Source organism: Prosopis cineraria, unplaced genomic scaffold (assembly GCF_029017545.1).
Source record: "Prosopis cineraria cultivar Desert tree isolate PC_DT_omini unplaced genomic scaffold, ASM2901754v1 PC1, whole genome shotgun sequence".
NCBI classification, from domain to species: Eukaryota; Viridiplantae; Streptophyta; class Magnoliopsida; order Fabales; family Fabaceae; genus Prosopis; species Prosopis cineraria.
In genome coordinates, this window is record NW_026555332.1 from 12,724,955 (window position 1) to 12,869,133 (window position 144,179).

The 144,179-nt window shown below is 32.0% G+C and overlaps 8 protein-coding genes and 1 pseudogene across 17 annotated transcripts in view; 7 read left to right on the forward strand and 2 right to left on the reverse strand.

Annotated features, from left to right (window-relative positions):
- Window positions 1–11,385, forward strand: part of LOC129308084 (protein GIGANTEA-like) — a 12,029-nt gene extending 644 nt beyond the window's left edge. Inside the window, exons 2-16 of one of the 3 annotated variants that reach the window (XM_054949086.1) lie at window positions 1–61; window positions 172–380; window positions 1,077–1,148; window positions 1,313–1,367; window positions 1,475–1,617; window positions 1,732–2,003; window positions 3,005–3,060; window positions 3,953–4,193; window positions 4,277–4,427; window positions 4,890–5,099; window positions 5,202–6,746; window positions 7,915–7,983; window positions 8,237–8,455; window positions 9,828–9,920; window positions 10,875–11,385. The exon at window positions 1–61 is cut by the window's left edge and continues 2 nt beyond it. In XM_054949086.1, the coding sequence (XP_054805061.1) occupies window positions 294–380; window positions 1,077–1,148; window positions 1,313–1,367; window positions 1,475–1,617; window positions 1,732–2,003; window positions 3,005–3,060; window positions 3,953–4,193; window positions 4,277–4,427; window positions 4,890–5,099; window positions 5,202–6,746; window positions 7,915–7,983; window positions 8,237–8,455; window positions 9,828–9,920; window positions 10,875–11,186 (3,525 nt within the window). In that variant the 5' untranslated portion in view covers window positions 1–61; window positions 172–293 and the 3' untranslated portion in view covers window positions 11,187–11,385. Of the gene's footprint in view, window positions 381–1,076; window positions 1,149–1,312; window positions 1,368–1,474; window positions 1,618–1,731; window positions 2,004–3,004; window positions 3,061–3,952; window positions 4,194–4,276; window positions 4,428–4,889; window positions 5,100–5,201; window positions 6,747–7,367; window positions 7,487–7,914; window positions 7,984–8,236; window positions 8,456–9,827; window positions 9,921–10,874 lie in introns of those variants that run through there. The other 2 variants (XM_054949093.1, XR_008592535.1) reach the window with 2 other exon arrangements.
- Window positions 11,386–20,482: 9,097 nt separating this feature from the next.
- LOC129316178 (leghemoglobin-2-like) lies at window positions 20,483–28,277 on the reverse strand. The gene is made up of 4 exons (XM_054960512.1): window positions 28,102–28,277; window positions 21,723–21,837; window positions 20,734–20,850; window positions 20,483–20,617 (listed from the first exon to the last, which is right to left on the reverse strand). The coding sequence occupies exons 1-4, from the start codon at window positions 28,275–28,277 to the stop codon at window positions 20,483–20,485; spliced, it is 543 nt and encodes a 180-aa protein (XP_054816487.1).
- Window positions 28,278–29,870: 1,593 nt separating this feature from the next.
- LOC129316259 (non-symbiotic hemoglobin 2-like) lies at window positions 29,871–30,925 on the forward strand. Its single transcript, XM_054960622.1, has 4 exons — window positions 29,871–29,968; window positions 30,090–30,204; window positions 30,554–30,670; window positions 30,791–30,925. The coding sequence occupies exons 1-4, from the start codon at window positions 29,871–29,873 to the stop codon at window positions 30,923–30,925; spliced, it is 465 nt and encodes a 154-aa protein (XP_054816597.1).
- Window positions 30,926–41,959: 11,034 nt separating this feature from the next.
- LOC129316335 (non-symbiotic hemoglobin 2-like) lies at window positions 41,960–42,938 on the forward strand (annotated as a pseudogene).
- A 1,044-nt stretch (window positions 42,939–43,982) lies between these two features.
- On the reverse strand, window positions 43,983–48,404 carry LOC129289778 (UDP-rhamnose/UDP-galactose transporter 6). 3 transcript variants are annotated; one of them, XM_054926546.1, is made up of 7 exons: window positions 48,191–48,404; window positions 46,610–46,850; window positions 46,228–46,412; window positions 45,847–46,152; window positions 45,394–45,555; window positions 44,338–44,648; window positions 43,983–44,160 (listed from the first exon to the last, which is right to left on the reverse strand). In XM_054926546.1, exons 2-6 carry the CDS (start codon window positions 46,737–46,739, stop codon window positions 44,361–44,363), a joined length of 1,071 nt encoding a protein of 356 aa, XP_054782521.1. In that variant the 5' UTR covers window positions 46,740–46,850; window positions 48,191–48,404; the 3' UTR covers window positions 43,983–44,160; window positions 44,338–44,360. The 3 variants fall into 3 exon arrangements, with proteins under 3 accessions (XP_054782521.1, XP_054782530.1, XP_054782513.1); XM_054926555.1 differs by having other exon boundaries at window positions 43,983–44,648; window positions 45,952–46,152; XM_054926538.1 differs by having other exon boundaries at window positions 43,983–44,648.
- Window positions 48,405–62,528: 14,124 nt separating this feature from the next.
- LOC129309092 (uncharacterized) lies at window positions 62,529–66,938 on the forward strand. Its single transcript, XM_054950498.1, has 3 exons — window positions 62,529–62,911; window positions 64,600–64,680; window positions 66,276–66,938. Exons 1-3 carry the CDS (start codon window positions 62,753–62,755, stop codon window positions 66,657–66,659), a joined length of 624 nt encoding a protein of 207 aa, XP_054806473.1. The 5' UTR covers window positions 62,529–62,752; the 3' UTR covers window positions 66,660–66,938.
- Window positions 66,939–87,297: 20,359 nt separating this feature from the next.
- Window positions 87,298–92,987, forward strand: LOC129305750 (uncharacterized). The gene is made up of 3 exons (XM_054945788.1): window positions 87,298–87,444; window positions 88,724–89,328; window positions 92,687–92,987. The coding sequence occupies exons 2-3, from the start codon at window positions 88,772–88,774 to the stop codon at window positions 92,754–92,756; spliced, it is 627 nt and encodes a 208-aa protein (XP_054801763.1). The 5' UTR covers window positions 87,298–87,444; window positions 88,724–88,771; the 3' UTR covers window positions 92,757–92,987.
- Window positions 92,988–112,897: 19,910 nt separating this feature from the next.
- Window positions 112,898–116,833, forward strand: LOC129310984 (light-harvesting complex-like protein OHP2, chloroplastic). 6 transcript variants are annotated; one of them, XR_008593205.1, is made up of 4 exons: window positions 112,921–113,463; window positions 113,932–114,058; window positions 114,295–114,397; window positions 116,438–116,561. XR_008593205.1 is itself a non-coding variant. In XM_054952928.1 (3 exons), coding segments are annotated over exons 1-3 (438 nt in total). In that variant the 5' UTR covers window positions 112,898–113,041; the 3' UTR covers window positions 116,553–116,833. The 6 variants fall into 6 exon arrangements, 4 of the variants coding, with proteins under 4 accessions (XP_054808903.1, XP_054808881.1, XP_054808891.1 ...); XR_008593207.1 differs by having other exon boundaries at window positions 113,932–114,014; XM_054952928.1 differs by lacking the exons at window positions 113,932–114,058; window positions 114,295–114,397 and having other exon boundaries at window positions 112,898–113,043; window positions 113,143–113,463; window positions 116,438–116,833.
- Window positions 116,834–126,596: 9,763 nt separating this feature from the next.
- LOC129308793 (probable serine/threonine-protein kinase At1g54610) lies at window positions 126,597–132,140 on the forward strand. The gene is made up of 7 exons (XM_054950171.1): window positions 126,597–127,405; window positions 127,967–128,251; window positions 128,336–128,653; window positions 129,155–129,376; window positions 130,246–130,340; window positions 131,205–131,307; window positions 131,602–132,140. Exons 1-7 carry the CDS (start codon window positions 126,986–126,988, stop codon window positions 131,959–131,961), a joined length of 1,803 nt encoding a protein of 600 aa, XP_054806146.1. The 5' UTR covers window positions 126,597–126,985; the 3' UTR covers window positions 131,962–132,140.
- Window positions 132,141–144,179: the final 12,039 nt, after the last annotated feature.

Genomic DNA, 144,179 nt, shown 5'->3' on the forward strand with positions numbered 1-144,179 from the left:
AAATCAAACTTACGAAATCACAAGTGGCAAGACTTAGTCTGCTGAACAAATGCTATTTGTTGTAAGCTGCTGCAATTTTCAGGGAGATGCATTTTGCTGCGTTCTTTTTTTTTTTTCCGGTTTGAGAATGTTTTTGAAGTTTGATTTTGCTTTTTGTCTGTAAATGCTCAGGTAACAAAATATCTGTGCATCCTGCACGGGGAATGTTGAATTACGATATCTAAGTTTTGACTGGAAGCTGGTTTTGGTATTAAAGGCATAAGGAAATACCTAGGAACTAGATATTTCCTTCAATGGCTGCTTCTAGTGACAGGTGGATTGACCGCCTTCAGTTTTCTTCATTGTTCTGGCCTCCCCCACCGGATGGTCAACAAAGAAAGGTATGTTGTTATTGTTTATTGTTTCCTCAGCTATTCTCTTCTGAAGTACTTTTTTCCCCCTTATTCCAGGGTGGTGAATTATCAGTTGCACTATATGTTTTAGTAACCCAAAGTCTTTGCATGTCTTTACGTAGAATAATATTTCAATCTTAATGTTGGAGCATTTCATGGAGATTGGAGAAGAAAGGGATAATATCTCAAGGCCTTTTGATTATTTAAAAAATTCTGCATGTATATTTTTCAGAGAGACTGAATTAAAATGGTTCCATGTTTCTCAATATTTTATCACATGATTATTAATGTTTTGAATATTCCGAGTTAATATAAATTCTTTTGTAATCAAAGTGAAGAAAATATCCTTTCTCAAGAATAGTTACATCTTCAAATTACTTTTCTTATCTACTGATTTTGGCAATGGGTATTATTCTTCACAATTCATTGGACTCCTTTTTTTTTTTTTTTCCTGGAATAACCATTTATTTTGTTGCTTCATTTTGCAGTTTTGTTGCATGTTTTCTCATTGTGAAGTCATTAGATGTATATTATTAACATATCATAGTCATGAACCACTGGTGTCTTCTTCGTGATTTGTAACATAAATATTATCAGATGCTTATTTATGAATTCTTTCATCTTCTGCCATTGAAAAGCTCTCATTTCTTCATTATTGTGACATTTATGTCCACTTCTTGCTAGGATCAAATTACTGCCTATGTTGAGTACTTTGTTCAGTTTACATCAGAACAATTTCCTGAAGATATTGCTGAGGTATGACAAGTAAACCTTAGTTTATGGGCAAAACAAGAAATTGTAAAGAGAAAAATATACAACTTATACCACATATTCAATTCAAGGAAATTTTGGTTTCTTTGGGACCTAATAAAATGTGAGGGCTTGCATGAGATGCTAACTGGTTTGTGTTTTTCTGACAGTTGATCCGAAACCGATATCCTTCAAAGGAAATGATCCTCTTTGATGATGTTTTGGGTATTTATGCTTAAACTCATGTTAGTTACATTTTGTTGATTCAATGTGAATATTATTTCTTGGAATCTGTTTTATGTGCAATAACTTTTATATTTTCATGATTTCAGCGACTTTTGTCCTTCATCATCCAGAGCATGGGCATGCAGTTGTACTTCCAATTATTTCTTGCATTATTGATGGTATACTAGTCTATGATAAGACTAGCCCTCCATTTGCTTCTTTCATATCCTTAGTCTGCCCAGAAAGTGAGGTATAATCCCTTGGCTGAAATTCTGAAATTTTTTTAAGTAATTTGATTTATGGCCTATGTGTTGCTTGTCTGTTACACATTGGAGTTTCATTTAATTTTTGTCTCAATGTACAGAATGAATTCTCTGAACAATGGGCACTGGCGTGTGGTGAAATTTTGAGAATTTTAACTCATTACAATCGCCCCATATTCAAAATAGAAAGACAACACAGTGAAATTGAAAGAAGCACCAGTGGCAACCATGCAACGACAAGTAATCCTATTGATGGGGAATCTAACCGTTATTCCACACCACAGGAGAAGAAACCTATAAGGCCTCTGTCTCCTTGGATTACTGACATATTGCTGGCTGCACCCCTGGGAATTAGAAGTGACTATTTCCGGTGGTGAGTACTTTTATAAATATGAATTGACTTATGATTTGGTTTTTCCTTTTTTTGGTAAATCATCTAGGTTTGAGTGTTGCCTGCAAAAATGATTAGTTTTAAGGAGACAAAGGTAAATAATGCAGCTGGGCTTTTATTATTTAGCATGTTAGGCATCATTAGATTCTAGTAGATTAAGCTTTATTATTCAGAAAGTGTTTCATTTTGGCTTTAATGAAGTTTAATCATGTTATTCTCAATTCTCATAGAGCGAATAACTATGAATTCTTTAACTAGTTTGGTAAAAAATGTTTATTTTCTCTGATTAAGTATGGGATGGGAAAGGGTAGTGCTTTTGGCTTCCACTTGGTGTTTATTTTATCCCATGTTTTTTCTATATTTGGGGAGGTTAGGCATCAGTGGAGCATTCTGATCCTTCTGCTTTTTCTTTGTCCTTTTTGCCTTTTTTTTTATAAATATTTTATAGAGTTTGTATGGAGTTATTGCATTTTTTTTTCCCTGTTATGTTAAATGCCTTATCTTCCTCTCATTCACAATTGTAATTCTCTTTTCCGTTAAAAACATTCCATATCGGCAAACAGATTGATGCTGAAAGATGTTTTGTTAGAAGAGAAAAGTTGTTATCTTTCCTATGGTATTTTGGGGCAGGCAGGGTATGGGGCAAAAGAATACTTGCGGGTTGAATATGCTGCAGAAAGAATAAAAACCCACTGAATTATGAGACATGTACATGACAAAACATAACAGAATGGAGTGAGGACAAGTATTGAAAACCCACTATCCTGCCCCATTGCCATCCCTACTTGCTTGTCAGCTATAGATTTTTCTTCAGTATTGGAATAGTGATTTAGATTTGGTAGGCTTGAAGCGTAGTTCAATTTGTTTGATGCAAATATACATATCTTATATGCTCATTGTTGACACAAATGTGATCAATGGCTTGCTTACCCCTGGGATTTTAAGTACACTTCGATCCAATTTATATTTTCATGCATTGCCAGGTGCAGTGGTGTTATGGGTAAATATGCTGCAGGAGAACTCAAGCCACCTGCAGCTGGTAAGTTAACTCTTGATTTTGTTGTATTAAATGTTTTTCCATATCATTTCTTTACACAATAGTGTGTAAGACATTCATACTAAAATACTTAAGACGTTCTTGAGATAGTTGATTACTTGGTGCAATAGGAATAAATAAAAGCTAAGATGGGCGTTTTTCAACATAATTCCATAAAGCGTCCAGTACAGGACAAATGCTGAGATAGAAAAACATAGGGGACAAACATTAGAAACTACAAAAGGAATAAAATGTCTAACTTATAAAAAGAAAGAAATAATGGAAAATACCCACTTAATCACCAATCCCCTACTTTTTGGGGATAGTGACATTCATGCCTTATTTGGGTGTCCTTTGATTGGCATCAAAATTGGTGGCTCCAAAAAAGGACTATGGACATTGCTACATGTGGATTCTTTCCAAATGTGGATAGGCATGCAAATTCAAACATCTGCTGCTTTTATTCTTGTTACAGTGATCTTTGAATATTTTAAATTTTATTTTTCTTCTATCTTCTGTTTATATAATTGCACCTTGATACTCAATCTAAATAAGGATGGACTTTGCCTATAGTAAATCTCAATTTTGTCCCTCTATTCTGATTCTAATGACAAACTTAAAAATACTGGGAACTCTCTGGACCAATTCACCTAAAAATATAAAAATAAAATGCACTTGGAACACATGTAGGAGTTTCACATGCACGCACAGATACACTCATCATTTTCATTAATCATCTGGAAACAAATCGGTTGGTAATTTTCCCCAATAAAACTAGATTATTTATTAGTGTTGTCATGACATTTTTAATATTTATGTTGTTAATATGTAGGATTTCTCTATCAGATTTGTTAATATCAATTCTTTTTTTTCTTTTTTTTTTAAATTGCTCTAGCTTCTTCTTGTGGTTCTGGAAAACATCCTCAGCTCATGCCGTCAACTCCTAGGTGGGCTGTGGCCAATGGTGCTGGTGTTATATTAAGTGTTTGTGATGAAGAAGTTGCTCGCTATGAGACTGCTACTTTAACAGCAGCAGCTGTCCCCGCTCTTTTACTTCCTCCTCCCACAACGGCTTTGGATGAGCATCTTGTTGCAGGATTACCAGCTCTTGAACCATATGCACGTTTATTTCATAGGTTATCCTAAACCCTATACCTTTTTTGGTTATTGGTCCTTGAGTTCGCTTATCTCACTAAGCCTGCATGTCTAATTTATGTAGATACTATGCCATTGCTACTCCAAGTGCCACACAAAGACTACTCCTTGGATTGCTAGAAGCTCCCCCATCATGGGCTCCAGATGCACTTGATGCTGCTGTGCAGCTTGTGGAGCTTCTTCGAGCTGCTGAAGATTATGCTTCTGGCATTAGGGTAAGCTGTATAAATTTGATATGCTGAGGCAGCAAAAAATATGCTTTGATGCTAAATTGGTGATCAGTTTTCAGCATTATAGAAGATAGGCTATTATATCTCAACTTTATTGCAAAGCCTTATTGCCTAGACACAAGATTTTGGCATTTACTTAAAAGATTAAATTACACATAGCTCCTCTGAGTTTTGCTAAAATTATTATGGACCTCCCTTGAAAATAAATTAGGCTACACTTCAGTCCAATTTTAATATTCTACTAAAATACCCCGATTAATTTAGATACATTTTCAAACTAAAACAACCTTTTACATATTATGGAGGGTATTTTTGCACGGAAAAAAGTAAAGTTCGACTAAAGTATGTATCCTGAAATAGATGGGAGGCAAGCTATGGTGGTTTTTAATGCTTTCATTTTAATTGTATATTAACTAATGCATTATTTTATTTTAAATGGTAATGCAGCTTCCTAGAAATTGGATGCATTTGCATTTCTTGCGTGCTATAGGGACTGCAATGTCCATGAGAGCTGTTATAGCTGCTGATGCTGCAGCTGCTTTGCTTTTCCGCATCCTTTCACAACCTGCATTACTTTTTCCTCCACTTAGGCAAGTTGATGGAGTTGAAGTTCAGCATGAACCTTTGGGTGGTTACGTTTCATCCTATAGAAAGCAGGTATTGTTCAACTTTATTAGCTAACAAATCCTTTTTTATATTTGGCTTTGATGATGGTTTTGCAAGTATATTGAAAATATTATGATTTTTGTTGTTGATCAGATAGAAGTTCCTGCAGCTGAAGCTACTATTGAGGCTACTGCCCAAGGCATTGCATCAATGCTTTGTGCCCATGGGCCTGAGGTTGAATGGAGAATCTGTACCATCTGGGAAGCAGCTTATGGTCTGATTCCTTTGAGTTCCTCAGCCGTTGATCTTCCAGAAATTGTTGTTGCTACTCCATTGCAACCTCCCATACTTTCATGGAATTTGTTTATACCTCTTCTTAAGGTCTTGGAATATCTTCCTTGTGGCAGTCCCTCTGAAGCTTGTCTAATGAAAATATTTGTTGCTACGGTTGAAGCTATTCTTAAGAGGACATTTCCATCTGAGCCATCCAGAGAACATAACAGAAAAACTAGATACTTCTCTGGAATGGGGTCTGCTTCCAAAAACCTTGCTGTGGCAGAACTTCGTACTATGATCCATTCACTCTTTTTAGAATCATGTGCGTCTGTAGAACTTGCTTCTCGTCTACTTTTTGTTGTTTTAACAGTTTGTGTTAGTCACGAAGCACGATACAAGAGAAGTGAGAAACCAAGAGGTGAAGATAATTCTTTGACACAGGAAAGCATTGGGGACTTGCAAGCAATATCTGAAAGTCGGAAAGAAGCAAATAATAAGTTCAAGAAACAAGGTCCTGTAGCAGCATTTGATTCCTATGTTTTAGCTGCTGTATGTGCTCTTGCCTGTGAGCTTCAGTTGTTCCCTTTGGTTTCAGCAGGGAGCAACCATTCAACTTCCAACAATTTACAAGATGGACCCAAGCCTGTTGAGGTAAATGAATCGTCACATGATTTGCGAAGTGGTATAAATTCAGCAATACGCCACACTCGCAGAATTTTAACAATTCTAGAGGCACTGTTTTCATTGAAGCCATCTTCTGTTGGCACTCCATGGAGTCACAGCTCAAATGAAATAGTTGCCGCAGCAATGGTTGCTGCCCATGTTTCTGAACTATTCAGACAGTCAAAAGCTTGTATGCATGCTCTGTCTGTTTTGATGCGGTGCAAATGGGACAATGAAATTCACTCTAGGGCATCGTCCTTATACAATCTCATAGACATTCACAGCAAAACAGTTGCAGCCTTTGTTAACAGGGCAGAGCCATTGGAAGCAAACTTAGTTCATGCATCTATTTGGAAGGGTTCCCTTGTTCCTTCAAATAGTGAAAGGCAAAATCAATCTGAAAACACTCGCGGCTTTGATCCTGGGCAGACATCTGTCTCTCCTTCTCAGGAGGATTTAGCCCCTTCTGAACCTAATCATGAATCTGCAAAAACTTCATACTCAAATGAAGCATCAGGTTATGCATTGGGTAAGGGTATCACTAGTTTCTCATTGGATGCCTCAGATCTAGCCAACTTCCTTACCATGGACAGGTATATAGGATTTAATTGCAGCACACAAATATTTCTGCGATCCATGCTGGCAGAGAAACGAGAGTTATGTTTCTCAGTTGTGTCATTGCTATGGCACAAATTAATTGCATCTCCTGAAACACAACCTTGCGTGGAAAGCACTTCTGCCCAACAGGGATGGAGACAGGTATCCTTTCACTGATTTAGCAATTACTCATTCTCTGCTTGTGTTCGAAATTTGCAAGAATTTATGGTTTTCATGATTTAACAATATTTAATAGTCATATATGAATTAGACTCTTGAAGTTTTAGATGAGGATAAAAGAGGTATATCCTTTGTACACAGGAAGGATAAAAAAGACAACCTAAGCCCAAACTTTCAAAGCAATTTCTTAGCAAGGAATTGATCATTTCCTTGTGCAACATCATAAATATATTCTCACACTAGAAAGCTCTCCTTGTCATCACAAATGCTTTCATGCATAGGGTCAATTGTCCACATTAAAAACAGAAAGGAGCAGCATGCCAGAAACAATTTGCAACTAAGACCAGATATATCCTTAAGTGATTGACTATTTCAAATATTTAAGCATGGTTCATGGCACAAGCCCACTTAAACCTTGTGATGGGCCTCTAGTCTAACTAGATTATTAGATGGTGGTAGGGATTAAAATAACATGACATTTCCCGCACCGAGTGCTACAAGTTGTTTAATGGGGTACTTAAATGAGGCGTTCTCATTGCTTAATAACTAGCTTTTAGGAGAGGTTTTCTCACTCCCATTTGGATGCTGATCGTTTGATATCAGATCTAGTGGTTAGTGGCTTCCAAAAGGACTCTTTGTGAAGGATTCTGATCTAGGGATGGACGAGTAAAGTGTTATCAGGACGTCAACTTTCTGAGGGTAGTCAATTGATAGGGACCAAGGTAGTATGAAATGCTTTAGTTTTATATTGAGTAGTATGAGTTTCTGAATGGAATGCTTAATTAGGGTGGTTTCCCCATCTCAATTGTTATCTTTTTGGGAAGGGGTTTTTCCCTTTACTTTGGTGCCAATCAGATTGTAGCAAATAATGATGGCAAGAATAGCTTCTGAACTCTTGATTAAAGTTGATTTCTTATTGAGGAACTGAGTTTTGCAAAAGCTACTAAGAGAAGGTTTTGGAATGGTTTTTATTGATAGTCAAAACATATCTAGGTTTTCTCAATGATATAAAGAGATCCAGTAGTGATGTGTCAAGGATATTTATAGATGTAAGTTTTTTATATGCTTTAGCGTTTCTGAGGAAGTCTTAAGTCTTGTTTATATAATTTTTTTTCAGTGAAATGATGCATCATTGATAATTTTTATGTAGGTTGTTGATGCATTATGCAATGTTGTATCAGCATCACCAACGAAAGCAGCTACAGCAATTGTGCTTCAGGTTCAGATTTTTCCATCAGTTTGCAAAATAGTTTCTTGAATTTTAACTCTGGCACTGACTTTGACACTTCTTCTGTTTAGATACAACTATTACATGGCACTTTTCAACTTTTCAGAATTACTTTTCAACTTTCTATGCTTAGAAATGTCAAATATCTCCTGCTGGGGATTTCATCTGATTTTCAATTCAACAGCTTGTTTTTTCATTACTATTGTTTTAATATAATCACTTTCCTGTGCTTCTTGTTTGTCAGGCGGAGAGGGAATTGCAGCCCTGGATTGCTAGAGATGATGATGTAGGACAGAGGATGTGGAGAATTAATCAGCGAATTGTAAAGTTGATTGTGGAACTAATGAGGAATCATGATAATGCCGAATCAATGGTAATTGTAGCTAGTGCATCGGATTTTCTACTTAGAGCCACTGATGGGATGCTGGTTGATGGAGAAGCTTGCACTTTACCCCAGTTGGAGGTAGTATTTTAAATGATTTACTTCACTCTATCTTCTCAATTGCTGAAAGTATCATACGTGCAATAGTTTTACCTGTAATACAAAGTCAATAATCTTCTTGATGACTGCATGGCAGTAGAACTTTGTTTTATGTGTTGTTTTTTGTTTATATTATAAATTTAGTTAATCATTAGAGTCAAAAGGTTTCTATCTGAGTAGGAGTAAGACGGAATATTTATATTGTAAATTTGGTAAGAGACAAGTCAACAGTAATTTGGAAGTGAAATTGGGAGATCAAATTATACCTCAAGTGGAAAAGTTTAGATATTTGGGAGCCATTATTCAAAATAATGGCAAAATCAGTGGGGATATTTCACATAGGATTCAAGCTGGGTGGTTTAATTGGAGTAAAGCTAAAGGAGTTATTTGCGACCATAAGGTGCCTGATAAACTTAAAGGAAAGTTTTATCGTACTGCTATCAGACCGGCCATGTTATATAGTAGTGAATGTTGGGCTCTGACGGGATAGCAAGAGCATAAAGTTGGAGTAGCAGAGATAAGAATGTTACAATGGATGTGTGGACATACACGTAAAGATAAAATTCGAAATGAGCACATACGCGAAAAAGTGAGGGTAGCACCTATTGAGAAAAAATGGTAGAAAATCAGTTGAGATGGTTTGGGCATGTACAAAGAAGACCACGGGAGGCACCAGTGAGAAGAGTGGAATATATAACTTTGAGCCTGATTAAGAGGGGCAGAGGAAGGCTTAAGAGAACACTCTTGGAAGTTGTTGAATGCGATCTCTTAATTAAAAATATTCCTAAAAGCTTGATAAATAATAGAGTACAATGGCATCTTGCAATCTATATAGCTGACCCTACCTAGTGGGATAAAGGCTTGTTGTTGTTGTTGTTGTATTTGTATCATATAATGCTAATTTGCCAGTTCACATATTATTCTGTCATAGATGCTGGCATCTGTTAATTTTTGCCATTTTGTACATAACACGTCCATACACGTTGTCAACATTTTTCTTAAATGTGGTTCCCTAATTTGATATTGTGGATCTAGGAGCTTTTTATTTTAATGGATTTCTTGTCAGAGATAAAAGAACAGATACTTTTTTATGCTGCAGTACTACTGAGTTATTGAATAAGCATTCAATTGTAGTTTCTTTGCTTCCTCCTGAGGCTTTTAACGCAAAAATTTCCAGTTACCGATGTTAAGAAGATATTACTGGCTTAATTCTAGTGTTCAATATGGGCACAATTTGTTGGATTAAATGGCTTTGAAATTTCTTTATTTTTCTTTTTCAAGGGTGGAGGCTGTTGTGGAGTTCATTCTTTGGTTTTTACTGATATTCATATTCTTTCTTGATAAAATTGACCAGCTATTGGAAGCTACAGCTAGGGCAGTTCAGCCAGTCCTGGAGTTCGGAGAATCTGGACTCGCAGTGGCAGGTGGCCTCTCAAACCTGTTGAAGGTAAATGAAACTTCCCTTTTTGACACTTCCGGTTAAACTATGCCCGTGTTGAATGATGTTCCTCTGGTTGAACATTGCAAATCTGGCTTTGATTAGGTACTGCATTTATGAGTTACTAGTTAACTAACTCACCTCTGAATCTCTCATGACTGAAAGTTAATGATAGTTTGAGTCAAACAACACTATATAACCTAATTTCACATGCCACTACACTACTTTATCATTACTTAAATATAATGTTGTAGGAGACTTGTATTCCACTCTCTCTGTTCTAGTTTATAAGGCACTTTTGGAGGTGATCTGTATCTTAAAATATAAGATACTTTGACAAAAATAAGGTTTCATTAATTATACTTGTTCTGATATCACCCTTACCTCATTATATATTTTATCACTATTCAATGTTTCACAAATAAGATCAGATTCTTAGCTAAGTCCTGTCATTCTTTTGGCAATGCTTTGTACACCTTTGATAAAAAAACCAGCATTCTTATGGAGGTAGTTGATGAAAGATTTATTTTTACTTCATATCCTGATTTTGTACTCATTTTGAGTTAGTTATATATTCCCGTATTCATTTTAAAAAAAAAGTTTATAGTAAATTAAGGGTATTTTTTGAAATTTATAGATATATATATATATTAAGATCTAAAGTGTATTTGATTAATTTTATTGATATGTATAATTTTGCCAAAAACTCTCTTATAATTTGGGATAGAGAGAGTGTATCATCTAGTATAATGCTAATACATCAAGTAGCAGGTGGGTCTCAGTCTGTTTGATTTGGACTCTTTACCCCCCTCATGAATAAGAGCATTAAAATGCAGCATTTTTAGAGAATCAAGAAATTTTTGTTAGATTCTCTAAACCAAGTCCAAACCTTTTTATTCAGAAATCAATGTAGTCTAAGGCCAGACTTTAAATTTTCACCTGATTTGGTTCCTGTGCATGCAGTGTCGCCTACCAGCTACTGTTCAATGCCTTTCTCATCCCAGTGCACTTGTAAGGGCTCTGAGCACATCAGTACTTAGAGATATATTGCACACCGGCTCAATCAGACCCAGCCCTAGCCCTAAATTAGCAAGAATAGATGGCATGCAGAACCCTAACTCCTCCTATCATTTTTTCAATATGTATGTGATTGATTGGCAAGCTGATGTAGAAAAATGCTTGTCTTGGGAAGCTCACAGCCGTCTTTCCAATGGAATGTCTATTGAGTTTCTTCATGCAGCTGCCAAAGAATTAGACTGTACTATTTCCTTGTGAGACTAAACTATGTAGAGCTGTTTTCTCATAGTTTATGTCAATTTTTATGCTATTTTGTAGGGACACAAGTTATTCGTGCTTTGAAACTTATGGGTTTGCAAGTATTGGTGGTAGCCATTCTAGTTATGTTGCTTCAGTTACTCTGTGTCTTGTTTTCTGACACCATGGTGAAACCTAGTTCTGCTGCTTTCCATTTCAACTTCCCTCTACTTCACTTTCACTTCTATTTTTGGACCGTCAAATTTATTTATTTACATGAACTTCAATTTGACTAATTTTGGACCACTTTGGTTTTCATGCTTCAAATTTGATCTGATGGCCAAGTGTAGTAGGGAGGTGAAGTAAAGATGGATTGAAATAGAGAGAAGCCTATTTGAATGAAACTTTCGTATAAACCAGACCAGGCTTTCTCATCAGGTTGGGGATTGGCATGCAACTATATCGGGTTAATTTCTGTTTTGTTGTTGTCGTTTTGCTATTGTGTTTTGGGTTTAATGTGGACTAGTACTACAACAACACTGGGCTGAAAACCTTGGATTTTAATAGCCTAAAGCTTGCACCTTCGTAAAAATTAGTCCCAGTCCTATATGTAAATTATATTTTTGATGGATTTGATGTTTTTTTAATAAGTTATTTTGCGTGAAAAAGATTATTAATTATTTTTTAATTTTATCCTTTTATAATTTTTTACGAGTAGGGTGAAATTTTGCGTATAAGAGATAAAGTATTTTTGAAGATAATGTATATAACAAGGGTATATTTAGAAATTTTTCTTTTCAAATAATATAAGTAATTTAACTACTTTTTATTGATTCTGATGAGATGGTTAAAAGTGATTGATATATAAGACCGGAAAGGAGTATGGCAGAGCATGCACTTATGCATCCCAATGTTTAAACAAAATCAATAATTTACGTGGTGCAATGAAGAAGATTGATTAATAATCCGTACTTAATACATGGTAACATAATTGATAATGAATAAATTTACAAATTAACTAAGATAGAGTAGTTATTTGACATTCTAACTTGAAACGTAGGCCTAGTGATGCTATTAGGTCCCTTTAATTCTCATTTTGTAACCTGTTTTATGCGCACAAAAAAAAACTTAAAATATAGAAAAATTGAAACATGTACTAGAAAAGAGAAATGAAATGCCCCAAAGCTTTCATAGAAAAAAAACAATCCTACCGACCCAAGGTTACAACATATTTGTGAAGAACCAAATCAACTAGCCCACTCAACAGAACCCGGTTTGCTTGTATCTTTTGGTTCGGCTTTCCAAACCATGGCTTGGATCCTTTTATGAAAAAAACTAGGTTATCGAATTTTGAGTTTTAATGTTTACCTTTAGTTTTCAACAATTATTTCAACTAGATTTACTCGCCGTGTTTAAAAGATAAAAATAAAAAAATAATTTATTTTTGTCTGTCAATTTACGTAAATTAAAATTTAAATAATAACTTATTTTATAGTAAAAATTGTTTTGCCCATACATATTGAAGATAAAAATAATTACTCATTTTATCTTAAAGTGTGTTATTCTTGGGACACACTTGTATTTTTCCTTTGATTAATATGTGAAAAAATTTTAAAATCAAATCAAAAAATATACTTCTTACTAAGTTCCCCCCCATAACTAATTAAAGAAAAAAAAATTACCCCCAGGAAATATTCCTAAATCTATTATTGGTTGTCTCGTGTAAATTAAAATCTAAGCGCAACAATTTCTATTTTCGGACATGCTATTCTTATCATAAGGTTAGCTTTTTAAGATACATTAGGGCATTTTGTATATTTAAAAAATATAAATAGTATTTTTTAAATTTCTCATCTCTTGCAAATTAAAATATAATTAAATTTTTTTTTTAAGAATTTGTTGGCTTATGCATCATCCTAAAAAAATAAAATATATACTGTAATAAATTCTATACCATAATTTATGTCATAATAGCTTTTATAAATTAAAATTATGTCCAAAAGCAAACGTGAATAAAAAAGTATGTGTGTGTATTAAATAATGATGTTAAACTAAGAAAATATCATAGCCAATATTATAATACTCCCTCGTGTTTTATATATAAACCACTTTTAAATATTCCTCATATAATGTTTTTTAGAAATTTATTTGTCCCAAACATAAGGAGTGTCATGATAATTTTGAATAATTAAGCAATTTTGCCTTTATTGTCTTGAAAAGGGGAAAGGAATATTGATTGTGGGTTTTACCTACTTTCATGATATTACTCGTGCTATTATGAGAAGTAAAATTGAAAAGTTATTGCAATTTTATGTGTTTTAAATTAAATATCAAACTTTTATTGATATGCATTGTTTAATTAAAAATACCTTACATAAATACCTCACTAAAATTAAGGAGATATAGTTAAATTTTTAGTTTTTTAAAAACATAAAAAAAATTGAAGTTACCTTTATTAAATGCATTATATTTAAAAGATAATTTCACTTTTATATATAACTTTTCCCTCTATTTATAAAAAAATTAAAGTGTAAAATTTAAAAATAATTAATTATTCATTTTTCATGCCAAAAAACCTATCAAATAGACCGTTAATTATTTATAAAATGTTCGTGTTTAGGATTGATGGTAGTATTATTTATTAATTACACGTATTGCATGACAAAAAAAATAATTAAATTAAGACAAGTTTAAGAAGTGCACATGAAAAGTAAGTTTTATTTTAAAAGTTTTTTTTGTGCCCCTAAAGAGGTGCCCTCAATTGCCAACTAAATTGTTTGGGTCAAAACATGGAATGCCGAATGCATGCCAAAAAAAAAAATCTATTTTATAAATTAAAATTTAAAATTTATGTGTTACCTATGAGAAATTTAAATTTAAAAAAACACCTTGTCTTATTATAATTTTTTTTAAGGAAAAATTTCAGGTGGGAACCTTTGACCAAACATATTAAAAAAGAGAACCCCAAAATTTTTGAAATTTCACCAAATGACTCGTATGGAATTGACATTAAATTTATGATGGAAATGAAAAATTTGCCTTTATTTAAATGAACAACATACCGTAGGTAAGATGACTTATTAATTTCATACTGTATGTTATTCATTTACTTACGAAATGTCATTAATTACCTAATATCACTTTTTTATAGCTTTAGTTTCACTTAATTTCATTTCAAGTGCTGGTTTCATGATAAAATAACTTGTTCATTCTCATACTATACATTGTTCATTTACTTACGGAATATTATTTGTTTCCCTACTTCACTTGTTTATAACCCTTGGAATGAAATCAAGTGAAAGTAGAACTATAAACAAGTGAAGGAGGGAAACAAACAATATTCTATAAGTAGATGAACAACATACAGTATGGAAACGAGCAAGTCGTCTTACCTATGGTATGTTGGTCATTTAAATGAGGGTAATTTTGTTGTTTTTGTCACAAATTAAAAAAAAAAAATCCATACAAGGTCCTATAGTAAAATTTCAAAAATGTTAGGGTTCTCTCTTTAATTATCTTTGATTAGGGGTTCCCACCTGAAATTTTACCTTTTTTTTATCTAAGCACATATAGAAAACATAAATAACATGCCGCATAAATATTAAAAAAAATTAAATAAAAATTTGTTACTCTATGTATGTTAAAATTATAAAGTATAATTTATTATTCTAAGATGTGTTATTCACTCATAAATTAAAATTTAAATAATAAAAAATTTTATTTTATAAATTTTTATTTGGCTTTGTATTTTATCCTACCATTTATTATCCTATACACATAAGAAAAAAAAATAACAATCAACACATGATAGATCTTTTATCTATTAATTTTACTATAAGCCATACATGATCCTTCACTGTGCAATTTTTTTTTTTTCAGAAAGCCAATGTTCATCCCATATAAATTTATTTTATTTTATAATTTATTATCCTGTATATTTTAAAAATGAAATTTAAAAATTATATTATGTAGAATTCTAGTTTAATTGTGTCATGTTCTTTTGCGAGATCACTGGTCATACTGGCTTGTCTGGTTTTTCAAATCATGGTTGTTTTTTTTTCTCCTAGATGATCCTTCAATGTGCAATTTTTTTTTCAGAAAGCCAATGTTCATCCCATATAAATTTATTTTATTTTATAATTTATTATCTTGTATATTTTAAAAATGAAATTTAAAATTTTTTCATGTAGAATTCTAGTTTAATTGTATCATGTTCTTTTGTGAGATTACTAGTCATATTGACTTGTCCGGTTTTTGAAACCATGATTGTTTTTTTCCTAGACAAGATTGGATTATATCCTTTCATAAAAGAGCAGGTTATCTAATTCTTAGTTTTAATGTTTAGCTTTAGTTTTGAACAATTATTTCAATGATGAGCATTAAATTAAATTCAAATGTATGGATATACTTCCTCCGGTCAACAATATGAGTCTTTTTCTAAAAATTTTGTTTGGTCTAAAATTTGAGGCATTAGATAGGTGTTATATTTTTTTTTTCAATTACACCCTTACTTTATTGAGTAATTAATGAGAATTTTTTGAATTTTTGAATAAGTCAAATATTATATTTACTACTTTCAGGGGCATGATTGGAAAGATATAAAATTTTTTAGAAAATCAAAGTCTTAACTATATTTTGTGAGAAACGTACATTATTTAATAATGACTTATATTATGATTTGAAGGGAATACTTGATAAGTATTCTCTCCGGTTCTTATTATATGATACTTTCAACCATTTCATATATCTCAAGAAAAGTTAATTTTTTTGATATTATAAAAAAAATGAAGATGTGCTTTTATATCTATCTTTGACTTTGAATTATGATACAATTATATTAAATACCTTCATGCTAATCAAGAAAGAATTAAATTAAAAAATGATTTAATTATTATAAGGTATCCCACATTTTGAATTAAAAATTACTTTCAAAAGATGTATTTTAAATAGGATTGAAGGGAATATATAATATCAATTTGAAACTTACACCTCTATTAAAAAATATAGGCATTTTTGGAGGGGTTAGATGTTAAAAAATATTAGGCATTTTTAGCAGTTAAAGATATGTTTAATTTGTTTCTTTCCCAAAAATATCCGTAATAAATAAATCACTTTATTTTTATTTTGGAAAAATACCATTCAAGGACCACTGAATGTATTTAATATTAATTAAGGATCAAAAGATTATGAATATATCACTACAAGACTAGGGGACTAGATTAAAATAATTTTATATGAGAAAAGACTATAATACCCCCAGCCCTTTTTTTTAATTGACAAGTATCCATTCATAAATTAATAAGTACTCATTCACATTTAACAAGAAGCTATTCACTAATTGACAAGTTCAATAATATGAAAGAACTTAGTTGTAAGAAGGAGTAAAAAAAGCATATCTAAATAAAATCAAGCTTAAATCAACATATGCTAAAATGTTGTTGCCTTGGCAGAGCTTTTTACTCTTTTTGTTGTTCCCTCCCTCCCTCTTTCTTTCTTTCTTTCTTTCTTTCTTTCTCCCTTGCCTTCATTGTAATTGATGGCACATATGAGCTCGACTTAATTTTGCTCCTCATTTTGGGCATAGGTGGCTCAAAACAATTCTAGACCCAATCCAAAGAATATAAATGAAATCAATAGACTCATTAGGCATTCCAAACCATTCTCAAACTAATTAGCATTGAATTTTATTTAATTATCCTTGATTAGTACACTTAACCCAAGAATTAGGATGTTACACTTTGTACGTGAGATATGATCACAATGAGGATATTCGTTTATCAAAGAGGGGAAAATTAATTTAACTAAAGAAGAAGATTGTCAAGAAAAACATTGAGACAAAAAAAAAGAAAAAGAAAAAGAACAATTATGAACATGTAAACGACTTTTGTTGATTTAGTTTTGTTTTGTTTTTTTCAAGAGATTAAATGGATATGCGAAGTAATAATTACACTCCTTCTTAGAGTGATCCAATTCTAACCACTACTACTACCACTACTACTTATTCCCAACAATAGTTGTATTGAGGTGAAGAGAAAAAATTGAGGAGCGGGTAGTAGTGATGGATATAGTAGTGAGATCTAGAGATCTTGGGAAAAAAGCTTCTTACCAAATGAAATGACAAGGGTCAATACATTGACTCTATCAATTTGGTTAGCTATATTTGAGTGGTGGCTAAAGCTAACGCACCTCTCAACATGTTGAATTAGGCAAAAACACTTGATTGATTGAAGGACATAGTATAGAGCACAGTCTTGGTAAGTTATTTTTTATTCTAACCTTATTTGTTATATCAATGAATTTGATATATTAACCTCAACAAGATTAATTTCTTTTGTAGTTGGGATTTAAGCTTGATGAGAGTATGAAGAAGTTTGTTCTCTAAAAAACTGGGATAGCCTATCATAGTTTGAGAGCATGGGCCACCCAAAAATTCTTGAAGAACCCAAACATAGAGGGCTTTGAAGATGGAGTTCTCTTGCTCTTAAGATATGTGATTAAGCCAAAACAATGGGCTACTTTTGTTAACTCCTATCATAATAAAGAGTCAAAGGTAATATTTATTCTTTAATGCTAGCTTTTAATGCTTATATATGTACATTGACTTTTAATATTTTATTTTTTTCTTATGAATTAAGCATTATAAACAATGCAAGGGTGAAGAAGAGTAAATATCCCTACTTAAAAGAGTGCAAGAGTTATGCTATAGTCGAGAAGGACTATACGAAGGGGCACGGATCAAAGGGTTTTATATCTTATGGCAAGCTTTGGCCTTTAGTCCAAGCAGATGATCAGGGAAACATTCAGGACTCTTGAGTGAAGGAGGTTGTTAACAAAATTGTAAGTATCAATTATAATTGTATTCATGTTATGAAAATAATAAATTCTTTATTATCTATTGTATAATTTACAGGTGACCCTGGCTTAGGTAGTTAATTCTCGCATTATTCCTTTTAGTGAGGATGTCTTGGAGAAGGCTTTGGGGAATATTGACCACTCTAGTCGTGTTTAAGGTGTAGGATTCAGAGTTACTAAGAAGAAGCATTTCACAACAATGCCAAAGAAACCCAGAAAGTTTGCTAGTCATGAAGAGGTAAATTTGTTGTGGGAAGAGTTACACAAAACCCAAGCAGACATGGAACAAAAAAATAAATACATTGAGACATTGTTTAAAGGGCATCTACAGGGGAATCTCATTATGGAGCTTAGCTCGAGTGTGCAAGAAAGCTACATGGGTGTCCTTTCTCCAAAACTACTTGAGGTAATGTTGCTAAATGTCTTAGTATAATATTTTATTTATTTCTTACTTTTCTCACATGGTGTAATATTTTTCTCTTGTTGTTTAGGGTGAGGCTAAGGTTGAATGCTAGGCTAACATCCCATATGAGTGTATTTTCACAACCGGATGCCTATTTAACACTACAGGGAGCCATGTGGTATAGAGGCTTAGAAATAGGCTTAGTGGTTAGTACCATGTCAATGCAGAACTTAATCTCTTTTTTTGGCAGTAACCCTGACATCTCATCTACAAACACATCAGGAAATTCATTTAAAACCTTAATTTTGTCTAAAGCACCATCATAAACCTTATACAGCACAAAAAAGAAGACTAGAAACACCGGACATCCCTCATAGTCTATTTCACTTGAATAGCATACAAAAACTTTAGTGCTTTAAGGGCAACAACTAAAACAGTGTTATCAGGCACTACAGTGGCTGCAATATATCCTAGCAAAGCAACTATCTTCATATTATATTCAAGTGTCACTTCATTAGCTGACAACCAGTTCGTCCCAATGATTATATCAATTCCCAACATGGGGAAACAAATAAAGTCAATCAATGTAATCTTATCACCAAATTTCAACTCAACTTTTAAACATGCACAGCTGGTTTTTAAGAAACACCAACTAGCGTAGACACATTCATTTTGAAAATAAGAAGAAGATATTGAGATGAGAAAAATGAATAAGATAACAAAGAATTAGGGGAACAAAAATAAGGAGAAACTCATTCACTTCTCATAATCATAATAGTCTTGAGAACTATAAAGATCCCCTTTTTGTTGCAATTATGGTAGTATTTTTTTTTTACAAAAAATGTTACTTGTTAGTAGTGGTTCTTGAAATTTCTATACCAACAACTTTATAAATGGATGACCTCTCCCATTGATGGACAAAAGAAAAAACAAGAAGTATAATTTTTTTGGCTTGTGTAATTATAAAATGAAAGGGAAGAGCAAAATCAAGAATATAAAATAAAAAAAACAACATGAAGCATGCTTAGAGTCGGTAATTCGGGGGGGGGGGGGGTAGGGCTTATTTGGGCTAAGCTTAATTCGGGTTATATTTATTTAGATCAGGCTTAAAGTATCATACCCTCTTAAAAAAGCACATATAGCAAAGCCTGATCCTAACTTTTTTCTGTCGAATTCGAGTTAGCCCGTCGGGCTTGATCAAAATTAACAATTTTATATACATATAAAGATATAAATTTCAGTGATCGAGCTTATTTAGGCTGGGCTTATTTGGATCGGGCTTAGAGTATCATACCTTTTTAAAAAAGCCTATATAACCAAGCATGGCCCTAACGTTTTTTTAGGCAGGTTCAGGCTGGCCTGTCAAGCTTGACCTAAATTATTGACTTTAAGTATGCTTGAAAATCCACCTAAAAAATAACGGCAACAACAAAAGTTATGAACTCATAAGTAACAAGGATAAAAGAAAAAATTGACCCTTAAACTATAAGTCTAGAAATGTATGGAATCCTAAACTCATTTTTGGTGTAATGTCCCCCTTCAATTTTTGAAAATGGTAAAATAGGCTCTTAGCATTATCAAAAGTTAACTTTGATCACTAGTTGACTAGAAAATAATAGAAAATAATATCAAAATTATAAAAAAGGACTAATAAAATTTTCTTGGTCATTTTGTGTAAATTTTTGGGTCATTGTTTGTAATTTTATGGTCTTTTATTGTAAATTTTTTATCCTTTCCTATAAAAAGAATAAGTCTGAGTATCCAAACTTAGCTTATATCAACTAAACAACTTCATCTCAAACAAGAAGACACTAATTTTTACACAAAAATATAGAGATAAAACTAAAACACCCATGTTTATTCTCTTTGCAAAGTATCATAGATATATAAAGGTTACATATATTTTTTATCATATATTTTCTTCTCACACGTAGCTCTTATAATAGTTCATACGTAATATATAGGGACCATAACTTTTAATTAAGTTTTGTTGCATAAAGTTGAATGGATATACATATATATAAAGGTTGAAAGCTTATTTGAGTGTTGTGTTAGTTGAACACTATATTTCTTTCATTTCCTTTTTTATTAAAGCAGCCACCCCATCATATGCCTTAGCCCATGCATTGTTCAAATCCTCACTCCATTTTGCTCTGGCAACTTCCTTCACTGTTTTTAACAGTGCCTCTTTCACCACCTAATTAATGAAATTCAAATAAAATTCATTTCATTCATTGAGGTTACAAAACAAAAAAGAATAGTTTCAATTATATTTTGTATCAAACAATGATAATTTAAAATGATTTGTGTTACCTCAAAATGTGTATCAACAACTCCTTTCTGGACGTGTACAGAGCTTAATTGGTTCACTGCAGGATTTGCTATCACAACCCCTCCTTTCTCTCGCAATTGAATTGTTGATTCAAAAGTCTATATCCCAAATAACAACATTCATACATGTGTTATTATGAGAAAAGCTAATATTGTGTTAAAATAGCTTAGAAAATTTTCTCTTAATCAATATCACATATTTATTTGATTCCCTCTCTTCAATATTATAAAGCATTTTTAACCAAATTATATCCTAAATGAGTTAGTTCATTATCTTTAAAATTACATTCTTGCCATATCAACATTAATTTAAGGGATTCTTTCCATATCTACATTAATTTAAGGGAAATAAGTACCTCTACATGAAATTTATATTAGTTAAAGATTAGTTGTTATCAAAACTTGAACAAAAAAAAAACTGAACGGATTGTTGTTAATTTAGAATGAGTTGTTGAAATTCAAATGGATACTTGTTGATAAAAGACTAACCTGAATTGACAAATATTCATTCAGGTTTTGCCAACTTGATTGATATAAATTTTATACAGAGGTCTTTGATTGCTATTTTTCCTTAATTTATAGGGTGTTTCAATTATAAAATATTATTAGTCACACCTCTTATTTAAGGGTATTTTTTGGAAAAGTCTTGTAGTTGTAATTTAAAAAATTCAAAATGCTTTATATTTTTAAACATTTTACTTAAGAAAAAATGCCTTATATTTTTTAATAGAGGAGTATATATATTATTGTATAATTTTTGCCTATATATTGCTACAATTCAAAAAAATTCTTATTAAGAAAGTATGTTTCCTTTTATAATAAGCAATCAGTAAATTTCTCTCCACTGAGAAAAGGAACAAGGATGGGTCCATTATATTCTTTTCATCTTGTAGATATCACGCTATACATATGATAAATTAACTAGAAGACTTAAGTTTCACTTAAATGTCTTAGTATTTTCATGGACTTACTAGCTTAAAAACCTTCAAGGCTTGAGCTTCTAGCTGAGGATTATTTTTTAGAATTTCATTTGAACCTTTCAAGAAAGGGAACAAATCTTTTTCCGTGGGTGCATTCCCTACTAACCTATATATATTTAACCAAAATATAATAAAAATTATAAAAAATATATCATATATATATATAAGAGTGAGTAAAAACCAAACAAGTTAGATCAGGACAAAAATAATTAAAGGAATTACAGCATGAGGAAGTAAACACTATATTTAGGAAAACATTTTGTCAAATCCTCCCACGAACTTTTCACCAAAGCCTCTTCCTTTTTATTGAAGCCAGCTATTGATGATCTTTAATTTGCTATAATTATATGTAATGTTCACCAAACTCACATATAACTTGGATGGAAAGGTAATTCTATATACAGGATTTGAATTGAAGTAGATGTTAAATAAAATTTTAACATATATTTTAAATAGAATGACATTTATGTGAATTAATGGCTACTAAAGTGCCAATATTGGCTTTTAAGATAATGCAATTTCCCAACGTTACAAATGAAAAGGTTCCTTGCAACATGATATATTCTTAAAGATCACAATTCTAGGTGCAATGAATTAGTTTATCTACGGGCTGATGATTTTGAAATTAAGGTAGATTTGAATTAAGAGTAATGAAAGAGCAATTATTGGCCTTATGATATTATTCAATGGTCTAGATTTGGAATAACAATATCTTATGGCTAAATCAAATTAAAAAGAATAAAATACACATACCTATTTTATCTTTTTTTCCCTATAAGTACATAAACCTCTTTTTTATTTTATTATAATTGCAAAGTCCTTAGATTAATTAAAGGAGCAATTGATATCCTTAAGTATCAAAAGGAGCAAAGTTTCCCAATGTCTTTAGCTAAAATGGCACGTGACCTAAATTTTATAGAGATATAGATGACGTTACATTTCACATGTGACTTGTGAGGGCTTTTTTTTAGTAGAACTTTCCTCTACTGGAGGCATTTATTTGGTATTTCTAGCATATTTTTATAAATATTGTGAAAGCAATGGTATCACCTATTTTGGTAGCTTTTTTGAAAAACCCCATAAACACCATTAGGGGAGTTTTAAAATGTCCCTAAAGAAAAGAAAAATGCCTCTAAAACAATGCTTTTTATAGTGAAAGTTTTGGGAGTATTTAAGGAAGAGCAAGTGAAACCATTTTGGTCTTACATATGGCTTTATGTTAATCAACAAATTACTGATTTATCTATTTTCAAGATCATTAATTGACCTATGACAATACTGTTATTTGATAATTAATAATTAGAGTAGACTAGCAAACTTTTTTTTAATCGATAATTGCCTATTTAGCAAGCTAAGTGACATCCATTTTTTTCATTCTATTTGTTTAACAACTGAATGCATGTGCTCATATTGACCATTAGTCTGGGCTAAAGTTTCTTTTTCTTTTTTTCAATTGACGAATGCTTAGTAAGTTTGGATAAACATATATAATTTGTGGTAGTGTTAGTTGATTATTAGCCAAGGCTTATTTTTTTTTTATGATTTAATATATCTAGTTGGAATGGTAAACCAAGTGGCACCTTAAACATAATCCACATGTCTCATAAAAAAGAGGGGGTACTAATTTCTTTTTATTGTTAAAATTTATGGTACCACTTGTACTTGTATGAATATTTTTAGGATAAAAATGCCCTTTAATGCAATGACTTTTCAATATGAACATGCCATGTTTTATCATTTTATGGGCCCTAGTTAACATCTTTAATTAATACCTTTCGTAATGATCCCAAAAAGATTTAACACAAAAATATGACTTACAACCCATTCGAAGTTTATAAGTAAAATAGGGGTTAAGGGTTACAAATGTCCTTAAAGTGTATACGAAAGGTCATAAATAATTTTAAACTCAACTATGAGTCATTTATGTCCCTTAACCTTAAAAAATCCTTGCTTTGTTACCTTGACATTTAGTCAATGTAACTACTCTATTTTTGTGTTGATGTGTATGCATTTGTTTTACTAGCCATGTACACATAAAAAAGCTGAGAAAGACATATCGACATGACTAGGTAAAAGGGAAAAAAAAAAGAAGAAAAGATGAGGCAAGAAAATTAGAAAGACAGTAGAGCATTATCAAGCATGAAGGGGGGAAAATACTAATCCCTTTAGTCTGCTCTCAACAATTCTCAAGCATAAAGGAGAATTAGAGAAACAAGAGATTATTTGAGCAAGTATAGACAACACATTTGAAATCTAATCGGTGTGCAGAGAATCACATTTGAAGTTGAGGTAAGGAATCACTAAATTTTACATAGTAAATTCTCGCATAATTCCTCAAGTCTGTGTTAGTGGTTGTTATTAGAGATATTTGATGGTGGTGTTAATGCTGGCACTGGTAATGATACTAGTAATGGAAGTCTGCATAAGTTGAGCATGGAGGAGTACTTTTTATTAATAGACAATGTGGTGAAAATGGTTGAAGAAGCTAAGAAAGATTTGCTTGTGAGGACTTAGAATTAAAGAAAGGTGTAACATTAGGTAATTTAAGTCAACAAGAAGATTAGGAAGTGAAGGGAGCGACAAGCAAGTCTTTAATAAGGACTATGAGTTTGAGAAAGAATTTGATAACATAAATGGTGAAGGAGACGATGACTAAAAGGGAGCCAAAACTGAGGGAGACGAGATTGAAGAAATTAATGCTTCTCAATTTAATAGGAAGCAAACATTTGATAATGACATGATTGAATCTTATCTGAGTTAGTATAAGAAGTATGAGAAACAATTGGAAAAAAATAATAGAAATGTAAAGTATTCACTTGCTGATATTAAGAATTCAAAGAGAAGTGTTAGATAGAATCATCCAACTGATAAGGATAAAGATGAAGATTAGGATAGGGTTAGTAAAGGTGAAGAGGAGGCACTTGAAGGTGAGTCAACCAATGAAGATAACACTAGTGAAGATAGTAAATACTTTAGGCATTTAGGATTAGATAGAGACAATCATAATGAGGACAATGATAGTAAAGAGGAGGAAGGGGGAGACGAGATGGGCCCAAGCAATAGAAATAGGGTTGAAATTGAAGTTATGGGGCTTAAGGATGAAGATAAGCCTTTCTTCAAGTTAGGGATGACCTATATCAATAAAGAAGAGTTGAAGAAAGCCATAAGCAAGTATGCCATAATAAAAGGTGTGAATGTGACCTATATTAAGAGTGAGCCAAAAAGGTTCAAGGCTAGATGTCAAGAGGGATACCCATTCATACTCTTTACTTCTATGGATTGTAATTCACCTAGACTGAAGATTAAGACCAACACAAATGCCTAAGGGTTTTTAAGAACCTTAGAGCCTCAGTTAACTGGATAGCAAAGAACTTTAAAGATAAATTCCAAAAGAGGCCATAGTACATGATTTCTGACATGAAGAAATTAAAGATCTTAAACATGAGTTCAAGTTGAGTGTGAGTTTATAGAAGTGTAAAAAGGATAAAAGGAGAATAATGCAAGAAATGGGAGCTATAAGGATGAATTTTTGAAACTTGAAGCATATTATTGTGAATTAAGGGATTCAAATACTGGATCTGGCATAAGCTTGGAGTTGAGCAAAGTAGAGCAAGGAAGGAGGGTCTTCAATTGTATGTATGTATGCTTCAATGCATCAAAGGTATAGATACGAACCTATTGTGTTTAAAATAGCTTTTTGTGTTTAAACTAAGTTTAATGCTACCTACTTCACTTAAACTTTAGCAGATTGGTTGGAGAGAAGGGTGTAGGCCTTTCATTAGGCTAGATGGCACTTTTTTGAAAGGAAAAGAAAGAGGCATTTTGTTGACTACTTATGCTTTGAATACTAATGATTCCCTTTACCCCATTATTTTTTGTCTAACCTAAAAGGAGAATACCCACAATTAGAGATAGTTTTCTTAGTGGCTTCAGACCTCCCTTGATTTAAAGGATGGCTCATCTATTACTTTGATGTCTGATATGCAGAAGGTAACTAAGTAATTTTTTTCACCTACTATGATTTACAAACTGCATTGACTTATTGAGATTTTTATTTGTAGGGACTCCCCTTGGCTATAAAGGAGGTCTTGCCTATGGTCGAGCACAGATTGTGTGTAAGACACATATAAGCTAACAAGAGTGAAAGATAGAGGGGAGAGTAGTTGAAGAAAAAATTCTTCACTTGCGCTTAGAGTATATTTGAAGAAATGTTCAAGGACAACCTAAATGCTATAGAAGCACTAAGCAAGGTAGCAGCAGAGCCTTTGGTATCATATCCTCCATAATCCTGGGTAACAACCTACTTCACAACTAGGAGCAAGACTTGTGTAGTTGACAATAATGTATACAAGGGCTTGAATACTTCGATTATGAGTTTAGATACCTACTTGTAATTAGGATGTTTGAGAGTATCAGGATTAAAATGATGACCACATAGGCAGATAATGGTAAGATTTTAGAAAGGTGGACTTTTAATTACAGTTTAAATTATGAAAAACTGTTTGAAACTAATAGAGAATCGGCATGTAAGTGTCAAGTGTTTTTTAATAGGGATGAAGGGTATAAGGTGACTAAGGGGCAAGATAGGGATACTGTCTTCTTAACATGAAAGGCATGCACTTGTGAGGCATGGGATTTAACTGGAATCCCATGCCAACATGCCATATGTGCAATGTATCATTCAAAAATAGCACCCTTATCTTAGATATCTAATTGCTATCATAAATCATGACATATGCATAGCTACAAAGTTAAATTCCAACCTTTAAGAGGTAAGAAATTCTAGAAGCTTGAACAATTTAAACGATAGAGCCACAACCAATTAAAGCCATGCTAAGGATGACGTGAAGAAGAGGTCTATGATTAATAAGTATACAAAGAGAAGAAAAAGAGCCAATTCATAACATATGGTCAAGGGTGATGCAAGTAAGGATATGCCTATACCTCAAGTTGAGAAAATTAGTAAGAAGGGTGCTAAAATGACATGTAGTTATTGTCAAAAACTAGGTTATAACAAGTCATATTATAAAAAGTCAGTAATTACACTTTTCTTTTACATGTAATGTCTTCATTTATGTATACTTTATTTTCACTTCACCATTTATGTGTATATTCTACATAGGCATTCTAATAGTAAGGACCCATAACCAAAAAAGGCCAAGAAATTTCTCTACTAGACACCTCCCCCACCACCCACTCCTACACTCTCCTAATAATATAAAACTAAGAGCAGCCAAGGTATTCAATAATCTATCAACCCTAAACCTCCCCTACCATCTACTCCTATAACTAACACCAATGTACTATTCAAGACACTTTGTAATAAAGCAATTTATTGATCAAAGACTAAGGTTGGTAAAGGGATCTAAGTTGATGAAGCCACAGGAAGGATGGTTTACAATGTAAGTTTATTTTATAGCTTTGTAGTTATTAACTAACATTTCCTCATAGATTCTATACAATAACACACATTACACTTTACATATGCAACTTGGAATGCCATATGAGGTGGTACTTGAAGAGGGTATAACTAAAGAGTATATGCATTAAAACACAAATCTAGAAATAAGGTTCCTAATCCTAAATGAGACTTAACTCTGAAAAGAGAGGCACACAATAGCCATTGGAGCAATTAGGAGGATTGCATCAAGAGGTTTAGGTGCAAATGTTAATCAACCCTTAAACCTCCTAGTTAAACCACTAAGTCTAAGATAGAAAGGGATTCCTTGTGTTAGTGGCTCCCACCTTGAAGGTCATAGGAAAAGGATGGTTGGATAACAAAGATCAAAGGGAAAAGAGATTGTCATTTAGTTTGTGTCAAGTTTGCATTTTAATTTTCCATGATTTCTTCTGTGTTTTGTAAGCAAGCATTCTGTGTATGACAAAGTTTCACATTAGTGCCATTCTTTTGTGTTTTGTATGGAACCATCATTTGTGCTTTTTATGTAGCCATTCTATCATGGCAAAGTGATTTAGCTATGTTCTCATTACAAACTTTAATATATTATAATTTGATAACTATATTGATTAATGTTATTGTCATGTTGGCCAACCTTCAAAGGCTTATTGTTCATTATTCTATTTTGATAGCAATATATTAAAGTTCACTTTAGTTATTCAACCTTCATAAATTCATAACAAATACAAGTACAGAGAAACATGGCTATATATGCCTATTTCAATTTTCCACAATAAATGCATAAAGACATAATTCTTCTTACAAAATTTTAAAAATTCAATTGGTTCCAATTAGTCTAATTTTCAGTGCTCCCAAATAAAAGCATAAAATGTCTACATGACCATTAAAAAATGATACTATATTCCCATAAATAAAGGAACAACTAAATATGACTCAAGGAACACCCAAGACAATATTAAAGCTCCCATTGCCATCTTTAGTTTCTTCTTCGCCTCATCCAACCCATGTATAATGCCATTAATCTGTTCTTCCTTCTTTCTTTGTCCACACAGCCCTTTATTCTTTTCATTCAACCTCTTAACATGACCTAAAAGCTTGAGAATAACTTGCTTCAGCCTTTCCTCCATTTCATTATCTAGCCATGAGAAAAAACAGCATCCACCTCGACATTCATACTTAACACTCAGTGCCCAGAGCAAACAAACTCAAATCAAGAGAGATTAGCGCTAAGGCATATTTAGCTATAGTTTTTAAACCCAAAAAACCTTCTTTTAAGGTTGTTTTCAGTCCATGATATCCACCTCGATGCAATTTCTCTACAAAACTAATTCCTCAGTGGAGGTGGGTATTTCACATCTTCAGCTCCTTAACTTTTGAATGTGACCCTCCTTTGATTGATACTTGATTAAGAACTTATAGAATTGCCCACCAAACATGCTTGGGACATTGTACTCATCTTCGAGAAGCAACTCGTACTCATTCTCAAGTGGAGACAAATGTAGAAGATGTTCTATGATTTGTTTCAGCCTTTGTTCGACTTAAATGCCTTGGTACTCCTTGTTTTTTCTTTCTTCTTTTCCCAAACAAAATGCCACATAACCCATTCAAGCCAACTCAACTAATGATCAAGCATATATGGCTTGCCAAATATGCAAAATCATAGGCCCCACAAATGCATGAATGATCAACACATATTGACTAAATGTCAGGGTAACAAAGCAAGAATTTTTTAAAGTTGAGGAATATAAATGACTCAAAGTTAAGTTTAGGATCATTTGTGATCTTTCGTGTACTCTCCAAGGGCATTTTTACCCTTAATCCGTAAAATAATACAAGATCTTAAAAGTATAAATTAAACATAATCATAGGTCATGACAACATAAATATAACAATAATAAGATAATAACATGTGCAACACAAGAGGTACAAACAATGACATGGCCACAAACAAGTAAAGGGGGGGAAATATGCCTATTCACTTGGAAAAATTACATATATATTATGGGTATGGAATTTTTGATTTTGCACTCCCTTCCTCTCATACTTTGCTCCCTTTACTTTTAATATTTTAAACATGAAATCTATTTGAATTTTTCCTCTAAACTTATATCCAAATTTTTAACTCAAAGCTCAATATTATAATGAATATATATCATTGGTTTTTAATTATTAAATCATTTTTAAATTATTAATTTTTCTAAAAAATTGCCTCTTGTGTCCTGGAGAGTTAAATCCTAAGTGATGCAAAAGGCTCAAATCCTTGTGTGTTTATCAAAAAAAAAGGGGAGAGATTTGTATATTTTACTATTTTTTAATTTAATTTAGCTATACAATATTATTTCTCCAAAAATTGACCATTGGATTATATCATAAAGTCAATATTTTCACTTTTATTACTCTTGTCTACCATGCTTTTAAAATCATTAGCCCATAGATAAACTAACCCTTCGCTGCTAAAACTATGGCCTTTGAGAATATATAATTTAGAGAATTAGCTTCTCATTCCCAAAGTTTGAAATTTGCATGCAATGAAAAGCCAATATTGGCTCTTTTGTAGTCATTAATTTACACTAATGTCATTCTATTTAAATTATATGCCAAAATTTCTTTTCACATCTACTTCAATTCGTATCCTATATATAGATCATTACTCTTCCACCCAATTCACATCCTGAGTTTCTTGAATATCACATATAATTAAAGCATATTAAACATCAGCAATGGTTGGCTTCAGTGAGAAGGAAGAGGCTCTTGTAAAAAGCTCATGGGAGGATTTGACAAAAACTTTTCCTGAATATAGTTTTTACTTCTTCACTATGTAACTCTTTATTTCCATATAACTCCCTTTAATTATTTCTTTCCTGTTCCAATCTCTTTGCTTTTCTCATTCTTTATGTATATATTCCCTTTTTATTATTTTTTGGTTTGGATGAATATAGGTTAGTAGGGAGTGCACCTGCAGTAAAAGACTTGTTCCCATTTCTAAAAGGTTCAAACGAAATTCCCAAAAATAATCCTCAGCTAGAAGCTCAGGCCTTGAAGGTTTTTAAGTTGGTAAGTTTATAAAAATGCTAAGACATTTAAGTGAAACTTAAGTCTTCTAGTCAATTTATTATACATAGCATGATCTCTAAAAGATGAAAAGAATGAAGCATACCTTGTTCCTCTTCTTGGTGGAGAGAAACTTACTTCTTGTGGTTGCTTATTATAAAAAGAGACATACTTTATTAATAATGAAATTCTTTTGAATTGCTACAATATAAAGTTATGAAAAAATTATTCAATAACATAAAGAGAATTCGTGGTATTGATTACAAGCAAAACTCCTAACAATATTTAGCTTTTCTCATAATGGCACATGAAACAATAATACATCTATGATTATTGTTATTTGGGCATATAGACTTTTGAATCAGCAATTCAATTGCGAGAGAAAGGAGGGGTTGTGATCGCAGACCCTACCTTAAAGCAATTAAGCTCAGTACACGTCCAGAAAGGAGTCATTGATGCACATTTTGAGGTAACATAAACCATTTTAAATTATAATTGTTTTATACAAAATATAGTTTGAAACTTTATTTTTTTTATTTTTGTTCTGTAAGCACAATGAATTAAATGATGGTTATTTGAATTTGATTAGGTGGTGAAAGAAGCACTATTAAAAACAGTGAAGGAAGCTGTAGGAGCAAAATGGAGTGAGGATTTGAATAATGCATGGGCTAAAGCATATGATGGTGTGGCAGCTTTAATCCAGAAGGGAATGAAAGAAATATAGTGTTCAATAGGCAAAACACTCAAATAAGCCTTCAAGCTTTATGCGTATCTCCATTCAACTACATACCTAAAAGAAAAATTAAAACTATTATCCCTATGTTATTTATGAACTCTTATACGAGCTACGTGTGAGAAGGAAATTATATAATCTCTATATATGCGTGATACTTTTCAAAAAATAATAAATCTTGGTGTTTGAGTCTTATCTCTACATTCTTGTGCAAATGTTTGTACTTTTTTAATTGAGATGGTAAGCTATTTAGTGGATAGAAATAAAAAAAGCAGTTATAAATTATAATTGTCAAAAACTTAAAGGCCTGTTTGATTTGATAGTATAAGTTAATACAATACAGTTTAGGCTTATCGCTAGTTTAGTTCAAGTAATGTAGATAAACTTATACATTTTAATATTTTATAATTAAAATTATGTATAATTCAATATGGCTATATTACACATGATAAAATTTTTTTATTAATACTTTTATTTTATTACCCAAACCAACCATCTCATTACACAAAACAACATACAAGAAAATTTCATCCTTAGAGTTAGTGCGACAATTATGACTAGGAAGTATTTCAAGGTAGAGTGGGCTCAATTATACAAGACTGAGAATTTGGAGAAGATAGGATAAAAATTGGAAACTAAAATTCAAGTGGATAACTGACTACGAATAAGACTAAAGTAAATATGTTCGTGACATAGATAAAGTGAAGGTTAAAGGATTGTAGGTTTTACTTGTGTTTGTCACCAAATAAGAAGTATGCAGTATAGAAAGTAGGATAGATGTTTAATCCAACTCTAGAGAAAACACATTATATATGTATCAAGCTGCAAAAAGAAGCTGGCTTCGACTAGTTTAAAATATTAAAGGGTGAACTCCTACCCTCACAATATGATCATACCAAACAATACAATGCAAGTCATTATGTATATTCTCAATTTCTTACAATCCATACAAGGCTTTTCTTATAATGGACAATTTAGAGATCAACTCATATAACAACTTTTTTTATAAACCTTTTTTGCAAGAATATATATATATATATATAGAGAGAGAGAGAGTTAGTTTCAAAACCATTCCAACTTTAGATAATTTTCTAAAATCATAAATATGCTTTTTAGTATTGTATATATATATATAAACAACATATTGAAGTCTACAAAACCTAAAAACAATCCAAACAAGCGAGGAAAAAGATTGGATCATCTCAAAGAGTATCTGAGTAACAATAATCTATATAGTCAAACACTAATAATTAATTTCCAACTCTAACATTCACACTTTCTAACTATAATTAGCTGCCCACAATTTCTAGCTTTTATTATTGGCATAACCAAAGTCCTACGAACCTTCCATTAGCTATGTTTAGCTTCTATAAGATTAAACAGCACTAAGCTATAATCCACATTACTCCTAGTAATCAAATTTAAGGCTAGGGTTCATCCATACCCTAGAGCCCAACTCTCAAACATCCTAAAACACTAACCATAGGTATAGAAACTAAAATTAACTCCCAAAGACAACCCTATTAAAGTTAATAGGTTCGAACCAAACCCTTGAGAGGACGAAGTCATCATCTTCTAACATCCAAACCTCCTGAAAATTTATAGGGACATAAAGGAGAGATGTAGGGATCTTACCTATCTTGTATTTAGTCCAAAATACTTCTAACATGGTGAAAAATCCAAACCCTAGCAACCAAATGCTCTTCCTCCATCACCTCATCTATTTTCTTCTTTTCTTTTTCTTTTTCGAATGCCCAAACATGTCTTCTTTATCTAAAAAAAAAATTTATACCCTACAATGCAAGGTGCATATGTTGAGTTAGATGGCTCAGTAAGTTGACATGTAATTTGGCCCTACCAATTGGTCCTCATTTTCCTAATACATAACCTAGCCCAATCCTGAGGCTATCCAACATTCCAATAAATCCATTAGTAATTCAAAAAGTAAATTAAATTAATTAATTCACTAATTTTCTTTATTGACCTTAATTTATTTTATACATTAAAAAAAATTTGGTATGTTACAAGAAATCTTAAAGGATTTGAAACCCTAAGATATACATCAAATTTCATCATGAAGACTCAAATCATGCTCTAATGATCCAAACCTTCAATCCCTAACTCTCTCTTTATCGCAACTCCCTCTTTCTCCTCTCCTAAAATCTATAATTGAATGACATATTTATAAACTAGGTCAACAATAACATCCACAACTGGTCAAGCCCATTATAATCATGTATGTGTGTGGGTAAACATCATAGGATGGTTCTACTTGTTCATCTTTCATTTGCCAATGAATGACCCTATTACATGCCTTGACAACAACTTGCATGACTTAAGACTCTAATCCCTTCTATCTGCCTTTGTTTGCTAATAGACATGGCCCTTTATGGTCTTATCTTCCCATAAACAAGACTAGAACTTTCAAATCTCTAAGATGACTTAGCTTTGAGACCCCCTATCTGGCAGCTTTATGATTATCCTTAATAGAATCCCCAAATCAAACTCTAATGAATCTAAGTCCCCAATTATGCAACCAAGATGTTATAGCAAGGTAAGAGGAGGAGGAAGGCAGGATGATATTATTCCAAGTATAATTAGACGGATAGGTAAGGCATAAGTGCTAAATGTGTGTTATGGAAGATGGGGATGTAAAGTCCACACTTCCTAATCTCAATTAACTAACTCCATGATGGTAATTAAAAGAAAGATTACCGTGGTAGAAAAAGACTAATGTTATTAATAAAGGCTAGCTATAGTAGAGAAAGAAACAAAAGCAATTATTTGAGGTCTATTATGGTTGAAAAGAAAATAATTTAGTGTTTAAAAGAAATTAGGACAATATATCATGATAGAAAAGGATCTATCATGATAATTAACAAGTTCAAACAATGTATCATGATATCAAATGAAGAAAATGTTTGTAACACCTTACTTTTTAAAAACCACAACTTTATACTCTATCATGGTAAAAAAGAAACAAACTAATTGCAAATGTTTATTATAGTAGAAAGTTTCAAATCTAATATTGAATTGTAAACCTTAGTGGAAAAGGAGATAAACACATTATAATATGGTTGAAAGGACTAGATGTATACTCATAAAAACTTATTATAGCCCTACCAGCATAATTGAAAATAGTTTATCATAGTAGAAAAGGGTTAAATTTCCTAGATTAAATAAGACACCAATTTTCAAATTTTTTAACTTAAGAAGATACTAAACATCCCATTTTTAATAAACCCATTGGGATCCTAAATATATTTAACAAGAAGTAGGCCTTTACAAAATTATGAGTTACAACCCATCTAAAGTTTCTAAGAAAAATAATGCTAGATCTCAAAAGTATAGTTAACATAATCAGAGGTCATGATAACATAAATATAACCAACAAGATTTCTATTATTTATGTTTCTATTTCATAGTTTATTCACTAAAAAACAGAGTACATTTATAGATGCTAGAGGAATGATTAAATTTGATCATATCAGGCAAATAATTCTAAAATAGAAAAATCCCATATATTTAGGGATATAAAAAATAAATACTAAATATCCTAAAAACTAAATGATATTAAGTAACTAGGGTAGCCTCTTCTAATGGGGCCAAGAGACAGCAAGCCTACTTCCAAAACTCCCCCTCAAGCTAGCGAATAGATATTAATCATTCCCAGCTTTCTTCTAAATCTTTTAAACTTGTCTTGAGTGAACAATTTTGTCATCACATCAGCAATCCGTTGACCTCAAGGAAAATATGTTAAATCAATTATTTTGTCCTCAATTTTTTTCCCTAATGAAGCACCAAGCAATCTCTACATGTTTCATTTGATTATGTTGAATTGGATTTTTGGCAATTTGTATGGCTGACATGTTATCACACTAAACCTTGATTGGAGAATTCACATCCATCTTCAGCTCCCTTAAAAGTATGATAATCCACATTCCGTCACATTTCCCTGAGGACAATGCTCAATGTCGTGCCCGATTCAAAATTTCCTAAGGAGGGAATTCGAATAAAAATATAAATATTTCATAGTCACCACCAAAATTTTAAAAAATAATTTTGGAAACCTCTTTAATTGTATGGTCTACGCATAGAGAAAATAATAAGAAAGTTAATTGTGTGCAGGGAAGGTGTTAGGCACCCCACAACACCCATTCATGTGAATGGTTACCTTGAGTTAATTGTATAAATTTAAATGTCCTTAAAATATATATTAATTATCCTTTAAAAAATAAGATAAAAAAGTAAGAAAATTAAAAAGGAAAAATTTTATTTATTTATAAGTTTGAATTGATCTAGGATGAAATCCTAAGGCTTACATACTCTTTTGAGGGATTAAAGCTCACGTAGTTCAAGCTAAAAATGCGTGTCTCTTGGAGACTTTTTTTAGAAAAAATATTAATTATTAAATTTTTTAAATAATTTTAATATTGGTTTGTAGTTTTTATTTATGAAAATATTTTATTTCTTTATTTATGGCAAGATCTTGAGGGATAATTTTGTAGAAAATATTTTGATAAGATTTATGAAAATTTCATGTATCCTAAAGTCCATCTTTCAAATAGGATTTATTTTATTTTATTTATTTTAGGAGAACCTTTTATTTTTATTTAAGGATAAAATATTTTAAAATATGCGCTCACAATAATTTACTGCCACCTAGGAGAAGTTAATTGACTTATAAATCTGCAAAGACTCTAAAAGTCTCACACAATTGATGATTTTAAAACTATATACATGCGATAATTTATTGCTATGGAGGATTACAAATTAATTAATTTATAAGTTTACGTGGTCTTTGAAAGTTTTATGCAGTCAAAAGGATATAAAACATTTTTAATAATGCACTACAATAATTTATCATCATGCATGCATGCGTGTGTTACAATCAAATTCCATAATAATAATAATAATAATTGTCACATAAGATATGCAGAGATTAGACAATATATTCTATTTAGAAATTCATCAAAGAATCATATTAAAATCCAATACTCATATCATATTATTATGGCATATGGCATAAAAGAAGAAAAGTTTTAAAGAGCAAGGCTCACATGTGAAGACGCAAGATGAGGAAGAACAAAACAATAGCCATTGGAAATCATGACCTCATGCACACAATGTTTAAGCATATAAAGACAAAGACTGAAATTTAATTAGATGAGAGATCACGTATAGGAGTTCAAAAAGATTATAGACTCAACCTTATGAAATACTTGGTCAATGTAAAAGCTTGAAACGTGAACATACTTTTAGAAATTTCTATTAATTTCAGTCTTCTATCATTTTTATCACATAGTTTCCTTAAGTCTCTTTAACTATTCCATAATCTACCTTTGCTTTCCTTTATATAGACCCATACACTTAGGATTTTTCTAATATCTCAATCCTATCGTGATCAATATTAGTATTTTTTATATTGTTATATTATTATTATTATTATTATTATTATAGAGATTGGATATTAATTGTTATCTTTCCTATTATTATATCCTGATTATTATATTATTTTAAAATCTTCAAATCTTAATATTAGAGATTAGATTATCTTGAAATCTTCAAATAATATTAGATTATATTATCTTGAAATCTTTAAATCATAATATTATATTATATTATATTTTAATTATTCAAATTATTATAGTGTGATCTAGTTTGATTATATATTTTTTCATTATCTTCATATCCAATACCTTTTAATTTTTTTTATATTTTCTTGTTATAAAATATTTTTTCTATTTCCATTCTTATTATTTTCTCTTTTTATTTTATTTTATTATGGATATTACCTTATTTATTCATTAGGGCCCAGACAAAATATAGTGTTCACACTTGATATTCAAATTCTACTAAGTTTCTTAATACAACAGGCTATTTTTTACTTCTCTATGTTACTATATAATCTACACATAGGAGCAACGCCAGTAGTGGAGTGTCTATCACTTTTTGACCCTCTCCAATCTAAATCAATGAACATCACCATAATTTTAAAATTAACTTTTTGAAAGAACAAGCCTTGTCTTGGTGTTTTCTTTAGGTATTTGAGAATCCGATACATGGCTATCATATGTTCAGTTTGAGGACTACTAGAAAACTGACTTACCACACTTATAGGATAGCATATGTCAGATCTTGTGTGGGACAAATAGATCAATTTTCCCACCAATTTTTGATATTTTTCCTTGTCAATTACTTTACCGCCTGGCCTAATCATCAATTTTTGATTAAGTTCTATAGGTGTGTGTGCTAGTCGGGCCCTCAACATTCCTATTTCTTTTAGCAAATCAATAACATACTTGCGTCGAGACATACTATCCCTTTCTCAGTCCTACCTACCTCTATACCTAAGAAGTATCTTAGATTTCCAAGATTCAATAGCAAGTTTCTCTTTTAAGTTGACAATCTCCTCAACATCATTTCCAGTGAGGACGATGTCATCCATATATATAATAAAAGTAGTGATTTTTGAACCACAGTATTTCACAAATAGGGTATCATCTACTTGGCATTGAGTATATCCTTGTTTCTTTATTGCTTGATTGAACTTGTCAAACCAAGCCCTTGGAGTCTGTTTTAGTCTATAGAGAGATTTGAAAAGTCGGCAAACCTTATTTCAGTTTCATGTGTTCCTCAAGCTTGGAAGTACCTCCATATATAGTTCCCCCTTAAGATCACCATTTAGGAAAGCATTTTTAACATCCAATTTGATGTAATGGCCAATCTAAATTTGCAGTAATAGATAACAGAACATTAATAGGGTTAAGTTTAGCTATTAGAGCAAAAGTTTCTTGGTAATCAATACTATAGGCTTCGAGCAACTATTGATCGTTCCATCTAGGTTATACTTGATTGCGAAAATCCACTTGCTGCTCACAATTGATTTTTCCCTTAGGTAGATCTGTAAGCCTCCAGGTCTTGTTCTTGTGGAAACCTTGCAGTTCCTCATCAATAGCTTCCATCCATTTTGGATATGCTACAGCTTCATCATAAATATTAGGTATCTTGACCTTCTCAACATTAGCAACAAAGGTTCTTAGATGAGGAAACATCTTCTTGTATGAAACATACATGCTAATGGGATGTTGAGTGCAACTCCTTTTCCCTTTTCTCAAGGCAATCGGCTAACACAAGTCTTCAAGACTTGGTTCAAGAGCAGACTCTTGACTTTGCCTTATTGTAACAATAGACTCATACATACCTTGTTGTTCAGATGCAATTAAAGGTTCTTCCACCATAGTCTCAACTAAATTTGTTTCAAAAATAAGATTCAAAGGCTTAAGATTAATATCTTGAAATCTAGACTTGGTGGATGAAGATTTAATGCTAATAAGTAGTGAGTCAGAATTTTTTAGGTTGTTTTTATGGGGAAAATAAGTTTGATTGAGAATGAGGTATTGAAGTATAGGGCACATACTAGTCAAAGTTGGTGAAATAATCTTGCTCAGTTTCACTAATGATCCATTCATAGTTAGAGATCTTAGAAGTCATCTCCCCCTGAATGGGTGATTTGAGGAAAAAAAGGCTAATTTTCAATAATTTTAAAATTCATAGTCACATAAACCTTATTAGTAGAAGGAGAAAACATTTGTAGCCCTTTTGAGATAAAGAATATCCTAAAAAAATGCAAAGCACAGGAGTCAAGTTTGCTTCATCCTTCATTGTAAACAAAAGCAATATAGCCAAACTCTTTAGGAGAAATGGATGAAATTAAAGGAGAATTAGGAAAATTTTCATGAAATTTATAAAGAAGAGTGAAAAAAATTTTAAATTTTGAAAGGCATGTGGTTGATTAAATATGCTATGATAAGAATAACATCCCCTTACGCACTGTGCATCATGAGTGCATGAGCAACTTTGAGAAGGTGCCTATTTTTCCTTTCAAAAACACCATTTTGTTGTGGAGAATATGCACAAGACATTTGGTGATAAACATAATATAAGCTGTAAAATTCTATAAATTGAGAATTCAAATGCTCCTTTCCATTATCACTCTTAAGAATCTGAATTTTAGTTTGAAATTGAGTTTCTACAAATGTGTAGAAAATTTTAAAAATAGAGAATACTTCAAACTTATTCCTCATAAGAAAGATCCATGTTAACTGAGTATGATCATCAATAAATGAAACAAACTAGTGAGCTTTAGAATTAGTTTCAATTTTAGATGGATCCCATACATCACTATGAATGATAGTAAATGGCTTAATGGGATTGTAAGAATGACTAGGATAAGAATTGTAAGTTTGTTTAGCAAAGTGGCAGGTTTCATAATGGAAATCAACAATATTTTTATTACTAATATTGGGGAACAATGCTTGTGAGTAGCCAAGACTAGGGTGGCCTAACCTAGAATGCCAAAATTGAACATCATCCATAGACGTAGAAGTAAAAACATGAGAAATATGTGCTTTTGGTAGGGTTCCTTAAAGATATTAGAGTCCTTGCCACTCCTTAGCATTGCCAATCTTCTCCCCCAAAGCCAAATCTTGAAAACACAAATTTGTCAAAAACAACAAGACAATTAATTTGATGCACAATTCTATGCACAGATAGCAAGTTTCACTTAATGTCAGGAAAATAGAAAACATTTCTTAATATTATTCTTTCAAAAATGATCACTGTGCCTATTCCCATAACGTTAGAAAAATGCCCATTAGCTACTTTTACCACATCATGTTCTTTAAATTCAAAAAAAAAAAAACTCCCTGTAACCTGTAATGTGATATGTAGCCTTAGAGTCAACTATCTAGAAATTTTTAGAAGAAGAAGCACCAATAAGTGCTTGGGTAAGGGCAGTACTTGCTTGTGCTAAAGTAACATAAGGGATATGCATCTCACCAAAAGCAAAAGCAAGTTGATTACCATGTTTGTATAAGATTTTTCAAAGGACCAAAAGTTCCTCTATACTTAAAGACCCATTATCTAGTATAGATGATCCCACCATCATGCCTTTACTATCACTTCTCGATTTTTGTTTTTTGTTGAAGGGCTTACCATGTAATTTCCAACGAACTTCCTAATTGCAATGATCACACCACTAACCATCTTTATCCCCTTTAAAATATTCTTGTGTTCCACAAACAACCAAGGCTCAAACTTCTTGAGGGAGAGGAGAAATAGAGATATGAGAAGACCTTATTAGAGATTTAGTAAGTACCTTTTGGCTTTCTTCACATTTAATCATATTGAAGGCCTTTTTTAGTGTCGACAGTGGTTTAACACTCATTTCGGCCACAGGCATCATTAAATGAGCCTTTAAGGCACAAAAGAAACTCATAATAGCATTCTCAATCAACTAGTTGCTTGTAGTATAACTCATCTTTAGTGCACGACCATGTATAAACCTAGTATAGATCAATTTGCAGCCATAAGCATTTCAATACACTAAAAAATTAAGTAACAGTGAAATCACCTTGAACCAGTGGCCATAGTTGACACTTGACTTGAAATATAGCTGCTGTGTTCTCTTTAACAAAGTAGGTAGTCTTAGCTGAGTCCCATATCTCTTTAGTAAAGGTAGAGAGAAGATAATTCTCACTTGGAATCATTAAATGAATCAACCAGACCGTCACCAGATTATTCTTGACACACTATTTGTCATATGTGGGGTCGGTAGGATTCAATGGTGGAGGAACCCACATCAGGTAATGTTCCTTTTATCAACCATGTATGATCATCAACATATTACAAGACCACTAGAGATAGTTGTGCTCAGTGAGATGGTGCAAGACAAGATATAGAGCAAAGTTAGACAAGCCCCTCATGGTAGACAATAGACCACCCACCCCGGTCGAGTGTATTTGCAGAGACGATGAGTCCACCCCTATCGAATTCGATCACAAAGAAGAATCCACATCTGTGGCAAAGACCCACGCCAGAAAACTTAACACTAAATGATAGTTCATCGTGCCACTGGTAGCTCTAATATCAAGCTATTATTTGTGTTTCTATTTTATAGTTTATTAACTTAAAAACAGAGTACATGTATAGATGCTAGAGGAACGATCGAATTTAATCATATCAAGCAAATAATTCTAAAATACAAAAATCCCATATATTTAGGGATATAAAAAATAAATTACAAATATCCTAATAACTAGATTATATTAGGTAACTAGGGAATACTCTTCTAATGGGCCCAAGAAACAAGAAGTCCACTTCCAATAAAGATAATAACATGTGTAACAAAAGAGGTACAAATAGTGATGTGGCCGCATATAAGTAAGGAGGGACATATGCCTCCTCACTTGGAAAAATTATATATTATCGATATAAAATTTTAGATTATGCAGTCCCTATTCATATGTTGCACCCTCTCTTTTTAATATTTTGAACATTCAATCTATTTAATTTTTTCTATAAAATCATATCCAAAATCTTCAACTTGTTTAACTCAAAGCCCAATATTATAATATATATATATATATATAATTATTTTTAATTATTAAATCATTTTTAAATTATTAATTTAAAAAAAAATTGCACCCGACCCCATGTCCAGTGTCCTACCTTTGCCATTAGGTACAAATCCTGAGCCATACAAAAGGCTCAAATCCTCTTGTGTGTTTTTCCAAAAACAAAATAGGAGAGGTTTGTGTATTTTATTTTTTTAATTTAATTTAGCCATAAGATATTATTACTCCAAAGCTGGACCATTGGATCATATCATAAATCCAATATTTCTCTTTTATTACTCTTAATTCACAGCTACCATGCTTTCAAAATCATTAGCCCATAGATAACTAATTATACGCAGCTAGAATTGTGACCTTGGAGAATATATAATTTAAAGACTTACCTTCTCATTTCCAAAGTTTGAAAATTGCATGCAATAAAAAGCCAATATTGGCTCTTTGTGTTCATTAATTCACACAAATGTCATTCTATTTAAATTATATGTTAAAATTTCTTTTCACATCTACTTCAATTCATGTCCTATATATAGATCATTACTCTTTCACCCAATTCACATCCTGAGTTTCTTGAATATCACATATAATCAAAGCATATTAAAGATCAACAATGGCTGGCTTCAGTGAGAAGGAAGAGGCTCTTGTCAAAAGCTCATGGGAGGATTTGATAAAAAGTTTTCCTGAATATAGTGTTCACTTCTTCACCTTGTAATTCCTTTAATTATTTTCATCCTACTCCAAATTTATTTGGTTTACTCATTCTTTATATATATGCTCCCATTTTTTTAAATTTATTTTATATTTTGGTTAAATATAGGTTAGTAGGGAGTGCACCTGCTGTAAAAGATTTGTTCCCTTTCTTGAAAGGTTCAAATGAAATTCCAAAAAATAATCCTCAGCTAGAAGCTCAAGCCTTGAAGGTTTTTAAGTTGGTAAGTTCTTAAAATGCTAAGACATTATTTAAGTGAAACTTAAGTCTCCCTATTAATTTATTATACATAGCATGATCTCCACAGGATGAAAAGAATTTTCCCCTCTTTCTATTAAAAAAAATGAATTGCTTAAAAATTATACCATAATATAAAATAATTTGTGATATTGATTAAGAGAAAAATTCCTAAGTTATGTGAAACAATAATACATGTATGAATGTTGTTGTTTGGGCATATAGACTTTTGAATCAGCAATTCAATTGCGAGAGAAAGGAGGAGTTCAGATTGCAGATCCTACATTAAAAAATTAAGCTCTGTTCACGTCCAGAAAGGAGTCATTGATGCACATTTTGAGGTAATTAACACAAACCAATTTAGCTGTTATTGTTTTTTACAAAAATATAGTTTGAAACTTTCTTTTTCTTTTTTTTTTCTTTTCTTTTGTTTTTTTCTTTTCTTTTGTTTTTTTTTTTTTTTGTTTTTGGTTTAAGCTCAATGAGAAGGTTATTTGAATTTGATTAGGTGGTGAAAGGGGCACTGTTAAAAACAGTGAAGGAAGCTGCAGGAGCAAAATGGAGTGAGGATCTGAACAATGCATGGGCTAAAGCATATGATGGTGTGGCTGCTTTAATCAAGAAGGGAATGAAAGAAATATAGTCTTTGTTTTCACACAACACTCAAATAAGCTTATTTCAACCTTTATATGTATCTCGCTACAACTTTATACAACAAATTTAAAACTTATCGCCACTATATACACCATATATGAAAGAAATTACGTAAGAGCTACGTCTCAGAAAGAAATTATGTAATCTTTATATTTATGTGATACTTTGTAAAAATAATAAATGAGTGTTTGAATCTCTTCTCTACATTTTCATGTAAAAGTTGATGCCTTTTTTTTTTTTTTTTGGGATGGAGTTGTTTAGTTGACAGAAATCAAGTTTGGATTGTGATTCCTTCAATTATAAATTCAAAAAACGTAGTTATAAATCATAGAAAATAGTAACATGGTACTATAGCTTCTTACATTTTAACACCGTTTTCTTTTTAATTCTTATAGCTTTGTTTTTTTTTTTTTGTAGTTTCATATTCCTCGTATTTACTTCATCTGAAATTTTAGTCCTTATACTTTGAAATTGAAAAATTGAAAAACACTCTGAATAACTATGATATGGCCCAAATGGTGTTAATTTTGCTAAAATAGACTTAGCAATATTAAACATATTGGATAATTAAGAAAAAAACATGCTGACCTGGAAAAAGCTTATAGGATTGTCTGATTAAAAATTTGGTCAGATTAAAAAAATAGAAAAAGGAATCCAACTTCATTAGAGGCTGAAGGGCATTCCAGAAGCATAAAGGCATTGGACCTTAGCAAAGTTAACACTGTTTGGACCGACCGATGTTCGTTCAGAGTTTTCTCAAAATAAAAAGACTAACTTTTAAAATAGAACAAATAAAAGGAATAGAAAACTGTGAAAATAAACTACATTGAACTAAAACAAAACATAGGGATGTGGAGTGATATTTTCCCTAAAGTATATGACATAGTTCTGAATTGGTTATAGTCGTAAATTCTAACAAGTTAAGAAATTACGAAACTCTCTCAATTTTGCTTTGTAGAATTAATTATTTAATCAATTAAAATTTAACCAGAATACAAAAAATAATACAAAAGCAAATATGTCAGTATCAGCGTAACAATATGAACCTGCATGATGCATTCGTGTGCTTCATTCATGAATCGGCAAAACCATTTCATGAGTTTCAAGTGGACACACTAACAGAACAGACTGAATTACAGGGATTGGTCAAGACACAATATAAATATATTCTTTTGATTATGAAGCAGATACATCCACTTGCTCCTCTTGATCTAGAACGAGAAATTAAACTATAAGAATGACAAAATGACGCTAAAATAATGATAAACAATAAGTGTTTCATTCAATTAAATACTCTCCTACAAAAACCTACCTTCGTGTGTTCTCAGCTTTAAAAAAAAAAAAAAACAAACAAACAAACAAACAAAGAAAATTGATGAATTACTCACCAAAATCAGTGGATTCTGTTCAACTATGTTCCTGTTTTGTTTGTAGGGAGAGAGTGACTCCGCCGCTCCTTTCCGCCAGGTTTCGATGAGGCGTTGCCATACCAAACCATCCCAGCCACAGCTATAATCATCCCCAGAACTACTTGCAAATTGAGACCCTCCTTCCCAAAGAAGATGAATCCCAAGATTAAAACAAGTATTGTCTTCATGTGACCAAGTACTTGAAAAGAAACAGCAGTAAATCTGCCTATGCAGATAAATTGACTAAGGTTGGTCCCAACTGCAATGCTACATGACAGAAATATGAACAGCTGCCAAAACAAAGAGAAATGAAGTAGTTAGTGATCCACTCCGTAGAGGAAGAAAGGGATTATCTTTTGTTTTCTTTCTTTCTTTTCTTTTTTTCTTTCTTTCTTTCTTTCTTTCTTTCTTTCTTTCTTTCTTTCTTTCTTCTTCTTCTTCTTCTTCTTCTTTTTGTGTGTGTGTGTGTGCGTGCGTGTGTGTGTGATGTCTGTCATCTTCTTGTTATTAATAGGTTTTGAACCATCTTTTTCTATTGTTTCTTAAAACTAGACAAGTGGATCCCATGTATCACATGGAATCTGAGAACAAGCTAAAGATCATACATACAGATAGGGACACAAAAGTCATTTTTCATTTTCAAAATCCTTTTTATTCCATTGGTAAAAAGAATTAAAAAATTTATTTAAAAGTTAATATTTTAAAAAAGTGATATAGTAGCAACTCAGCCAAAAGAAAAGAACACCTATCTGGATAAGTTTTAACTTCCAATGTCTCATTTCATTTTCAAATACGGAAACATTCCATTGAGCTACAAAAATCAATGTGCATGCGCATAGCCAATAGTGGAAAGCCATCACCTTTATGTTCAGTTAAACAGGCGCTGGCAAAATAACTTATGCAGTGGCAATATCAAAGAAATCAAAGGAGGATAAGCTACATGTACATTTATTTTTACACATGCATCCTCTCAATTTCTCAAAGGAAACCAATAAGATATAAATATAATATTTGATTTCGCGAATCAAAACTTACCAAAGAGCCTATGTTATAGTTGTACTTATCAACTCTTGCGTTTGTCAACCAATAATCAAGAAAGGGGCCTAATAACAACAGTGTTCCAGCCTGTGCAGGAGCTGTGTGTCCCAATAGGTTGAAAGAACTCAATGAATACTTCCGTTGTAGAAAATGAACATACTGCATATGAAAGAGTTGAACGTCTATGAGTAAGAACAGTTTTAAAAAAATGCAATACATTAAAACTAATTCAGATTAAAGCACTTTAAGACCAGTTAACTGGGCAGGGATAACAGATTTAAGGGGGAAAAAAAAAAACTCCAATGATATTTTGATGTGTAGAAACTATATTTATACAGTGTTATAGGCATTAGGCAGAGACTTCTTTTGAGTTTAATGAAGCAGCTATATCCAGAAAGAAATCAAATTTCATACAATTATTTATCATTTAGTATGCCCCTCTCAGTAAACCTGTCCATGATAGAGTTTGTGTGAATGAGTCCGTTTTCTACTTAAGTCTGCCACAAAGGTTTGAAGAGATGCAATATCTGTCATGCAAAGGACTGCAGCACATACATATTGTTGCAGAGATGTGCTCCATACTGCTATTGAGGCAGCAATGAATCCTTTTGTATTAACACTGACATCAGTAACAGTGCATACGCCAACACCCAATAGCACAAGACCTATGCTCAGTTTTGTGTCTCTTGAGTACCGCATCTTGTCAAAAACAACTTCCAATAGGCAAGATACAGGGATCATACTCAACTTTGCAATCTGCCAAAGTTTAAAGAATCAATATAACTTCTGAAGCCATTAAGGGACCAACGGTTAAAACTCAGGCCAACTCACTTGATAGAATCCAACTGAGTTCCACATTAGGCTAACGTTCATTCCAACAATAGAGAAGTTAGCAAAGAGAACAAATTTCAGAAGCTCTGAGAGAGGTAGATGAGAGGGTTGGATGTATCCCAGCCACTTGAGTACAGCTGTCATCAAAGTTGTTGTGACAAAGTGCAGACCAGTTAACGTTGTAGCTGCAGGCAATGGAGGAAGACCATATTAAGAAAAAGACTACACAAAAGGCAACTTTCTTTTTCTATTATGACTCTCTCCTACAGTTGTATTCCTTGATTCTTTTGAAAGAATGACCATCCCTTCCCATTAAAAAAAAGAAAAAAGGCCACTCAGAACATTAACAGAGCATTGTAAAGAAAGTGGAATGAAAACTTACCAAAACTGAAGCCATAAGTTGCCATCAAAGCTTTGTTTACAATGATTATTCCAACAGAAGTGACAACATTGAACATCCATGCAGCTGCATCAACAGCTGCTTTTTTGTCAGCCTTACTAGGTGAAGCCATGTTCTTACCGCCTTTCACAATTTACCAGTATTACTTTCTAACAAAACTCCATAACAACCCATCCACTTTGCCGTGATGTGCAAGACTCAGTCCACTTAGCAAAACTGCAGTCTAAGAAAAGTAAAAGACCATGAAATTTGAACAATTAAAGAAAACGATTGTAAAAAATCTGACAAGTTAAGAAAATAAAAAGGAAAAAAGAAGGAAAAACTTAAGAATATATACTTAAAGCACTATTTTCTGATCAAATTCCAACTAGGTTTTCTTTTATGCATAACTTATCCTGTAACTAGCTCTTTTTGTTTCACAGTCATAACTTATTGTGATTAAATTTAAATTCCACTTGTTTTAATTTGGATGGAAAAAAATATATTAAGTATAAAAATTTAAGCACTTATATTTCCTCTTAAGAACAATCAATATTACCACGATTGGAGTATCAAAAGTCTCAACAAAATAGCAGTCCGTAATTCTGAATCTCATATTGTCATCCAAAGACTAAGATTGGCAAAAACTGATGAAAGAATCAGAATGCATCCAACTAACTGATAATAAACTGCCGCTAATATTATTTTTTATTATTGTTTGAAAATTTGGCAATATAATATGCAGCATCTGTCCCCTTACTTTCCTTCTAGTTGTGGAAAAAGTTGCCTATAAAAAATGGGAATTCCGACAGGCTGGATTTCCACACACATGTAAGGAGGTCTTGATGGCACATAAGCCATCCCCTTTTCAAGACCTTAAGCCAACATCACACTCTCTCATTCTCACCTAGAAGTCACTGTTGAGGGAAGAGCGACCGAATAATGACATATTGACTACACTTCCACGAGAGCAATGAAATAAGGATCATATCATCAAGGAATCAAAGGATCTAATTTAAAGTATGAAAGACACTGCGAGCAAAAGTAATTTCCATAGATGAAGCATTCTTTGGATGCTGCTTTAAGATGCGCCTGCCCCAAAAGTATGGACTTTTATCTTTGAAAGACGCCAAACTTAATTATGCCAACTCCTACTGCAATTTGGAATTAACAAATAATGTCTTTCGCGGAGAAAAAACCCGATGTCATGGGATGATCACGATGGGATGCCGCCATATATTCAGCTAAAACCTTCACAAATATTCATTGAACTCCAAAGTTTCAGGGAAAAATAAAACACAAATATTCACATTCCAGAAACACGTTCATCTCTATACGAACACCAATCACACTATCTTAGACCTTTCCCTCAACAGCAGATTCACAAAAGGCTATCAGACCCAGGAGGGTATATATGAGAAGTAGTTCAAAGGAGGAGATCAAGTTATGTATATGATCGTATTTATTATGATTTATTTCCATTTCGAAGCGATAGGATCCAATCCAAACGGCCACGAATCATCAATCTCTCGCGCGTTTCAAATATGCTTCAAAGTGGGCATTGAGACAGAAGGTGATGCTTACCGTCAACAGAGATGTTATGTCACAGTGCAATGCCGCCGCAAGGTCAGTGAGAGTCCCGTCCCGGCCGTTCGGAATCGAAAGAGAATAGAGGGAAGAGAAAGGAAGGAAAGATGGGCTTTTGGATTACCACTTCTGAGCTTTCGAGATCCTTCTCATTGTGAGTTCTAAGCATGTCTCGTCGAGAACGAGAACCAAACAAAGATCGATGAGTAACAATACCTTGGGACTGACTGAAGTCCTCGATAAACAAGTAAACGGGTTTATTCAATGTTAAAATTTAGGTAAAACATAACTTTTGATATTTATATTGTATTTAAATTTTATTTTTAATTTTTATATTTTTTAATATTTTATATTCTTATATTTTTATTTTTTATTATTTTGAATCCTTTTAAGATCTTTATATTTTAATTATAAAAAGACTAAAAATAATAAAAAATAAAAATATAAAGACTTAAAAAACTAAAAAAAAGTATAAGAATCGAAAGCAAAATACAAGTAAAGTATAGGGATCAAAAGTTATGTTTACCCTAAAATTTATCGAGTTAACTTCATATATTTAATATATTTAGGAAAAATAATAATAAAATCTCTTTGAAATATATAAATGACAATAATCTTTCAAAATATCATAATTCTCTTAAAATTTTTAGAAATTTTTTTTGTTATTAATGAATTTATATAAATTACTAAATTTTTCTTGTTAAAAATAAATGATTCACAACTTTTCTTTTTATATTTACAACTTTCACTTTTATATTCATAATAATGTAATAAAAAATAAAAAATTTAACATGCGAAGTTATAATTTGATATTGCATTATTGTAAATTTAAGAAAAAGAAAGTTGCAAATATTAAAAGAAAAGTTGTGAATCATTTATTTTTAACAAAAATAATTTGATAACTTATATAAATTTGTTAATAACAAAAATGTTCTTAAAGATTTTAAGAGAATTATGACATTTTGAAAGATCAAATTATTATTTGTTTATTTCAGAAAGATTTTATTATAATTTTCCATATATTATATTTAATTAAATGATATATATATATATATCTTAATATATTAGTTTAATTAATAATAAGAAGTTATTATAAAATAATAATTAATAAAAGATTCGCACAGTTTAATTTAATTGAATATAAATACCTTAAATATAATTTAATTATATATACTCATTAAGTATATAAAATTAAATATATAAATGTTTTCCTTTATTTAAATCTCAATATTCAATAAACTTACTCGAACCTTTTTTATAATACTAGTATTAATATAATATTAAAAGTCAATAAAACCAATCAAAAATAAAGAAAACCAAAGTTTTTTCTTTTTGTTTTTTTTTTTTTTGGCCACGAGAGAGACAATGGTTTATTTGTTGTAATTTAAATATGATTTCCTGTTTACCAAAAAGAAAATGATTTCTTAAATTAGAGTTCATAAGAATGGATAAAATGCATGGAGGGTTGTTTAGTTCAACTTATAGAGAAAATTAAATTAATTTATCTTAAAGTTTTGAGTTCAAATCTTAAAATAAAGAAAGAAAAGTTGATGCAAATAAGCAATATATATTACAAAATCTATTATAAATTCGGATTATTTGAAAATAATAATAATACTGATGTACACAACTTGTAATTAAAATAATTAAGCAAGAGACAAATGTCTGTCAAACAGTGAAATCTTCTCCCCGATGAACATAAAGAGCCATTGAATAAAATAATAAGTTAAAAATATTAACGATAATCAACACAGACCTTATAAAATATATTCTTTTTGGTGTCTATATAATTGAGTTTAACAACATTTTTGCCTTCAATATTTGGACAAAAAGCGTTTAGTATTTTAAAGTTTTTTCATAATATTATATTCTCCTTCAACATTTAAAGCAATGCAATATTATCCAACGGTCGATAAAAGTCAATAAAAAACAAATAGAAGTTTTGTTCTCATCTCATCTTATTTGTAGGTCGAACCCTTCATATTATTTATAGATTCAATACTTAATCAGAAACATTAGTTATTAATAGGAAAAAAGAATGCAAGGGCATACAACTGCTACTAGTGATGGCCGAGCACAAAGATTTTTTTTTTTTTTTTTGGGCCGAAACACAGATTAAAATTCGATGCTACAGCTCTTATGTGGAAAACAATTGTTAAATCGCTCTTCTGCAATCTCAAAAGGAACCAAGCACATTAGACACCACATTTTTTTATGCCAAACTAAGACAACACTTCATAATTCATATTATAATGCAAAGAGAATACCCAAGAAAGCTGTTGAATGAGACAATTTGGTAATAATACATTCAAATAGCTTGATTATTGATAGAATACAATAGCATTGAACAATTTATGTAGCTGACCACCTCATCTAATGAGATAAGACTTATTTTCGTTGTAAAACAACAGAACATGACAAGTGAATAATATAAGTAGGCAAAATCCAGCATGGCTGCTAGACTACTAAGTACTCTTGATGATACCCTGCTTACAAAAACCATATACCATAATCAAAGCAATTTTAAGAACAACGGAACAAACCCCAGTAACAGCAGGATACTCTTCTTCGATAAATTATGTGAAGGAGATCCTTGCAAGGGATCAAAATAAAAGAAATCATGAAACTAATTGGATCAAGAAATGACACAGACGCAATGAAGATTTCCAGAACCATGTTCACTCTCTGGTTCACCTTCTCAATGCACAGTCCAGGAGTTATAACTATTTCTAACTTTATTTTATTTTGGTAGTTTTCTATGTTACATTCCCCTTCCCCACACCTCTGAACAAAACTCAGACCTACTTTGCATTTCCATTTCTGTGATTCACTTTTGTATTTTTTTACTGAGGACGCAAAGATTTTGAATATCTAGTGTAATACATCCTGTCACAAACAACATATAATAATCATTTTAAAAAACAAAATGTTAAAAGAGAACTACTGATTACGACACAGAGGATGTCAAAATAATATACAGAAGTTGCATTGCACATTCAAAGTCACAGTAGTACATAATTAAAAGAGTCCCATTTCCTTACCCACTGAACTGCCTTGCATACTCCGTTTTGTAGTATTCAATTCTTTTCGCTGTCATTCTCCTTCCACCAATATGGACGGGGAAAATTGAAGCCACAACTAGTTGAAAGATCCATAAAACTAACATTGTCTAGACAATCATCCATAGGGCTCTCCTTTGTAAGAGCTTTCAATATATCAAAAACAAAATTATTACCATTCTCATTTTCCTTCCTTATTTTAGCTATATTCTTCGAAAGTGCACCGGCTGAGGAAGGTAGAACACTCGATTCTGGTTGCTCGTCACCTCCTTTCTCCCTCTCAAAAGTTTCAGCAACTTCATTCGCTTGCTTGTTGCCTTCACCAGTGCGTAGCAAATCCTCAGCTTCATAATTCTCCTCTTCGCTTCCCATATTTTCAACACATGGCGTCACACTTTTTTCTATCTCCAATGGAGCATCAGATCCTCCCAGATTCTCACTAGAGCCTGAGTTTTTCTCAACTGAAATTCCTACAGAATGATTTTTCTTGTCGCCCACTCCCAGACGGATTTCCTTGCCAATTTGAAAGTTTTGTTCAGGTTGGGGAATAGCCCCAAAGTTGCAGAGACATTTAGAGTCAGACACTATATTCCTTTCGTGATTCTCCAAATGCTGCTCAAACCCGAAACAAGCCTGTGAAGATTCAAAACCTGCATTTTGCTTCGAATTATTCACTTTTTTAGGAGGCGACTCACCTGAACTATCGTTTGAAGGCATTACCCTCTTTGAAATCCGAAAGTTGTCTACTTCGGATCTGGAAATCTCGATTACACGAGCTCCATCGTTACCATCCAAGCATTCAGCCACCAATGTGCGCTCAGTCCTCTGGTTTAACTTGCCTTGTGGAAACCCTAATTCCGAATCGTCCCTCAAATCAACACACTCTGCGGCTTCAGCACACTCACTGAAATCAAAAAAACCCTGGATTTCATCATCAGTCTCAACAGCCTTATGGATTTGCCCATGGCCGTCGGATGCGGACTGTGACGATTGCTGCTCAGGCGGGGTGTGAAAAACTTCTTGGGAACCCTTATCCTTGGCGGTGTCTTCAGCCGTCTCCGGGAGCGACGCCATCGCAATACCGGTGGAAGCCACCAGGATTCCATCGGAGCTTAGCGGCGCTCCGTCGTTGCGTTCGACCAAAGAACATTGACGAAGGATTTCTTCCTGGGAGGAAGATATTTGGCAAAGCTCGATCATATCGTCAAATATAACATTCATCTCACTCAGCCGCTGCCATCCAAGCCTAGGGTTTAAGTTTTCTATAAAGAAATTAAAATGCAACAAGATGAAGCAGCAACAGCTCAGTTCGCCAATGGAGGAAAAGGGAGGAGTGGACGAGATGAGAGGAGAGCAAAGTGGATTCACCACATTCGGCCCCGTCTCACTTTGGTGGCTACCGAAGGCAAAGGAATCAAAGGGCGACGGAGTTAACGGCTAGCCACCGGTACGAACCGACGACAGTGGAGGTGGACTTGCACAGTCGAAAGTAGTCCACGGGCGATGGAAATGGCGCCGGGCAACAATCTCGACTCTCCAGTTTCGCAATAAGATGGTGGATCGGCCGTAGCTGAGCAATACTACGAATGTATGAAATTGAATCTAAGGCAGAGTTTTTGGAAAAATGAAATAAAAATTATATAATTATTTTTAATTTTAAAATATATTTTTAATCGTTTAAATTTATATTTAATATTATTAATTTTAAATTATTATTTTATTTTTCTGTTAATTATTATTATTTTTTAAAAAAATTTAATATTACAACATTTAAAAATATTTTAACAATATTTAAAAGTTAAATATAAATTTTTATAATATAATTAAATGATTAAAAAATATACTTTATCAAATTAAAAGATTAAAAATTTTATTTTAACTTAGTTTTTAGGAAATTATTTACGTGTAAGCTGGATGAAATACAATAAAATTTTTATTATTATTAATGAAAGATGATAAAGTGAGAGAAAGTTATTAGCAATGTCAAAATTCAGACGTTATTTATTTTAAAGAGCTCTAAAATTAAATATTTATATTTATAATTTACTTATTGTTTCAGTGGTAAATGTTGTTCAATTTGTAAATTTTCATTATTTTAGCGGTAAATAGTCATGATTCAATTTTGTATACTTGTGCTATATGAATGGTGAATTTAATGCTCTTGAAAATAAATAATTTATAAATTTGGTCTTTAAAAATAATTTTCTTATAAAATAAGGTGAAAGTGGAAAAAAATGGAACAAACGTCTTGTTACTGAATAATAGTATTCTTGGAAGCTGATTCATTTTTTAGGAATGTAATTGAATTTCTTTCCATTCCCGGTTTATCCATGCTGCAGGCGTCATTTGGTAAGCATTTTGGATTGAACAAGGATGGATCAATGAATTGTTTACAGGCGCTAAAATAGTGTGAAAGGTAACTGTGGACTGTGGTGGGCAAAATTCAAAAGGTTTTATTTGGTAAACCTCAAATTTAATGGTGCATTTGAATCGATGAGGATTTAAATTTCAATTTGAACCAAATATGGATGTACAAAAATTTATAAATTTAAATTTAATTATTATAATTTTTTTGTAATTTTAAATTTTTTTATACTTTAATCATTTAAAATTTTAATCATTTTAAATATCTCATTTTTATTATTGATACTTTTATAACTTTCATATTTTTTTATCGATTAAAAAGTAGAAATAAATATATCATTTTTTATTTCTTATTTTCATTTCAAATTTCAACTCATTTCTTTTTTTATTTAAAATTTTTTAAACTACCCAAACAAATAATTTTAAATATATGAAATTAAAATTTGTGATTTGAATTGTAAGATTTTAAATTTAAAATTTAAATTTAAATTCACTAATCCAAAGGTTATCTACAAATTTTTTTAAAACTAGATTGAAATATTAACTCAACCAATGGTTTGAAAGGAATGCGTGGGAGGAAGGGAGAGGTAAGATTTTAAATAGTTTAATTTAAACAAAAATAGATAAATGATGTTACGAATTTTTAATAGATAGATGTAAGAAAGAGCAAGGAAAATAAATTAAGAACTTTCAAGTTTCAATCTTCTCCATCTTTAAAAAAATCAAATTAATTGCAATGAGAAATTCAATAAAGGACTTCTACAGAGGTTTAATTTCAAACTAGATTGATTCATGTGCGTTGCATGGATTATATATAAGGCAATTGAGTAATGTTTCTCAAATATCAACATTTAGAATATTCATAAAAATATTAATATTTCTTTGTCAAATAAACTCATAAACATTAAGATTCAAAATATGATAAAGAATTTAAATGAGAAAATTTTTAACAAAAATCTTTAAATAATATAACTATGTATAAGGATCATCTTCTTATGTCCGATGACAAACTATTTATTGTTAATGTTCTAATTTAAATTGTTTTTCATGTTTGTTTCTCTGAAATGACTTTTAGTCATACCCGTGCAACACACAGGATTTGAATTTTATCATCCAAGTAAATTACAACTTGTCAGACCAATATACCAACTTCTGAAAAAAAAATATTTAAATATAAATCATATTAAAGTTAATAAAATATTCAAATATAAATCCTTGGCTTGATGATTTCTTACTTCTTGTATTGAGGTAAGAAAAATCCTTGTTTTGGTCCCGGAAAATTTTGCTCTCAGGAAATGACAATGGGAATTGAAATGGCCTTAAAAGCATGTTTCATGTCCAGATCCTCCTTTATCACTAACAAGGCCTTGCAAAACGGACAATGAGACAAGACTTTGAGTGAGCAGGTTACTTTTGTCTTAATAATTAATGATTTTCTACCTCTACCCCAAAGAACCTCAAATTTCTGACTTTCTTCCCACAAAAGAAACATATATCCTACTATTGCTGAAATGCAACATTTGGTGCTGGTCAAACACGGCCAAAAACTAAAAATAAAGAATCGTTTTGGGAAGATATGCAAAGCAGAGCCGCATTGGCCCTTACACAATAAAAACAGTTTCATGAATATCCTTGCTACAAGCTAATGTCATAGTTGAATACACAAAGGTCCAGAGAAAAATAACAAATTCACACAAAGCAAACCTTGATTAGAGAGAACTAGCTCCATCCATTTGTTCTGCAGAATTAACCAAGAGTCATGAGAATTTTTCACAATCCAAAAAGCTTTATAGGAGGAGGAGGGGGAAGAAGTTATAGGGTCCATAAACATGTCGACCAAAACCAAGCTATTCATAATGAGACCACCAAAATCTCAAGATGCTTCAATGCGAACATTGTGGTTTTTGAGATGACTATGCGATCTAGGAAAATAACATGAGTTTCACATTAGAGAGCCTCACAAGTGAGGTGGGGTTTATAAGTTTAAAAGACTCTCCTTTCTAATAGGTTAGTTTTTTGAAATGAACTCTCCCTTTGAGTTTATACTTGTCATATTGTGCTTTCGTTGAGAGGCCAGTGTCACTAAAAAGGTTATCCATGAAGGGTTTTGACCAACAAAAGGCCAAGTGAAGTGTCATGGAGTGAAGCTGTCGGAAACATCGACTCTTGATAGGGTGACATTATTATGAGTCCCATATTGGGGAGCCTTACTAGTGATGTGGGGTTTATAAATTTAAGGGACTCTCCCTCCTAATGAGCTAGTATTTTGGGATGAGCTCTCTTAATAATCTATTTCTAAAGATTGCATAACTCAAATTTGCCTCTTGCCTCTCGACTTTCATTGCTCGATGCTTGCCCTTGCCTCATAAGAGGAGGGTGCCCAACTAACTTATAAACCACACTCCACCAATGTGGCCTCTTCATGACATAGCCCACCTCATCAAGAGCTAGCGTTTGTAACGGTTCACACTCCACAGTACTTTACTTGGCCTTCTACCAGTCAAAACTCTCCGTGGGTAACCCTTTTTGCTAACAGCAACTCTCAATGAAAGCACCAATGTCACGACCACAAGCCCTCTAGGTAGAACTCACTCCTAAAAGGCGTCTCATAAGGGAGGGTGCCCAACTGGCTCATAAAATACTCTACCAATGTGGCCTTTCGATATAGGACTTATGATAGAAACATGCTTCCGTAGATGTCAAGATTATGAACATCTCTCCCATTAAGTGCTTGACTTTATTCACAAGGGTCATTCATATGCAAAAGCCTAAACAACTCATCTTGAGTCACAAATCTTGGGGGAAAAAATGGAACCCCTTTCACATTTGCATTCATCCATGGCAAGCAAATTAATCCATAAAAAAAAGAAGCCCAAATTTAGAAAATATGTAGAAGAAATTGAGAACAGCAAAAAAAAATGCAGAAATGGAAACACAAATCTTCCAATGCCCCTGACAGCTCGTCAAATCTTGGGGAAAAAAACACTTACTTCACTTTGATTGAGCTAACTTTTATGCCATTATTGTTTTAATCTTATGCTATAGCCTGAAGCCTTTGGGCATTTTGCACAAATACCTATAAAAGTCTACACATTAAAAGTTTTACCTTTATTTTAAAGGATTGAAGTATCTAAGAAAAGATGAGCTCAAAATCTATATCACAGTATAAGGAGGGAATCAAGTAACAAACATAATAGCCTTAAAGCTAGAGCTAGAAAAATGGGTGAGCCTGACCTTTAAGGATTCAAGCTCTAAAGCCTGGTTCTCTATTTTTAGTCTCATTTTTCAAGCTCAGCCTTTATGTGAAGGGCTCTAGGTTGGGCCCGCAAGCCTTGTTTTAAAAAATAAAAACATTAAAATAAAATTAAGCATTATAAATTAATTAAAATATTTTGAAATTAAAAAAATCAAAATACTCATGCATTTTTAGAAATTAAACAACACGCATTTAGAAGTTTAGTAATAACATTTAAATCTTGATTAAAAAATAATTCATTTTTTATATATACACGAACTTAATAATTATAGAAAAATAAAAAATATTAAAAATTTTATACGATACACTGATATTTATTAAATTATATTAAATTAATTTTAGAATAAATTAAAATTAATAATAATATAACACATGTAGGATCAGGTGAACAGGTTATTGATTCCAAACACGTGGTCCACTATAATAATAATAATAATAATAATAATAATAATATAATAGGGCTTGAAGGGCAATCCGGGCCCGAGCCCTTTTTTATCAGGCTTATTAGGGCCAAGCCCTCAAGCTCGATTACTTTTAAAAAAATTATTTTTGAAACCTGAACCCTTATTTAAATAGAGCCTCTAAACCCAACTCTTATTACCGACTCTACTTAAAACTTATGAATTTTGAATGCAGCTTTATTGGTTCAAGCTGTGTGGTGAGCTAGATCCTCAACTGCCATTCGTCTGATAAAAGCAAACAGTAACCCATTAAAACCAAAAGTTCTATCACTTCCATCCCAATATGATAATAACATAATAATTATACCTATGCCAAAGTCCTTCTCTTATCAATTGCATAAAACTTCATTTGTATAAAGATGAAATAAAGTATTAGTTAAATAAATTAAATGAAATCATTCTCCTCATATGAAGATGAAGCATTAAAATGTTTATAACCAATGCCAAGTTGGCATCATTCTTTGGTTTCTATCTCTAGGCTAGGCACCAAGCAAAAATATAAGTCGATGAATTCCACCAAGCCTCTACAAATTTAGATTCATCAGTGTCTTTTTTTTTGAGTAAAAGGCCACAGAAAAACCGTGCAAATAGACAAATTAAGTCATATCAGCGTACAAAATGTGACTATAACTAGCAGGAGGACTATTAAAAATCTGAACAATTAAGTTGTTGGGAAAGGCTTGATGAGTCATTCAGTCTGCACATTTGTTGGCTTCTCTGAAAATGTGATCAAAAGTGACAGTCCAATCGTGCATAAGAAGGTCTCTGATTTTGTTAATAGTTGCAGCAAGTGGATGAGTATTAGAAAACTCATTGCGAATGAGTGTAATTGCTTTAGTTGAGTCCGATAATACATTGACTCTATTAAACTTCTCAGCCCAGCAAATAGTGAGTCCTTCAAGAATGCCCATAAGTTCGACCACCATGTTGGGATGGTAACCAAGAAATTTAGAGAAACCTTAAATCCAATTACCGTGGTTATCTCGAATGAGACCACCATAAGAAGTAGCCTCTTGATTGCTGACAGAGCCATCTATATTAAGTCTTACCTAATCTTTTTTAGGGGGAACCATTTGGCTTTAGTTCTATCACCCTGTTGTGTCAAAAAATTGATTCTAGATTGGAGGTATTGGTCATTGAGGATATCTTGTATGCTAGTGAAGGCAATGTCTCTCTCATGGGTACCATCTTCAGAGTAAATGATTTTGCACCTCTCTTTCCAAATATTCCAACACACGTGAGCGAAGAGCTTTTGCCAAAGGATACTATGTGATCTTGCATTTCTCGCTTCTCTTTTTGCATTTCAGAGAATCCATTCCTGTAAAGATAGAGAGAAGAAAGTATTAAGTTCAGTTTTTTTAACTAGTTTTAACCAAACCTCTTTAGATCTTTTGCAATTTCTCAAGATATGAGTGGTGGAATTCATCGGTGTCTTTTGGGTTAGTCAATTGACTCAATAATATGAAAGAATCTTTCTTCTTTCTATTTTCTTTCTGTTCACTCTTCACCTTTCTCTTTCTACCGTACCTCATTTCTCCCACTTCTCTCTCACCTAGCAAATTTCCAACAATTGTCATATAAAGCAGTGATGAGTCCAGAGTCCCTAGTCAGAAGGGACTAAAATGATTGGAGCCTGGGCTGAGGATTCTTAATGACCTTCATTAAAATTTTTATACTTCGATCAAAAACTTCAATTCCTATCCATTTAAATCCCTCCCTTTCCCCCTCTAACAGAACATTGCATAAACTTTTGGAGCCCAGGCATCTACAAACATTGAGAAACCAAATACCAAAGAACAAAAATCATCTTCCATATTATAGAAATGTTAGTTGTCATGGACCATAATGCAGAAAACTGCATCAACTAATACTCCATTGGGATCAACAAAAAGGGAAGGCAAAGAGAAATAGATTACCTTCAGTGACAGGCCAGAGTTGAGATCTCTCCTGCCGTTTAGGATGGTTGTAAAGGAGCGTCGCACCCTCTTCTCTACTTGTCCAGATTTCTACATACCTAAGTTAATTTCCACACACCCTCTTCTTTTCTTATTCTCAACTTTAATACCACAACAAAGGAAGTGCACTTTTTCATTAGAATGACTGAAGTGAAGGAGAAAGCGGTAGGGAGATCTTGCAAGGAGAACAAATATGAAATACAAGAGTGAAGGAAATAACCTAATAAAAAGAAAAAAAGGGAAAAGTTATTGTAAACTCACCTTATGTCGGAGAAAGAATGGCATGAAATGAATAGGTTGTTAACATCATTTAGATTGTTCTCCTTTGCAACCTCAAGAGTTTCCCCACCTCAATTTCTCTTCACTAATGTCATCATGTACACCATTGCTTCCCCACTTATTTAGCCTCCAATAGTGTCATTGAGCATATACCCGAGGAGGAAAATGCCTTGGTCCAGAAGATGCTTGGTGAAAACACCATTGCCGCTATCAAGGCATCGTCCAATGAGAATTTCGGTGACTATAACCAATGTGGGTACGATAGAGTCTTCATCTATAACCTTACGAGAACCTTGAACCACGAAATCCTTAAGAATTGTGACAACCAGAACCTGTGGAGTTCCAATATGATGCGCTTTGAAACGACTAATTCAGCCAGGTTGCTATGGACTCTGCGAAATTGTACTGGGGAATCTAACTCCAACGCAGCACTAGACAATAGCTAAAAATGAAGAAAATGGAGAAAATGAAATGCCATCGAAACAATCTCTGAAGAATGAAGAAAATGAAATACCATTGGACTTCCTCAGGAGCAAATTGAACGGTCTATAGAGAATTGAGAAAATGAAACACCATTGAAAATAGCATGGGACAACAACTATTAATGGAGAAGGCCTTCACACTAAATGCTCCCATGAAATTCTCAATTCAAAATTTGAAGTCACAAGCAGCTGGACAAATGGATGAGTGGAATTGGAGCTTTATAGGGCAGATACAAATTAAAATAGAATTGACCAACAAGAGAGAGGAATTAACATATAACAAAAGTACAGCAATAAAAAAGAATTAAAGATTTTTAGATCAATCAACTTCTTTCTACAAGATTTGTAGAATTTGGTAGTTAGTAGTTAGTAGTTGGTTGATAGTTAATTGATTGATTGATGATTAGAACTTAATAGAATTTGAAATTATATTGTAGAACCAAGGAATTGAATTAAAAATATATTTTAAAACTTTAATTTAACCCATCATTTCACAAATATGTACTTATTAATTTATAATGAGACCTTGTTAATAGTACTTTTTATATATTTAATTTTATTGACTTATTACAATATGAAGTGGACTTATTAAAATATTAACTTAACTTGTCATTTCACTTATACATACTCTTTTTTATTTTATTTATAAGTAACATCAAAATTAAAAAAAACTTTAAAATTTATTAACTCTATTAAAAAATTAAATAAATTTCTAATGTTGTCCATGTTAAATTTATTTATTTTTACTTATATAAAAGATAAGCTATGCTTTTAATTTCTTATAATAAAGGGTTAATGGACATTCTAAAAAGCGTTATAGATCCTAGACTCTTAAAATGTGCAAAATTGATCCTAAACTTTTAAATTTGTAATAAATTACTCACACCATTAGTTTATACTTAACATCATTACTGTTCACTTTGTGGGGTCCAGTCAAAATGCTGATGTGGCAGTCATTTGCTAATATTTCATTTGTTAATGAACAACACAAACCCCAAACTATTGCACGAGCAGTATTTTAGACCCTGAACTCTAAAATTTAAAGCAAATTACCCTATCATTTATATGTGGAATATTGACTGTTATGTTGACCAAATTAGTCTCAACATGGTTTGTTGCGGCGAACGCGTCATTAGCCAATGTAAGAAACCCATGATTTTGTGAAATGATGTTTTTTTGCTCTCCTTTTTTGCAATATTTTCCAAACGATTAGTATCTTATACTTTCATATACTCTATAACTATGATTTAGTCTTATTTTGAATAATATTTATTTATTTAATAGTGAAAACTTGAGATCCCATTTAAAAAGAAGTTTAATTATTAAAAGATTTTACAGACGATGGAGGCAAAAGTTGATGATTTTATCAATGAATTTTAAATCCAAATTAACCTGTTAATTAAAATTATTTGATATTTAAACTTCTTTTCAAATGGAATCTCAAGTTTTTACCATTAAATAAATAAATAATATTTAAAATAAGATTAAATTAAAGTTATAGAGTATAGGGAATTATGAGATACCAATCATTTAAAAATATTACAAAAAAGGCCTTCACAAAATTTTGAATAGTTCATTGCAATCAATGATGTGTTCATTGTGGAAGACCATATTAAGACCAGTTTGGTTTACATAACAATCAACGTTATACACATAAACAATAGAGGTAATTTTCTCTAAATTTCAAAGTTTAGAATCCAGGATATTACTTGCAGAATAGTTTAGGCTCTTTAATGCTCATTAACAAATGACACATTAGTAAGAAACTGCTAAATTAGCATTTTGACTAGGTCTCATTAAGTGAATAGTAATGATGTTGAGTATAAGTTAATAGTGGGGATAATTTGCCATGAATTTAGAAGTTTAGGATCAATTTTGCACATTTTAGGAGTTAAAGTTCTAGGCTACTTTCATGTAATACTTTAGAATTTAGAATGCTCATTAACCTTATAATAAAAAAATAGGAGAAAGTTTGGTCCCTTTTTTTTTGTTTAAAGTATTTTTATTACTGACAACCATGAGACTAATGCCTCAAGAAATAATAATTTAATAGGTCATTTTTTCCTAGAAGGTATTTTTCCTTACACATCTTTAAAAATTAAACTCTAAAATGATGTTTAAGGACTCAAACTATTATCATCTATGTCACAAAATAAGAGAGTCACCTTGATAAAAGGATCAAAGAAGAGAGTCCTTGAAAAATAGAGGCAGTAGGTTTTTTCTACAAAATTTAACAAGGGGCTTGCCCATTGAATTATATGGGCTCCATTTCAAAGAATAAATAGCCCAACCGTTATGAAGACATAAACGGGCCAACCCAAACCAGCACTCACGTCCACACGATCCAGGTTACGCTGATCACAAATCCTTGAAACTAAACATCCGCTAAATTCCATGCTTCTCCTATTCTCCAATCTTTCTCCTCCGCAACAGTTTCCTTTTTCCTTCCCTCTGCTCGTTCAAGGCTTCAAAGCAATTATCACGTGGATCGCATGCCCTCCATAGTTACCATGTGGCCCCTTTCCTTCTGGGAAACTTTTTCCCGCAGAACTACAAAAGCCGCCCTCTCGCCTTCTCTCTCCATATTCCATCATCAGTTCATCACCTCATCCTACTCTCTCCTGTCGACGACGGGATTCGTGTCCGCGACGCTGCAGTTCTGTGCGCCGATTCCCGGACAAAGCCTCTTGTGCGTCGTCGACGATGGCCAAGAAGAGGAAGTCCATTGCTTCAAGCCTCGATGAGGTGGATCGAACCATGTATGCGTCCTTTTGCAGCGCGGCGAATTCTCTGTCACAACTGTATACTCAAGCTATGAACCACCAGAAGCTTTCGTTCCAGGCCGGTGAAAGACACGGCCTTGTAAGATCTCTTTCCACCTTATATGAGTTGGTTGTTGTTTGTGCTTGAAAGTGAAGGAATTTGCTACTTCTGAATTTCAGCTTTATGCTGATGGGTTTGAATTGGTGATTCGATGCGTCGATACTACTTTCTGCCCCTAATTTTTACTCTGGTTTTTGATGTCCTTTATCCATTCTCGATTGCTAATTAGGAATGGATATTTTGCCTTGTCTTGCTTTTTTGTATGACAATTACATCATCGCAAATTCACTGTATCTTTTGTAATACCTGTGTTATATGAATGGTCGAGGTTTTTCAATGGAAGGCTTGTGTTTTCTCTTTATGTATTCATATATATAACTTAACCCATATAGATTTCTGGTTCATGGTATCCAAAATTTTAGAATCTCTGAATTCTTTTTCTTTTTGTTTTGCTTTTGGAGTTATTTTCCCTAGTTTTGGATGGTTTAATTTGATCTGTACTTCTGTAAGAAAGATGGTTCGTTTTAAATTTATCGAACACTAGCACTAGAAAGGCTAACTTATTTTGACATTCCAATTTACTTTAGTATGAGAATTTTGAGACTTATCTGGACATTATAGTACAAATAACGTGTGTCGTTTTATTGATTCAGTAGACTAAAGGTGATTCGCTTAGCCGAAAACACTTGAGAGGTACTTCAATAGTTTGATTTCAGCACAAAATGGAGAAGGAGTTCGTTTATGATATTGGAGTCTGCCTTGCTGGAAGGGTGCAATAAGCATTTACAGAATTGGTCTTAGGCTTAATTAAACATTTTACAGAGAAACCTTTGACATGGCCTAAATTTTACGTAGCATGAGGCTGCGAACATACATAAAGTGAGCTCTATTTTATTTTAGCAAAATGTTAAGAACGAAGCCATTTGAAAAATCAAAATATCGAATACATTAAAATTTGAACCAAGGAGCCATTCCAATTGTGTTAATTTCTGACATCTTGTATCGAAGTGTGTTTTTGTGATCTATCCACTGTTCCATTGTAACAAGAAGTAAAATGCTCAATATATCCCAACTAGGCTAGTGCTTGATGATGATGAAGTAAAAAACTAACTGGCAGGACTGAGTGACTAATAGATAATTTATGAAGATTATGAGAAATTAACCCATTACCTGTGCTAATCTTGGTTGGCATTAGCGGACTGGCATGTCTCCAGCCTCTGACTTCTAAGGTTATGGACTATAATACTGAGTTTGAGAACATTGGTTGTCAGGTTTCTTCTCATCTATGTGAAACTTGGTTTTTGTCATTGGTATTTGGAAAAGTATTGGTCTGCTTGACCATGTCCCCAAATAAAGTAATGATTTTTCTGGAGAAGAGGTCTTCATTTTAATTTATGCTTTATAGACTTTGAAAGGCATGGTGCATCTTTGTTCCTTTTCTTCTTTCTATTATGGGATATTTAAATGCTTGAATATGACAGCTAGTTATTTAAAAAATATATATCAACCAGGAGGTGGGGCTTCTAGCATACCCATTTGTGGAGATCAACTTTTGGGAAGCTAGTAACCTGTATCAGATTTTGTATCCTAACAAGCAGCATTTTTTTTTTTTCACTTACGTAAACAATGCATCATGGACTGTTCATATTTAGCTGTGGTAACGTTGACGTTGATATTCAAAACCTTATCTTGACATTTTGTTGATTTGGTTGTCCTTTTGATTTCAGGAAAAGCTTCATCAGTGGGTCAGGAGACAGCAAGAGGGAGGATCAAGAGTTGGAACGGCTGATATAGTCAACTATATTCAGGTTGGTTTGACTGCTTTCTTTTATAAACATGTTTCATGTATAAGAATTTCGACATTGGCACTCTATTTGTACTGAACTGTTATGTGTGATACCATGTAAATGTTGCCTAAGCTATCTAGAGAACACATAACAATTATGATGAAATACTGTGTGTTTTTATGCCTGTTGTTGTTTGGGCTTGGAGGACTGTGATATTGGAGATGGTTTGTGGCTATTTGCGGAAAGAATTTGTATGTGTGATGGTGTAATGCCATGATTATCTCAGGTAATGTAATATACATTGCTTGGATTGTTGGAGGGGCCTTTGCCAAGTCTCATGTTTTAATGTCAATCTGATTGGTTGCATAATTCTCACTGCACAGAGAAAATTGGGGAAAATGTATAACATGATTTTGTTCTTATCATCATCCTTTATCAACTTTTTGGTTGGAAAATGGTCATTTTCAACAAAAAGCATTTTTATTGATGCATTGCTAGTAAATTACAACAAGAGAAATTAGTGGAAAGGATTTATATTTGTGAAGAATTAATACTCATGCCATTATTCTCTCATGTAATGTAATATACAATGATTGGATTGTTGATGAGGCCTTCGCCAATGTAGATCCACCCATGATTAGGAGCTTGTTAATGTACAGGGAAAAAGTTAAAAAGCATATCTAATGTGTAACATTGTTTGTTGTTATCATTGTCCTTCATTAGATTTTGGTTGGAAAATGAACGTTTTCAACTAAAAGCATTATTGTTGATGTGGTATTAATCAATAAATAATGCTTTGTTCCTATAGGTGAGGTCAATGTCTACTGCCTTTTGTCTATAAGCCTTTGCTTTGGCATAGTTTGTATGCTCTAGCCGATTTTCAGTTCATTCCTATATCTTTTTTCTTCCATGGTCATTCTATTTTTCATTCTTCTTGGATGTTGAAAACATAATGCATTTTCAGAATTCGATTGTAGCATTTGCCATTGCAAACATAAAATGACATTAAGGTGAGTTTGTTGCCTATGCAAGATAGTTTGTCTATTGTACTGCATTATATAGAACTAAAACGACACATTATCTTGCATGATATTTTGTGGATTTTGCAGATGATAGTAATAGTTAATTCAATCTACAATAACTTTCATTTATAAAAATTATGGTTTGTAAAATTTAGTGGGAGAAGTTATTTCATGTGTAAGTTTCTTGCATCTTAAAAAGGGGACATCTACAGGTTGACTCAGCAATTTCAAATATTTTTAAAGTTGAAACTTCATATGTTTTCTGACATTTGAAGTAATCAAATAGCCCCAGCGGAGAAGGTTAGGTTTGAAATGAAGTTATAGTGGGTAACGAGAGGAAGAAATGTCATAACAATTTCTTTCCATGTGGAAAGTTTACTGGATTGACAGTTCCAACAAATTAAATTGGTTGGTTTTGGCTTGTAGCATGTTTTGTTCTAGAGGCAATTTGGAAATCTTGGTTGTAGCACATAGTTTTAATAAAAATGGAACACAAACAATAGGCTTTGTGCTGTATTAAAGGGCATCGTTAAAACATTCTTCTCTGACGCTATTGCAAAGTGAGTGTGTAATATTTTTCTCCTCTGGTTGTAGAATGAACTGGATTATTGCGGAGAGGAGCCATCAATGTCTCCCAGAGCTCCGCTGCCACAGCATCAGTCTCAGCCAGTTATGCATGTTAATGGTTCAGGCTTCCCGGTCAGTTCAGGATCTTGTGGCCAAACTATTCTTGGGCAGGGACTTCGCCCTGAGCAATGTGATAATCAACCAAAGAATTCCGTGTTTTCTAATGCTTTGTCGAGCCCGGTTCGTGGAAGTCTTCAACACTATCAAATCGGCGAGGGATGTTACTTCCCTAGTGGTCTGTCCATGGGTAACGGAAACCGATATAGCGAACCCGGCTTTCATCACCAGCAAAACAGGGATTCTTCTTCTTTTAGTTCCAATGATTCTGCCATGGACATGCATGCTGACTAGTCTTTGCCTGTATACTAAAAATTCTTGTTTGACAAAGCCTTATGAAATACCTGCAAAAGAAGTGAATATCTATGTCATCCTGGTCATTAGTTTGGTTCTAAAATGATATTTTGTAAAGCTTTTGTTTGTTTTGTTTTATAGCTTATAAGCTTTCTAATTTGTACCTTGGTGTTGCTACCTTGGACGACTTTTATCAGTGCAAGAAATGTACTATCTTAGTTGCCTATGTAAATTCGTTCTTTCTGCAAATTTAATTAATCTACAAGGCAATTTCCAGTGTCCGCTGTCTCTCGTTTGTCGCTTCTTTTCATTTCATACATCATCATATGTAAGGTTTTGTTTCTTGGCAGGTCCTTGCGAGGTTCCAAGACCAGGCAATATATATATATATATATATATATATATAAAAGGGAGGGGGGGCGCTATAAGGTGGTGTTCCCATAGGATAATTTAGAGAGATCACAGAAAATAATTTATTATTTAGATATTTTATATGCAACCAGAAATTATTGTGTTTCGTTATTGTGATAAAAATTATTTATTATTTAATGATTTTTAAATTGTATATACCTTTCTCTACCTCTATATTTTTATTTTTTTAATAACATTTTTTTTTATCTATTGCATCTTCTTTTTCCCAAAAAAAAAATTAGAAGCTATTTGAAGGAGTTTTCAAAATAATCAGAAATTTTTTATCTTGACTATTTTAAAAAATTTAAACAGCATAAATATATTTTTAATCATGTAACTTTATATAGTATTTTAGTTTATTTCTTTAATTTTATAAAATATTTTTTTAGTCATCCAACTTTAATGTTGTTAGTTTAATTGATAGAAGATGTTGATATTATAGTTTTAATTACTTACAAGTCATTCTTAAAAGTTAAAAGTGTAAAGAAAGCTAAGTGGGTGGAAAGCACAATGCTTATCACCTGTAGGGAGGCTTGCCCTTGTCCAATCTGTTTCATCTCAAACGGTTGTGTTTCATATGCAAAACAGTCATTTGCCAAATAGTGTGAATATGAAATTGAAAAGATGCAAAAGAATTTCGTTTGTGGTTCATCGGAGGATAGGGGGAAGGTGTACCTTGTGGGGTGGGAGTCTTTGTGCATGCCAAAAGAGATTGGAGGTTATGGGTTGAGGGATATGGTGTGTATGAATGAAGCATTATTTGGGAAGATAGGCAGGAATTTATTGAGTAATGTTCCTCTATCTAGATTAGTAAGTATGATAGGGGTTCTAACTTGTTAAAGGAGTTTAAAGAGAAGGATTCTGATTCGGTCACTTGAAAGTTTATTGCTAATATTTGGCCAAAGATTAAGGAGGATGTTGCTTGGAGTGTGAATAGTTGTAGGAAGGTGCAATTTTGGGCAGATGTGTGAATGAATAAGGGGGAGTGTAATGAGACCCAACCAGGAAAAAAGAGTATTAAATGCAAAATTAGAGTAATAGAGTAAGGTGAGGGGAAAATATTGAGGTTTTGATATTAATAAACCAAAAGGAAATCGAATCAGTGTTATAATTGACACTCATTGATTATGTTCAAAACCCTATCTTCCCTAACAATCCAAAGACAGCAATAACAGAATAAAGCATACTCATAAAGGTCTCACAACTTCCGACATTTGAAAGGCTAGTCTCTTCCTCATTGTTCTATTATAAAGACATTCTACCCTCCCATTTCAGCAAAAGACTACTAATAGTTATAGCATGGCTTCTCCACAGCCCATACTGCCTAGAAATTATAACACAAGATTATAAATCAATGTTCCTTATGACTAAGGATCGAAGGATAAACATCCAGACTAGTCAAAATGTTTCCATTTAAGTTATTCATCTTCTTTGCCTTCCTCATATATGTCATAGGAAAATAACGAGCTGTATCAGAATGTTTGGTGCAATGTTGCAAGGAGACTCTCGAATAGGATATGTTGAACAGTAAAGTGATAGATTGGTTAACTTAAGAAAATGAATCGAATTTTGAGTTACTTGGCAGTTATCTTACATCTGCTGACTTGTTGAAATTGAGAGCTATTCCAACACCTAATGATAGTTGAGGTATTGGTAATGTTGTTTGGCAGGTATTATGCATTCATCCTACTTTATGGTTGACATGCATAACTATATTAGAGGTGAGAGGGAGATACAAGGGCATCCTCTTTAAAAGGTTGTTTGGAGTTGGAAGGAACCTAGAAGGATCCAAGTCTTTCTTTGGTTGGTTAGTCATGAAAGGCTCCACACATCTATTAGAAGAATGCATTTTTTTGGTTGCTTTGATTTGTGTAGCAAGTGCCAAGAGATCAAGAAGATGTTTTACATGTGCTTCAGGATTGCATAGAGGCTTGGGTTGTTTGGAAAGATCTAGGGAAGAGTGATGCTGAGAGGAGTTTTTTTGGTAGTTGATAAGGTTAGTTGGCTGTCTTTTAATCTTGCTAGTTGTAGTGGTAACTGGAACATTTATTTTACTGTGACTTGTTGGTGGTTGTGGTATTGGAAGAACCTTCTAATCCTAAAGAGGTGATTTGGAAGTATATTTAGGAAGTTTTGAACTTATGCTTTGGATTTGATAACAATGGTTTGCTAAAACGTTATATAGTAGTGGGGTAGACGAAACTAAATTTTGATGGGATTGTTAAAGGGAATTGTGTTACTGGTTGTGGTGGATCATTAGAGATGATCAAGGAGGTTGGTAATATATAAAATAATAAAAACCATGTGTTATTTAGGTAGTGGTAGTTATTTAAGGGCAGTTAGGTCATTTATTGTTTTGTTTGACTTTTTTACACCCAAAGCCTACAAATACTAGGTTTCTCTTAATTGTAATTAAGCTGATATCATAATAAAACGTATCATTTAGAAACCTAATTCTCTCTCTTGATGTTCTCTCTATTTTTCTCTATTCCTTTATTCTTTTCTGAATTCTCTTCCTCTTCTTTTCAAACTCTATCTTATATCTCTCTTATATCCTACTTCTTCAACCTTTTTTCTATTAGTAGTATCAAAGCACTCGTTCCTTGACCACTTTTCTTTACTTCTTTCTATCATATGATGGCATACGGTGAAGACTCATAACCAAACCTAACAAAAGATGGAAGAAAGACTGTACGAGATAGAATAAAGACTCATCAAACTTAACTCTGTTAACATACTTAGTGACCAAGTCACTGGTCTCTCATAATAGATTCAGCCTTTGATGCATGAAAGGGACAACTAGTCTACTACCCATGATTGTCGAAATAGAGAAGGCCAAAATGGGCATAAGCATTTTCATGAAGAAGATTCAAGGCACAGAGAAGATTACCGACGGCTTACCTAGTTCATAAAAATGAACTTTCCTAAATTTTCTCAGTCCGATGTGCTGGGTTAGATCATGAGATGTGAGAGATACTTTGACTTTAATACTTTGACCTTAATAACACATCTGAAAATGAGAAAGTTAAAATGACATCTATTTGTTCAGACGAAAAAGCTTGGTCATGGCACACGGTTATGGAGAAGAATTAGTTTGGTTTCACTTTGACTTAGGTGGAGTATGTTGAAGCCTTGAAGCAGTGATTCGAACCTACTCATAGGACACCAATGAGCAACTTGATGCACTTATGGCAAAAAAGATCCTTAGCCAAGTACAATGACACCTTTGACACCATTGCTTGCAAACTGGATCTTCCACAATACTTGGTTGAAGCTTACATGGAAGGTTTGATAGAGGATTACGTAGGTCTAGTTAGACTCTTTAAACCTAGAACTCTCCAAGAAGCTTGCTCATTGGCACGCATGCTATAAAATCTCAATCTACTAAACATCATTAACTAATAAACTCATGGTAATCAAAAGATTAACCTATAAAGGTAATTACCAAGTTTTAATTCAAAATCAAGGGATCTTAAGTTTTCATAATCAAAATAAATTTAAATCAGTCATAAACTCTTATATTAGAGTAAAAGTAAGATATAAAAGCATAAGATACCTCAAGGAAGTGAAATAAATCAAAAACAGTTGAAAAACAACTCATTTTCTATGAAACAGGGCAATGCGACGCAACTCGTGCATGCTACGCCACGGTGTGTTGCTCTCTGTGCCACATGTTGTGGCTCAGGCGCTATGCACTGCAGTGTGTTGCACGTAAATGAAAATGGATTTTGCTATCATTTGACCGGAGAATTAGGGAACTTCCAACACGTCTCGATTCTCCATCCAATGTCCAATGTCTAAATGATGTGATCTAGGTGTCTACAGAAAGCTCTTTACATAAATTAGCTAATGGCATGAGTTTTACTTTCAAAATAAGTCATACTAAGAAGTTGAATACTCAAATACATTTTGATCACTTTTTGCAACTTTCACACAAAAAGGGTGACCAAAACCCACAACAAATGTTAAAAGCCTTTCTTAACATTTAGACCATATCTATTAGACCTAGGACTATCAGTGTAACATGTCACATACACTTAAACACCAATACAACATAAAATCACTCGTCAATTCCTTTTTGCCAAAAATAGAGGGGGAGGCAAATTTCCATTGCATTGTATCAAAATTCATTGTAACACATTTAAAACATTATTTCTATACTTGCACTAGTATTTTAACCCTATTCACATATATATTTCTTAATACACAAATACTTAAGGTCCAAAATACAATTCAAACCTGTGCAATAACAAAATAATGCAAATGCAACTATATGCAATCTAGAATTGGCAACCATATGCTATTACACAAAATAAACAGATACAAAAGGCATACTAAAGGAATACACAGATTTCTATGCCTTAGTAGCTTTGTCCCTCTCAATATCAGAGCTAGAGCCTACAAATGTTAAAGAAGAGAGGTGAGTCTAACCACTCAGTAACTAAGGTAAAACCTACCCTATACAGTTATATATCAATTGTAAATCAAACACATGTATATGAAATCAAGTACTTAAAATATGCTTTAACACATATCATAACTTATTAATTCAGTTAACACATTGCTATCTCGCATATGCTGAGTATATAATCACAAAACACTTAGACATGTGACTATGACCTGATTTATCACACGACTTGCCACAATTCAAAACATGTGACATGTCATAAATTTACATTGGTAATGATTAACCAACCTTATACCTTCCTTATTTCCTCAAATTGAAACCATAGGCATAACACTGAATAGGGTTTTATCTGTGTGACTGGACTATTTAAGCTCACTAATCGTGAGGCGTGACCCGGTTAGAGATCACATGACTCACTCTCGGATCACGGCTTTTCCCCCTCTCGAATCTCTAGGGTGTCTCATACCTTAAACTATTCTTTTCATTGAATTGGTGGAGAAGGCTAGGTTCTAATTCCTCGACAAACTATGGGATAGTCCCTCGACAAACTGTAAGATAACACTATACCCCCATGCACCAAAGGGCAGTCTAAATACCATATAAATTTTTCTTTACTCCCAATTCCTAGGTGAACTATTGCCCTCTAATTATGCCATATACGATGCTCACTCAATTTTAACTATCTCAATTAATCAATATTAACATCAACATGTTGGGCTCACGACTGTGTGCTACCCAAGTGAGTATCAATTCTCATTTTCCACTTATAACACATAAACACATCACTTTTGACCTCTTATATTCCTCTTTCTCATATTCACCACCAATTACTCATTCATAACACAACTCGAAGTGATTTTCATTTAGAACATTACATATACCATTGTAAAACTCATTTCACTGACACTTTTGCATGCTTAATACACATCAAGCAAATCATGTAAATATAATATTTCACATATTGCACTCTTGACCAGTCATAATTCGCAAACTAAACACATAATTATCATAATGTAGAAATTAACATATAACTACCCAAAATAGGGTTCCCCGGTTACCTCAAACCTTTGAGAGATTAAAAGTTTATTCCTTAATGTTATAACTTTCAAGCTTGAATTCCTAGGCCAAATAGGTATCCAAGAGCTCAATCTACAATTTGCCAAGTTAACTTTCATTAACATTGCCAATCTCACACATTTCAACTCTAATCTTCCCTTTCTAGATTACCCAATGCCCACATTGCTTACATTTGGGTGTACTCATGGGTTTATTAACTATCTTTAACATTATATACTTTATTGAATACCCATATTGCCATTAATACCTCAACAACCATAATAATAATAGACTTAATATCCATTTTTAAACATTAATGGAACTTACCATCCAATAACCACCAAAATCATTAGTACTTGGTTTAAATATCTTAAACAACTTCCATTAACTCCACTTGAGTCAATAGGTTTGGAGCCATAACCTATATAAACCAAAATCATCATTCTCATTCAAACCCTAACTCAAATCCTTGAGAAAATAGAAGAGAAAATAAGAAAAAAGGTTTAGGAATCTTACCTTATATGATTTAAAGTTTAAAACCTTCTCAAATCCTCCCCAAGATTGTGCCCTAGTAGAGCTTGACATGCCTCTTCGTTTTCTACTTTCTCTTCTCTCTATTTCTGACTCAGTTTCACATCTGATAAATTACAAAAAATGGCCATGCGTCACGATGAACACACAATGCATTGTGGCGTATGGCACAAAGAGGTTCTCATTTCGCATCTGAAGTGTTTGTACACCACAGTGGATGCTCTCCATACCACAGCCACCGTGGTGTATGGCACAGCAATACTAACCCTTCATTTTCTTTTTCATTCAATGCTTAGGTGGCCTGACTTGATACCAAATTCAATTAGGGCTGAAACACAATTGAATAAGATTATTAGACGTCCATAGCCACATACCACGTCAACTTACTTAATTATCCTAATTAAGCTTAGTAAATTAAGGAATTAAAAATTGAAATGTTATATATGCAAGAGATCACCTTGTAAAGACAAGTAGAAAAGTGAACAAGTGTAAAGAATGTCGCACATGTGGCTACACCCCCTTCTGCATCATCACAAGGGTTTCAGAATAATTGGGCCTTTTATAAACATGCTTCGCTTGGTGGTGGGACCCCATAGAAAGGGAAGTTAACATTTGTGATAGGGGATGCGGAAGTAAAATCGTGCTAGTTTAGGGACAAAACCCTTAACACAACAAAAAAAAATGAAAGAGACAAAACTTATGATGAAAATAAAAAAAGATATGAAATAAACAATGAGATAATAATCAAGGAAAAGATCCTCTAGAGCACCTACCTCTACGAACCCCAACCTTCGAAGACACCACAAGAGTTGATCATGCTCTTGATCACGTTTGTTTCTCATACGGGATGCCACCACAAAGCACTAAGGCTCACAAGAGTTATAAACTCTAAAATGAATAATTTCATTCAACTTCTATTTTGTTTACAAGAGGGAGCATGCCTAATTTATATAGGCTCATAGAAAAGAATATTTCTTAAAATTAAAACCCTAATTTCCTAATACTAAAAGGAGAAATAATATAAAATAATGATAAAATATTTAGCCACATAATTTAGGAGATGTGATCCTAAAATTATGGGATTACAAAATTTAGAAATTAATACTATAATTAATTCTAACCTTTGACTAGACTTAAAATAGGAAATCAAATCAAAGGACCATAAAAATAGAAAATAATTTAGGAGACAATCAAGGAATCATAAAGGATTTAAAATCATGTCACTCTTGACTTCTTCATTAGGGTTTCATGTCTCCTTGATTGCAAGAGGCTCAACTTGTAGTTTTCCTTGCATTGGGCTAAGGTCTGCATCTCTTGGGCTTGACTCTTCATGAGTTTGAATCTTAAGTACATTATACACAAATAGATGCTCTCTTTTGGGCTTGAGAGGAGTGCCCCAATGCTCTCCAAGCTCTTGAACTTCTTGCACAAGACTAAACAAGGCTTGCTTTATGGCTTTAGTTCGGGCTCTTGTCATTGGACCTCCAATATGTTGTAATGGGTCTTTAGGTACGTTGGATTAGAAGTATTGGGCTCCTTCCATGTCACCCTGCTCATGATTACCATCCTCAAGCTTCGTTGCCATTAATGCTATGTCATCCGTGCCATGGGGTCCATCAATTTGTGCCTTCAAAAACTTTCACTTCTTCTTCTAAAAATAGTATTAATGCCCCTAAAATTCTTTCTGTAAAAGAAGGAGTAGAACATAAGAGCAAAAATTTTTATTTCTATTGTCGTGAAAAATTCTCTAGGGACTATTGTTGTCCTCAAAGATAGAAGATGTAATTGTATTTTATTGCAATATAAGAGGAACTAGAAGAAGAATTGCAAAATAAGGGGTCAGAAGAAGCAGCTTGCAAGGAAGATGAAACTCCACTCATTTCTTTATATGCAATGGAAGGTGTGGAGGCTGCATCTTCAATAAGAGTGGTGGGATACTGTGGTAAAAAGCAGATATAGGTTCTCATAAATAATGGGAGTACCCATGATTTTTTAGATTTAGAAACAGCAAGGAAGCTTGGTTGGCAACCTGTTTGTACACCAAAATCATAAGTAGAGGTGGCTAGAGGAGAAAAACTCAAGACACGTGGTTTATAGAAGGGTTTTAAAAGAAAAATGTAAGGGTTAGAGTTTGTCTTTGATTTCAGAATCCTTGACCTTAAGACTCATGACATGGTGCTGAGGTTAAATTAGCTAAAGAGTATCAAGAATGCTTTTTAGAATTATGAGACACTCACCCTATATTTTTGGTATGGAGATCAACTATGCAAATTACAAGCTAATTTGCCTAACTTGTAGAGGATGATGCAACCAAAAAATGTAGAAACTAAGGGGGTAGAGATGAATAGAAGTTTCTACTACAACTTATTAAATCAACAATTGAAGAAATGTAAAGTTTTGCTATCATAGGGGGATAGGAAGTCTACTTCCGGGGATCCAGCAAGTTTTGATAGAATTTGTTGATGTTTTTAATGAACCTAAAGGGCTGCCACCTATGAGAAAAGGTCAAAATCACCGTATAGTTCTTCAACAAGGGACTGATCCTATAAAGCCATATCATTATTCTTTAAGTCAAAAAGATGTAATTGAGAAGCTAGTAGGAGAATTTTTACAATCTGGGATTAATCAAGAAAGTTCTCCTTTTTTAGCTCTAATAGTGTTAGTTAAGAAGAAAGATGGTTTGTGGCAGAGATTATAAGGAGCTAAACAAAAGGACTATCAAAAATCAGCATGTTGTCCCTCTTATGAAGGACTTATTTGATGAATTAAGTATTGCACAATGGTTTACCAAGTTAGATTTGAGAGTTGGATATCATTAAATTCACATGGTACCTAGAGATGCTTACAAAATAGCATTTAAGACATATTCCAAGCACTATGAATGGCTAGTCATGCCTTTTGGCTTGACTAATGCACCAATCACATTTTAGGGAGTAATGAATTCTATCTTTAGACCATTCTAAAGGAAGTTTGTTCATGTTTTCTTTGATGATATCCTAATATACTCTTCTTCTCTTATAAATCATATGGATCATTTAGCAAAGGTGCTGGAAATCTTAAGATGAGTATTTGGGTTATATTTTAAGGAGTAGGACTGTTTCTACAACCTAAGAAGGTGACAGCAATACTGGAATGGCCAAAACTAGCCAATATCAAACAATTAAGAGTTTTTCTTGGCCTAATGGGATATTATGGATGTTTTATTCAGCATTATAGGGAGATTGTAAGGACTCTCACCAATTTATTAAAAAAACAAGGATTTCTTTAGTTTGATACAGCAACAAAAACTTTCACAAAATTAAAGGAAGTATAGGTTTCAACTCATGCACTTGCTTTACTAGACTTCAATAAAGTTTCTATTATTGAAACAGATGCACGCGGTTTTAAGATTGGTGCTATATTAATGAAAGAAGGCAGACCTATTGCTTTCTACAATAAAGCTTTAGCTCTTCAACACTTGAAGTTATTTGTCTATGAAAAAGAATTGATGGTAGTGGTTCAAGCAGTGGAATATTGGACTAGTATTTAGAGAGAAAGAAGTTTGTTATTAAAATCAATCAATAAAGCTTGAAGTACTTATTAGGATAAAAACTCCTTTTCAAATGTATTGGATAACTAAATTGATGGGTTATGAGTATGAAATTTGCGACAAAAAAGGAAAGGAAAATGTTGTCGCAAATGCTTTATCAAGGTTGCATGGGCCTTAATTGTTACAAATGGCACTTGATACTACTTCTCCTAAATTGCTTTAGAAAATTAAGGAGAGTTGGGATGTTGATGCATATTTGAAGGTTATAATTTCTGAGTTGCAATGAAAAGGGCTATCGGCAAGCATTTATGGGATGGACAGTTGTTAAGATGAAAAGAGAAGTTAGTGGTTGGTGATGTTGTAGCTATTAAGCAATAAATCCTTAAGTGGTTGCATGCTAGTCCACAAGGAGGCCACTTTAGGGTGCATGCTACTTATCAAAAGGTTCAAGGGTTATTTTGGTGGAAGGGAATATATAAGGATATTCAAGATTTTGTAAGAGGATGTGATATGTGTGCTCATTGCAAGTATAAGACAGCAGCTATCCCCAGTTTATTGCAACCATTGCCCATTTCTAATAGAGTTTAGGAGACTATAGCAATGGATTTTATTGAAGGCCTACTTAAATCTAGGGGAAAAGAGGTAATATGGGTTATTATGGATAGAATGAGCAAATATGCTCACTTTTTGGCTCTTTCTCATCCCTTTTCAGCAGCTACCTTAAGTGAACATTTTATGGATCATATTTACAAGGTATATGGGGCTCCTAATGAGATCATTAGTGATAGGGATCTAATTTTTATCAGTAATTTTTAGAAAGAATTTTTGAAAGTGATTAAGGTAGAGCAGAAGCTTACTTCATCCTACCATCCTTAAAGTGATAGACAATCTGAGGAGTTGAATCATTGCTTAGAAATATATCTTAGGTATATGTGTTGTGCAACCTCCTCTCATATATACACTTAATATAAAAGAAGATTATGGTGTTACCATTAACTCACATCATTCACAATCATCAGATTCATTTTAAAAGTTTCGGCCAAAGACTTACTTTATAAAAATTAATTAAATCTCAATTCAATCAGAGAAAACACAGTGAAAATAAATCATACACTTTCTAAATACATAGTGGACTTAAACCATTAGCATTCCTTTCTCAAATGCATGCATTTCAGCATACAAAATAAAATTAAATTTTAGTCTGTGCACTGCGGAGGACGGTCAGTGCGTCGTGGCATGCGGCACAGAGCCATATGCTCTCTATGTTTGTGTCGTGCACTGTGGCATGTGCATCCATGTACCGTGGCATGCCTGTTCATTTTTCTACTATCATTTTGACAGCAAAATGATGAACTTTCGGTGTGCACCATTTTCGCATACGACATCCAATTGGAGTGATTCAAGCGCCCATACGAAGCTTAGCTCATATATTAACTAATGAGATAAGTTTGAACATGATCTAATGGTCCGATCAAAATTTGAACACCCGAGTACAAAAAGTCACTTTTTCTAAAAATTTTGCGCACTCAAGCACTCAGGTTAATCCCTTTCTCTCATTAGACCATACTAGGCCTTGAACTAAGTCCAAAAGGATCTAATACACCTGATTAACCATGTTTACCTCTTTACAGCCAACTTTCACAATTTACTAATTTCACAAACTATGCCATTTCTTGGCATAATAAAGCCGACTTGGCTACTTTTCAACTTCATCATATACAAACACATGCAATCATATTCATAATACAATCTTAGCCCTCAAATTATTCATTTCATTATAATTTTAGCTTTTGGCTTAAGATTCACCTATCACAATCAAAATACAATCTTAGCCCCTAAATTACTCATTTCATCATAATTTTAGCTTTTGGCTTAAGATTCACCAACACATAATCATTGCAACACAAACATACTCAAATCAAAGCCCTTTTTTTATCTCAAACAACACCTATACACATAATTCAGGCTTAATTTCACAAAACTCAATTCAATACATGCATGCAACCCTATGGCAACTCATATGCACTTATATATACAATCTTTTAATTTAGTTCATTACACAACCTCAGAGTACACGACTTCTCAACTAAAGTTAGTCCAGACTCTCTTCCATTAGTCTGCTCACTTCCCGATCCTGTAAACATGTAATCACGGGGGTGAGATAAAAATCTCAGCAACAAAATAACTCATTCCTATTGACTATTACATGCAACAATATGAAAGTAAACATAGTATACTATTAAAGCTTCATAAAATAATATTTACATCATATCACATTTCATTTTTCACTTTTCATCAATCCCGAAGGATTCGGTGCTATCTCAAGATATTTCATCATATCATAAAATACTAGCATGATGTCTACCAATCAGTCCTCCAAATCACCCCGACATAAAACCATAGCTCATCTCAGACTAATATACACTTTCATTATTCTTGAGCTCACTTGCAATGGTAGAATCACCTAGCCAAAGATGTTCTAACACACAATACGGACTATGGTTTTCCCCTAATACACACAATGGGGCATTGTTGTCTCCCACTTGTATCATAAAGATACAAAGGAATCTCTCATCTTCAACACAGTACCTTAATAGGCACTTAGGCGATCTTCTCTAACATAGCACCTTTCAAGGCACTAAGGAGAATTGTTTCCAACACCATACCCTAACAGGGTACCAAGGGAACCTTGCCATATAGTTTTTATCATCCCCTATACTTGGGTGAACTCCCACCACTCAAATCATGCTTTCTTGAACCATTTAAGGTTTCCTTTTCACAATTTACTTTTTCTTACACATAACATATATATATATATATATATCACTTTACATTACAAAACACAATTTCAATGCTCATTTTAACCAAAAGTCATTTTATACACAAAATCATTCAATGCCACAAAACATGCTCAATTTAAAACCAGTTTATGCATTACATAGTATACTAGCATACAGTTACAATAAACAGTCAAACAACTGAAGTTATTCGGTTACCTCAACCCTTTTGTCATTAGAAAGGTTACCCGTGGATTTCCACTATCGTACAAGCTTATCTCAAGCTTCTTTTCTTTGCTCACTCGCCCAATATGCCAATCTGAATACATTTGGCACATTTTAGTCATTTGGCCTATTTTGAGCAAAAATTCATTTTTACTATTTAGGGCTATATTCATCTGTAAACTCTTTTCTATTTATTCATTCTAAGTCTATAACCACCTCATTACTACTTTACATCACCTCAATTGGTTTTATTTCACTCAAGACAAATTTTTCCCTAACTTTCTCTCTCTAAAGACCAAAAATTGAGCCTTCGAGTTCAAAGCTCTAATTTAACTTCTAAGAATCTTTTTATTACTATTGGGCAAGAATCAAACCCCTCAAATTCTACCGATTCAATTTTCTTATAACTCATTTTCAAAGAAATTTGTGTAGAATGGAAGGTAAGAGTTCTATGTAGCTTACCTGGCAAGTTATCGATCTGAATCACCTTCCATCACTCCAAAATAACTTAACCTATCTTCTTAGCCCTTCTCCTCTCTCTGTTTTATGTATTTCTCAATTTCTCTCTTCTAAAATTTTCTAAAATTCACGACTTACGAAGGAAAATTTTGGTCTACGAGTCACGGTGCATGAAGCACAAGCTGCAGCGTATGGCACAGTGAGACTTCTTCTCACCACGTGCACTTACTTCAACTCGAAACATACTCCTATCACATATATCTGTTTACACAACACACCAACAAGTCAAAATGCTAATTAATCATCCGAATCTCAAATCCCACTTTAATTTTCACTTTACCCTTGATTAACCTTTAAACTTATGATTAAGAAATTCAGGATGTTACATGTTGGGAAACTCCTAAGGAGTAGAGTAAGTGGTTACCTTTGGCGGGATGATAGTATAATACAACTTTCCATACTTTACCAAGGCAACACCTTATAAATTACTTTATGACAAAAACCACCAATATATGCTCCATATCTAACTAAAGAAGTTATGGTTAAAGCTGTCGACCAAAGTTTTGTAGCAAGAGACCATGTGATAAATGTTTTAAAGTATCATCTTAATAGAGTAGCAAACTGAATGAAACAAAAGGCTAATTTAAAGAGGTCTAATTGTGAATTTGAGGTTGGAAAATGGGCTTTTCTCAAGTTGCAGCCTTATAGATAGATTTCAGCAGCCTCTAGGAGTATACAAAAGTTGGCACCAAGGTATTTTGGGCCATATAGAGTGGTGGAAAGGATAGGGAATGTTTCATGTAAGTTTAAACTTCCTCCCACCTCTAAAATTCACTCAACCTTCCATGTTTCACTGTTGAAATCATGACCAGATCCTTTTGTCAAAGACATCCCCCTAAAAATTGGCCAAAAGTTCCAGCTACCCTTGTTTCAGAAGTGAGCTTGAACAAGAGGGTAGGAAGACATAAAGGAAGGTTTATTACTAAAGTGTTAGTACAGTGGCAGGGTAAGCCAAATGAGGAAGCAAGCTGGATGTCCTTGTTCAACTTTCAAAAACAGTTCCAGATTCTCAAGTTTCAAACGCTTGAGGACAAGGGCTATTAAAGGGGGTATTGATATATAAAATAATAAAAAAACCATGTGTTATTTAGGTACGGGTAGTTATTAAAGGGTAGTTAGGTTATTTGTTATTTTGTTTGACTTTTCTGCACCTGAAGCCTATAAATACTAGGTTTCTCTTAATTGTAATTAGGCTGATATCATAATAAAATGTATCATTTAGAAACCTAATTCTCTCTCTCTCTCTCTTGATTTTCTCTCTATTTTTTTTTTGTTCCTTTATTTTTTTTTTGAATTCTCTTCCTCTTCTTCTCAAACTCTATCTTATATCTCTCTTCTATCCTACTTCTTCAACCTGTTTTTCCTATTAGTTGGCGTGGGAATTTTGTTAAAAATCTGGGTTATTGTAGTACTGCAATAACATAACTTTGGGGATTGTTGTTGATTTGAAAGTTGAAAATTTGGTGGTTGAGGGGGATTCTAATGCTACTATTAGCATTCTACAGAAGCTTTATAATGGGGATATTCCTATTAATAGTATTCAGGCTCTATTGTAGAAGGAGCTTAACTGTCTTAAAGCTGTACAATTTACTCATACTTTGAGAGAAGGAAATAGAGTTGCTAGTTGGTTAGAAAATTATGGTATTTTTTTTTTGTGATGCTGATTTTTCTTCTTTTACTTCCCCTCTCGTGGCTTGTTGTGATTTACTGTAAATGGATTTTACGGGTTTCACTAGTATTAGAGGGAATTGGTCTGGGCACCATGGTGCTCATCACTGTGATAAGATCTGAACCATCCAGATTTTAATTTGAATAGACCATATTTAACCCATTATTATATATTATATTTTTTAAAATAAAAATTTATAAAAATTATAAAATAATTTTAATAAATTTTTTATTTTTATTATGATCTAGATATAATTTGGAATGTCCAATTTAATATTAAAATTTTAATAATTACTATATATTAACTATTCATATGTACTCTACCTAGTCCAGATTAACACCAGATTAAATCTAGACTGTGCAGAGTATATTTGAATAGTCAATATACATCAATTATAAAAATTTTAATATTAAATTAGACCCTTCAAATTAAATCTAAATCATATTAAAAATAAAAAAATTATTAAAATTATTTTATAATTTTATAAATTTTTATTTTAAAAAATATAATACATAATAATGGGTTAAATCTGGACCATTCAGATCAAAATTTAGATGGTCCAGATTTCATCACAGTAACGAACACCCAAATTGAGTCCAGTATTAGAGAAGTTTTTAGATGGAATATTACTGTTTGGGCCTTTTGCCCTGTTGATTATTAAAAAAATAAAATAAAATAAATTCTTAAAAGCTAAAGTATTAGGTTTAAATTTTAAAAATAACAATAATTGACACAAATAATATTCCTTATGTTCAAAAATGTATTTTTTTAAGGGGTTGTATGTTTAAAAATATAAAGCATTTTTAATATTTGAAAGTGTAATCATTGCCTTTTTTTTCTTCAAAAATGTCCCTAACAAATAAATCAATTTATATTATTTTAAAGTAAAATATCTTATTAAATAGGGATAAATATGGAAAGAAGGTGTTAGTTTGAAAACAAGTAACTATTTTGTAGGGAGAGATTCGATTAAAAATATCTTATATTTTTGAATGTGGTAGTATTGATTTGTCAATTTTGTTAGCATTTAAAATTACAATGTTAGCATCTTCTACTAATGAAACTAACTATGTTTGAGTTAAATAAATGAACAAAATATTTTATAAAATTAAGAAATCAAAACTCAAATATTGTATATAGCTAGATGATCAAATGCACACTTTTACCAAATTTAAACAAACATCCTATAATTCTTCAAAGGTGATTTTTTTTTTTCAAAATAAATTAGAAGTGATTTTTCATCATCATCTTGCCTTGGCTTGGGCTTTTTATTTCGAGAAGGGAGGAAATATGTGTGTACAAGAAAAGGGTAATGATAATTAGGGGAAATAAGGTACTTCTACATGGAATCTTGGTAGCTTTGTCTTGTGCATATTGGAAAGAATAGGAGCATTCTTGAGAATTGATAATGATAATGTATAAAATACAGGAAGACATATCAGCATGCTTAAGGCTTACATAAAGTTTTGAAATATAGGTTAGTCTAGAGCTGCACAAATGACTGATTTGGCAGGACTTCAGCCTAACTCGAAATCTAATACTTTTTATGAAAATAATTGAGTTAAACAACCTGTGGTCTAGTCTAGTCCTAGTATAATCCAAAGCCAAACAAGATCAGACTGGTCTTGTAGGACTAAGAGACTGATTCTAGTCTTGTCCAATATCTCACTTTATTTTTTTTCTTTTTCAAAGGTAGCAATTCATTTCAACATAATAAACTTAATTAACATAATAAAATTATTTATAATCACATAAAATTTATTATAATAACAACAATTATAAATCTACAACAATCCCCAACAACAACAAAAAGTATTTTAATTACAATATAAATGATTCAAATTAAGGTTGGTCAATGTCCATTACAATATGTCTAAAGTCCATTACATCAAGTTAACAACAAATTTCATTGATAAAAGGAGAATATTAAGGTTGGTCAATGTTAGAATTTTGCTCGATATTTATGACTTCACAAGTATAAAATACAAAGACTTGCTAATTATTATTATAAGTTAACTTATTGTAATAATAATTGATACATTAATTATAGTTATATTAAATAAATTTATAAGACCAGACCAAGTGGTCCAAATGCTTGGTTTCTTGTCCAGTCTAACTTAAAAAAAAAGTCTGATCTTTTTGGTCCTTTTAGTCTTGAAAGACTAGTTTTTATTCGGATTAGGTTGTCTCATGTTAGACTAGACCGGACAGGATCAAATAACTTTTGCATAGCCCTAGGTTAGATTATATAGGTTGGCTCAAATAACTTGTCATAAAAGTCATTGGTATATAAAAAATAATTGGCTCGAATGAAACATTAAAAAATGGAGGGGTTTTTGGTATCATAACCCTACAAAATAAACGAATCTTAAATGAATCATAATAGAAAGGACCAATCTCATACATTTATAATGTGAATTTTTTTAATTGTTTGAAACATTATATTAGAACTTATCATTCATGTGTCATTTTTTTAAAATTCATGTAAAAAAAATAAAATGGGATTGGTTGGTTGGGTTGATATTTTTCCAACTCATATGAAAATAGTTTAAACTCAAGCAAACTCATGTAAATCAATTCAAATGCTTAGGTTGGCCCGTATTTCTAACCATACGAAGGCAGCAAAAATCTTAGGTATGTTTAATGGAGGATAATGGAAGAGGAGGGGAAAAAAGGGTGACATTTAATTTAAATTTAAATAATTAATGTATAAATTTAAAAGTTATATTTTGAATATTCTGTATTTTCAAATCCCAGAACTTTGTATGTGAGATTTATCATCTGTTTGCAGATGATATCACTCCCATTACACTGAAAATAGCTCCTGAAAGTATAAGACTTAAAAACCTATAAGTTCTAAACTTCTAATTTCTCAAGTCTCAAGTTTGAATGAAAAGAAGATAAAAGGAATATTTTATGATAGTAAAAATTCTACAAATTGCTACCTCATTTCCACGTTTGATTGAAAAAAAAAATGATGAAAAATGATTAAAAAGTTGAACCAATTGATGGATTATAAAAAATTATGGTGATGTGAAGGGCTTTGAGATTCTCTCCTCTTCCCTTCCTATCATCTTCCTTTTCTAACCATAGGACTAACATTTGGACAATTTAAATTTGATCTCATATAAAATATTTTTTATTTGGTTTTTACTGCAATTTTAAACTATTTAATTAGATAAAATTTTAATACTTTGAATTTATTTATTTATTTATTTATTTATTTTATGACTCAACATTTTAGTAATAATTTTATAAGAGATTCAATCTAACCAATCTAAATATTGTTGCTTAAGAGGCTCAAAAACACTTGGGATATTATTTATAATTTATAAACAGGATAAATTATTTCTTAATATCAACACAAATATACAAGGGTCCTATAAACATCTCTAGTTGTAATTAAAATCTTAACTTCAAAATATTCTTATTATAACATTCTAAACATTAGTATTATTTTTAGGTTTTCAAACAACAAATATATTAAACTGAAACAGAGTATTAAATTCTTTTTTTTTTTTTTTGTATAGCTTGAATTTAGACGTTTTAATATTATTCAATACTCATTCATTTTCAGATTTAGAATCTTATTTTCCCCCACAATATTTATCTCCAGTGAAATTGATTGGACGACGCCATTTTGACTTTTCGACCAATCAACCATCCATCCAACAGGTATGGCTCTTCTAAGCATGGCCCTCAATTCCCACATAATCATGACTTGAATGCCCAAAAAGGGTCTTCACATTGGAACGTTCTGCATTCATTTTACAATACATTTTGGGCCCATTCCTCTTTGCTGCTCCCCCCCCCCCCCTCTCTCGATTGCTTAAGTATTAAATCTTAAATGATCGTATCAAATATTTTTAAAAGATAAAAAGTTAGTTAAATTAATAAAAATTTAACTAATAATTTATAAAATTATAAATTTATATTTTACTGTTAATATAAAAATTTTGTTAATAAGTTATTTATAAATATTCTTTAAATTTAGATGTATGCTTTAATTATAATGAATCCTTAAGATTCAATTCACTTAAATTTTTTTAATTAAAAAATATTTTTAATAAAGTTACTTTCAATTATGTGTGAAAATGGTCGAATTTAATCCAATAGTTATATCAAAATAAAATTAAGCTTAATTGATGCTGACTCTTTTTAAATATTTTTTTTTTAAATTTAAATTATTAACATCACTTAAGGAAAGCCCGAGTTTCTTCTACTGCCTCATTTTTAAAATATAAATCTTTTATTGCTTCAACACATATAAAGGAAAGCAATCAATACATTAAAATATTGATCACATTATCATCAAACTTGCTATTAATTTAACTCATAAAACATTTTTACATCACTCATATAAACAAGAGTATAGTAGAAAAAAATAGTTATAAATGTTGCTTTGATTTTTAAAAAGAGATATAAAATAAAGCAAAATTTTTCTTTTTTTTTAAACTTAAATTATTAGTTGTAGTTGTTGTTGTTGATAATGTTATTTGAATTGAATTCCTTGTCCATTATTAAGATGAAGATGAAAGATTGAAAACTTCATTAAACTTGCCGCTCAAATGGAAATTGAGAAGTAACATCAAACCAATTTGAAAATATTGATTATGAGGTAAGAAAAGAAAATAGATAAAAACTGGGGAGATGACTGGTGGGTGGGTGTGTGTGTGTGTGTAAAATTGAGTTTGAGAGATGTTTGGTTTAATTGTTTAAAAAAATTGAAATGATTTATCTTAAAATTTGGAGGTGAAGTCTTAAAATGTATAATGATGCAATCATATTTGTGATAATATCCCAAAATTTTCAGAATATCAAGTGAATATATATATATATATATATATTTATATTATAAGACCTAAAGAGAGAACCTCATTCCTTCCTCATTCCATGGTCATTTTCTCAACTTTTTCCATTCCACTATTATTATGGTATTTGTTATATACAATTTCAAAAAAAATGATAATTACTTTAGATACAATATTATATTTTTACGAAAAATTAATAAAATATTTTTTTAAGTTGGGCATAAATGTAATTTTAAAATATTAATTTCAAAGACGATATCATAATGTAATGTTCAATGTGAAAAAAATGTGTTAAACTAAATGAATAACAAAAAAAAATACATAGAAAAATGGTGTATAAAATTGAAAAAATTACATTTAAAGCCTTTTTAAGAAAATCATTTGTAAATAATGACTAATATAAAATTATTTCTTGTTATAATAGTAATAGTACTATAAACTTATTTTTTAAAATAATAACTTGTTATTGACTTTTATAAGTAAATATTTTTTTTTTTGGAGAGATCCGCCATTATTCCTCAAAATTTGTTATATGTTTCTGGAATTAATAAAAAAAAAAGAGCGAAAAAGAAAAAGAAAAAGAAAAATGGAGTCCCATCGCTATCATGCGCTAATGGTTACTTTCCCAATCCTCCTTTTAAACAATTATTTATTTGATTTTTAAAAATTTTTTAATTCTAACCAGACGAAAAAAAAAAAAAACCGTCATTTTCTTTTTAAGTTTAAATTCGTCTTCAATTCCTCGCCGCGTTATTCCTCCACCTGGCTATCGGAGATGCGATAGCTACCGGCTCTGCGCGCCACCGTGGTTGCCGAAGGCCTCCTTTTTTGATTCTCCAACACCACCAGGTACTGCAAGTTTTATTTTCTTTTGATCTGTATTTTCCATTTGTCTTCCCGGGAAAGTGATGGAAACCGACGCTTTGAATCTTGCTTTACTGAGTTCTTTACTTGTGGGTGTAAGTGTAAAAAGGTAGAAACCTCATTGTCAAATAATTGGTCGAAATTGTTCTTAGGTGTACTAACTGAATATTCAGGGTTCCATGTTTGTGCTCTTGATTGTCTTTCTCCTGCATTTGTGATGAACAGCTATACTCCAGTGGCATTATCTTTTCTTTGTTCTTCTTATTATTCTTTAGATCAACAGTCTTCCGATTTATTTCAGCAAGTGGAATTGGAAATTTCGAGAATTGTATGCTACCATTTGTTGGGTGGGGTTGCCTTGACGTGTAGAGATCTTCTTCTTTTGCTATTTACTTAACTCTTTACTCAGGCCCAAGAAAGAAAGGAAAAAAAAAAAAAAGAAAGAAACCTGTCCCTTGTTTTTATTTGATATCTTCGCAACTCTTTGCTTTCATGTTTAAGTTTTCAGAAATTTTTTAATTTTTTGTAGTGTTGCTCAACTTTTTGTTTGATCTTATTTTGTTTTTTGAAGTTTCCTCATGCATATCCATTGGATTGTTCAGAAAACTACTGTGATAGTTATGAAAGTGGCTTGGAGTGGAGTATTGATAGAGCTAACATTTTTTCTAAAACTTGTTCTTTATAACCTTAATTTTGTGAAAGCAAAGATAATTTGAGCAATTTTGATGTCATTTCTGAGTGAAAATAATTTCTTTTTGATCTATTTCCAGCTATCCAACCTCCTATGCCACGGAATTTTGAAATGATTCCGGAAAATCAGGAATCCGGTAGCGCCGTCAAATCCTTTGTGCTTATTCTTGTCTTATTAATTGTGGCTTTTAAGTCTGTAACTTCCTTTTAATGCCCTTTTGCTATATTAGGCGTAGCTTTCAAATGTCCCATTTTTCTAAACTGAGAATATTCACTATTTCTTTGTAATTGTGAGTGAGTAGAATAAAAAATATGATGAAAATCTATGAAATTATACAACAACAACAATAAGCCTTATCTCACTAAAGTCAGTTATATGGATTGCACGACGCCATTGTGACTTATTATTTACCATGCTTTTAGGATTGTTGTTAATTAAGAGGTCTTGGTCAACAACTTCTATAAGTAGAATAAAATCTATAAAATGATAAGAAACAAAAATATTTTGGCTCTGCTGAAAGTGATGCTAATCTCACTTAACTTTGGACGGAAATTCCGGTTCTTCTGTGGGCAGGCCGTTACATAAATAAATCATTTTCTGGTGTGCCAATGAGCAGAACTGATGCTATTGGCAGTAGAAGGAGGAGGATTCTTCTCTGCTTCAGCTTCAGGTTATAGTAAGGGCCTAACCCTTCTCCTCTTGGGTCAGAGGAGTGAGGACAAACCCATGAGAGTTTCACCGTTGAACCAGTACCAGTTGGTAGACAAAGAAACTGACCCTGAGCTCCAGCTGGCTTCTACAAAGAATCGTCTTCCCCAGAGGTGCGCCTCATTTGTTTGCTTTGGTCGCACTTCTGGAGGCGTTGACACTAAATCTCCTCTTAAAGTTGGTCCTGCTCAGCAGCATGATGTTTCACATGGGCTGCCAATTTCTGACAAGAGAGAGGATAAGGTTCCTGCTGCTCATCTTGATGATGACACTAATACATCAAAGATTGCTCTTAAAAGTAGCCTGAAGAGGCCACTAAATAATAAACCAGTTCCTGCTGAAGTGGCTAATGAGCAGGACGCACCAGATGGTGGGAAGGAAAGTGACCCTCCTTGTCCAGTGGAGAGGAGGGTGCAGTGGACAGATGCTTGTGGGAGCGAGCTGGTTGAGATTCGAGAATTTGAACCCAGGTATTTTAATTTCTAGATAGTCTTTTGTTAAAGGAAATTTATCACAGTTATTTCACAGTGCAAGTGAACATTTTTTCTTCTATATATTTTTCTTAATTTGCTTTCCTTTTGCATTGTTTTTGTTTCCTGATTAGAACCTGTTTTTTTTTTTTTTTTACTTACATCCAATGAATCGCAGAAATCTATGGCGTTTCGCATTTCTTTCTTTCTGTCTTTATTGTTTCTGTTTTAAAAGAAATCTGGCTTAAATGTGCATAATTTATTATCATTTAATGACGTCATAAGCTTGTAGCACTTTGACGATAAGGCTTAGTTGAGTTAGACAGATTTGCATTTATGTTAGATGAAATTTCATTTGTGCATAGAACAAGTGCATGTATGGCTTCTCTTCTGTAGCGCTTCTTTCCACCTTGGAAATGTACATAAATAAAATTGTTGTGAGCCTTGAATTCAAGTTCACTGAGAAGAGTGAGTGGATGAAGAAAGGCTCCAATGATATTTCAAGTATGTAAATATCCCATAAATTTAAAACTCAAATGTTCTTTAAGATTTTCACATAGATTCAAAGCTATCCCATAAATTTAAAACTCAAATGTTCTTTAAGATTTTCACATAGATTCAAAGCTGTAAGAGTTTTACATCTTCTCACCATATATGCTAATAAGTCTAATTGGTCCTACTCTTGATTCCTGATGCTAATTAATTGTTTGGCAGAGCCTAATCAGCTTCTCATTCTTCTTATTACTGCTCATGCTGTACATGGGAATAGTGTGACTGTAGTCAAGACTGAAATTTACCTATTCTTTGACTGGGTAATTGGTAATTATTGTCTCATGATTAGTTAGGAATTATGAGATTCCAAGCCCATGTCTTGTACTCTCACCAATTGTAACACATTGATTGATTGACACCCAATTGAGGTGGAGAATCCTCCTCCAAAAGCTAGGATTTGGATTCTGTGAGTGGCTAGAGTCCACTCACTTAATGAGTTTCTTACATGGTACGATAATAATTGTTTGATTTAATAAAATAGCTGTAAGGGATTTTATTATATAATACTTAAAAAGAACCAAATCTCAAATTTTTGGAGGAGACGATATACATGTGAAGAGTGCTTTGATTGTGAAGATTATTTTGAATTTTTGGAGGAAAATGTATCATGATAATTTTCAAATATTGATGAAATTCAATTACTATAATTGAGATACTTATCGAGTGAGTGGACTTAAGCCACTCACTGAATCCAAATCTCAAAAACTAAGGTCCCATTGGTTTACTAGATTTGTTACTCAGGAAAAGGAAAGGAAGTGGAAAATGCATTTTACTTTGTTTGGTTTGCATCATGTTGATTTCCCAAGAAGCCAATTTCCATCAAAATCATGGAACCCACCATCACCCTCTAGAAAATATGGATTTTCCTAGGAAGCCAGTTTTTTATGACCATGATACCCCTTGGCTTTTTCTAAATTTCTGATGCCCATCCCGATCTTCCTTTGGTCCTTCCTCCATCGCTAGCAAATTTGAATTTCAAAGATTATTCTCTCCTTATAGATCTCCTTCCTCCTTCGAGTTCGAAGATCTCCAACCAATGGCATTTAAAGCTCTCAACCCAAAGATCACTCTCTCCCTCCAAATCTCTCCTTCTTCCTTACCTTGCAAGTTCAAAGATTATATTCTCCCTCCAAATCTCTCCCTCCTCAAGGTTCAAAGGTCTCCCACCAATGACGTTTGAAGCTCTTGCCCTCCTCGCTAGTCATTAGTTGCTCAAGCATCGCACCAGATCTGTTAAAGCAGCTGTTTAGGAAAGGACTGCTCATTTAAGCACCGCACCAGAAAAAAGAAAAGAAAGAAAGGAGAGATGTAGAAGGACCACTATCCTCTGCCATGCTCATTGAAGATGATGACATGATGCTTATAGATCTGTTGTTCGAAGGTTTGCTTTTCTTTTTTTAATGGAATTTATATATTTTATTCTGGAAAATTTGGTCCTTTTCTCCTTAAATCTTCCATTCCATTGAATATTTCCAACATACCAATCAAAAATCATATCAAGATTCCACATAAATTTCCATTCATACCAAACGTACTTTTAAAATCAATTTTCATTCTATTTCCTATACCCATTCCAATTCTATTTCCTTCGAAATATTTGTAGTGATCCAAAAGGGACCTAACTTGACACTTTGATAGTTATACTTTTCTACACTTCACTTGGCTTCCTTGCCTGTTGGAATCCTTCATAGGTTGGCCTTTTGGAAATATTGATCACTAGCTTTGATACCAATTTGTAGACAAGACACCCAAGTGAGGGAAATCCTCCCCCCAAAACTAGCTATTGAGATGTGAGATCAATCCACTTTCCTATTAAACATCTCATGCTACACAATGTAGGATTTAGGCGCTCCATAGTACCTATTGATGAATATCGGGAATTTCTGATTGGGTGAAAGAAGAAACGTTAATAGGAGAGAACACTTTGTTAAACAATAGTTTGGTAAGTCCTTAGATGCATGGTAAAATTAGTATATGGCCAAAGGAGGCTTTTTTTTTTTTTTTGTGGTGAAAATTGATTCCTTGCTCTCCCTGTAGCCCTCCTTTTGTTTATTTTCCTTAGAAAGTCATTTGCCTCTTCTCTCCTTCATTAGATTAGTGCTTTTGTTTTTCCTTTTGTCCATTATCATAGACTTATAATCTGCATAGAAGAAGATTCAAATTTTTCTCATTGATTCAATCAATTACGTTTGACAATCGTGCTTGATTTAATAAAACTTAAATATACAAGTAAGGGTGGCTTTTATCTATTAAGGTTAACATGTATGTATACAAGTGAGTCTGGGTGTTGTAAAGTAAGGTATGTGGACTGTGGAGGCAGTGATAATATTGGATAAGGGTGGTTTGGTGCAGAGTACTATTTGATGTTAAAAATGTATGACATTAACCGGTTTCTTCTTTCCCTTTTGAATGTAGTGGCCTTGTGGGTGTAATTATAGTAATTAAGAATGTCTATCGGAAAGATGGTCTTCCTGTTATAGGATAGGAAACCTCACAAATTTCTTTGTGAAGCTTTTGTTTTCTTTTGGATCAACTTCGGGTTAAGGAATCTGGGAAGGAGGTATGCCATTTTAAATTCTTCCATTAATTGGAGAATTGCTTAATTATTCAATTGTAAATTTCTATAGTTGGAGCTCTTACGGGATCTAAAGTTTTCTTCCTTGCTTTACAATTGTATTTATGCAGAGTTAGAAGTCTTTCTTATGTTTTGATGTGCTTTCCTTTATTTCTGCTGCGTTATTTTTCATGGTAGTTATATGGGATGCCTTATCGTTGGCTGTTTTTACTTTTCCTTTTTTTCTTGCAGTGAAGCAGAAGGGTCAGATGATGAAATTGATATTGGGAATGACAGAACTTGTTCATGTGCAATAATGTAAATCGGCTTTTAAGGATGCTTTTGGACTCCATTAAGCATCAAAAGGAGAGAGAGTTTTCGAATCTAAACTAGGGGCGTAGATGGGAATTTACCTGAATGTTCTTTCGTGTCTATAATTTCTTGCTTTGTCTTTCAATTCTGTTCCTCTGCTTCACATTATTAATTTGTTGTATAAATTTTGTACTCTGTGACTTGTGCTCTTCAATTCATCATCATTCATGCAATTCTATGATGTTTCATTTTTATATGGATTTACAAAAGGGAGAATAACAAATGCGGATCTCATAAGAAAATTAATGTCAAAGTAAGATCTCTTCATAGTTAAAGTTTTCAAATTTAATATTCATTCTTTCACGTTTCAATACTAAAATCTGTAAAAAAAAAAAAAAAATCTTGAGGTCTTTACTTTTCATTCTCCCATGACAAAAGTTCTATTCCCTTATATATGACTATAACTATCTGGAATTCGGTGATATGAGGGTGGATTTGGGCGTTATCAAATCTATTGAGAGGTAGCCTTTTGCATACTTTTTCCTGCTCATAAAGGTTGAATATTTAACTTTAATGTTATGTTTGGATGTATATGGATTTGAATTTGAACAAAATTAATTATTTGGATAGTTAAAAATATATGGATCAAATTTAAATTTAAGTGTTCCATCAATCTCTTTGTAATTTGAAATTATTTTTAAACTCATTATTTTAAATCTTCACTCAAGCTTTTTTGTAATGTGACATAAATACATGAAGTTTTGATCAATCTATCAATGGTAATTGAACAAAACTGTCAAAGTTGACGAAAACAAGTTGTCATCGATGATGGAGACTAAACGACCGACTTCTATTGGAACTGAAATGATGGCAACAATTGGGATCAAATGGTTGACTTTTACTATGATCGGACTAATGGCAATGATGGGGATTGAATTGATGGCGACGACTTGGATTGGACGGCTAACTTCTATTGAGACTGGATTGATGGCAATGACCGGGATCATATGGTGGACTTTCACCAGGACTGGACCAATGGAGATGATCGGGACTTGACGGTCGACTTCCATCGGGACTGTATAGACGGTAATGACCGAGACTGAATGGTTGACTTCTACCGAGGTTGAACCGATGGCTATGACAAGAATCGAACGGCCACCATCCATTACCATTACCTTCAGTTTGGTCATCGTCGTTGTCAGTACAATCCAGTTTGGTGTTAAAGGAAGTCGGTCGTTTGGTTCTTGTAGCCATTGGTTCATTCTGGTCCTGATGGAAGTCGGTCGTGTGATCCTCGTCGTAGGCATTGGTTGGGTCTAGTGCTGTTGGAAGTCGGCCGTCTAATCCCCATTATCGTCCTTGGTTCAATTTTGGTGGAAGGCAGTCATTCGGTCCCCATCATCGGCCTGGTTCAAGTGGAAATTGACTATCTGATTGCCATCATCGGCATTGGTCTAGTCTCAGTGGAAGTCGCTCGTCTGATCCCCATCATCGATGTCGGTTCAGTCCTGGTGGAAGTCAGTGGTCTTGTCCTGATAATCAGTATCGGTCCGATCTCGATGGAAGTCGGCCGTGCGATCCTTGTTGTCGGTGTCGGTCCTGTCCCAGCGGAAGTCAACCTTCTGGTGCCCGTCATCACCATCGGTTTGGTCCCAATAGAAGTTGGTCATCCGATCTCCATCCTCGCCGTTGGTCTGGTCCCTGTGGATGTTAGTCGTCTGGTCCTCGTCGTTGTCGTCAATCCAATCCTAGTGAAAGTTAGATGTTCGGTCCCCCCTTGTTGCCATCGGTTCAATCTCGATGGAAGTTGGCCTTTTCAGTCTCCGTCAATGCCATTGGTCCTATCCTAGTAGAAGTTGGTTGTCCGATCCTTATTGTTGCCGTCAATTTAATCTTAGTGGAAGTCAGCCATTCAGTCCCCGTCATCATCGTCAGTTCGGTCTTGGTGGTAGTTAGCTGTCCTGTCCCTATTGTAGCTAGTGGTCTAGTCCTGATGGAAGTTGTTGTCTAGTCCTTGTCGTCGCCATCGGTCCGGTCTTAATGAAAGTCGAAAGTCCAGTCCCCATATCCCTGGTGCCATAGTCCTAGTCGGCTTTGTTTATTTGATCTCATTAAAAGTTGGCCATTTTAATCATCGAGTTTGACTAATCTTTTAATTTTTTTAAATTCAAATATAAAATATAAAATATAAAAGTTTACTTTAGATCCAAATAAAGGGTTTTAATATTGTAATTTAAAATTTTTTATATCATCTAAATAAAGAATTTAGAATATATATGAATTTCAAATGTGAGATTTTAAATATAAGATTTTAAATTTAAATTCTCAACTTAAATCAACATATCCAAACACAACTCAAGGAAAACAAAATTCTTTAGGCTTGCTGTGTTGACTATTGGTTTTAGCTCTTTTTTCTAACAGTATTTTGAGATATAAATGTAAGGTCTTTTTATATTTAGTGCTTCTTATGATTGCTTTGTAATATCCCAAGGCTCCCAATTGCTGTGCCTTAAATATTTGCAATCCAATATTCTCTCCCATATTCAAGCTTTAATTGCAGTTAGGAGATCAAGCTAGCGTTGTGTATGTTGCATGGAGTTGAAGGCTCAAGGGATGATGACTTGCTGTTGTTGATGACCAAAACACAACCTAATAATCTATATGTAATAGAGATAAGTTCTCATCACTTGTAAAAATCTTTGAAATAATTAAGCAAATATATGATAGAAATTAAATAGTACAATTGCAACAAGAGATAATTAATTAACAAGAAAAACTCCTCAATGTAAGAGAAAAAACCACATGTTTAGGCCATTGAAAATAGCTTTGTTATAATCAAAATAGGATATATATAAGGGGTTTCAGTCAAATACATAAACAATTATTGACAAACCAAAGCAAGAAGCTTGCAATAGATAATAAAAAAGCTGAAAGCACCCAAAACAGAGGTTGTATGGTGAATCGAATATCTCTTACACCTTGCAATTGATTGATGATTCTACCACTCAATATAAGATAATGGCTTTCTTTTTTCTTCCCTCTTAATTGGCTGCTCTTATAACTCACTCACTCTAACATGAACCCTCTCCACTTTAATTAGTAAGACACATTATGAGCTTGAATATACTGGGCATCTTTTTCCACATAGGAAGGGACAGCACACATCAAGCACAAGAAAAGCATATTTCCTGAAAAATTGGCTAAGAATATGTGGTTCTACCTCTTATACCAGAAAAATGCGAGGCTTCTACATGTTTCACCAAAATCTATCCTAGTTATCGCAACTTAAAGAGTACCATGTGTCACCATTTTGTCAATATAAACTCAGGGGGATATAAATTTAAAGGAATAATAAAATTTTTTAATTTTTTCAATTTGAGTCAATTTGTGATTTGACATCTCAAATTTAACTTTTCTCAATTTGATCTACCATGATTTTTTTAAATTATCATGTTAATCCTCTAATTTTTGAAATACAAGTTGACTCTCAAATTAATATCCCCTTATATTTTTGTGCTTTGTATTGCGATATCCCAATTTTTATTCTTAGGATTCAAGTAATATTAAAAAAATATATAATTTCATGATAAATGGAAATTACCATGTAATTACTTGAATAAAGAGAATTCACTCAAAATGGGTTAAATTTTGATGACTTAATTCTAAGTCAGTTTTTTTTTTTAAAAAATAAGGTTAGTTGGGATTAAATAAAAATGGTTTAAGATGTTTTCTCAACTTAACATATTATATATATTTTAATGTTATGAAAAATTTATTTAAATTAAAATATAAAAACTTAGTTTAATATTTTGAGTTTCAGGGGAGACTAAAAAAGTGAATGGAATTATATATATATATATATATATATATGAAATAAACAAATCAAGGAAATGGGTTGAAATAATGGGCCATGGGCAACACTCATCCATGGTCCATCTGGTGTCACTTACCACTTCAACTTATTACCCATTTCATTTTTCCATCCCACTTTTGATTTTCAAAAATGCAGAGAGGAGAGAACGAAGAGAACAGAGGGTGTGCGTCAGTTCGAGAACAGAGTCGCTGAGAGGTGTGATTTTTAAAGAGTAGGCTCTATTATAAGATATTTTAGATGAGCTTCGAAGCTTTTCAAGACAAATAGATTGGAGTTTTTGAATTTAATTTTTTTAAATATATTTTTTACTTTTTTTTTTGCATTTCTTTATAATGGAAGAATTGGAGTTTTCATAATTTTGAATTTGAGACGGTTCTAATAGATTGCTTTGTGCTTAAATGTATTAATGGGGTGAGATTAACTGTTTAATGCTTCTAGATTTGCTCAAATGCTTGGTTTTGAGGATTTGAGATTAGGATTTGTGACAAAGTAGATGTTTAACGTAATTAATGATGTTTTAACTGTTTAAATTTCAATTTAATGCCTGGGTTGTAATTATATAAGTTGAAATTGAGATTTAATCTATTTAAAACTTATTATTTGGACTTGAATTGGAATTTGAGAATTTTTAAAGGAACCCATAGTTGTAGAAATTGAGGATTTTGATTCTTGGAGTTAATTATTGTTTGAAACTTTGTTAATTGGTCGTGAGTAACTTAGAAATATTTGCTAGAAATTGATTGTGCGGTTGAATTACAAATTTAAGCAGTTTTTTAATTATGGATGAATTAATGTGAATTTTTGGGATTTTTTTTTTTTGTATGAGTATTTTGGACATTATTTGGCTAAGAATTATTTTGGTTAAAAACTTTAGGTAATAAGGATTTTATGGTCAAATCTTCATAATAATTGGTTTTGATTTGAGGTATCATTAAGTACTAGAGATTCTTTATCTAAAATAGGCTTTTTGACAAAAATATGACATCATAACTTTTAGGCCTTCTAGTGGTTTTTAGAAGCATTTTGGTCTCTCACATAAATTTCACCATAATATGCACATTCGCCTTAGTATTTCAGTCACTCACATAATTTTCATACGTCTACATCAATCTAGGTCACAATATGCTAAAATGACATGAACTTTAGGCAAGTGTAGCTAAAAGAATGCATGTCCTAAATTGGCAATGTAAGACACACACACGCACACACATATACATATTCATCAATTACAACCTAAAAGAATGGACACAACGATAAGTGAGAAAAGTAGAGAGAGAGCAGGCATGACATAACAATGAGCTCTACTGGTAAGTCTGATGGGAACTCAAAGGAAAGACTATTGAAGCAAGATGAAGATGTTATTGAGTGAAACATTTGGAAAAGAAACTAGGACAGGTACATGCAAGAAAAAGAGGAGAAATTCGCTAATATGCAAATGAAAGATACTGAAGAGAAAAGTGCTAATATACACATGAAAGATACTGAAGGGTGCAAATAGACATTAGAGTAGGAGATAATGAAGCCTAACATAAGGTACCTTTCAAAATTCAAATATCATATAAGGAGAAACTGGTTAGAGAGGAGACTTAGAAGTTTGAGAAGGACTTTGAAGAACTAATGAAAGAGTGGCTGTAGGAGGAGCAAAACCTAATACCAAACCTAAGAGAAGAATAGAAATAGATGATGGCAAGCCTTCTAGAGATAAAAATGACAAATGATCATTTGAAACAACTATGGTTGCCATAGAAGGATGCGGTCATGATGACCTTGCCAAGGAAAGGATTAATTTTGAGAGTGATGGGAGAAGTTAATCTAGTTACTCAAATATGATAAGTTTGAGATTATTGATCTCCCAAACAATTACTTTATTCTTAGATCAAAGGACATAAAATTGAGTCGTAAACTGCTGTTCGAAGGGCCATGGCTCATCTAGGGACATTACCTAGTTGTACAAAGGAGGAGTCCTAACTTCAACCCTTATAGCAATATTATCCAAAAGCTAGCAATATGGATGAGAGTGCCAAGCTTACCTATATATTGCTATATTAAAGAATTCATGCTAGAGTTAGGGAACATGGTGGGTAAGGCTATGAAGGTTGATATGAATATGTTGGCTTATTGTAAGAACAAGGGACCAACAATTGAAAGGGGTTGGTTTGCACGAATTAATGTTGAAATAGATTTATGTAACATACTACAATCTCGTTTTGTGATCAATTGCAAAGTTGAGTATGAAGGATTGAATATTATTTGCTTTAATTGTGGACAAAATAGTCATAACAAGGATGAATGTCCATTATTGAACTAAACTGGTGCAAATGAGCAAGCTTTATAAGAAAACATAGAGGATAAGATGGCGACTAAGGAGTCTGATAAGGGCAAGTTACCACTGCTCAGTGACCCTATGATACCTATTAATAAGGAGTTGGGTGAGGGGATGAAGGCAAAGAAAACCTTTAGACAACAGACAGTCAAGACAAATGCTAAAAGGACACACTAATTGAGGAAACTGTTGCTTACCGCAAGTGTACGGATCGTAGGAAGTAATATAATGAAAGTAAAGTATCGTTTCCTCGAAGATTTGTTCAAAAATAATGATCAAGCAAAAGACTAAGTAAATTTGATCAAGTTGAGTTACACAAAGTTAGGTGAAAATAATTTTACAAATGAAATTAACTCTAGAAAATAAAGAAAAGTGAGTGATTCACAAACTTTCAACACAATTTAGGACCTAGATTAATTGTCCCCCTTGCATTTCATAACACCAAAATTACCTCCTCTCATAAATGCTTTTAATGAAAATAAGTGCTAACCTAGAGTTCTAAAAATACTTGGACAAGCTCTCTCAAGTCATGAACAAGTATTTAGTTAAATTAATTGCCCAATCTCTTGTTACAATTAATAAAACTCAATTTTAAACACTAACCCTAATGTGGCTATGCAAGGCTAACAAGTATATCTCTATCTTACTAGCAAAATCATCCATTCAACATGCAAATATCAAGTTCTTGCACAATATTACCCAAGTTCTACACTCAACCTAGCCCTCTCAAGCATCAATTAAGTGAACCCAACATCTAAATGGTGGCCAATCATGTAGAAGCATTAAGAAAAGAGTAAAATAAACACATATATATCATTAATCACAAAAAGAGAGGAGAAATATAGTGTTAATCCATACAAGGGTTCCAAATAATCCTAGAACAAAAGATTTAGCTACTCATAATCATCCACAAGCTACAAATATACAAAATAACTGGACCCATTTCAGATTACAAGAGAGGAAAGAGAAGACGAATAGAAAAATTGAAGAAAATGAGCTCCAAATGTCTTCAAAGCTTCAATCTCTTGATCCCAACTCTTCCAATGCCCAAACCCTAGCACAACCAAGCTCCAAAAGTGTCTAAAAGTCTGAAGAATGCGTTCTTGGTCGAGCTCTCAGCTTATATGTATCCTAGCCAACTAATTTTTGATAAATGAAATGCAACGTTTTTCTGACAGTGGTGAAAGTCACGACTTTAGGACGACTTTAGCAGTTTTGCACTGTTTTTACAGTTAACGAAAATCATTCATTTTTCTCTTGATTTCTTCATCCAAAAGCCTTCCATAAACATCCACAAAGCTCTAGAAATACTTCTAATCAAAACTTCAATAAAAATATCATGAAATTAAGCTAAAAATATCAAATTAAAGCCAAGAACACAAGCCGAAAACAAAATACACGTTTTCCTAATTTGGACAATAAAAACATATACAATTGAACTAAAATGGATTAGAATCTAAGAAAAATGTGATGAAATAACATGAACTTCTAGATGTTAACACACCCCCAAACTTAGATTTTTACTTGTCCTCGAGTAAAACAAGTAATAAAACAATTAGATTGATCAATTATTCATCTGCTAAGCATGCATGAAAATATCCTTACTAGTTGCTCTAAATATATATCAAAGAGGATACTAGTGAAATATAAAGGAATGCCCGATTCACAAATTAAGATCATGCTTTCCAACAATTTAGAAATGTGTGTGTGAGACCAGAGAATGATTTTCCTGCAACTATCAAGTCAAAATGTAACAACTCAATATGCATGAAACAAGCTCAATATCAAGACTTCATATGCCTAAACTCTTCTTCTCTTTCCACTAAAAGATCACTTCACATAATGCAAAATCAATGGGACTTTGTAAGCTTGTAGCATGGCCGAAGATTTTAGGCTAATTGAAATGAAAGGTAAATGGAATTCAAAGAGCTTGAGATAAATGACAATGAGAAGCCAACCATTCCATCCTTACTAGCCAAATACTTTCCCCCGAACTTATCTTAAATACCATTTCTTGTACTCCAAATTTATTGATATTGAAACTCTTTTTTTTGCAATTTTTTTCATGTATATTTCTATTTTTTATACTTTTTTTAGGAGCACAATTAGTAAAATTCCAAACTTCATTTTCATTCCTCACACCTAAATTTACAACAACAACACCTCCTTGAATAACTAAACCAATCTTCCCCACTAGCACACAATTTTTTTTATCACTTATCTCAAGAGTAAGGTAGTTCATGGTTTTTCAAGTTGTAGAGGCTAGGGTCTAATGTAGGTTTCAAAAAAAAAATATATAAGATTTTTAATTCCAGGCTCAGAAAGGGGTTCAAGTGAAAACAATGCAATAGGTGGGCTTGAAAGGCTCAAACGCAATTAAAAGAATGCCCAAATCATATTTTAATATCATGCGAAGTGATTAAAATGCCTTAAGAGATTCCAAAATAGGTTCTAGAGTTTCTCAATTGAGAAAGAAAATGCACATCAACTTGCCACAAAATTTCCTAATAGAGGCATTCAAATCATTGTCTGATTCAAAAATGCAAAAGACAATTTCACAAATTATTAGAAAGCAAGCCTTAACCCTGCAATTCAAGCATGCCAAAATATTGCTCACAACTTCCTATAAAACATACAGTTTAAGCAACGTTCTATCATTGGATCACGCATTCTGTTCAACAAATAATTTCTCAATCTAGCTCAAATTTCAAAAGAGAGGAACAATAAATAGTTAAGTTTCAAAATTGAAGTTCACGTTAAATCAACCAAAATAATACCCTCACCCCCAAACTTAAATTTAGCAGTGTCCTCACTATCAAAAGAGGAAAGTAAGGGCCCTTTCTTATGCAACTATACAACCAAACAACAATAGAAAGGTTGCATGAGAGATAGAAAAAGCACAACCTATAACAAAAGAGTATTTCAACAATATCCACAGGTAACAAAACAACTATAGAACTAGAATTAAGACAAGCTAATCTATGTGATCTCTTGGGAACTTAGAGGTAGAGAGGAGGATGAATGACAAATGTGATTCATGTTAAAGAAGAACGAAAGTGAACAAAGCTCAGGTGGCTAGAATTATGGATAGTGACAAGGGAAAGAACTTGAAAGATTTAAGGGGAAAAGGTTTGTATTGAAGTGATTGAGTGAGGTTAGCATTCATTGAGGGTAAAGTTTGGGCAAGAGAAAAAAAACAAAAGGAAAAAATTCTTTCTCTTTTTTTAATTTTTAAATTTTTTTGAAAATTTTTCCAAAGTCATGACTTTCAGATTAGGCTAAAATTCAAAGTTGCGACTTTCATCTTCTCTGGACGCCTATTAGAACTTTTGACAGCAAAAATTCTGCAGCAATCTGTTTTCAACAATTTGATTTGTTTACCCCTTAAAACCTCTTCCAATCACCAAATTCACTCCAAAATTAATCTCCAACCACCACCCATTAATCAAAAACAATTTTTTTTCAATTAAAATACAATCAACCCCTCAAAAGAACCATTTTTCATGGGAATCAAACCATAAAAATTTGCATTCACTTTAATAAGCTCAAAATAATTGTCAAGACAAGTTCATGATCATAAAAACAACTTAAATAGCTTGATTTCCCTGAAATTTTCCCTTCTCTTGAAATCTTTTAGTCTTTTGCCACATTTCTTGCTTCTCCAAAGGCTCACACTTCCTCATATCTCCATGTTAACCTATAAAAGATACAAGATCACACATAACTTCATCAAAACAACTAAACTACAAAGGAAAAATCAAAAGATGAGGTTTAAAGCTTGGGTTACCTCCCAAGTAGCTTGGTTTATAGTCCTACAGCTTGACTCTTCTTTACAAATACCTAATCAAAGGTATCAAAGACTAAGATCACCTTGTCCTCATTTCTCTTCATATGACAAGGCTTCAACAAGAATGGGCATTCATCAAAACAAACAACACATGTTCCCTTAATCAAATTTGATTTCAAGGTACATGATTCAAGAAGACCATTGATAGGCTCTAATGTAATTTTTTCACAAATATCATTCAAGGCCCCCAAATATTTTGAACACCCAATGAAATCCACTTGACTCTCATCAGTAAGAGTCAAAACTTCTATAGGAGGATCAAGTATATAAACTCTTGGAATTTCCTCTTTTCTCTTTTCTTCAAAATCTAATGGATAAGGCTCCACAATTGAAGCTTATGTAAGAAAAGTCAAATCCACAAGATAAGAGGATGAGGCATAGCTTCAGATTCGATCTTTTTTTAAAAGAAAAAAAGGATGCTAATGATAAAGAGAAGACAAAAAAAGAATTTTCATAAAAAAGCCCAATACTCTTGAATGAAGGAGAAAAGAGGATAAAGTTAGTCACAAAAATGGAGTTAATTCACCTATCACTTTTGAGCCTCAAGATAAGACAAGAACTTTTGAGAAGGGGGAGACTAGTATTCAGAATGTAGACCAAAGTAACAAAGCTAAAAAGTTAGTAGAGAAAAAGGAAGAAAAAGACAAAAAGGAAAAGAAAGATGATTTCGTAGAAGTACAACTAGGTCAAACAAAAGAAAATGAATGTAGGTTGAAATTTATGGCAATGGGCTCAAGCCCATGCAAGAATAAATAAAAAATAGATGGTTAAAAAAAATAGTGGGAGAATAAGGAATAAAAATACAAGGCCTAAAGTCATTTCTCTTTTATTGAAATGTATGTAGTCAAGGAGGGCTCCGAATTATCATTAGGTCGGTTAGGCATATGGCTTCATTGGAATAGGAAAAAAAGGATAAAGCTAATATGGACAAGATGGTAAATATAACAATTAAAGAAATAAATGATGAGCAAGAAAATTCAAAAGAAAATATTTAAATGAGTGAACAAAATTACTCCATAAAAGAAGGCTTCACTCAATATAAGAAAAAACTACTAAATCCATCAAATGGCATTAGGAATGGAGACTTAAGTTCAACAACTTCAGAGCCTTTAGATCAATGATTTGAAACCTAGGATGAAGTTCAAGAAGAATTCACTACAAAAGAGGAAGGACACACAGTTTGTGAAACACAACTGTAATTTGTATGTTTGTCTCGCCCTTTCATCTTCATTTATTTATGAATTTTGTTGCTTGGAATTGTAGAGGTGCTTCCTCCAAAAATTTTAGAAGAATATTGAAAGATGTTTTGACTAGTAGAAATATCAATTTCCTTGTTTTGGTGGAAAATTGTGTTTGTGGTTTGAAAGCATATTGTATTTATTCTACTTTAGGATTTAGCCATTAGATTAGAATGGAGTCTATTAGGCATATGGGGGGATTTGGATTCTTTAGAATGATGAATCTTACTTTTTATAGCATGAATTCTCTACAATCTAATTCATTCACTTGAAACTTACGAATCTTGTTTCTAATAAATTTGCTTAGATTATTGCTATTTATGTGGAATCTAACACCTTGGCTAGAAAAGGCTCTGTAGGATGATTTGGTCAAGGATAGCCTAGGTGTGTCAAGTGCTTGGATAGCTTTGGCTAATTTCAATGCATAATTGTATCCAAAGAACACTACTATAAGAAGTGAATTTCGTTAGGGAGAAATTTACTTAGGAAAGAAACCTACTTAAAAGAGAGAATTGATTGGGCTTTCATCACTTTTTCTTGGAGCAATCTATACTCGAGAAATCTTATTCATCATCTATCTAAGTTTGGCTCGAATCATAAATGATTATTGGTTTGCACTATATAACTTGAGCCACCACTTATGGGACCCCTACTATTTTCGTGTCAGGATGCTTGGCTCCTAGAAGAAGGGTTTAGATAGGTGGTTAGTAATGCTTAGTCAAATAGGGATTAGAATGAAAAAAATTAAAAAATTAAATTGTGATGCAATTATATGGAACAACCAAAAGGTTAGTAATCTATCTTATAGGAAAAAAGAAGTTTTGAAAAAAAATTAAATAGGTTGAAATGGCTAAAGGGAATCATGATAACTAGTTTTTAGCTCAATTAGAAAAAGATTTATCACAGGAATATAACAAGTTAATCTCCTAGGAAGAGCTTATTTGGTTCTAAAAGTCTTATTTCAATTGGCTTAAATGGGAGGATAAGAATAAAAAAAATTTTCATATGTCAATTATGGCTGGAAGGAGATGCAATCTGATTGATGGATTGAATGATGAAATAGAGTATTGGGTCTTTGATCAAGACAAATTGAGAATGATGGCAATAAATTATTACAAATCTCTTTTTGAAGGAAGAATGGAGCCTTCTAATCCTTTAGTAACTCATCATAAATTCGCTACCTTGGATGTAATGGCTTGGGAAGAATTACATTGTGAGATTGTTGATAAAGAAATCAAAGAAGCTACTTTAGATCTATGGGCTTTTAAAGTGCTTGGTTTGGATGGAATGCAAGCCTTTTTCTTTCATGATTTTTGGCATGTTATAGGTGAAGATGTTTGCTTGTTGGTTAAGAATATTTTTGCCAATCCATCTCAGGCAGAAGAAATAATTCTACTCATCTGGTACTGATCCTAAGGTTGATACCCTAGAAACTATGAAGGATTTCAAACCAATCTCTTGATGCAATATGAATTACAAGATTATATCTAAAGTTTTAAGTTGTAGACTGTGAAAAGTAATGGGAGATCTTATGGGTAAGCACTAATGCAGCTTCATTACTGGTAGATAGAACAGTAATAATATTGTCATAGCCCTGAAGTTATTCATACCACGAGATTAACAAAGAAATTGAAGGGAATGTTAATAGTGAATGTTGATATAGAAAAGGCATATGATCGTTTGGAGTAGAATTTTATTCAACATATGCTATTGGGACTACGGCTAGCACCAAGTTTAGTAGAGGTTTTCATGGCTTGCATCAAAAACTTATCTCTTCAAATCTTATGCAATGGAAGTCCTACTAATAGTTTTAAACCTACAAGAGTGTTAGACAAGGGGATATCCTCTTACATCTTTACCTTGCGTATGGAGAGACTAAACCATGTTATTCTTGATGCGATGGAGGACAAGTAGTAGAAGGCCATTCAACTTGCACATGGGGGTCTTAAATTATCTCATTTATTCTTTATTGATGACTTGGGTTCTATTTAGTAAGGAAATTTATATGTAGAACTTTGTGAAGCCTCTGTTCAAAAGATGAACAAAAATAAAACTAAGATTTGCTTCTCTAAAAATGTTCACTTCTCTAGAGAGTAGGATTTGAGTTGAAGAATGTGCGTGGGGTTAATGGGTGATCTTGTGAAGTATCTAGAGATACCTCTCATACACAAAAAGGTCTCATATCCAATTTTTGCTCCAATCTTGGATAAGACCCAAAAAAGATTGTCTAGTTAGAAAGGAAGATTTCTTAATATGGCAGGAAAAGCAACCCTAATTAAAGCAGTCTTTTATGTACTACTTGCTTATCATATGAAAACTATGCTTTTTCTAAAAATACTCTTAAACAAGTTGGAAAAAAAATTTAGTAATTCCTTTGGGGAGAAGAAGAAGATGCTAGAAAACTTTATCTCATTTCTTAGGAACAAATCACTAGAGATAAGAAATAAGGTTGTTTGGGTATCAAGAATTTGAGAAAACTGAATGAAGCCTTTATTATGAAACTATTTTGGAATCTACTTTGCAATGAAGAAGCGCTCTGGGTCCAAGTGTTAAGAGCAAAATATAAATGTGGCTTTAATAATGGGTTAAAAGTTAAAAAGAGGCAGAATTCCTCATTTACGTAGAGAGGGATATGTCATGTGTAGGAAAAATTCAAGGAAGGTATAGGGAAAAGGGTTGGGAATGGTAGATCTACCTCTTTCTGGTTTAAAATTAGTCAATGCTTACTGTTCCTTTGATTGAACTTGTTTCTAAAAGGGAGGGGTTGATTGATAGAAATGAGAGAGTTTCAGACTCTATGAATTATAAGGGGTCCTGGGAAGTTTAGAAGCTATCTCTTTAGTTCCATTCAAACACGATTGCTTATCTTACCTATGCCCGCCTACCCACCTTTTAAGGAGAGATGAGAAGATAAACACTTTTGAAATCCATCCACAGATGGTTCTTTTAATGTTAAATCTCCCTATTCTTTTCTTTATGCATGTACAAAATAAATGCTGATAGTATTTGGAAAATGCTGTGGAAATGGCCCATTATAGAGAAAATAAAGTATTTCATCTAGCTATGCAGCATGGATGAACTCACGTACTTGGATGTGACACAATAGAAGGCTCGATTCATTTAGTTTGTGACTGTCTGAATGTTATGGATAGGTGGAAATAAATGGTTAAAGAGGAATACTGAAGTGTTTTCACTAACCTAACAAGTACAAATTGTGTTAAATGGAATCTTAAACATAAAGCAGGTCAAAGTTACATGGAAAATGTAACTTGGCTAAGTCTTTTTTAGCTATATCTATTAGGACACTTGGGTTGATAGATGTAGGAATATTTTTAATATTGATAATGACCATGAACAAAAGACTGCCTTATCTAGTTATTTTAGAGCTTGCTTGGATGCCAATTTATTTAAATTAGCCCTTCCCTATTTTGTGAAACCATATACTTTGGTGAAAGAAAATTTTTACAAATGGCTTAATCAAGTTTGAAGTTGATAGATTTGTCTTACCTAGTGGAAGCAGCGGTTATGGTGGTGCTATATGGGATAGAGATGGGAATAGGGTTGAATATTTTAGTTGTAAATTAATTAATATTCTTGCTATGATATCAGAACTTCTAGCTATTATACATGGCCTAAATCTTTGTTGGGCTAGAGGCTTCCATATTGTGGACATTTTTTGTGACAGTGATAAGGTTATGCTCCTGCTAACTAAGGGATGCAATAATTCTCACCCATTTAAAGACTTAGTTGAAGATGCGAGATTATTATTCCACAAGGATTGGAATTTAGTCATTACTTATTTCGGTAGAAATATGAATTTGTATGTTGATTACCTAGCTAAGCTATCTCATTTCATAGACATAATTTTTTGTATATTTAATCAACCCCTACCTCTCCCACAAGAGGTGACAGATGATGAAAAGGATTTGCCAAATGACTTGGTCTCGTTGTAATGTTGGTTAGCTTATGAATGCACTTTTCTAGTTTGAAAAAAAAAAGAAGAGACTATACTACAAACATCTTTCCTAATCCTTATAGTATTTTTCTTCCCTTTACACTTATTGGAGTTTTCACCTGTAAAATATAACTATAAAGGTGAGAATAACATCTCAGTAACCAAATAATTTAATCTATCTACAAGCATGCAAGGGAAGTATAAGTATGTGAAGTGGCAATTAAAGCAGGTAGTCAAGCAACATAACATAAGTATAAGGATATTTCCATTCAGAATAATGCAGAATTGAGCATTCTACCTTATATCTACTTTATTTTTTTTGATTGAATTTGTGGGCTAATAATTTAACAAGACCAAGCTCATGTGATTAGGCTAGCCTAAGTTCACCAATTATGAGAAGCAACCAGCCAAAGGCACTTTCACCCATTCTTAAACCATAAATTTCTCCTTTTTTGAATATCCGAGGTGTTGTATGCCTAATTTATCATGGATAGTACTGGAACTTTTAAATAAGAAAACTGGTCACTAGGCCTACTAAGATGCTAGTAAGTACTATATAAATTTCATACAACATAACCCTTTTAAGGTGTACTCCTGCTCTCTCACAATGATCATGCTTATACAATCTATGCAAACATATTCACATATAATAATAACTAGTTCCAAACAAATCACCAGCATTTTCAATCTGTAATCTCTTTCACAATTACATTTATATATAGATTTTAGGCAGAAAATCAATTTTTGAATAGTCCTTTACCAAAATCAATTTTCTAAATACATAAGGGAGTACTGATTGCTTATATTAAAGCCATACAAGATATGTATAAGGGGATAAAAACTAGTATAAGAATGCCTAGTGGTCTAACAAAGGATTTTCCTATAAAGATTAGACTACATCAGGGATCATCTCTGAGTCCTTATTTGTTCAACTTGATCTTAAATGTTTTGACGGAATATATTCAAGGGGAAATTCTGAAATGTATGCTCTTCGTGGATGATATAGTTCTTATAGTAGAGACAAGAGAAGAGGTTAATTGCAAACTTGAGTTATGGAGGAGGACATTGGAGTCGAAAGGTTTTCATCTGAGTAGAAGTAAGACGGAATATTTATATTGTAAATTTGATAAAGGACTATTCGACAATAATTTGGAAGTGAAATTGAAAGATCAAATTATACCTCAAGTAGAAAAGTTTAGATATTTGGGAGCCATTATTCAAAATGATGGCGAAATCAGTAGAGATATTTCACATAGAATTCAAGCTGGGTGGTTTAATTGGAGAAAAGCTAAAGGAATTAGTTGCGACCGTAAGGTGCCTAATAAACTTAAAGGAAAGTTTTATCACACTGCTATCAGACTGGCAATGTTATACAGTAGTGAATGCTGGGATCTAACAGGACAGCAAGGGCATAAAGTTGGAGTAGCAGAGATGAGAATGTTACGATGGATGTGCGGACATACACGTAAAGATAAAATTCAAAATGAGCACGTATGCGAAAAAGTGAGGGTGGCACCTATTGAGGAAAAAATGGTAGAAAATCGGTTGAGATGGTTTGGGCATGTACAAAGAAGACCAAGGGAGGCACCAATGAGAAGAGTAGAACATATAACTTTGAGTCCGATAAAGAAAGGTAGAGGAAGGCCTAAGAGAACACTCTTGGAAGTTGTTGAATGCGATCTCTTAATTAATAATATTCCTAAAAGCTTGATAAATGATAGAGCACAATGGTGTCTTGAAATCCATGTAGCCGACCCCACCTAGTGGGATAAAGGCTTGTTGTATATGTGTGTGTGTGTCCCACTTCACATGCATTACCTATTTAAAATAGAATATTGCAAACTCTAAACCATTTAAACACACAGGCAAACATATTAGATTATTCGGTTACCTCAATTCTTTTGTCGCAAAAGGGTTATTGTGGCAATTATCAATTCTGCTAGCCTCCAGTCACTCAAAAGAGTCCAATCAACATTTAATCTACAATATTAAATATTATTCATAAAATTACAACTCTAATAAACACCTTTTTCTTTTTGCTAAATTAGGATACCCACCCTATCTAAAATTCCTCTTTAGCCTAACCAATACTCCCAACACATTTCGTTAATGCCATTTAATATCTATATTCCTAGATAACACAATAATGCAACCCACTTGCTCTCAAACCCCTAATTTAAGCCTAAGGTTTATTTAAATCCTAGCTCAAAATTTTAAGTCACCATAAAATCATCAAACTTAAGTTTAAAATCTTAAATTAACTTCCTATAGACTCAAAGAACACAATGGGGTTGGCTATAATCTAAGGGGAGATGAAATCAACATCTCATACTACCCATAACCTCATAAATTTTAGATAGAGAGAAAGGAGAATAGATAGGAAGCTTACCAAATGTTTTGCTAGCTTAGAGTGCCTCTAAAATAGTTAAAGATTGAAGTCTTAGTAGCCTTAAAGGCTCATCTCCTTACCCCTTATGTTTTCTCTTTTCTCCCTTTCACAAATCATCCATTGTTCGTGTCCCATTTAACTCAAAAAAAGAGCTTTACGCTGTGGCGCAGCATGAGTTTTAGCTAGCCACCATGCTAATTAGGCCTTTCACTCGGCCTAGTTGACCTAAATTTCATCTTAATTCACTTTTAAGATTGCCCAAAGATTCAATAAACCCATTAATGGTCCAAAAATACCATGAATCTAATCTACTAATTTACCCTTACCAAAATTTTAAATTCTAAGTTCTAAAACCTAAGGATGTTACACATTTTTCCTCTTGTACTTTCTTTTAATAAGGGAAGGACACTCTATACTAATATGTGCAGCATTTTCCTCCCCTAAATCATTTTTTAGAGAAGCAAAAATTCTCCCTCCATTATTGATTCATTAACTTTGCAATTTTATACTGATATGACATTTTTTTTAATACTAATTTGTTTCTAAACTCTTTTTTTAAGAGTTTTAGGCATCTTGAAGTTTTGTTAAAATAAAATTTAATAAAATATTGTTAAAATATTTAATATTTATCAAGAAAATAATATTTTAAGAAAATTAATATTGATTGAGTTTCTTAAATTTTCTAAGTCATTCTCTATAATTTTTTTGGGTCAACTAACAGTCAAATTAATGAGTATTTAGAACTAAAGTATCACTTGTTCTTAATTGGTATTTCCATATAATACAATATATTTTTAATTTTAAAATTAAAAAAATGAGTTGCAAATTCAACAATACAATAATAATTTTATCCGTTTATTTGGAGGTTCATTCCCTCATTTTTAATATAAAGTTGCAACATATCACAATTTTAATTTTTATTAGTGCAATATTTTGAAGAAAGATTGTTAGTTGACCAACAACCTTACAAAGAATGACCTAAGATATTTAAAGGACTTAATTATTACTCCCTTTATTCAAAAATGTAAGGTATTTTTTGAAGAGTTAGATATTTAAAAATGTAAGGCATTTATTCTTAGTCTTTTGAGAGGTAATCATTGCCTTTTTTTTTTAAAAATATCTTTATTGATTGTAACTTTATATTTATTATAAAGTATATAATAAGGGTAAATATAAAAAGATAGGGTGAGTTTGAAGTAGGTAACTTCTTTATTGGAGGTGAAATTTGATTAAAAATACCTTGCATTTTTTAACGGAGGAAGTATTAATTTTCTTATAAGGTCATTTTCTATAATTTATTTGAAAATATTATTATTGTTGTTGTTGTTATTTATAAATATTTACACATAATTTAAAAGTAATCTCTAAATTTTTGAAAAAATATTTTGAGTTATTAATATTTAAAAAATAATATATTTTTTTATGAATATTTATAAATAATTTAATTTAAAATTAAATACTAAGATGTTAAATATTTTAATAATATTATTAAATTTTATTTTAATAAAATTTTAAAGTTTCCAATACTCCTATAAAAAGAGCTCGTAGACAAATTATTACCAAACAATATGTCATGTCAATAGAAAAACAATGGAGTTAAGGGATCACTAATGGAGGAGAATTTTTGCTCCTTTGAAAAATAATTTAAGAAAAAAATATTTAATTTATTAGTACAGAGAATCTAGTACTCCTCAAAAGAAAGTATGAGAAAGAAAATATACTTTAACTCTTTATTTTTTTAAAAAAATGATTTTCTACTCCATTTTGAAATTTTCGCTTAGACTTCCAAATTTTCTAAGCCATTTCCATTTACATACAAGTCTTAAATTTTCAAAGAATTGGCTGTAAATGACCTTATAATTTAGTAGCATGTAAATTTCTTGTAAGTGAGATGCCGCGATCCTTCCCCTAATTTTAGGGTGCCTCTGATTCCAAAAAAAAAAAAAAAAATGCAGTCGTGAATAACCATACACGATTCAATGGCTGATGCTATTATTTTAGTTAAAATATATTTTTAATCCTCTAAATTTATGTAAGATTTTAATTAGTCCCTTAATTTTATAAATAATTTTTTGAATCATTTAACTCTAACACCATTAATTTCAAATAATTATTTTATATGTTAATTATTGTTATTTTTAAAAAAATTAGAATTCATATATTAACATTTAAGAATACTTTGTCAATATTTAAAAATTAAATTTAAAAAAGTTTTGTGATGTAACTAATTATGTTAGGGTTAAAAAATTGAAAAAACACTTGAAAAAATGAAGTGACTAAAATGAAATATTGTTTAAAGTTAAAAAATTAAATTTATTTATTTATTTTTAACAAACGAAAAATAAAACACATATTCAGAGATGCATAATCAATTAATCATAGTACTCCTTTGAATCACGAACAAGCTAGATTCATTGATACAATGGTTGGTGGGGATCTCTCTTGAGTGTCATTATGTGATCAGGTAAACGACATGTTGAGGGACTCGGAACTAGAGCCTCCTTCCAAGTTTTCCTTATCCACATGTACACCACGTACTTCTCTGATTTTGGCATGTGACGAACGTCCAAACCCACAAACCATTACACAACAACAATCTAAATCCAAATTTTGAGGGCTTGATTTAGATTAGACAGATAGCGGGAATCTCCATCACGCAAAGTAGAAAAATGTCTGTGGCAGCTTCAATTCCATGCATCAAAATCTCTCCTTGTTCTTCTTCCTCACCCTCTTCTTGCACGTCTTCATCAACTTCGTCTTTTTCTCTCAGGTTTTCTTCTTCCAAGCCTTGTTGTGTCACTATAAGGAGTTCTCAGACACAAGATCCTCTCAGAAGACCAGCGGCTCAACCCCTGAAACCCATTCCTCCTACACCTCCTTCTCCGCCGTCGCCTTCTCCCCTGTCAACCACCGTGACTCCACCGCCGAAGGCAGCTGCTATTGTTGGGAATGACAGGAATGTTATTACATTGGAGTTTCAGAGGCAAAAGGCGAAGGAGCTGCAGGAATACTTCAAGCAGAAGAAGCTTGAAGAAACGGACCGAGGCCCTGTGTTTGGTTTCATAGGGAAGAATGAGATTAGCAATGGAAGGTATATTTGGAATTAAACAAGTTTATTTTGGTACTACTGTTAAATTGTCACCAACTGTTTGATTTAATCACCAGGGTATTGTGATATTCATATCTTAAGATGACTCAGTTAGAGAGCCTGTCCATAGGTATACCTGTGTTAATGCATCACAGCTCTTCAAAATATTTGGACAGCCATGTGATGTCCTATCTCATGTCTGTGGTTGGGGGGGCTTCCTTTAAGTTTTATTGGGGCCAAGACATTGATGGGGTTACTCCTTCCAATTTCCTTATACCTTCAAGACTCTGCCTAAGCAATAAATGTCTTGAATAATAATAGTAGTAGTAGCTTTCATGAGTCTCACATCAGAGAATCTTAAAAGTGAAGTGAGGTTTATAAGTTTAAAGGGTTCTCCTATTTAGTAGATTAGTTTTTTGGAATGGACTCTCCCTTTAAACTTGTACTCATGATATTAATACTTTCATGGAGAGGATTGCCCATGGAGAGTTTGACAGGAGGTCAAGTGAAGTGTCATGAAGTGGAGCTGCCAAGGACATCAACTCTCAAATGAGGTGGCATTATCATGAGTCTCACACTAAGAAGCCTTACAAGTAAAGTAAGGTTTATATGTTTAAAAGAGAGTGTTTTCACCTAATATACTACTCTTTTGAAATGAGCTCTCTTATTAAACTTGTATTTATGATAGCAACCTTCTATGTGATGCATTTGATCATGTAGATTATGATGAAAAGGAAAATGTGGATAACCAATAAGTTAACTCATATAAGGTGATCTTTTAGCAAAATTTCAGGAATTCTAGTAACTGTGGTGCCTGATTTATATTTAATTCAGGTTAGGGTGGTTCGTGACAGTTATGGCTAAGTCTCTCGTCATCATTCCATCACTTAATTGGAATTTGGTAATTAGATTGGCCTTTTATGGGATGGTGATGAAGGTAATATGGTCTGCCTAATCTCATTTTGAATAGGATAAACCATAATCTCAAGAACTTAAGTGCATTAGTTCTTCCACCTCTGTAACTAACTTTTGGGATAAAGTTTTTCATCCTACTTAGATATGCATTAATTGGTATTTGGGTTGGTGATAACTAGATTTGAAAAGACTACTTCTAATCATGAAGGATTTTGACCAGCAAAGAAGTTGAGCGAAGTGTTAAAAAGTATAGCTACCGATCAAGACAGGTTGACTTTCTAAGAGTTGCCAATTGATAGAGATCAAGGAAATATTGAGTTATCTATTCCCACATTGATTGATATGAGATCACGATACATAAGTAGGTTGATTATTACATTCCAACAACAAACTTTCTCAATTCTATTAGCAGCATTTTACCATGGTTTCTATTAATATTTCCATACATGTCAGATTAAGTTATACTTTTCATCCTTAAGCTTCTATTCAAACCTATTTAGTGATATTAAACTTCATTATTGTCAAATTTTTCCTTGGGCAACATTTCCTTCCCATATAACAGGTGGATTAACACGTGCTACACACTAGGTTCTATACTAAAATGAAAATTTTTTTACACGACTAGAATTTGAGTTAACAGCTTTTGCATGTCTACCAATAATGGTCACTCCAAAAATCTCATTTAGTAGAATTTCTTGCAGATATTTCTGGTAAAATAAGGGAAGGAAGTACATTAGAAATTTAAGACAAGCTCAATTGTTGAAGAAAGAAATAGTGAAACCAATTAGAGGATAACAAAATTAAAAATTGAATTCAGATTTTAATTTTTTTGGGTTTGTAAAGGGAAAAACAGCAGAAGTACGAACTGCATAATTCTTTCAGTATTTTCGTTGTTGTCTTCCCTGCAGCAGAGATACCTTGAACCCATAAAATTGTAAATGAAACTGGTTGTTTTGTTTTGTCTTTAGAGTACAGCATATTGATCTGGAAAACTAAAAATGGCTAAATCTTATCTGATTATTCGGTTGTAGTTCCATTTATCATAGAAAGATGGGCAAGCATGACTCATTTACATATTTAGATACTGCAATTTGGGAACTGCAGTATATGGGCCTTTCTCGTTTGACAAACAAACTAGCTGGTATATCTCTGAGGCAGGAAAATCAGCCAAATCATAGTAGCACCACAATCAATTCTTTCACTGTGTTGTATTGCCAAGGACTGGGAGATTATGGAAAAGAAGATTTTTTTTTAAAGCCTTCAGATGCTCCTAATGAATTTAATTTCATGTCTCAATTCCAGAGCATCTGCAGGCTGATTTAAAGAAGCTTTGCAATTCACATTGATTTGTGCTTCTGTTGAATAGGAGTTAGATTTCTCATGTGAATTGCCTTGATTCCTCATTTTCCTTTCCCTGTTTAGTCCATATCATTTCTTCAACTTCGAGAGCTGATGTACCTATCTCCTTAAAGTTTTTTCTCACATCAATGCGAAGAAGAAACCTTGAGCACAGACTCTACAGATTCATGAATGAAGGATAGAATACCAAAATTTATATGGTGGTAATCAGCTTGCAGACATTCATCTGCATAAGTGTTAAAAATTTTGATTAATAAAACAATCAATTGTAAAATTATTGGTATTCTTTCTATTCTTTTGTTTTGATCCAGCTTATGAATGCTAATATCATAAACTAATTGTCCCTATTCATTTCTTTTTCCTTCAAAATGGCTAGTGAAAGAGGCCTAAATGGTATTTTGGACTTCAGATTAATGATGCTGTGAAGGAGTCTGATCTCAATCTATTAAAAAGAAAAAAGATTTTCACAGATTTTGCAGCATTCTTTTCTCCTACACTGTTGATATTGCAGTTAGTACCTGATATTCCAGCCTTAAAGCTCAATCCCAAGAATCATTTCCTCATCTTCTTATGTTCAATGAGTTGCATTCTGTTGAGATTATCCCACTAGTTTCTATATTTCTGCCTTTTCTTTTTTTGGGTATGTTCCACTTAATTGTTACATGTCAATTTAGATTTTGTAAATGGGATTTTATTGTTACAGATGGGCCATGTTTGGTTTTGCTGTTGGAATGCTGACAGAGTATGCAACAGGCTCAGACTTTGTTGGTCAAGTAAAGATCCTTCTGTCAAATTTTGGGATTATAGATTTGGAATGAAGTAAATTTGTTACCTAGACTCGGTTTACAAAAGATAGGTAGACCAAGATGATCATAAAGAGAACCAAAGCATGCCGTGAATACTTTGAAGTGGGGTATGTTATGATTGGTTTGGTCTACAAATCTTATGTAAATCTTCTGTATCTGATACTTTATTTGGAATGAATACTTTTAATAGTAAATGCTGTCCATATAGTTCAAGTTCCCATCCTTTCTGTAAAGAATGCCATGCTGACTGATTTGTTTCATCCTTACTCGTTGCAAGAAGCTTTCTTCTCTTATTGTGCACGCATGTGTGTGTGTGTTTTTTTTTAACTTTTTTTTCCTCCTGTCCAAAGTTTTCTTCTCCCATTTAAGGAACAAGAATATGGTTTTTTTAATCAACAAAGGTTGATCCAATTGATAAGGATTTATTTCATAATTGACAAGATTATAGGTTCAAATTTCATTGTCGGTGTGAGGATCTAGTTGATGAATAATTTTTAAGTACTTATGTAAGTACTTTTTGAGTTTGGAGGTATTCATAAACCTTGGTGAGCCCTTAAAATTCAACTCACTTAAATTTTTTATTATTTGTTATGTATATATACTATACACTCACATATTCCCTTATCATAATGTTGAAATCTTGATGGTCAGAACTGAGTCAGGCATGCATGATTTCCCATTAGAAACCACCAAAATCATGGTTTTAGTAGTTCTTAATATGAAACCAAAGAGGCAATTAATCAAAGTCAATAAAAAACTTTTTTTGGGTAATAATAACAATTTCATGCCAAAAAAAAACATAGGTATGGGTTCAGTCTGAGTCATTGAAGAAGATGAGACGTCTTCTACATTGAAGAGAATAAAGTTTGTTTGAAATGAAAGATAAAAAAGGAACATAGCCACAATTTTGTAAAATTTACTCTGAAAATATCTTCTAACTGAAATTATTCATATTGCTCAAAAGACTTTAATTTAGTCACAAGGGGATGAAAATATTCTTAACTAGTGTCTCTCAAAATTTAACATTTAAATTTTCTAGAGTTACAAAGTAACTATCAAGTTTTATCTTTCTTATTATACTACCATTCTTTCTTGGATGAATCTTACTTAATAAAATCATAATTGATGATTTCTAAATTTTCCAATTAAATTTCCTAAAGTTTCATGGAATTTTCAAGACTTTTTCAAGTCACATCTTCCAAAAGCTACAAGAAAACTTTATGACTATAATTATCAATAACTTCTTAATCAACACATGATACAATTAACGTCTCTTATTGCAAATTTTCAAAGCTATGGTCCTTAGAAGCAATTTTGTTTTATAAAACAAAACTCCTTTGTTGTCTAGGAATTTGGAATTTCCACATAATTAACAAATTTTTTTTTTTATGAAAAATGAGACGGGTTTAGAACGTTGGATCCTAAGAAATAGATTCTATCCACCTCCTTTCAATTTCCTATTAAATCATGGGATGAAATTTGGACATCATTTAATATTTCATAAAAATTGCTAAAAATATTAAATTATAAAAATTAGATAAAAATATATGAACTGCTAAAATTTTATCAAAATAGTCAAAATGCCAGGGTAACCTTAACAGGCTGACGTACTTATAGTCAACTTCGACAATAAAAACTATATGAATTGGGTTTACAAACTCATAATTTACTAGTATTATATCTAGATTTTTAGTAAAACAAAACATGATTTGTGGAAATCCATCTAAAAAATCAACGTACAATCCAAAATTTGAAAAAAAAAAAAAAACTAGAAGAACTAGTTTGAAATTTGAGTGTTGTCATCAATGTATCACTCTCCTTTGGTGAAATATTAAATAAACTAAAAACGAAAAAGCTATCTCAAAAGTTGAGAAGTTTAAAAATATTACTATTGTTAGTATTATATCATCATCATCATCATCATCATCATCATCATCATCATTAAACTTTAAAAATTAAATAAGCTACGTAAAATCCAAATTTTTTTTTTAAAAAATCATAGACAACATTGTGTGTGAAGGTGAAAAAGAGTATTTTTTCTTCCCTTCATGTAATATCCCCCATAATCCATGTAAAATTGATTGAATTACTAATTACTAATGGTTACCAACTCTCATTAACATTGGTATCCCACTAGCTGTCATTGTGGGTCATCACCAGCTAAGCTATTTTTGGCCGTTGCTGGCTAAAGACCATTGATGGTTGTCATCAAAGCCTATCATCATCAATCACATGGTGGTGGATGGTGGGGGTAGCGGAAGGTAATAATAGAGAATTATAATAAATGATAGGTAATGATTTACAGCATTCCCTCCATCCTAAATTATAAAATATTTTTAAATAAAATCTTATATATTAATAAAGTTCATTAAACACATTTTACAATCTTACTTTTTTAAAATAAAAATATAAACTTTAAAAAATAGTATTCATTTAATACTTCATTTAAGATATGTTTTTTTAAAAGGTTTTTTTTAAAGGAAATTTTATATTCTGACATTGTTTTTAAATTTATATAATTGAAAAGATTTTATTTTTATTTTGTTTTACAACAATTTTTAAAAGTTGATTTATAAAAAATTCTTTTAAAATATAAATTAGAAACAAAATCAAATATGTCCTTAATCTCAAAGTTGGTTTTATTTCTTTTTTTAAAAAAGTCAAAATCTAAGTTGTGAGAATCTTAAATCATGTTTAGCAATATTTTAAGAATAGGATCAAATTGTTTTGTTTGGCTAGTTGAATCAGAAACCTATTAAATGTCTAGTTTGGACATGAGGGAAAATTGATAGACCAAACTAGTTAAGATCCATCTTTGAACCTATAGTAGTGGGAATGGCACCAATACAAAATATGAGTTTAATAGCTAACTTTTAACATCAATTCACAGGCAAATGATGTAAAAAGTGAACATGATGACATTTCTATAATTAAATCAATAGCTGATTGACTTTCAACATTTGTTATAATTAGAACCAATATTGTTTCTTATTTTCAACATTGGGTGGACAAAATCCCAATGTTAAAAACCTTTTTTTTTCAATTTTAAGAAAATAAATTTCACTATTTTTAAAATTGGGTGGATGGTCCACCTGATGTTATAAGTATTTAAAAATTAAAAGAAAAATTCACTACTTTTAACATCGAGTGTATCAACCACCCAATGTTAAAAGTATTTAAAAATTTTAAAAAATAAATTGCACTATTGTTAATATTGGGCAATCATGTAGGTGGTCTACTTGATGTTAAAAGTATTTAAAAAATAAAAAAAATTTAAATATCACTGTTAACATCAGGTGAACTGAACACTGATGTTACAAGTTATTTCAAATTTCCCAAAACCCTTTGTCTTCCTCATTTCTTATTTAGCATTGTGACTGTTCATCTCTCTTCGTCTGTCTCTCTTTGTCTCCATCATCCTCATTTCAAATCATAGTAACACATCTTAATATGTGAAAATTGATAACATTGATGATGTAGTTATGGATGAAAATTGATTAGAGGACATGATCTAAAATGTTGGGGAAGATGCCTCTAAACGAGCTTATATGTATAATAACTTGTGCATTGATGTGGAGAAGTCTCTATACCCAAGGTATATCAATTTCAATCTATTGTCTAGGGTGTTAGAACTAGTTACCTTAAAGGCAAGAGTTGGGTGGAGTGATTAAAGTTTTACATGGTTGTTAGAGTTACTTCAAATAATGTTTTCAAATGATGGTGTACTACCAAATCATTACTATGATGCCAAGAAGATCTTGTGCACAATGGGTATAAATTTTAAAAAGATACATGCATGCCTTAATGATTGTATGCTTTACCAAAAAAATCTTGAAGGGGAGGAGAAGTGTCTAAAATGTGAGGCACCATGGTATAAAAAGAAGGAGACTTCTACAAAGGTCTTGTGGTATCATTCGATTATATTAAGGTTCAAGAGTTTGTTTGTACATATTAACGATGCGAAGAACTTGAGGTGGCATGCGGATGAGAGGATATCCAGTGAAAAACTTTGATGTCTAGCTGATTCTCCTTAGTAGAAGAAAATTGATCAATTATTTTTTGAATTTGGAAATGAATCAAGAAACTTTAGGGTTGGACTTTCTACTGATGGAATGAATCCTTATGGTAGCCTTAGGAATATATAGCTCACAACTTGTTCTTTTAGTGATTCATAACCTATCACCTTGCTTGTGCATGAAATGAAAGTACATGATGCTATCCATATTAATTTTAGGAAAAAACAACCTAGAAATGACATTGATATTTACCTAAGACCTTTAATTGAAGACTTAAAAGAGTTGTGGGAGATAGGTATGGATGTGTTTGATATAAATCAAAAGGAGAATTTTAAGTTACATGCTATGATCTTTTTCATTATAAATGACTTTTCTGCATATGAGAATTTGTTTGGGTATAGTGTCAAAGGTCATAAAGCATGTCTAATTTATGAAGAAGACAAATGCTACCACCAACTTTAAATGGAAGGAAGACAATCTACTTTAGCTTTAGGAGATTTCTTAGATGAGACCACCCTTATTGTAATTTAAAGAAAGCTTTTCATAACCACCAAGAGCACCTTTATGCTCCAGATGCTTTGAATAGGGCATAAGTCTATGAACGGGTGAAAAACGTCAATGTTATCCTTCGTAAGACTCAAAAGAATACAAGTACCAAAAATATATGGATCAAATGGTCTATCTTCCTTGATCTTCTATATTAGTGCCATCTTGAAGTGAGGCATTGTATTAATGATATGCACATGAAAAAAATGTGTGTGATAGTATTATTAGAACACTTTTAAACATACTAGGTAAGATGAAGGATGGTGTGAATGCAAGATTATATTTAAAAGAAATGAGAATAAAATAGAATTTACACTCGAGGTTAGAAGGTAAGTGGATTTACTATCCTCCGGCCCCTCATACATTGTCTAAGGTTGAGAAAATAAGTTTTTTTGAGTGTTTATATGAGATCAAAATTCCCTCAGGATATTCTTGAAATATTAATAAGCTTTTGTTGATAAAAGAGTTGAAACTAGTAAGTTTAAAGTCTCACGATTGTCATGTCTTGATGCAACAGTTATTACTAGTAGCCATTTAAGATATATTGAAAAAAGATTTGTGATATATAATAAAGTTGTTGATCCCTTTAAATTGAATGAATTTGGAACAATAAGATTATATTATCTTGTGTCAACTTGAGATGCACTTTCCTCCTTCATTTTTTAACATTATGACACACTTAATTGTTCATCTAGCGAGGGAAGTAAAAATGTGTAGCCTTGTCTACTTACGATGGATGTAGTTAGTTGAGAGATATATGAAAATATTAAAAGGGTATATGAGGAATCCATACCAACTTGAAGCATCTATTATTCAAAAATAGTTGCTAAAAAAGCTATGAAATTTAGCTCTAATTACTTGTCAAGTACAGAACCAATTAGGCTTTTAAATCTCATCATGAGAGGAGGTAATTAGGTCAAGGCACACATGGGTATCAACAAAGAGCATGAATCATGATGGAGTGCTAGAAGTTCATTTATATATCTTGAATAATATTGATGAGGTTTTAATCTAAATAGATACACATAAAGAACTTCTAAAGGTAGAATGCAATCAGCTGAGAATGACTAAACAAATATTCTTGCAAGAGCACAATAGCACTTTTGTAGATTGGTTCAAATAAAAAGTCTTAAATGAAGATAGTGTTTCTAATACTATTAAATGGTTGGCAATGGGTCTTAGCTTGAGTGTGATATGTTAAGTGCATATGATATTAATTAGTATTCCTTTTATACAAAATCTTTTGATGAGAAAAATACTGTGCAAAATAGTAAAATTATGATAATGGCTAAAGCTATGCACTTTTCAAGTAAGAAAGATAAGAATTTAAAATTGGCATTCATGCCTTGTTTTGTGATCATTAAAGAGATTTGAGAGGTTAACTATACAAAATTTAGAGTGCCTATCAATGGTGTTCAAGAGAATAAGTTAAGACTTACATTAGTTATTCGTAAAAGACTAACTTATAGGGAGGAGCTATTTATTATAACAGTCCAAGCAAAATAAATTTTTTATGTCATTGATTTGATAAATAAAAGTTAATTAATAGCTCTTGAAGAAAAATGGTGATTGATAATGATGACAAAAATAAAACAAGCTTTGATATTTCTGAAACTCTTACTTTCTCGTTAGGACTACTCAATTTGAATGTAGATGAGATAGATGATAAATATACTACAAGAAGTAATTACCATAAAGGCATATGGGAGAATATCCCCATATGAATTTAATTTTAAAATTAATGTTAGTTTTATATTTTTTTAGAAGTGATTGTTTGAATTATGTTTTATTTATTTTTGTATTGTTTGAATTATGTTTTATTTATAATTCTTTGTATTTTATTTTTATGAACATAGAGAAGAATCAAAGCGAACCTACTAACAGTACTTAAAGCCAATTGGCTATAGAGGTTACTTTAAGCTAGTTGAAAACTTAGAGTGGTGCTAGTGATCCTAGTTAGAGCTAGTCAGTAAGGAGGGGTAGATAGGGCATATGACAAAGAGAGCTAATCTTAAGTAGGAATATTGGGCATAGATTACCAATCTAGTTCAATCGACAGTGAAAATCAGAAGGACCAAATAAGGCTAAGTTTATCAACTACTTTAGACTCTTGTCATATAACAAACTTAGTATCTTTTTTGATAATTGGCTTGATGTTCTAGAATGTGTGAAGGAACAAATTTAAGAAAGCATTTAAGTATATCATTGTAAAATTATAAATATGTGTGATTTTACTTGTAAAATACTAACTATTATTAATTGCAGTTTACCTGTGATGTTCTAAATCATCCAGCGTGTTGGAGACAGTTGTTAAAATATTGTGAAGAGTGTTAGAGAGGCTTTAAGACTGACCTTTTGAGGAAATTTATCCACATCAAGTTGAAAGAAGGTCAACCTCGTCCTAATTCTCTTGAGACATACCAATTTCTGGATGAACAAATTTGGCAAGAATTCTACAGGATTAAGACGTTTGAAAAAGCTATGCTTTATCCATTTCTAATTGATTTAATTTTAGTAATTTAATTTAATTTATTGTATTAATTTGTTAATTTCTTATTAGTCAATAGGAGAAATGAGCACAGGGAAAAGAAATTGCTCAAAGAAATGAATGTCACCACATAATGTCTCATAGGGGTTATGATCAAGTTGACGATATCTTGATGGATAAGAAATTGAAGAAGAGAGAAGAAGAAGTTCAATGCGATCCTTCTATTCTCATTTCCCCACCATTGCCTATCTCACATGAGGATAAATGGAGATATGGTTGTCAATATAAGAAATGAGGGTATGCAAGCAAGAAGGTACACAAGGTTGCTGAAAAGGTTGCAAGTACCATTTAATCCTTTAATTTTTTGTTATGATTTTTAGTTTAGTTATTCATATTTTCTGTGATGATTTTTGTTTTGTTTATTATAGGAGGCTTTTAAGAAATAACAAGCTCAAGAATCCTTCACTCTAGATGGTAGAATTGACATCTTAATGGTTCCTATAAGCAATCCAAAGCATCCGGGGTGTGTTAGAGGTATTGGATTTTGTATGGGAATTAAAGATTATTTTGGAGAACCTGCACGTCCCAGTAGCTTGGGCATTGCTACTAAAAAGGAGCTAGAAACAATAATGAATAATGTAAGGCAATAAGCAATGAAAGATGCTAAAGCTTTAATTAAAGCTTACTTGGAAGCTTTCCTAGAAGCTTAGCTTGCAAAAATGAAAGAAAAAAATGATGACCTTTATGACCACATGACAAGCAACAACTACTGATACAACTCATATATAGTCTCCTAGATTTCACAACATAAAAGGGAGTAATATTCTTGGACATATGTTAGAGGGTCCTTCAACATGAAATATTGGTGAATCGTGTAAGCTATATCTGGAGGACCTTGATAGATACTGGATTGCTCTTGGCAGCATTTACACTTTGGGGCAAACCATCTACCATAAGTAAATATAAGAAGATCAAGTAAAAGTAGTGATAGAAGATGTAAAAGTACCAAAGGCGCTTGGCTTATTCCCTACTGACGAGGTCAAGACTGTGTTTAAAGCTGTTGGTACTTTTATTGTGTGGTCCAAGAGACTTGTGAGTATAGTTTAAGCTACAGTATGTAATTTCTTACATGTTTTTAAATATTTCTTTCCCAACTATCATGTTTTTTTTATTAACTATCTATTTTCTTTTTAACTTCTCTCGCTAAATCTTTCCCTATTGAAACTTCCATAGCCCTTGTTACAATCGCAGTCATTGTAGTTCACTCTTCTTTAACAAATAATTTTTTTCATATGATAAATCATTCAAAGAAAAAAATTTTGTAAAGGAAAAGAATGTTGTGGGTATGGAGAATTTAGTTATGGTTGAATGGAAAGATTTAAATTGACTTCTCTCAAAAAGTTAGCTTATCATAACATCAATTGAGCTATTTATGCGATAAATATGTTTTTCTTGAATATAATTAAACTAACTTATTAAGTTTAGTCAACTAACATGTTTACATTATCGCAGGTATCTCCATCGTTTGTGCATCACATTGGGCAAATGTGATAATTTTGGATTTCTTTGCTTGTATCTCATGATAGAGAAAGGAAATATTCTAGAAATAAGATCCTGGTACTTCTAACAAAGAATATATGAAGTCAAAAAGAATATTTTCATGACTCCATACATCTTGTAAGGATCAATTTACAATTAATTTTTTTTTTTTGCTAAATGTGGATTTATTATAACTCACTCTACTATTTTGCAGGGACCATTAGTAGTTAATTATTCTTTTATTGAGAGTAATACAGTCCTCTTTTTATGCTCCCTCTATTACAAACCAAGCAAGCACATGAAGGAAATGATATACTTGTAAGTATACTTGTACAACAATTATTCAATTCAATTTTTTATGAATATATTAGTTACTAATCTCGTGATCTTAATTATAGGGAAATTAAAACTCACCAAACAATGGTCCTAAAAAAAAAGCATGCACATGAACTCAAGGATCTTACATGGATCAAGCTAAAGGTGAGTGAATCTAATATTTTATTAACTTATTCAATTATTAAGATTTATTATCGATTGGTTTTATATATATACACACACACACACACACACACACACACACATTTATACAGAGTCGTAAGCAACTACATAAAATTAGTTTGTGCAGCATTTATATGATGAGGTACATGCTCAACATCATCACATCGAAAATGACTGAATTTATTAATGAGGTAAATATATTTTTAAAAAACTAATTTTATTATTATTTGAATTAGTTAGTCAACATTTTAATTGTAATTTTATACTTTAATTTAAATATTTGACATTGCGGATCTATTCTCTAAAGAAGAGGTTGACGATATCATCGTACGTTGGACATAATATTTTATGGACAGTACGTAAGGTTTAAGTAGTTTGTTAAAAAATTGTACATACCATTTGATTTTTATATAATTTCCGTTGAGTTTTGGATTCTTTATATTATGTATTGGGGGTGGCTGACTTGATTTTTTCATTCCTGTTTTGAATGCACCATAAAAGTTGCTTCTCAATCGATTGAATTAAAAAATAATATTAAATTAAAAAATGTTTGCTATAAAATTAAATGATTTTAAAATTTTAAAATAATTATATATATAAATATGTCAAATTTTTTTAAAGAGAATGACAGTTAAGTGTTAAAAAAAATAAATTTATGACAGTTTTCTATCAAATTTTTCTTAAGAATTAATTGCAAATATTAATTTAAACGGTTATAAAATTAAAATTTTAAATTTTAAATATAATATTTGAATTTTAAATATAATAATTAATTTATAATTTAATTAATTTTTATAATTGTTTAAATTTATATTTACAATATATTTTATAAAAATTTAATTATCGTCAATTTATTTTTTTGGGACTTTATTATTATTCTGCCAAATTTTTGTTTGTAATTTGGGTCAATGACAATCACGTTAATATAAAGTGACCGGACTCCAACAGCCTACATGGTGCCGGCAGGAGGATCGAAGATCGATCGAGCTCAAGAGTGACGAGTCCAAGTCAGAAGTCTCTCTCTTTGCTGTTATCGGTCCCTAGTTGAAGCCTTCAAGGCTCAACATTTGGCTGCGAATTCATTTTTCTGGATTTTGGAACTGCGTAGTCGCAATCTCTGTCTCTATCACACCCTTCCATCCCAACGGAGATAGCTAAGAATTCGTCTTTAAAAACCCAGAAAGGTCCGAATATGCCGGCCAAGGACGGCCAGAATCTTTCGCATCATGCTACAGTCATTTTCTTTTTCTATCACCTAAATACCCTTTTGCATCCTTCTTCTTCTTTGTTACTTCATGTCACCTATTATTCTGGACACTGCGAATGCCATCACCATGAGACTCGAATCATAGAGGACTATGGGCTCTCACCAGGTTAAGTCATCTAGGCCCTCTGGGAGGTTCGAATTACAGAATGGGTATGCCGGAGATGATGACTTTATTGCTCATAGACGATCCACGGGGCGGAAATTTGATCGGACGGAGTATGGCCGGCAAAACCAGCGCGAACCCAGGGAGCACCAGGTTGAGTCTGGTATGGGCAATGACAAAAGACAGGATGGTGGCGTTGCTGGTCCTGAAAGAGTTAAAGAGAAGGGGAGATTGAATAACAGAGAGGGAAAGAAGCATGCTGTGCGTAATATTTCGAAGGTATCAAGGAAGTCTTTCGAAGATGAGATGGTTGATGGATGGCCCAAATGGCTAGTTGATAACGTTCCAAAGGAAGCATTGGCTGGTTTGGTTCCCAAGAGTGCTGAATCGTACATTATGATCAATAAGGTTTTATTTTTTTTCCCGTGCATTCTGTTAAAAGTCTTTTTAGGTGAGTTTGTTATGGCTAGAATGAAGGATTACAGAAAATGCCATCTGTACAGAATGCTTTTTGTAGGATTCCTTTTTAAAAAAGAAGAAGAAAAAGAAAAAGTGATAATACCTTGAGCATTCAACTCTTAGTATTAACCTCTACTTCAGGATCAATTTTAAAGGTACATTGAAACAGTCTTCATAATGTACTAAAGCAGTATCCGTCCTGTCAATTTTAACCAATTTCTCTGCTTGAATCATCAACAGTCTCAAATTTATGTATATTTGAATGGAGATCACAAGTTGTTACAATAAGGTTTCAATTTACTGATTTATTTGTAGAAATTGAAACGAGGTCCGCACAAACACTTGTTATTGGTGTTGTGGATGCTTGTTTCAGAGGCTTACCAGTATACGTTTAAGTATGTTGTAGTATATATTCCCCCAACGACCACAGCACCTGAGTCAGGTTAATGGACAATGGTAGATGTGAATCAGCCAATTACTTCAACTTATATTAAATATTATATTTTGCAGGTAGGGCAGGGAACTTATAGCAATGTTTATAAAGCTCGAGATCGAAACACTGGAGAATCAGTGGCCCTCAAGAAGGTGCGCCTTGACACATCCAGGCCTGAATGCATTAAATTCATGGCAAGAGAAATTATGATATTACGGGGATTGGATCATCCCAATGTAGTAAAACTCAAGGGATTGGCTACTTCAAGAATGCATTATAGTCTTTATCTTGTTTTTGACTTCATGCAATCAGACTTGGCCAGGATAGTTTCTTGTCCCGAAGAGAGACTAACTGAACCACAGGTTAAAGTTTCTCTTTGATGGCTTTAGCATTTAAGCATTTGGTTTGCTAGAGTCACTCTAGTAATCTGAAATTTTTTTTGGCAGGTCAAGGCCTATATGCATCAATTGCTTTCAGGTCTGCAGCATTGCCATGATAGGGGCATTTTGCATAGAGATATCAAAGGGTCAAACCTTTTGATTGATAAAAGTGGGATGCTTAAGATTGCAGATTTTGGGCTTGCCAATTATTATAATCCCAACCATAACCAGCCTCTCACAAGCAGGGTTGTGACACTATGGTACAGAGCTCCTGAATTGTTGCTAGGTGCCACAGATTATGGAGTTGGTATTGATCTATGGAGTGCCGGATGCCTCCTGGCAGAAATGTTTACAGGGGTTCCAATTATGCCTGGCAGAACAGAGGTGATAATGCCCAGATAATGGCAGTATCCAAACTTTCAGAGTCTTTGGCAATGATGCCTTTGTCCTTTAAGGATTACAAAATTTTCAATTTGGTCCTCAAAAGTGTATCCCTCTCAATTTTGTTATTCACTAATTTTCTTATTTTCATCCAATCAATTTTATTGTTTAATAAACAGGGCCACTTCATCTATTTGACGGCCACATTTAGGCTAGATGCCGAGGTCAGTGGCTCAATTAATTTCATGTTACATTGACAAACAGAGGAGTTGAATTGATTGGGAGAAAACTAATGGGTGATGAGAGGTTCATACTTTATACTATGGAGGACCAAATTAAGAAATTATTATCTTCCAAGGACAAAAAATATAATTTAATCTTTATAATAATTCATCTCTTCTTTTTGGTTGCTGCTTCATGTGTTTTCCTTCCCCGCCTTTTTTGTTAGTTGCCTCCTTATCTTGTTTTATTTGGTTCTTCAAATCATAAACACTCTACTTTCAGGTGGAGCAACTTCATAGAATTTTCAGGCTATGTGGTACACCATCAGAGGGTTATTGGAAGAAATTCAAAGCTGCTGGGACTTTTAGGCCTCCAAAGTCTTATAGACCCTGCCTTGTAGAGACTTTCAAAGATTTCCCTTCATCTTCTTTGGGTCTATTATGTACTCTACTTGCCTTGGACCCTGCTTACCGTGGAACTGCCTCTAAAGCTCTCCAAAATCAAGTGAGTTATGGGTAGAATGATCATTGATCAATACTGATTCAAGCTCTTCAATTGCTATTTGCTGGTTTATGAATCAGCATATCAAAGTCTATGAGACAGTTTTATGTCCTTAAACTGATATATATTGGAATGTTTTATAATTTTGTTCCCTTTAAGAAGAAGCCTCTAGAGCATAAAATTGGAGTAGCAGAGATGAGAATGTTACGATGGATGTGCGGACATACACGTAAAGATAAAATTCGAAATGAGCACATACGTGAAAAAGTGAGGGTGGCACCTATTGAGGAAAAAATGGTAGAAAATCGGTTGAGATGGTTTGGGCATGTACAAAGAAGACCAAGGGAGGCACCAGTGAGAAGAGTGGAACATATAACTTTGAGTCCGATTAAGAGAGGTAGAGGAAGGCCTAAGAGAACACTCTTGGAAGTTGTTGAACGTGATCTCTTAATTAATAATATTTCTAAAAGCTTAATAAATGATAGAGCACAATGGCGTCTTGCAATCCATGTAGCCGACCCCACCTAGTGGGATAAAGGCTTGTTGTTGTTGTTGTTGTTGTTGTAAGAAGAAGCCTCTAGATTGGTATAGCTTTCTTTGATAAATTTTAGCTGAGAGGCTTTAAATTATTCATCTATGAATTTGAGCCAATCAAGTTTGAATGGTCCAATTTTCTCTTCTCCATCATATTATACTTTTCAAATAGATCTTTCACCTCCCTGTTTCAGTTCTTTTTGTTTACAGTAATTATCATAAACTTGAACAATTATTTCTTTATCTAGTTGTCTTTCTCATAGCTTTTCTGACTCGTTATACATATTTGAATATTCCCGTGAGATATAAATCTCTTAATGAGAATAATTTGCCTGCAGTTTTTCTATACAAGTCCACTAGCATGTGACCTCTCTGGTCTTCCTGTGATCTGCGTTGAAGATGAAGAGCAAGATCAAGCCGATGAACAAATGAAGTAAGTCATTCTCCCTTGACAAGGGCTTCAGGCAGGCTTTACTGTTCCCCTTTAGTTGGATTATTGTACGTTTCTACTTTCTAAAATATGTCCATACTATTGAAATTTGTATTCAATATGTGATATTAAATGATAATCTTATTTCAATTAAAAAATGAATGATTATCTTGTTGTAAACCTATTTCCAAATTTAATTTAAAAAAATGAAAAAAATATTGGGAAAAGACAATTGTTGGTCCCTATATTTTCAGTTTATTTTGGTATTAGTCCTTATATTCTTTTTCGTTGATTCTAGTCCTTTTTCATTGCTCCTACTCTTTTAAGTTTCGTTCATCTGTAATGTTTGTCTCTGTATTTTTCAATGTGATCCTAAGAACTTGACAGTGGCTAATGTGCATGAGCCCCATTACTTCTCATGTTGACTTATTAAAATTATAATGAGTTGTTTAAGAAATGAGTAGAAGGCAAAAAGAAAGAAGTAGGACATCAAATCAGAATCCGCATGATGGGTGAATCTTTGAAAAGAAGATGACGTGATGGCTAGGGTAGAAAGGCAGAAATGTTAGTAGCCATTTCAATTATACAGTGTCTAACTCATTATAATTTACCAACTCAACAACATAATTAATAGAGTTATGCATACATCAATAGATTTAACTCTCTCAATAATGATAAGGATTAACATTACAAGCAAATGAAATTTAAGGGAATAGGAGCAACGGAAAAAAAAGTATAGAGATTAATACCAAAATATGCTAAAAGTAGAGGAATCAACTGTTGTATTTTCTCAAAAATCTTTATATAGTTTGATTTGTTTCTTGATAACGATTTAATGGAATCTGGTTGCTTTGCTAATGTTTACAGGCGCATGAATTCTAAAATTAGACGCTCCCATACATTACTCGAGCGTCGTAGAAAGAGTCTGGTATCTGAAAAGCCAGCAGAAGCCACTATGTCTTCTAAAGAAGTAAGAATTAAACTATGAGCTAAAAGAAACTCCCTTACCTTTTATGATGCAAATTTGCATCCAAGACAAATTGACAACTAATAGATGGTGGCTAATAACTAATTCCCCTTGAAGCTTTGAGTAATATTGGTTCTTACATTAGGTGCCCCGTATTTTTGCTCATCAGCTATAAATCACAGACACTTCATACCACAGCGCTGTGCTTTAAATCATGGATGAGCCCTCATTTTATGTCTATGTCCATGCTTTCTAAAGTTATCTGCATATTGTAAACATGTTCACATTTAATTTCAGGAATCAAGACAGAATGCTGATACATACGTCCCACTTGACGAACTGGGCAGCACAACCAGTAGTACCTCATCAAGTTTAAATCGAACTGAGGCAAAGGATTCTTCACCTATCTTCTCTCCAGATGTGTCCTCAGATCAAAAGCTGCTCCTCAGAACAAATCGCGATGATAATGGTGGTGAAAACATTGATAAATTTCCTCCTTTACCGAAGTCAAAACCTCGTGCAGCCAGGGGAGAAGATGCTCAATACAGATTTTGCCCAGCCCGCAGGTCTACTTCCGCCAGAGATTTCAGAATCTCAAGACAAAAGGACCGTTTACTCCTTGAAACAGATGATCAGACTGCCATAGATGACACGTAAGCTCACAGCAATATTTTTTGCTCTCTGTTCCATGCATTCTTGAACTTCCCTTGAGTAATCTTTTCAGTAACTCTTGACTGATTCTGTATCTTGTAAGAAGCAGAAGGTTTTGTTTCCTCACATTGTATTTGTTGATTTATAAGACTAATATGAAATGAATATAATCTCTTTTTATTTAATGTTGTCCACAGTTAGTGCGATTTCCATGATATTTAGTATCGGCATAAAACTAAGACTTCTAACATTATATTTTGCTTGGCTTGTGTAAAATAAAAGCAGCTGAGAACGCATGATTCCCTTCATCTTCTATTTGCATCAAATAAATTGTTCATGCTTTTCAATAAACTTTTCACTAACTCAAGGTTACTGTCTTGGGTTTTTATGCTAATGTGATATTTTTTTTCTTTTTTTTTTTTAAAAAAAACTCTTTGGGCATTATACTTACTACTGTCTACTTGCATTTTAAAAATGAAAAGATAATGATAATATTGAATCAGTGAATGAAAAACTAGTAAATTTAACTTTATGGAGGAGCTAAGAATAGCTTCCTAAAGTAATAAAACTGTTTTTGGAATTGTTTTATTGTTATGATGTTAATACTTCCAATCCACCTTCATTTTCTTCAGTTATAATGGCAGAGTATAGATATAGTCTTCAAAATGATGTTGATGGTAACTTAATAGTCGCAATGTCTTAGTCTGGCATGAAGTGCTATAGATTTTGAATTGTTTGTCTAAGTAGATCGGTTCTTTCACATTAATAGTTAGCTTTCAAGGTAGGTTTTTCTATTTCACTTGAATATCCAGCAATTTGTTTAAGCTTATGTTAGATGGTTTTGGAAAGGATCTCCTATGAAGGGTTTTGACCAGTAACTTCTTTCTTCTCCGTCACACTTGAATACCTATGAAATGTTTCTTTAATTTTATTAATTGACAATGTTTAATATCAGGGGGCAAAAAAGGAAAGTAACAGTGTTTGAAGTGCCAAAAATAATTTATGTTGCTTCAAGCATAGCATCTTACTGAGTAAATAAAAATATCTGCTCAAAAGACAAATAGAAATCACCAAGAAAAATGGCATAAATAGGAGCTCACTTGACTTGGCTTTAAGAAAGAGATCAAAGGACAAAAGAACAAAACAAATAAATTTTCTACTATTAATGTGGAACTTAGATCGTTATAGTTGTCCTTTTTTACACAACACATGCAATGAGGTGGGATATCATGTCACTCTTCATAATGGCCTTGTCTCAGTCTTAGCTCTCATGAATTATTGAAGCTTTCTTTTTTGAGTTTAGCTTTCTAGCAAGAATTGAATTTCACGAAAATGGTCTAAGATTTTTGCTCCTTTTTTTTTTTAAAGAGGATGCAGCCATTTTTTAAGGAAATTAAATGGAAAGGAAATGAAGAGAGAAAGAAGCTTCAATATAGAAATATAATTTTTGGACTAAAAATATGTTTAGTATTAAAAAATTGGTATGAAGAAATTATAGATTTTTTGTTTGTAAAATCTTCAAAATGCTTTATAATTTAGGGCAAAATTGACAAATGACAATTCATTTTTTGTTATATGAAATTATACATGTTTCTTAGTCTAAATAAATGAGGTATACTTTGCAAATATAAGGAAAGCATCAATTCCTTAGTAACTTAAAATAATGAGTACCAAATATATTAGAAAAATAAAAAATTCTACATACATACATACATATCTTTTGAAAAAACCTTTTATCCATACCAAATATGACCTTTTGAGTTAAAAATAGAGTGTTTTTAAAATCAAATTTGACATTTAATTAATTCAAGTGGTTTACTTATATTAAGAATAAGTTTTTTAGTTTTAATAAAAAAAATTACAATGCTTAAATCCCTTATTGATATAATTGACAGGTTTTTAAGAGATCAATGGTCTAGCAGTTCAATGTACATGCATTTCTCTACAATACACAATCAGAATGAAATACGGATTTAGATTTGAATTAAATTTAAATTTATAAACAAATTTTATATATCTAAATGAGGAATTTATTTTAAATTTAAATTTAAATTTAAATCCTAATTTAAATTTTCACTCATCCAAATATAACATCATGAAAGTTGTTGAATGAGATTTTTTAATTGATAATATATTCAAAAATTTAATTATTTATATAATAAAATAATATTGTAAAACTTATGTAATTAAGTCCGTGTAATAGGATAACACTTGTTATGTATCAATGCAAGGAAACTAGACAATGAAGTCCGACTTGTCTGGTAAACGCATGGAGTCAATGCGGGGAATAAAGGATAGCTGGCAATGCAGAGCATGAGGGAACATTTGCGGCAATCCACACTATTTATCTTTTATAAAAGGATTAAATGATCCTTAAATTATATTTTCAGGCACCTGACATTTTAAATTTATTTTTTATATAAAATTTGTTTTCAATTTTTAAAAATAATGCAATGTCATTTCTGAAATTAATAAGAGTTAATTTTAATTATTAATTGATCAAAAAATTATAAAAAATGATTTCCAAAATTATATGCAAGAATAAAAGAAATAACAAAAGAGCACAATTTTTTTGGGTAATTTTTGAAGTTATTTTTTATAATTTTTTGATCATTTAATGATTAAAGTTAATATTTATTAACGATAAGGGTAATATAAATATTGAAGGCAAATGTTACACTAGAAATGAGTTTAGAATCTCATAAACTCTTAGATCTATAATATAAAAGAAAATTTGACATCTAACCCTTTATAAAATAATGTAATTTTTATAAATAAATGAATCCCACTTGTAAATTAGTAATCACAAAATTGCAAATTAGGGGAAATGAGTGTCAAACTATACAAGTCATGGTTTCCTTACTAAATATTACTTTCTTTCTATATTGTACTTCCGTGTTTTTAGATTTTTCTTAAAATATAATTTTGATGAATATAAAAGAACTTTTTTCTCAACTTGTTAGAGCTAGTCGTTCAAGCCAAGTTTAATAAGTCAGTTCAAATTTACTCGAAAAAAGTTAGCTCAACTTAATTATATAGGCTTTTTTAAAAAGGTAAGATACTTTAACCCTGATTCAAATAAGCCATTTTCAAATTGAGTCTAATCTAAATAAGTTTAGGCACTAGAATTATCAGATTTATATGTATAAAGAATTGATAATTTTGGTCAAACTCGATAGACTAGCTCAAATTCAGTTGAAAAAAGTTAGGATCGAACTTGTCTATATAGGCTTTTTTAAACAGATATGATACTTTAAGCTTAATTTGAATAAGATCGGCTTGTCCAAACTACCAACTCTATAACTTGTTATTGTTTATATATATATATATATATATATATTATAATTTTGGGTTCGATTTTTTCAATTATTTGACTTTCCCAATTTTCGCATGTTTTGGCTGTATTACTTCGTCCGATGCTTAGTGAAAAAATTAATGTTAAACTAGACACTTTAAATTATTATAGGGTTAAAATATATTTTTTACTTTCTTTCAAAGAGAGTTGGGTACCTTGTGTTGTATTTTTTCTCCTAAATCATTTTTCAAAACAGCAAAAAATACCTCCACAAATGACGATTTTGCTCTTTTGGAAAATAGTTTAAGGAGAAAAGTACTCTACTTATTAGTATAAAATACTCAGCACTCTTTAAAAGAAAGTACATGAGAAAAAAGGTACTTTAATTTACAAGTAAATATTAATGATTATTTTAGTTTAAGTAATAATTATTTTTTTAATGACCAAAATAGAATAAGTAATTATAAATTTTCATATACAAAATAAAATAATCACAGATATTTACAACATTTGGATTTCAATAAATTAAAAATTTTCATCGAGGAAGTTGTAATTGCTTGTTTTATTATAGTTATTGTCAGAAAAAATAATTATCGCTTAAACTAATATAATCACTAATATTCATGTTTTTATTTTAAGCTGGGGATATTTTAGTTATTTTACAAATAATTATTAATGTTAGAAAGATCTCTCAAGACTTAAAAGGAATCATGATATTTTGCTAGATTTTATTATCATCTGCATATTTAAAAGAGTTAAAGTATATTTTTTTTCTTTATTTTTTTTTTGAGGAGCACTGAAACAACTTATACTAATAGAAAGGACATTTTTCTCTTTAAATTATTTTTTAAAGGAGCAAAAATTTCCTCCATTAACAGATCACTAATGGAGAGAAATTTTTCTAACTCTAAAATATGGTTAAAAGAAAAAAATATTTCATTTATTAATACAGGTCCATCAGCATTTTTTTGAAAAAAAAATACCAAAAGAAAAGCATTTTAACCGATTATTATATTTGTACCTAAAGACTTTACGTCTGTCAGCCATCGATTCATGTCACGTTTCCTTGTCCGATGAATTTAGAGAAGGAGAATTTAGCTTCATTGTGAAAAATTCTACAAGGCTAAGCTAATTAATTAAACCATGATGATGACGATGATAATAATAATAATAATAATTAATAATAATAGTAATTCTCATGACCAAATAATAATAATAATGATACATAAATAAAAAAAATTTTGGCGCCTTCAAATGCACCAATTTTATCAAACTCAACAACTGGAGTGAAATCAATTAAAACTTAGTTACGAGGGACTGAGATTAAAAATCTTAAATAACATAAATTTAACATAAATTTATGAACACCATCTCAAATAGAGAAAGAAGAGGAGAAGCTAAGGGGGCGAAAAACTCTAGATGCCATTTTTCATTAATTGACACCTCAAAATAAATCTGATCCATAATGTGTACATACAACGAGAAATAATTAATCAGCTTCACTTTTAATTAACCTTTCCTTAATTTTCAGACAACAAAAGCTTCTTTATGCTAATTTCCTTTTCATTATTTTACCTCATGAAACCAGAAACAAGTGATATATATATATATATATATATATATTCTCATCTTTATATCTAAGTATATATATATATATATATATAGCTGCATAGCACTCACACACCATATCGGATATCGCTGAACTTGTTCTTGATCCATTTGAAGCTGTTCTTCACACTGTTCTTAAGCTTGCCTTCCACAGTGAACACATTATAAGCCTTGATCCTCTTCTTCCTCTTCGTCTCGGCCGGATTATTAGACCCGCTTCCTAACCCGGGTACCTTTTGGCAAGGTCCATTGAAGTTGTACGAGTTTGATGATCTTTGTGATCTGTATCCAAACTCAGAGTAAGAGCAAGAATATTCAGATGAGAATGGCTTGTTCTTGCTGCTTTTCTGCATTTTAACTTCTTCTTGTTGTTGTCGAAGGAAGTGAATGAAGTTACAGAGAAGGATTTATAAAGAAGAACTGAAGAAAGATAACAAGGGTCCTTCTGGCTGCTGCTGCTGCTTCTTCTTTTGTTGTTGTTGTTCTTGATGATGATGGTGATGATGATTCGGTGTGTTGGCATCCCATGTGTGATGTTGAATTGCTTCTCTTTAGGGTTGTGCAAATCATGAGCATGGTGATGGGGCCTACCCTTCTAGATGGCACAATCAATTCACGTGGTTCTAGCTGGGACCCACCGTTATCAGCTAGTTGGGGCCACTTTGGGGGTTTTAAAAATAATTTTCGTATACTATAATTAAGTATATCCCTTAAACAAACCATTTTTGATCAAATCACACTTTCAATAACTTGGTTAATGGCCTTTAAACCGATATACTTTACTTTTAATGCTTGCCCGCTCTCACTTAAAAGTAATCCCTCTATTAAAAAATATTATTTTAATTTTATTTATAAACTACTTTTAATATATTTCACCAAAACTACAAAAAATATTAAAACTCATTAAGTTTGTTTAAAAATTTAAAAAGTTCTTAACTTCACCTATATTAAATATATATACTTTAATAATATATTTTTTCTCTTTAACATTCAATGGAGAGTAAAAGAATAACTTTGTGATGAAAATTTAATTGCAAAAAAAAAAAATTCTCTTTAACTTATAAATAGGATTAGAGGGCATATAAGCCATTATTTTATATATTAGATATTAAAAAATATAAGACATTTTTAATATTTTGATATGCAATTAATGTATTCTTTTAAAAAAATGTCCTTAATAAATAAATTATTTTATCTTTATTTTTAAGTGAAGCACCCTATTAAATAAAGATAAATATGAAAAGATGATAGTTAATTTGAAAACAATTAACTATTTTATCATGTAAGGTTTATTTAAAAATGTCTTAAATTTTTTAACGGAAGGAGTAAATGATTCACTGATTTATTTATTAAGGGCATTTTGAAAAAAAAATTATTAATAATTTCATGTTGAAAAACTAAAATAAAAATATTTGTTGAGCTAATGTCTAAACTTTATAATTGAGTTATGTTTTCACAAGAATCATAACCAAGAAAGAAAAAAAAAATTGGATTGGACTTGCCACCAGTTCAACTGAGAAACCAGTGACCTAGTGAGGTTGGACATGAAATTGCAGAAAAAATTGAAAACTAATCTAGAACTGGTCATATCGGGAAATACTAAGAAAAAAAATGCAAGAAATTTGTATAAGTATATATATATATATATATTATAAAATTATAAATAATGAAATGTAGGAGAGAGGTGATTAATTTTAGAGACTTTTTGCGTGATTGACTTACAAATTATACATTATGATTGGTCTTCTTTAAATTTTTTATTTACGTAATGAAAACAAATTATATTATTATGAAGATGACTGAATGTACACTTTATCCCTTTTTAATTTCTTGGCATGGAATTATTTAATTATGAAATACTTTATTAATTACTTGTATATAGCAGTTTATGAAGACGCAAAAAAAAAAAATTGAATTTGATTGCATTAATCCATGTCTTTTCTTACCGGACAAATAAACTTTTAGGTGATAAAAGATTGTACACCAACCATTTATTTAAGCCAAAATTAATGGGCGTTTGTGTTTGTGTTCGTGTTCTTTCCCTCTTGGTTTTTTATGCATATCCAGATTTGAAACGATTGAATAATGTATGGCAATAATACATACAATAATAGACAGAGTTCATAGGATGAGCTGTCAAAATGGGAATCAAATGAGTTTTGATGTTTTAATATACATATACTTGTGAGGCCGAAAATTGTTTTGAACCTGACATACATATTGGGCCCAGGATACGCATGCTTTACAATGTTAAATTTGTATTTGGATTCAGTGAATGTTTTAAATTCACTTATCCAATGAATTTCTTATGCAATAAAATAATGATTAATATTATTAAATGTGAATGATAAGATACTAGTTTATACTACAACTGATTATGAATAAATTAATATATTTTAAATAATACATGCTTAAAATAAAATGTAATATTTTTATATAATAATAAAATTGCATTTTAAATTTAAAAAAATAATATGAAATAAAAAAGTAATATTTATTAATATTCTATCATTTTAATACAAAATATATATACTTATTTCGTAATTCATGATTTATAACTTTAAATACACAAACATATTTTACATATATATCTTGCATTTTTGTTCGTTTTTCTTCATTTATCAATATTTATTAGGCAAAAATATGCATAAATTTTAGTTTACAAAATATAATTAAAATTTAAAAAAAGTAAAAAGATAGCAAGACTGGTTCAATTTAGTTTGTTCATAGATTTTGTCAGTTTTGACAAATTCAACTAATCCTTGATTGATTCATAGAATGAGCAGTTTTTTGTTATCATGAGGCTGGGTCTATGACTAGTTTTTCATTCATTTGGATTTTGATAACACTGATAATGACTTTTTTGATTTAATCAAATGGTTGTAAATGATTTTATCATATAATATTAAAAAAATATCAAACCTCAAATTTTTAGAGGGACCAATATGGGTGAAGAGTGTTTTAATTGTGAGGATTATGTTAAATGTTTTTGATAGAAATATATCTTATTAATTTTTAAGTATCGATAAAATTTAATGGTTGTGATTAAGACATTCATTAAATAAATAGATTTACATCACTTAATAAATCCAAATATATAAAATAGGGGAGAGAAAACACTTAAATGGAACGGTGCGTTGCACCCTATCCTCTAGAATGCCTATTAACCCAACTTTTAACCCACATTCTCCTCATCATGCAAAGAGAAAAGAGCGACCTGAAGACAATGGGCAAAGCCCAAATATTTTCACTAAATTCAAAGACTATAATTTCGTTCAAAATATTGAAAATAAATGGTATTCTTTCAATTAAATTTGATTCACACCAAGTGACACTTAATTTAACTAATTAAGAGAATTAAATTAACTTATCATAAAATTTTAAGTTTAAATCCTAAAATATACAGTCACACTGAATAAATATGTTAAAGGTATTCTTGAGGTATATGTGTAATGCCTTGTTAATAATAATAATAATAATAATAATAATAATAATAATAATAATAATAATAATTACAATATTTATATACAGTGAGAGTTTGGATAAATCTATTTTCTAGCTAGGATGCCTCGTGTTTGAATAAAAGAAACAATCTATTCATACATATAGGTAGCGAATTAAACCCCTCAATCGTTTATTGCTTAAGAGCCCCTAGTATTATCCACAAATTTTAGTTGAAGACTAATCTTTTTTAAATGTAGAGATATAAGTGAACCACGCATTGGTTACTTCCATATAGTGATGACCCTTAATATAATGTCATAGCATCTTTCGTGCTGGGATGGGCTTTCTGTAAAGTTGGTGAAAGTTGGCGAAAGTATAATTAGAAAAGACAAAATAATAATAAAAAAATAACCACGTTAATTATAAGACTTTAGAGAGGCAAAATTCAGAGAATCTAAATTATAATAATTTTCTTAAAACTTTGTGGTAATATCATTATGACATTCTGCTGGCCGGGAAAAAAAATAAAGATCATTATGACATTCCATGATATCATTTGGTCCTTTAGTCCTTAAAAAAATTATTTAACTGGATTTCTTTATAAAATATTAACATTTCGGCTCCTTAATTGTAATTTGCCCTGAGAACTTTTGGGCAAACATGTGGAGCCACTTGTACGGCAATGAGAGTTACCAATGCTTTTGGCTTCAAGCTTCATGGAAGCTTTTTATTGGTTCTCTTGTTCTTTTTGACTCATTGGTTGGTTAGCTCTCACATTGATCAGTTGCTGATAAATATTAAACAAGTTAATCACTATCACTATCACCACTGAATTAATAAGTCATCCTCGTGACCTTGAATATCTTTTGTAGAGATCACTTAATTACATAATTTTTATCACAAAAATTAGGTGAGCTTTATATATATAAATAACAGACACATGTGTAGTGTAGGACATTCATATTTTAAGAATAAACATTGTGCCTAAAGGTCGCATAATTAATTAATTATAATTTGAAATAATAAAAATTTTAATCTTTTAAATTTGTCTCAATTATTTATTTCATCATTTAAGTTTAACTTTTATTAATTTGATTTCTTATATTTTTTTAAATTATCATGTGAGTCCTTTAAGTTTTAAAACATAAATTGGTTCTCAAAACAATCTAATGTATAAAGTATATTAATAATTTGATATGTATATGTAGTTAAATAAGAACAAATTAACCCTCAAATTAGTTTAATTTTTTATCTGTATAATCCCTTATAAGTTATAATTTGTTTTGTTCTCTTTCTTTTTTTAATTTTAGAGTATATTTTTTCTTGTCTAAATAATTATTCTGCGTCTCATTAATTTACATGTATATTATCAATATTTTATTATATCCATATCAATAAATTTTAACAATGTAATATCTTTTTTAACAATGTAATATCTTTTTTTAAATAATAAGGATCAAATAGATAATTGAAATAAGCTTGAAGAATTAACTTGATAAAAGTTTAAACTTGAGGGACCAAATTAATAATTTTAAAAAAAAATCAAAACAAATAAAAAATTAAAACAAACTTGGGAGATTAAAAGTTACATTATCTCATATTTAATTTTTTTTGAATTTTTTTTGGGACTTGGCGTTCACCCTGGTACATGATTTGATTTTGTGAACAGTTTTCTATAAATATTTATGATGAAAAATGAATTATATGGTTAAATTATCTCTTAAGTTTTTATAAGCTTCGGTGAAGAAAATTAAAAAGGAAAGAAAAGGAAAGTGAATTTTTGATTTCAAAATTAGATATTAGTTTGATCTTACATTCATTGATTAGAGTATATAAAATGATCTAATTATAGTGTAATTAAGTAGTTAGAATTTTTGTATTTTATATTATTAATTAATGATTATCTAAATTATTTATATTTATGCAACATTTTCCTTTGTATTTTATATTTTATGTAAATATATTGTAATGGAAATAAAGAGTATAATTCAACATTCAAAAGAAATATAAAAACTTTAATTTCCAAATTTATTTTAATTTTTCTTTTTTAATATCCTCTCCCAACCAATCATACGCTCTCAAATAAATAATTTTTAATTTTTTTGGTAAAATAAATGATTTTTAATTTGTATACAACACTCACTCATAGTAGTAAATTGATTTTGTAATAAGCATTTGGTCTTAATATAATGAACAAAAGAAAGAGGACGCTCATTAAAGGCCAGCCTGGTTTAATAGTAAATTTAATTCTTTTATTAACTTTTTTAAATCCCAATCTTTTTAAAACATGCTCGTCCTATAATACATATTTTAAGGAAAAGTTAATACATAATGATAATATATATATATATATATATATTAATTCTAGAGTAAGATATTCCGCAGAAAGATGCAAATGCAATCATTCTTCTGTAACAATATGCCTTCTTTGACGCTGTTCTAATCATCCTAAGATTAAATTATCGAATAGGCGAATATTTGCACATGACTATGAATATGATCGAACATTATATTATATAATGGCGTTTAAATTAATTAACTTTCTGTTCATTGTTTAATGATGAATTTAAGGTTGGTACAAGACTATAGATTTTTAGGGTTTATGTTATGTTATGCAGTCAAATCATCTCTAACGGAGTGAACAAGTAAAAATGAAACCAAACAATTAATGTAAAGCTCATATATATATATATATATATATATATAACAATAAACGCTTTATACTATTGAGTGGCTTGGGTATGCTACCTTAACTAAACTTCAAACTCATCTCTTGATGTTGGAGACTTTTATTGATCACTAGGTGTAAAAATTTTTTTATAAACCTCATCAAAATGGCTTTCTAAAAAGATACCATAATTGGTTTAGCTAAGACCGATTAAACTAATTCGAAAAATAACTTTTTAGACTAGTTAAGAGCAATTTGTTTTGAAAATACCCACAAATAATTAAGAAAACAAAGGAAAAAAGGAATTGATTTTCTATAAACCTGTTGAAAATTAGTAGAATCGGTTTAGAAAGTCATGCTTTTCAGGTCGGTTGTGATTAACTTTCTAAATAGAATGTAGCCACAATTGGTTTAGAAAATACTTTTTAAATTTGTTATGAGTGGTTGCAATCGCCAAGTCTAAAAAAATGTTTTTTTAATAGTGTCATTTGGTTTTTATCTAACATTCACATATATAGTAAATTAAAAACCCACCTTTAATTGCCTAGGAAACTCCAAGTGCTTTCTAACTCTCATACAAAACTATGAGCTTAAATATGATTGAGCTATTGTATTCAAACTCTTGGCCAACCAACATTTGACGTAGATCTATAACCATATTTTTCATCACCATCTTTTTTCAATAATAGAATGAGAGGTATCCATTTTAGTTCTTTAGGAATTAATTAATTTTACAATTCTTAAAGAATTGACATATTACAATGCAAATTTATTCATAAAATATTTCATAATCTATTATTTATTAACTAGGCTACAATATAAATACAATTTTACACATATTGTAAGCGTGCTTGATCATTTTTTAAAATTATCTCAAGATTAAATCAATATCACACATTTATAATAATTAATCTCATAAAATTAATGACAATAAATTTCAATACTAATAACAATTAAACGTCATATAGGTTCAGATATAACCTTCTAGGCTTAAATATTGTTGCAATTAGCCTTAACATTACATTGCCTTCTAGGCTTGTAATTACTTCTTCTTTTCCTTACAATAATTTTTTGGAGCATTTTCTTCATAAGTTGTGGTTTTTAATGGTTTTATAATTTTTTTTATATCCTTGGTCTTATTTTTCATCACTTATTTTTTTCAACCATGGAATGAGAGACATCATTTTAGTTCTTCAGGAACTAATTAGT

Excerpts from the sequence above, each read along its gene's own strand:
- LOC129316178 (XM_054960512.1), bottom strand. The coding sequence starts at position 28,277 with ATGGAGGAAAGGCTGAAGCAAGTTATTCTCAAGCTTTTAGGTCATGTT. Across the intron at positions 20,851-21,722 it reads CCTTGAAGGTTTTTAAGCTA|ACTTTTGAATCAACAATTCA; the intron begins GTAAGTCCATGA and ends TTTGGGATATAG. Across the intron at positions 20,618-20,733 it reads TTGTTGATACACATTTTGAG|GTGGTGAAAGAGGCACTGTT; the intron begins GTAACACAAATC and ends TTCATTAATTAG.
- LOC129316259 (XM_054960622.1), top strand. The coding sequence starts at position 29,871 with ATGGTTGGCTTCAGTGAGAAGGAAGAGGCTCTTGTAAAAAGCTCATGG. Across the intron at positions 29,969-30,089 it reads AGTTTTTACTTCTTCACTAT|GTTAGTAGGGAGTGCACCTG; the intron begins GTAACTCTTTAT and ends GGATGAATATAG. Across the intron at positions 30,671-30,790 it reads TCATTGATGCACATTTTGAG|GTGGTGAAAGAAGCACTATT; the intron begins GTAACATAAACC and ends GAATTTGATTAG.
- LOC129289778 (XM_054926546.1), bottom strand. The coding sequence starts at position 46,739 with ATGGCTTCACCTAGTAAGGCTGACAAAAAAGCAGCTGTTGATGCAGCT. Across the intron at positions 46,413-46,609 it reads AACTTATGGCTTCAGTTTTG|CTACAACGTTAACTGGTCTG; the intron begins GTAAGTTTTCAT and ends CATTGCCTGCAG. Across the intron at positions 45,556-45,846 it reads ACAAACTCTATCATGGACAG|TATGTTCATTTTCTACAACG; the intron begins GTTTACTGAGAG and ends TTTCATATGCAG.
- LOC129309092 (XM_054950498.1), top strand. The coding sequence starts at position 62,753 with ATGGCCAAGAAGAGGAAGTCCATTGCTTCAAGCCTCGATGAGGTGGAT. Across the intron at positions 62,912-64,599 it reads CCGGTGAAAGACACGGCCTT|GAAAAGCTTCATCAGTGGGT; the intron begins GTAAGATCTCTT and ends TTTTGATTTCAG. Across the intron at positions 64,681-66,275 it reads ATATAGTCAACTATATTCAG|AATGAACTGGATTATTGCGG; the intron begins GTTGGTTTGACT and ends CTCTGGTTGTAG.
- LOC129305750 (XM_054945788.1), top strand. The coding sequence starts at position 88,772 with ATGCTATTGGCAGTAGAAGGAGGAGGATTCTTCTCTGCTTCAGCTTCA. Across the intron at positions 89,329-92,686 it reads ATTCGAGAATTTGAACCCAG|TGAAGCAGAAGGGTCAGATG; the intron begins GTATTTTAATTT and ends TTTTTCTTGCAG.
- LOC129310984 (XM_054952897.1), top strand. The coding sequence starts at position 113,042 with ATGTCTGTGGCAGCTTCAATTCCATGCATCAAAATCTCTCCTTGTTCT. Across the intron at positions 113,464-116,437 it reads AATGAGATTAGCAATGGAAG|ATGGGCCATGTTTGGTTTTG; the intron begins GTATATTTGGAA and ends TTATTGTTACAG.
- LOC129308793 (XM_054950171.1), top strand. The coding sequence starts at position 126,986 with ATGGGCTCTCACCAGGTTAAGTCATCTAGGCCCTCTGGGAGGTTCGAA. Across the intron at positions 128,654-129,154 it reads TTATGCCTGGCAGAACAGAG|GTGGAGCAACTTCATAGAAT; the intron begins GTGATAATGCCC and ends CTCTACTTTCAG. Across the intron at positions 131,308-131,601 it reads CCACTATGTCTTCTAAAGAA|GAATCAAGACAGAATGCTGA; the intron begins GTAAGAATTAAA and ends ATTTAATTTCAG.